We start from the raw sequence: 144,179 nt of genomic DNA, 5'->3' as shown, positions 1-144,179 counted from the left end.
CGCTACTTTAAATAACAAGATAAAATAAGGTAATCCCTCAACAAATTTCTCCCACATAGAGTGGGTATTTTTTTTTTCTTTTTGGTGATACTGGGGGTGGAACACAGAGGCTTTCTACCTCCAGGCTATACTCCCAGACCTATTTTATACTTTATTTGGAAACAGGGTCTCACTAAGTTGCTGAGAGCCTCACTAAGTAGCTGAGGCTGGCTTCGAACCTGTGTGATCCTCCTGTCTCAGCCTCCCAAGCGCGGGGATTACAAGCGTGCACCTCCACGCCGGGCCCTAGAGTGGGTATTGAGAACACACCCAACCAAGCACCACCACACACCCTTCAGTTTAAACCCATCTCTCTCTGTGTGTGTGTGTGTGTGTGTGTGTGTGTGTGTGTGTGTTTGTGTGTGTGTGTGACAGAGACAGACAGACCAGGATTGGGATTAAACCTGGGGGCTCTACCTCTGAGCTATACCCTCAGCCCCATTTTATTTTTTATTTGGAAACAGAGCCTCACTACGTAGCTGAGGCTGGCCCAGAACCTGCGATCCTCCTGTCTCAACCTCCCAAGTACTAGGATCACAGGCCTGCGCCACCATGCCTGGCTTTAATCCATCTTTTGTCCCAACTAGCTGTGAAACTGGAGGTAGACGGTTTCCTCATCTGTGAAGTGCAGTGATAGCATTTAGTGTCACATGGTCGTTATGAGGATAAAAATAATTTCTACAGGCAAAAGATATTAAAGTACTCAGTGTACGGTAATGTTCTTACTACTCTACAACAATACCAACAAAAACGCGATGCTCAACAGTGCCACCCAAATGTTCGTATCAGTGCTCTACGATTCTGGGGATGGGAGGAAGGGGAAGGCCCCGGGGAGGGAGCCATGGCTGCTGGGAAAACTGAGGGGCCGAGAGAGTAAAGGACTGAAGGTCACTGCAGAGCCACCGAGCGGCGGGGCCAGGCTTCAGAGGTGGCCTGTGGGTGCCCCCAGCACAATATCCTCACCAGTCACCCGGGTCTGCAGAGAGCCCTCCACCCCCACCGCCTCTCACAGCGCCTGAAAAACGGGCGATCGTTGTATAAGGCTTGTTTGAGATTTGATCTGTAGCAAACCACACAGTTTAGTCCTTGAATATTCCTGTTATCGGCAACCAGACCTCTGAAGATGACCTCAAAAGCAACATTCTCCTATGAAATATCTTCTTGGTGTCCTCAGGACACTATAATCATGTAAAGGCCTAACAGTTTATTTTTCCTTTTTTTTTTTTTTTGTACTGGGAATTGAACCCAGGGGAAATCTGCCTCCAACTTATACTCCTACCCCTATTTATTTATTTGCTTGTTTATTTCTTGTAGTACTGGGGATTGAACCCATGGCCATTGTACCTCTTAGCTACACTCCAACCCTTTTTATTTTTTGTTGGAAACAGAAAATGGATCTTGCTAGGTTACTGAGAGCCTCACCAAGTCGGTGAGGCTGTCCTTCTGTCTCACCTCCTCAGTCCTGGGATTACAGACACATGCCACCATGCCGGGCTAAGCCCTCTTTATTTTAAAACAAGGTCTTTCTAAGTTGCTATGGCTGGCCTCAAACCTGTGATTCTCCTGTTTCAACCTCCCAAGTATTAGGATTACGGTTGTGAGCCACCACACTCAGCTGAGGCCTAAACAGTTTAATAAGCAAAATCCCATTACTGGTTAGCAGAAACCTGTGCTGAAAAGTCTTCCTTTGGAATGACTTGGGATTTGCAAACTGTTGAAAGTAGTAAAAAGTCTCCCCGCCCTACTTCTTCCGTCTTGAATCTGAAGAATGCCAGGGTCCTTTCAAACTCCGAGATTCAGTGCTTTTGGTCTGTGTGATGGGTGCTTTAGCAAACCCACCGAGGAATCCAATCGGGAAATGAGTCAAGACTCCGCTAGACTTTATCAGGTAACGGTCTCATTACAAACAATAAGAAACGGCTCTTACATGATGACGAGCAAGTGATTTGGGTAAGGTGTGTGTTTTTGCACACGGGCGTGTGTGCTCTTGTGTGTGTGTGCACACACATGCCTGCCTGTGGGTGCATGTGTGTCAGGGGGCAGGAGCTTAAGTTCTCAGAAATACCAATGCTGACTACCAAGTCTAAGACAACGCAGCGCTGGGTTCCTTTTTTGGGGGCACAGTGGCCTCTACTGGTAGAAATACAGAAAGAATTTTAAAATGTGATTTTCTCTGTAAGTGAATTTTCAAAGGTGTAACTACGAATATAATTCTTAACCAAAGATATCTCCTCCTTTACTATAATTAGACATGAAAATTGAAGTAGACCACAAACATAACATCAGAGAAAGGGAAGAACTAAATAGTACTTTGGTTGAGAAATTAATCTTAATTCCTGCCAGTCATAAAGAATATGTCAAGTATCATAGTTATCAAAACTGTCATAAAGTGTTTCTTGAAAATATCTCCATTGTACCCTAAAGGCTTCCCATGGCACCCAATTACAGGAGAGTTCTAGAAAATATTTTTCAATCCTCAAAATGCCTTAAAACTTTCCACTGTCAAATATTAAGTGGCCTTTCTCATGAATATTTTGCTTTCTTATTGCCAAAATAGGAAAGTTTAGATTTTCTCTTTTACTTCAAAGGTGATAAAAAAAAATCAACTGTACCTAGATTTGTTAAGTTTATGAAAAATTTCATTTAGTAAAGTTTACCTTGGGATGAAAAAGATGCCCCGAGACCCGTCTGACCTCAGAGGCAGCCCCACACAGACTGCATTGTTACCGCGCGCGTACACACACACACACACACACACACACACACACACACACACACACACGTCACTGTGATTGGAACAACGCTACACACGCATTCACAGGAAAGACGAGTTTACAGAAACCAACAGGAGTAGCTATAATTGTTGTAGGCCAAAATAATTTCCCTGACACTTAGTTTTTATAACTTTCCATTGCAGAAAATGAAGTCAGGGAGAATTGAAAATAATGCACTTCAGTGATAAATACTCAAATCAAATTCCATTCCAACAGCAGGGACGCACGGCTTCCCTAGTCTTGCCCTTTTTTTTTTTTTTTTTTAGCCAATCATCATAAAATATAACTGAGGACTGGTAAGTTTAGTTGGTCTTGCGCAAAAAAGATACAACAGATTAAATGTAGCCCCCCCCACCCCGAAATGTTACTTATTGCTAAAAATAAGAGCGGTGGGTTCAGGGTAATGAACACGTTCCAGTTTAACTTTGGTGACTGCGACTTACAATGTGTAACAGTCTTTACACCGTTCTGGCTGGCGGATCAGTCACTGTTTGCTGTGCCCCGTGCAGGCGCAAAGGTGACTAAGTCACTGCCCCTGCTCCCAGGGAACCAGTAGCTCGTAAGGAAAATAGGGTTGCTATGCAGGTGATTATAAAGTCAGTTTTAAATAGCTTATCCTCAGCCGGGCGTGGTGGCGCACGCTTGTAATCCCCGCGCTTGGGAGGCTGAGACAGGAGGATCGCATGGGTTCGAAGCCAGCTGCGTGCGCTGGCTTAGGAGACCCTGTTTCCAAATAAAAATGTAAAAATAGTTCTGGGAGTGTAGCCCGGAGGTAGAAGGGCTTCCAGGAACCCCAGTACCACAAATAAAATAAAATAAAATAAAAAATAGCTTATCCTAACTTCTAGTTTGGAAACCATTGGTTATCAATGAAAAGAAGCCATCCAGAACTAAAAATAAATAGCTTATCCTTAAAGCATTCTCACTAAACATGAGCTAAGATTTTCATTCAATTCCCCAATCTACCCACGCAGTGCTATCTGCAGACACTGGAGGGCGCTGCCTCTGAGGCCCTGTGGAAAGCGCCTCTCCCTCTCCTGCACTGAGGGGCGTTCTACCTCTAAGCTATACACTCCCAGCCCTTTTTCTTTTTCTTTTCTTTTTTTTTTAAGTTTGAAACAGGGCCTTGCTAAATTGCTGATGCTGTTTTCCAATCTACAATCCTGGTCTCAACCTCCCAAGTACCAGGATTACAGGTGTGGGCCACTGTGCCCAGCACAAGGGCAATTTTCTACAAGTTAATGCTAATTCCCTGAAAGAATTCATGGCTCTTAAAATTTTATGCATTAAGAAATTCTATGTAAATCCTAAAGCTTTGACAGCACATTAAAAGATATGTCTAAAACAGAAATATGTTTAAAGCTGCCGCGAATGGGCATAACAGGGAGAAAAACAGGAATGACAAATGTCCCTCAGAAGAATGGGTAACTAAACCAGGGCTAATCAAGGAGAAAAATATTATGCCAGCATTGAACAAGAATGATACAGCAGGCATGGTGGCACACACCTATAATCCAGCACCTGAGAGGCTAACGCTGTAGGCTCACAGGTTCAAGGCCAGCCTCAGCAAGTGGTGAGGCTCTCATCAACCCAGTAATACCCTGTTTCAAAATAAAGAACAAAAAAATAGGACTGGGGGGTGTAGCTTGGAGGTAGAATGTCTCTGGGTTCCATCCCTAGTACTGCTAAAATAAATAAATAAATAAATAAATAAATAAATAAATAAATAAATAAAATTGGTATGGGGGTATAGCTTGGAGGTAGAATGCTCCTGGGTTCAATCCCGTGTCAAAAAAAAGGGGGGGGATGATATGTATTATATATGCGCTAGCAGCATCTAGAAGCCTATGTAAAAAACTGATTATCAGTGGCTGTCTCTATGTCTCTGAAGGAGAATGAGGATGAATGCCGAGTTATGAGATTTTACTTCATACTTGTTGGTATTGCCAGAATTGTTTATAATGAATACATATTATTTTAAAAACAAGACAGATGAGCTGGGCATGGTCATACATGCTTGTAATCCCAGCACTTGGGAGGCTGAGACAGGAGGATTGCGCAGGTCCAAAGACAGCCTCAGCAGCTTAGTGAGGCTCTCAGCAACTTAGTGAGACCGTGTGTGTGTGTGTGTGTGTGTGTGTGTGTGTGTGTGTGTGTATACACACACACAAATATATATATATACACACACACAGACTTATAAATATATACATAGGTCTATGTATATATATATAGGTCTGGGGTGTTGCCAGGAGGTAGAAGGCCCCTGGGTTCTATCCCCAGTTCCACATAAAAAAAATTGGAATAAAAAAAAATACAGATAAAATGTCATGAAATAAACACCGTTCTGAATGACAAAAAGAAAAGCAATTGTGCTGAGTGCAGCAGAAGGAAAAGAAAGGTATCATGAGACCCACACGAGCGACTGTTCCCATCAAAATAAACAGGGCATGCTACATAACTCGGAAACAATTTTTGGTCAAACAAATTAGATAATTTAACTTACCCAAACAAACTAATATAAATTTGGAAGAAAAAAAAGGCTCAAGTGTCAGTATTCCTAAAGAAAATAAATCTTATCACGAAGGTGACGTAGTGTGAGAACATGAGGCAGTTCTACCAAAGGCTGTCTATTTTCTAGCTATCCTAACAAATTCTCCTGTTTGCTTAATTCAGAGCACCAGCCCAGCGAGACTCCGGGAATCAGCTCTGGGCAAAATGACATTCTCCTTCACCGGGGGAAGTGTTCGCTGCATCGACTTCCAAAGCTTTGTCTAAGGCAGTGAGCGAGTTAGCATAAAGATCGGGGACTCGCAGAATGAATGGTCTGTACAAGTCTGAAGCTACTCGAATAACCAATTTTGGGCCTAAGAATTCATCCTGAGAACAAGAAGGCGGTAAAAGAAATGTAAGCCATAATCCAGAAGCAGCTAATACTGCTCCAAAATGCTGTAACGGAGAGACCATATTTTGTACTTTTTTTTTTTGCAGTACTGGGGATGGAACCCAGGAGCATTCTGCCTCTGAGCTACACCCCCAGCTGTATTTTTTACTCTTTATTTTGAAACAGGGTCTCACTAAGTTGCAGAGGGCCTCACTAAGTAGCTGAGGCTGTCCGCGAACCGCGATCCCCCGGTCTCAGCCTCCCCAATGCTGGACAAGTGTCCGCCACCACGCCCGGTTCCACTTATTTTTAAAAAGTATTCAGCAGCAGCAGCAACTAGGTTATTCAGTGTGAAATCCCACGATCTGAATTTAGCAACTCATCTAGGTAGAAAGGCAGTGAACTGCGGCGATGGGATGGGAGGAAGCAGAGCAGGTTGGCGTGTGGCTGCGGTGCTGAGCTCGGTTGAGGAAGGTGGCCTCGGGCTGTCGGGCTCAGCTGGTGGGGGAGCTGGGGCCAGGAGGTCCTGATGGGAGTGTGAGGGCTCAGTCTGCACCTCTGAACCCCTGATCACCCAGTGATCACGCGCTTCTTGACAAGTAGATTTACTCTCTTTAAAAAATGTGTGTGTCAGCCAGGCGTGGTGGCACAAGTTTATAATCCCCGTGCTTAGGAGACGGAGACAGGAGGATCGTGCAGGTTCGAAGCTCCTCACTGGCTTAAGAGACCCTGTTTCCAAATAAAAATATAAAATAGGTCTGGGAGTGTAGCCCGGAGGTAGAAGGGTTCCATTCCCATTGCCACACACACAAAAAAAAAGTCTGTCTGGGAGTATAGCCTGGAGGTAGAAAAGCCCCTGGGTTCCACCTCCAGTACCACAAAAAAAAAAAAAAGTGTGTGTCGGGGCACGCCTGTAATCCCAACATTCGGCTAGCTAAGACAGGAGGATCGTGGTTTCTGGACAGCCTCAGCTACTTAGTGACGCCCTTTGCAACTCAGTGAGACCCTGTTTCAAAATAGTGAATAAAAAAATAGGGCTGGGCGTGTAGCTTGGAGGTAGAATGCCCCTGGGTTCCATCCCCAGTACCACATACACAAAGGTAGGTGTGTGTGTGTGTGTGTGTGTGTGTGTGTGTGTGTGTGTGTGTGTCAGAGACAAGACAGACAGACGGACTGAGAGGGAGAAAGGAGCCAGAGAAGAACTTAATAGAGACGGAGAGAAACAAACACAACTTGTAAAAAAAAAATCCTTGAAGGATGCCTGGGGCAGACTAATTTAAAAATAAACAGAAGAAAGCAGAAGAGGAAGTCAGAAGAATGCACACCCCACTTAGGGTATCACCCGAGGCTGTGTTTCATAGAGTTCATTCCCAAGGAGCCTGCGCGCGTGGAGGTTTGTGCGAATCCTATGAATCCAGACCCTGACTGAGGGCGAAGCAGCAGCCGCACCGCGTCCTGCCTGACCTTAATAATCAACTTGTATTAGCAGTGGGAGTAATTTTGTAACTTATAAGTTGTTAATCACTGCCATTTTTCCTGAGTCAATTCTCATCCACTTTTAATCTTTATCGTTGTGGGAAACTAAAACTGTCACATTTCAGGTCTGTAGTCTGTCCCTCATGAGTTTATGAGTCAAAACCCTACACAGTTCAGTCATCCAGCAATGACAAAATTCTGCCAGAAAGCAGGAAAAGGAGGGGAATGTTAATCATGCCCCAAAGGAAGTCTTCTATACCTAAAATTACAGAAATCTAACCAGGTGGCGCGGGGCAGCTCTAGCTCCTTGGGGGGCTGAGGCAGAAGGGTACTCGAGCCCAGGAGTTTGGGGCCAGCCTGGACAATACAGCAAGACACCACCTTCAACAAAACCTTAAGAAATTCTAGAATACTCCACAGGGGTGGTATGCAGTGCCCCGTAAGTAATAAAACAAATGAACAGTCCTGAAGATTTGAGGGTTTATCCTTTAAAAGGGTTCAAAATATCTTCCATTAAGCTAAAACCTTTCATACTTGACCTTTTTTTTTTTTTGGTGTGGTGGGGGTGGAAGCAGGGGCTTTTCTACCTCCGGGCTACACTCCCAGACCTATTTTATACTTTATTTGGAAACAGGGTCTCACTAGGTTGCTGAGACCTAAGTAGCTGAGGCTGGCTTCGAACCTGTGCGATTCTCCGTCTCAGCCTCCCAAGCACTGGGATTACAGGCGTGCGCCACCACGCCCGGCCTCATACTAGACCAAATTTAATGAGGACATCTTTACTTCTCAGGTTTATAGCAGACCCCAAATGCTTGACTTGAATAACTAACGGCTCAATTCAATCGTAGGTACGGCACATTTAAAAATCAAATGATTTCTGGAAGACTGATAATGGAGCAGTTTGTTTTTTTCCCATGGCTAATGAACCTTCTGCCCCTTTGTAATACTTAGTTGGGAGACTTGGGCTGGGGATTGAACCCAGGGCCTCGCACATGTGAGACAAGAGCTCGACCACAGAGCCACATTCCCACTCCGAGGAGCTTTTTTTTTTTTTTTTTCCTGATACCAAGAGGAATTTCAAAATCTTCCTTTCTCCTTGAAAAGGTACCGCAGAGGTCCTTCATGGTAGAGGTTCACGCCTGAAATCCCAACATTTGGGAGGCTGAGACAGGAGGATCGTGGTTTGAGGGCAGACTCAGCTACTTAGTGAGGCCCTTTGCAACTCAGTGAGACCCTGTTTCAAAATAATAAAAATAGGGCAGGGGTTGTAGCACAGAGGTAGAATGCCCCTGGGTGCCATCCCCCCAGTACTGCAAACAAACAAACAAACACATGACTACACCATAAAGGAAAAGTCTATATAATCCACACCCAGCAAGCTGCCCCATGCTGGTGGATGTACAATCCATCTGCATTAGGATGGAGTCCTGAAACCCTGCTAACTACAAAATGCTTTTTCCTCTATTTAAAGAAAGACAAATGAAAGTGAAAAACTGTGCACATTAAGATGCACACAGGAGCCAGGTGTGGAGGCACACGCGTGTCATCCCAGTACTTGGGAGGCTGAGACGGGAGGATCCGGGTTCGCGGACAGCCTCAGCTACTTAGCGAGGCCCTTTGCAACTCAGTGAGACCCTTTAAAAAAAAAAAAAAAGACTAAAAAATAGGGCTGGGATGTAGCTCGGAGGCAGAATACCCCTGCGTTCCATCCCCAGTACCACAAAAAAAAAAAAAAGAAAAAAAAACAGTAATAGTCAACTTATTCACAATTACCAATTGAAGGTCAATAAAGTCACAGGGGAACCAACTGTGATAAAAAGGCGACTCAGGAGGACCGCAGTTCAAAGCCAGCCTCAGCTACATAGCGAGGCCCTCTGCAACTCAATGAGACCCTGTTTCAAAATAAAGACTAAATAATGAACTGAGGGTATAGCTCGGAGGTAGAATGCCCCCGTGTTCCTTTCCTAGTACTGAAAAAAAAAAAAAGCAGCTGAACATGGCGGGCTGGAATTTCCACCCAGCAAGAAGCAAGTCACTCTGGGTAACCACATGTCCTTCTGTCCCCACCCCAGGACACTTGCAAAGCAGGGCAACCTCACCTCCCAGGGTAACTTCTAGACAGTGTTTTGCAGCTATAATTCTTGTTTTAACTTTTTTTTTTAAAAAGGGCTAGATAGTTGAGTTTACAAGAATTTAAGAACAGGAGATCAGTGGTCATTATAACACGCTCTAGGAAAAGAGTGAAAGTATTGCAGGTGAGAGACTTGTAAGCAGTCCACCAGGAAGAGCAGAACTCGTCCACCTCCAGAAACTGCAGAACTGGGCCTGAATCAGGGGCGTTCTACCTCTGAGCTACACCCCAGCCCTATTTCATTTTTATTTTAAAAGAGTCTCCCTGGGCTGCTGATGAGAGTCTCACTACTTGCTGAGACTGTCCTTGAACCTGTGATACTCCTGTCTCAGCTTCTCAAGTTCTGGCATTAAAGGCTTGCGCCACTAATGCCCAGCGAACAGACATTCTTCAAAGGAATTTGACTTAATGAGAATCTGGGAGACCAGACACAGGCAGGCAGCCTGGGCTGGTATGCTGATATGCCCAGCCCTACCAAAGGGGGCCCTGTGCTTTACTATGCAATGAGAATCGCGTGCACAATGAGAAATAGTATAAAATGGGCCCCAAACACAGTTGATTGTTTAGAGTTCTTTTGGCTTCCCTTGAGAAGAATGTGCCCCATATAATATGGGCTCCTGAGAAATTCCCTCTAACAAAGAACCTAATACGTAGGAAGTGAATCTAAGAAAGCAGCCGGGTAGAGCGGCAGTTCCGTAGAGAACATCAGCTCCCGAATCAGTGCTTCTCAAAATTTAGTGTGTACGTAAATGACCGAGACTGCTGGTTAACGGCTTCGTCCCTGTGCTCAGAGCTTCTAGCTCAAGCAGGGCCTGAAGGGGTCAGCCTGCGTGTTACACACAAAGCTCGCTGGATACAGTACAGGTCAGCATACTCGGCCCCCACGTTGAGAGGGACTCATCTTAAAGATGTCAGACATCGAATGGGCGGCTTCTTCCACAGGGCGGGTGTGCCCTTCCTCAAGTGTGAATTACCTGGCGTTTCATCAGTAGCCTCTAACAAAGAGGTGCCAAGAGAAGCACCTGAATTACCAAAGTCACGTTTCAAAGTGAGGTTTTGTCAGTTTCTTTTTAAAGGAGATTATCCCCCAAATCGCACACTCAACAGATAACTGTGAAGAAATAAGGCAAAAGGCCGCCACCTCCTTATGATGCCGCCCAGGCCCCGCCTGAGGTGCCGCCTGCGTGTGTGCTCCTCCAGAGCAACCTGCGGACGACCCCACCCTCTCTCCAGTCCTGCACACAACGACCCGAGCCATCTCTCTTCAACACCAATTCACCAAGTCCCCTCCAGCCTGGGAACCTGCACCAAGCGGCTCCCCTCTGCCCATCTGTCCTACGAACGCTCAGCTTCCGATGCTCACGGTTCTGTATAACCAAGCCTCAAACCATCACACCGAATGTCACTTACTCCTGAGGCCGCCCCGCCAGCTCGAGCCACCCCCAAAGGCCTGAGTCACTTCTGTCTGAGAAGTCTTCTGCTCTTTTCTAGCTCCAAGGCAGGCCTGCGGGGCCCACCACAACCCTTTTCCACCACGACTCAGTGATGCTGCAGTAACGTGCATCTCCACCGGGCACGGAGGCACTGGACTAGAGCCAACCTCATGTTGGCCGCACCACACCGTTCTGTTTGATCTCCTCAGCCTCAAGCGCTTTCCAAGATCCTGAAACCGTAACATTTGCAAAATTTCCCAGTATCTCATCCCCACCAGGAAAGAAAATGCTAGTACACAGAAATAGCCTAACAAGCCTGGCGTGGTGGTGCATGCTTGTAATCCCAGAGGTAGAATAATTCCTCTTTAGTTCTAACTCTGTAAGGTTACCAGAGCATTTCTACTTGTTTAAGTTGCTGGCACTGACTTGTCAGCGAGCACAGGGTCCTCTGTCTTATGACAGTAACATCTTGGGATTAGTTTACAGTAGTTTATTTCCTGCAGTATCTGATAGCTAGGAACATTAGATATTAGCCACAATCATGTCTATTTTAAAAGCCCCAAACTAAGCCGGGCGTGGTGGCGCACGCTTGTAATCCCCGCGCTTGGGAGGCTGAGACAGGAGGATCGCGCAGGTTCGAAGCCAGCCGCGCTATTGTAAGAGACCCTGTTTCAAAAATATAAAATAGGTCTGGGAGTGTAGCCCGGAGGTAGAAGGGCTTCCAGGAACCCCAGTACCACCAAAAAATAAATAAATAAATAAATAAATAAATAAATAAATAAATATAAAAGCCCCAAACTGAATTAATAAAAAGGAGAGGTCTAAAAAGACAGCAAGAAAAGATTACCCAAGAATCAACAACTTTCACGAGATATGGTATACATTATTTTAAAATTTTTTAGGAAAACATATATGACATAAAATCCTAAAATTTACCGCTTTCTTGGCTATTTACTTTCAGGTGTGTGATGTTTCAACAAAAATAAAAAATAAAGAGGACTGCAGGTGTAGCCCAGAGGTGGAACACCCCTGGGTTCAATCCCCGATACTTATAAAAAAGTCTCTCTGGAAAGATACTGTCACACATGATACTCTTATCCTTCAAGAAATTATGGATATGATCTTCACATACTGATCCAGAAATGTCTCTTTCCAACTTGTAAATTTTCCAGCAATAGCCAGAAAATAATCTTTTTTATCTCGTTATTTTTAAGAATGGACTGACTCCATATTATCCGTCAGCCTGTGTGTTTCTGTGTTGGCACTAAGTTGTCATGCAGAGGTTAAGAGGCAGCTGTGGACCTAGACACCAAGATGAACACGGGCTGGGTCTGGAAAATACAAGCTATGGTGCCCAAAACGACAAATGGTGCATGTGACCCACAGAGGCTGCAGGAGCAGGGCAGTGAGGCACTCTGCTGGATACATGTTTATTCTAGTCAAACACTGGAATCTTTAGTCAGAAATATTTCAGATATGTACCTAAAATACTGCTGAAAACTTGACTGAATTACATTTTTAAAAAACTTTCAACATTTAAGTAAAACTCTTAAATTGTGAATCAAACTACCAACCCAGAATTTATATCCACAAAAATAAGTCAAAGCTGGGCGTGGTGGCACACGCTTGTAATCGCAGTATTTGGGAGGCCAAGACAGGAGGATCTGGGTTCGCAGACAGCCTCAGCTACTTAGTGAGGCCCTTTGCAACTCAGTAAGACCCTTTCAAAATAAAGAATAAAAAATAGGGCTGGGGGTATGGCTCAGAGGTAGAATGCTCCTGGGTTCAATTCCCAGTAAGTACCACTGAAAAAAGACAAGAGGGAAGAAGGGAGAGGGGAAGGAAGAAGAAAAAGAAATGTAATTTACTGGCAGACCTCCTGCAGGGAGGAGCTCTGCTGCTACACCAACCGCTAACTACCAAGACACCTGAAGTAGACACATTCCTCAGCAAGGACCTGCTGGATGTCATATGCACTTGACCCTTCAAATGCTGTGGCGTGATTTCTCCAACTCCCACCCCTCAAGCTTCTGTAAGTTTTATAAAGTTTCAAAGAACCTAGAGAAAACTTGGAACTCTTTGTTTAATCAAAATATTTGAGTTTTCATTTTCTGAGGCCTGCTATTTTTTTTAAAAATCTCATTTTCCATATCTTTGGAAATATTTTCATAGAATCTTTAATACCATGACTGAAATATTAATTGGAAAAAGATTATTCCATATAAATCTATTCATATTTATACATTAAAGCACAAAGGACACCCCTCTTCATGTGCCTGTGCTCACTGGTAACTTATCTGAAACTCCCTGATGGTCTCCAGTCTTTTCATCTTGGTCACCAGTGACACTTACTTTTCACCCCTCACGCTTCACTAGCAGAGATGGTATTAAATACAATTCTTCACTACACCAAAGAGGACATGTAAGTTTACAAATGACCTCCCTGCCCTTGTCACTCAGGAACAAGGGCCACCCAGGCCTTCTGCCATTGGTTGTCTTGGGAGAAATACAATTACAAATGTATACCCTTATTAAATTTACTCTTACCTTTCAATTTTTTTACTTTTATGCCAGCAAGAATATTTGCAAAATTGCTTATGTTGGCAGTTTTCGGTGTATGTATGTGTGATGTTGAACATATTAAAAGCTGTTGGGTAAAAAAAAAAAAAATGAACTAGACCACCGTCTCTCAAATTTTGTCATGCTACAAACCACACGAGGATCTTTTAAATGTAGGTCCTGATTCATAAGTCTGGGTGGGATCTTGAGATTCTAAATTTCTAACAAGTTTCCAGCTGAAGTTGCTGTTGCTAGGCTTACAACATCCTCCTCCTCCTCCTCCTCCTCTTCTTCCTCCTCCTCCTCCTCCTTCTCCTCCTCTACCTCCTCTTCCTCCTCCTCCTCCTCACTCTTACTGTGATTTTGGTACTGGGGATTGAACCCAGAGGTATTCTACCTCTGAGCTATACAGCTCGAGCCCTATTTTATTTTTTTATTTTGAAACAGGGCCTCAATACGTTGCTCCAAATGGCCTTGAAGCTATAATCCTCCTGTCTCAGACTCTCAAGTACTGGGATTACAAGTGTGCAACATCATGCTTGGCTTCTTCTAGTTTCTTTCTATGTTCATTTATTGTTTCAACAAATTCTTAAAGGTATACTGTGATTCAGGCACTTAACTGGAAACATAGGTAAGAGCTGATTTCTGTTCTCAAAGAAATCACTGCTTTAAAAAAAGTAAAAGTAAGCCGGGCGTGGTGGCGCACGCTTGTAATCCCCGCGCTTGGGAGGCTGAGACAGGAGGATCACACGGGTTTGAAGCCAGCCTCAGCTACTTAGTGAGACCCTGTTTCCAAATAAAATATAAAAAAGGTCTGGGAGTATAGCTCGGAGGTAGAAATCCTCTGGGTTCCACCCCCAGTACCACCACCAAAAAAAAAAGTAACTAAACCAGGATGATTGCAGGTTCAAGACTCTCCTCAGCAGCTTTTTGGGATCCTGTCTCAAAATTAAAAGGGCTGAGGACACAGCTCAGTGACAGAGCTCCCGGGGTTCAATTACCAGTTCAAAAAATAAATAAATAAAAGTAAACATGTCAACAAGCAACTGCACTGTAACTGCCAACGGTAATTAAAGTATGCAGCAAGAAGAAAATGGCTGAAGTTTAAAATGCGTCTACACAGTGGAGACGAGGACGGTATTTCAGGCTCAGGAAATGGCAAGTCGGCCAGTCACAGAGGCACACACCTGTAATCCCAATAACTTGGGACACTCAAACAGGAGGATCACAGGTTCAAGACCAGCTGCGGTCACTTACCAAGACTCTCAGCAACCTAGTGGGACCCTGCTTCAAAACCAGCCAAACAAAAACAAAAGAAACAGCAAGACAAGCAGCCAAGCACTCGGGAGAAATGGCTGGTAGTGTTAGTTTGCTGAAACGTGTGGCGTTTATGGGACAGTGGGAAGATAAACAGACTATAATGAAGCTAGTCTGTTAGACTTAGTAGTTTGGATTGTATTTGGGGACTTATGAGCAAAAAAGTTTTGGTAGATAAAAGTGTTCTGACATGTATTACACTGTTTATTAAGTATGGCACTACAATAACAACAGCTAACACTTGTGTATTTATGTGCTAGAAATTGTACTAGGTGCCTCACATGTATTTAAGTATTTAACCCTACATCAGCCTTGGAAAGTCAGCACTACCATGTTCAACCTCAATGCGACTTTTGAGGCACTGGAAAAACTTGCCTTCAATTAACACAGACAATCCAGCTCCACGGGCCACAGTCTCTTTCTCTAGGAAAACTCTGCAAAAATACCCTGGCAAGCACTTCAGAGGATGTGTTTGTCAGTGCCGAGCCTTGGGCCAGTTCTGAAGCCAATGAGACAGTCGAGGAGAGACTAGGACAGATGGGATTGTCATACTATGTGTTAAACTTGTGTAACTTCTGGGCCTTTCCGTTGTTCAGAAAGCCTACGAAACTGAAAGGGCCGCCCACCCTTTCCCCTGCTTCCAAAAAAAGAAAGCATTCTCTGTAATTGGCTAAGTTTTAAGATGACTCCCATAAATTCTTGTGCCTGTACCTGGGATCACGATACACAGGGCGTCTGTGAGCTACTAGGGGCTGCTGTCGTATTTTGCGTAGCTGGGAAGATGCAGCCCCAGGTGGAATTAAAAAAAAACCTTCTGGCCTTTACTGTGTGACCGTCTAGATTTCTTTGTTCTCACTTACGGTGTAACAGAGTGGAAGGCAAGGGCGATGGCCATGGCGATGGCCATGAGAATTTCAGTCATGTAGTAAGAGTGCTCTTCGAAGCCCAGGAAGTCATGTTTCAAGAAAGTCACCACTATCATTAAATGCTGTTGACTTGAGAGCAAATTTTAGTGGAATGAAGGGGTCAGTGCTGACCCCAGTGCAGTGAGGAAAAGAAGGAACTCAAACAAGTGAAAAACACTCTTTCCAAAGATCTTGCTGGAAGAACAAAGAGACCAATAAGGAGAAATAAGGGTCAAGAAGTAGGGACCAGTAAGGATCAGGGAACAGTTCTGCTTCTTAGTAACTGTAAGAGACTGGAGCACATTGACAGGGAAACTTGGATTCAGTAAAGAGGAAGGTCAAACATGTACAAAAGAAGATATTCAGTGAATTGGTGTTCCGAGTGAAGCCCGACAACAAGAGACAGAGAAACTCGCTTTGGCGCTAGCAGCGACACCGCGTCCCACAATTCAAAGGAGGCCTCTTGGCCTCCAACACTCTAAGACACACTTTCTCCTGGGTGGACTAGCTGTGCACTGCATTGTGGAAACTCACTGAATGCCAGCTGCTCCCCGACCTCGCCGGCTACGGTATGACCAAGAACTTCTCCAAACTTTGCTGAGTGCCCCTTGTGGGGACAAAGGAGACACACCTGCCCTTGTTTGGGAAACATGGCAGCTGCGAAGGGCTGTCAAAGCAGAGAAGCTCCACTCACCAGCTGCACCATAAAAGACGCAAGGTCCTCTGCTGAGGGGAGAAAGGCTGTATGTTTCAAGCAGAAAAGTGTTGGAATGATTTTGTGAAAAATGAGAGATCTCTCCAGCGAGGAAAAATAAACTGAGCGCTACAGGAGCTTTCCGTGCTCCTAGGCTTAAAAGTTAAGGCAAATGTTTCCCTTTACGGGTATGCCAAAGGAAACTGAGCCCTAAGAATGCAGCCCCCTTTTATTGTTTTGTTTGGAAACAGGGTGAGCCTGGTTTCGAACCTGTGACTCTCCTGTCTCAGTCTCCCAAGCATTGGGATTACAGGTTTATGTGTCAACAGGCCTGGCTTCTTGCCAATAATTTAAGGGATCAGGTCATCCTGAAAAGTGTTCTGACTCTTAGAAGAACCACCATTTTGTTTGCCAGGACAGTGTGTGTGTGTGTGTGTGTGTGTGTGTGTGTGTGTGTGTCTGTCTGTCTGTCTGTCTGTCTGTTTGTCTGTCTAAGTATAGGACCCAGGAACATTCTACTTCTGAGCTACACCCCCAACTCTATTTTATCTTTTACTTGGGAGTATAGTCGGAGGCTGGCTTTGAACCTCCGGTCCTCTTATTTCAGCCTCCTAAGTACTGGAATTATAGGCATGTAATACCATGCTTGGCTTGCCAGAATAATTTTTAACAACAACAACAACAACAACAACAACAACAACAACAACAACGATGAAACATTATATAAAATAGGTCTGGGAGTATAGCCCGGAGGTAGAAAAGCTCCTGGGTTCCACCCCCCTAATACCACACATATACATCTTTACAAGACTGAATATAAAATTTTGTAAAGTTTTCAACAGAAAGGCTGCTCTATTTAACTCATCTTAGATCCCATTACAATCAATATTTTAATCATTATAAGACAGAAGAGTTAAAATAACTTGATAATTAAAGTAGGCATCAACTTTAAAAAATTGTCATATGAAGTCTTAATTTCATATGGGTATTAGTTTGCATTGATATTTATGCTCATTATTAAAAAAATGTATAGCTTGAAGGGGTTCTTAAGGTTTAATTGCTATATAGACAGATATAACTATTGGCAGAATTGTTAAATGTAGCTAGACTTCAACCAGGCCTGGCGGTACACACTTGTCATCTCAGTACCTGGGAGGCTGCAACTGGAAGATTGCAGGTTTGAGGACAGCCTCAACAACTTAATGGTGCTCTTGGCAACTCAGTGAAATTCTATTTTGAAATAAAAGAATAAAATAGGGCTGGGGGTGTAGCTCGGAGGTAGAATGCCTGTGGCTCTATCCCCAGTACTATAACAAACAACAAAAACTACCTACAGTTCCCCTTGAGCTCTGTTTATGTGGGAGGGATACTGGGATTAGACCCACATGTACCAGTATTGGGAAGAGGCTTCAAAATGTATTAATGTACCAGTATTGGGAAACATTTTCAATTTTTCAAATATATCTTTGATAGTAAAGAAGCCAGGAGCTTCAGAGAAAGGGGCTGCAGGATTCCAGGCACCAAGGGAGATTAGCAAGACAACAGAGATCGTTTCAGGGCCTTTTCCATTATAAAATAAGATTTCCCAAGGAAGTGGAAGGATGCCATGAACCTTCAGGAGATCCCAGACTTTGATAATCAAGAGAGGATGCCATAGCGATGATCAAATAACACATTTGGGGGCTTAGGGAAACAGGAAGGAATCCCCCACATCAAAAGACTGGCCCTAAAGAGGGTGGATCTTTGTGGGGTAGAAGACTGGCTATAATACTCTGGTCCAGAAATCTTTGGTGAATTCGGAGGAACCCCCGCCCCCTCCCCGCATGCCACTCCTGAATGGCCGGGGCTGTGACTGTCTTCTGTATGTCTATCTTTTTAATAAACTCCTTTAAATCTCCAGCCAGAGTCCGGGCTATTGCATATTTATCCTTAGCTCAGGACAAGAACCTGTGGTTTTATGGGAATAAGTCCTGGGGAGCCTAACAAAGGTCCCCAGGGACAATTTTCCCAAACCTTAACACCACAGACACTCTACCTCTGAGCTGCACCCCCATTCCCTTTTATTTTGAAACAAGGTCTGGCTAAGTTACCTTGCTGGCCTCAAACCTGCTGATTGTCCCGTCTCAACTTCCAAGAACTGAGATGACAGGCCTGGCATTGCTGTGCTCAGCTTAAACTCTATCATTTAAACTGTCTTTACTTCTTAAATACCTGTTCTATGCTTTGTTATTGCTTTTTTGGTACTGGAGAATGAACCCGGGGCATCCCCTCAGGGCTGCAGTCATAAGGCACTTATTTATGTATTTATTTACTTTTAAACTGGTCTCGTTGTGTTGCTTAAGGCTGGCCTTGAACCTGTGACTCTCCTGTCTCGGCCTCCAAGTGCTGGGATCCCAGGTGCGCACCACCACACCGGGCCTGGTACATGATTTAACAATCTTCCACTTTCCCAAGAAGTCTGAAAACACGCTGGCTCACAACCCAGCAGTGGCACTCAGAGGGGAAGAGGACAGACTAGCACAATGCCCAGGTCTGTCCACGCATACCCAGAAAGTATCCTCAGAGAAACGCACTTACACGGAACTCTGCCTCGGCAACTCTTCCCACAGTTGCCTGTGATTTGCAAAGAAGCCCAGAGGTACACGGATCAAGAATACAAGTAAAAAGAAGCAGCCCAGGCATGAAAAATCCAGCAAGAGTGATCACATCGAAGGATTTCAATACCCAGTTCACATCCATCAGTAGACTGAAAAACAATGCTACATTTACTTGCCCTTATGAGTTATTAAAGCAACTTACATTAGGGCCAAACATAAAGCAAATCATATTTTATTAGACACTTCAATTAGCTCAAAGTAGTGGGGCGTGGTGGCGCATGCTTTTAATCCCAGCATTCGGGAGGCTGAGACAGGAGGATCCCAGTTCGTGGACAGCCTCAGCTACTTAGTGAGGCCCTTTGCAGTTCAGTCAGTGAGACCCTGTTTCAAAATAAAGAATAAAAAATCGGGCTGGGGGTGCAGCTTGGAGGTAGAATGCCTCTGGGTTCTGCCCCCAGTACTGCAAAAAAAAAAAAAAGTTCAAAGTACAGGGTTCGATCGAGTTCCATGGTGGACAGGTTGCTGAGACTGGACTTTTCCTAATATAAACGTTCCTTGAGAGTGCACAGTATCTAGAAGTGGGCACGGCCCTATGCACCAACTTCCAGGGTCATATTTTATTCTAATGTATGTGGATCCCATCCTCACCTCTGGGCCCATTATTTTATAACTATGGAGGCTTAATGTGTAACTCTAATTTCTTTCATTTAAAAAAGAACCTAGAGATATTCAGGTGCAATGTTTGTTCTTTTCTTTGCACTCGTCTCTCGTTACCATCCTCATCCCTTTCCCTCAGTTCTTTTCAATTCTGTCCCCTTAGAAAATTCCTTCCTCCAAAGTAGTGCAATAAAGGTAAATTGCCCCCTGAACTTCCTTTTTTTTGGGCGGAATTGAGGCAAATCCACAAAATGCATCATAGTACTGATTGATGTTGCTGAGATCACGGATAGTATTTCTCCCCCCTTTGTGGTACTGGGGGTGGAACCAGCAGCGTCCTACGTCTGACTTACACAAGTAGCCCTATTTTATTTTTTTGGTACTGGGGATTGTAATCAGGGGCATTCTAGCCCGAGCTCCACCCCCAGCCCTGTTTTATTTATATTTGGAAACAGCGTCTCAGTAGGTTGATGAGTTTTACTTCTTGCTGAGGTTGCCCTTTGGAAACAGCGTCTCAGTAGGTTGATGAGTTTTACTTCTTGCTGAGGTTGCCCTTGAACCTGAGATCCTCCTTTCTCAGCCTCCAAAGTATTGTATTACAGTAGGCACCACCAAGCCCCACTTACCCTTCTATTTTGAAATAAGGCCTCACTAGGCTGCTGTCGCTGGCCACAAACCTTCAAACCTTCAAACCTCCTGTCTTAGTCTCCCAAATACTGAGATTCCAAGAATGTGCCACCTCGCTTGGCTTGAGACAGTAATTTTAAAGAGCACTAATAGGCTATAAGATGAGTCACTGATTCAAACATGATTTAAAACCAATGATTTTGCATGCCAGTTACCAATAATACGATTGTGCTGAAAATTCCAGGCAGTTCTCCTGCTTTCTTTCTCTATACTTAGCACGCATGCAGTCTTAATTTCTAATCACTGGAGCATTTAATGGAGTCATTTTTCTAGTGAAGACTGATTTGGCCCTGATGAGAAGACATCAGGCCTCCAAGTTCTGAGCCATAACAAGTTACATAAACACTTAAGCAGAGAAAGAGAAGACATTGCTTCTAAGTTGTGTGATCCCTGTGTGAATGTTCAGGGCACCATCATAAAAAGATCAAAAGAAAACCTACAGGTTAAGGTATCTTACAAATACCTCTGTGTGCACATGCTTATGTAATATTTGTACACACATGTATTTCTACTTGTGAGTTATAATAGATTAGAAATGACTGAAATGTTAAATTAAAAATATAAGCTGGGCGTGGTAGCGCACGCTTGTAATCCCCGCGCTTGGGAGGCTGAAACAGGAGGACTGCACAGGTTCAAAGCCAGCCTCAGCTACTTAGTGAGGCTCTCAGCAACTTAGTGAGACCCTGTTTCTAAATAAAGTATAAAATAGGTCTTGGAGTATAGCCCGGAGGTAGAAAAGCCCCTGAATTCCACCCTCAGTACCACACACACACACACACACACACACACACACACTATATATATGTATGTATATGTAGCCAAGAGAGAATCAAAACTGTTCCTTGCACAACAATAACAAAAATTACCATGAAAAGAATCAACCTGCTCTACCACTCTCAGGCAGAACAGGAGCTCCCTCCAGGGTGGCCGAAGACACCACCCAGCGAAAGGCCACACTCTCACCTTTATCCACCAGACCAACAACCCTAAGAAGCTAGGAGGAGGAGCAAGTTGTTCAAACTGCTTTATGGCCATGCAAGCCCTGGTTACACCACTAAAGCCATTTCTCTATTTCGTTTGGTGGCTTAGAAAAGAACGCAGGCCACACCCTTGTCCACAGCCTATGGGTAGCTATAATACTCAACTATATTCCCACAGCTCGCCAAGCAATTCTCCATCAGAAAACAGATTCTAATTAGAAATCAATATTATTTTACACTGATTAACAAACTAGCTACTGATTTTTCTTGCCCAGAGTATTAAGCCCCCCCCCCACCCCCGGTCTGGGGATGGAACCCAGAGGCATTTGACCTCTGAGCTACACCCCCATACCCAATTTTTTATTCTTTATTTTGAAACAGGGTCTCACTGAGTTGCAGAGGGCCTAAGTAGCTGACACTGTCTGCAAACCACGATCCTCCTAGTCTCAGCCTCCCGAATGCTGGGATTACAAGCGTGCGCCACCAGGCCCAGCTATTAAGGCTTTTTAATTACAAATTCTGAGCAGGTAGTTCTCGCCACTGGAAGTTCTCCACCTAGTGCTTTAGTGTAATATATAACTTAATATAACCAACATTGCACAGAAGACTAGAGCTACACACAGTTCGAGGGACTGCTCCATTTCAGACTTGGCTTCTTTGTGAAAGCAACTTTACCCTGCCCCTAAAGAATCCAGTTGGGAGCTCTGATAAAAACTTAAATGACTATTTTACATTGCAAAATCATTGTTCTGGTATTTTGTGAGTCTCAATGGGACCAACATCCCTACAAGGTCTTCCTAGATATTATGAGATTGCAGAATTAGAATAGACATATCTTAGCCAGGTGTGGAGGCACAGGCTAGCTAGCAGCATTTGGGAGGCTGAGACTGGGAGGATCTTGGTTCGCAGACAGCTGCAGCTGAGTAGTAAGGTACTCTGTAACTTAAATGAGAACCTGTTTCAAAATAAAGAATTAAAAAAACAGTGCAGGGCGTGTAGCTTGGAGATCAAATGCCCCTAGGTTTCATCCCCAGATCCGCAAAAAAAGAAAAGAAAAGAAAAGAAAAGAAAAGAAAAGAAAAGAAAAGAAAAAAAAAAGACAGACGTATCTAAAATCTCTACCTTCCAAACTACAGATTTGGCCTTTAGCAGTAATGTCATTTCTCTAAAAAGACATTTCCTTTGAGAGTTATCTCAAATTCTGATATATTTGAGAAAAACTGACTTGATGCCTTTCCAATCTCAGTATTATATGGGGAGGTAATAATAGCAGTTTCTTAAAATGATTTTGCTAACTATGGTTTACCATACATTCAATGGATTGGGTCAGACATAATTTAAGGAAGTGATTAAATTATTTCAATAATTAGCAACCTGTTTTAGTATTAGCATATTCATGGGAAAATCCTATCTTTCTACTTCAAAGAATCAGCTTTTCTCTAGTCCAATGGAAAAAAATCTACCTGAAAAAACTTGATTTCCTATTTCATTGAAAAAGAAAGCAACACTGCTTTTATTAACTTCCTACTCGCTGGACAAATTTAGGCAATTAACAAAAAGGACATTTTCTAATCACTTTACCTCAAACTAGATGTCCCACACCTCTTGCAGGGCAGGCTACCACAGGGACAGTAGGATGCTGCCCAGACCTGTTTAGAGGTCAGTACAAAGGGCCAGCAACATAAAAAGGCTCAAAGGACTGAGGCTTGGGAGGGAAGCTCTAAAAAACTACAAGAACTGTACAACTCCACCCTCCTTTAGCTCCTAATTCCCAATCTGCATAAGGAATCCCTTCATTAAGTACAGGCACTGACACCTGCATGTCCCAAGAGTCTACATTAGCTACAGCAAACATCTATACATACCATGTGCCAAGCAGCTTCCGAGTGTTTCAGTAGAGCACTCTTTAAATAATACCCAGGAAAATTCTCCATTCAAATTTCCATAGCTTAACCACTGCACTGGGCTTGGTGGCGCACACTTGTAATCCCCGCGCTTGGGAGGCGGAGACAGGAGGATTGCGCTGGTTCGGAGCCAGCCTTGCTGGCTTAAGAGACCGTGTTTCCAAATAAAATAAATATAAAAAAATAGGTCTGGGAGTGTAGCCCGGTGGTAGAAGGGCTTCCAGGAACCCCAGTACCACCAAAACAAAACCAAACAAACAAATTTTCCATAAAAGTCATAGGGGTTGTTGCTCAAAGACTCCTATATAGGAGAGACCTATTTATACTCAAACTTAAGCTCCAGTGCTGATTAAACCCAGAGGCATTCTACCTTTGAGCTACATCCCCAGCGCTTTTTATTTTTCATTTTTAATACAGGGACTCCATAATGTGTTGAGGCTCTCACTAAACTGCTGAAGCTGGCTTCAAATAGGAAGTGCCACCTGGCCCAGCTCAAAACTGCTTTTTAATTGATCAAATGAAGATTTTGCTGGATAATTTTATGGCAAAACAGATGTATTAAGATTATACAGTGCCGGGCGTGGTGGCGCACGCTGGTAATCCCCGCGCTTGGGAGGCTGAGACAAAAGGATTGCGCATGTTCGAAGCCAGCCTCAGCTACTTAGTGAGGCTCTCAGCAACTTAGTGAGACCCTGTTTCAAAAAAAAAAAAAAAAAAAAACATAGGTCTGGGAGTATAGCCCGGAGTAGAAAGCCTCTGGGTTCCACCCCCAGTAACACCAAAAAAAGAAAAAAGAAAAAAAAATTATACAGTATTATATAGTTAAACAATTTATTTGGTAAATAAAAAACCTGGTCTCTTATAAACCATGAAAATGGCAAAGTGGTCCTCAGATCATACTAGAGAAAATTTTAACAAGCAGAAAAAAAAAAAAAAAAGCTCTAACAATGAGCTTTATCCCAAGCCTTTTTTACTTTGAGACAGGGTCTCACTGAATTGCTAAGTCTGGCCTCAAATTTGTGATCCTCCTGCCTTAGCCACCAAGCCCAGCCTGTCAATTTGTAAAAACATAACATAGAGAAGTAAAATAGAGTCTCAGAGTAGCTATATTTAATGAAGTCTTTAAAAATTTACCTGTAGAATTCTGATTTTTTATTCCTCCTTTGCAGTGCTGGGCCTGAACCCAGAGTCTCGCACATGCCAGGCAAGTATCTTACCACAGAGATTATTATGATTCATTATGATTACTGGTGCTCGGATGGAACCTAAGGTTATTCTACTGCCAAGCTACCTTTTTTTTTTTTTTCTTTTTCTGAAACAGGTTCTAAGTTGCTGGGGCTGGCCTTTGAATCCGTGATCCTCCTGTCTCAACCTCCCAAGTACTGGGATTACTAGCATGTGCCACCACACTTGGTTTATTCTTTTTATATTTATTTATCTATTTATTTATTTGGGTCTGGGGATGGAACCCAGGGGCTTTTGACTCTGAAGCTACACCCCTGCCCCAAATCCCTATATTTTAGGGATTTTGAGACAGGGTCTCACTAAGTTGCATAGGGCCTAAGTAGCTGAGGCTGTCCGCGAACCAGGCTCCTCTAGTCTCAGCCTCCCAAATACTGGGATTACAAGTGTGCGCCACCATGCCCAACTTTATTTTTTATGGGAGAATAATTCAGAGTAACCAGATTCTTCTTCTTCTTCTTTTTTTTTTTTTTTTTTTTTTGTGGTACTGGGGACTTAAGACGGGGCATTTTACCTCTGAACCAACTCCTGCCCAATTTTTTTTGGGGGGGGTGGTACTGGGGGTGGAACCCAGAGACTTCTACCTCCAGGCTCTACTCCCAGACCTATTTTATATTTTACTTGGAAACAGGGCCTTACTAAGTTGCTGAGAGCCTAAGTAGCTGAGGCTGGCTTTGAACCTGTGTGATCCTGCTATCTCAGCCTCCAAACCGCAGGGATTACAAGCTTGTGCCACCACGCCTGGCTATACCCACCCTATTTTATGGTTTTTTTTTTTTTTTTTTTTTTGGTGGTACTGGGGTTCCTGGAAGCCCTTCTACCTCCGGGCTACACTCCCAGACCTATTTTTACATTTTTATTTGGAAACAGGGTCTCCTAAGGCAGCGCACAGCTGGCTTCGAACCTGCGCGATCCTCCTGTTTCTGCCTCCCAAGCACAGGGATTACAAGCGTGCCCACGCCTGGCTTTTATGTTGTATTTTGAAATAGGGGCTTGCTAAGCTGCTGAGAGCCTCACTAAATTGCTGAGGCTGGCCTTGAATTTGCATTTGTCCTGTCTCAGTTTCCCAAGTACTGACATGATAGGCGTGTGCCACCATGCCCACCACAGACTCTGCTTTACAAATGTCTTTAGTTCAAGTATTAATAAAGGCGGAAGTACCATCTAAAAAGGTAGGCAGTGCTGGCTCTCTGCTTAATGGTCTGCAGGATATATTTTAGGGACTTAAATTTGTCTTAATACCCAGTGATTTAAAATGGAGCTCTAGAAAGACACATCTGGTCATTCTAAGTTGTCCCCTACTCCTTCCAGACCATGTGTTTTGAGGTGTTCAGGCCAATCTATTCTGATCTTAAAAGAGATATATAATTTAGCCATAGGCTGCTATAGGTTGAAATGTATTCCCTCAATATATGACTAAGTTCTATCAGTACCTCAGAACGTACCTTATTTGGAAACAGGTTATTGCAAATGTAATTACTTAAGTAATATGGCTCCTCACTCAATATAACTGATAGCCTTAGAGAGGAAGTTTGGATCTGGGCATGGTGGTACATGCCCAATCCAGGTGCTTGGGAGGCTGAGACATGAGAACCGCAGGTTTGAAGACAGACTCAACAAGTAGTGAGACTCTCATCAACCTAGTGAGACTACTTCAATATAAAAACAAAACAGGGCTGGAGATGTAGCTTCAAGGTAGAATGCCTTAAATCCCCAGTGAGGAGGAGGAGGGGGAGGGGGAGGGGGAGGGGAGGGGGAGGAGAAGGAGGAGGGGGAGAGGGAAGAGGAGGAGGAGAGAGGGTGGGGGAAGGAGGAGGAGGAGATTGAAGCAGAGATGCACACTGGGGGAGGTGTGCACACTAGGGGAGGCAGAGGCCCCTGGAGGAAGAGGGTCCTGTGAGAGGGAGGCAGCACCGCCCCACCGGCCAGAAGCGGGGAAGTGCCAGAGCCATCATCTTCTTGAGACCTTCAGCAGGCACAGCGGTGCCGGTGCCAACACATTGACCTCAGGCTCCTAGACTCGGCAACTGTGAGAGTAAATTCCTGTTGTTTCCCACTACCCAATTTTTGGAACATCATCGCAGCAGTTTTAGGAAACTAATTTCATATCTATCTACCTTCCTTCCTAAGAAACAAACAAACAAACAAAACAGCAAAAACAACAAAACCCCCATCTTTTAAAGTAAAGCTCTTAAGCCAGCAAAACCGTGGTCTGCAGGACAACCCCTGGGCAACCAAGGACCATGGACATTTTGTTTGCGTCATCATTTGTAAGAGGTAATGAAGACTACACCAAAGAGTATTTCTGAAAAGAAAGAAACCATGGGGCGTGTTGAATGCCCGCACACCAAGGTTTAGGACATTGAGTCTTCCCACCCCAAAACCTCCTCTCCCAAAATATGAGAATGCATTTTAAACAAGGGTCATGGGCTCCTAGGCTAGCAACTCAAAAACTAATATATTCACACAGAGGGCTGTAATTTAAATTGCTGCTTGACATATTCTATTAAAAACACTATCTTAAATAGGGCCCTTGATGGTTCTGTGGCCTAGAAATCTGAGTCCTTACCTTCAGGCTGACCACAGTCCAACAATAAATTCTACCTTGTCCTATCTAAAGGGCTTAGAGCAACTCCAAGTATCACAAAAGACAAAGTCTGTTCTTAAACAGCAGTAACACTTTCAAAATTATTTTATGTATCTTCTGATTCGAATACCCTTACTAACATAAACTGAGCCTAATAGTACGCTACTGTTAAAAAAAAAATACCTGTTCAAGTGTGAGAACATTTTACTTCACATAATAATTACCATTGCTAAGATTCATTAAGTATGGTTACCTCATACATTTAATAAGCATGCCCCTTGAGGTGTGGATGGGGCAGTAATATGACCAATGTTCGGAGTTACTGGTTCAGGGACTCTGGAGAAAGGTATCAAAGCCAGCACCACAATAAGCTTTGGCTTAGGCTTTAGATGAATCTAAGTTTAGTAACTTGAATAGAAGACTTGAGGAGAAACAAAACTTGGAACTAGATTGTAATTCTAACAAGGTAAAATAACTGAATTATCCATTGCCACTCCTAGGACTTCAAGTGGTAAATCAAAACTAACAGAATAGTTAATATGTGTAAAGATAACTTCACACATTTAATTCTAGCCAATGTTCCTAAAATAATTTTATATACATAACAACATAATAACACAGTACTTAGTTTTGGTTCTACATACAGTTTATAAATACTAAAATTTAGAAAGGAGCTGCCAAAGCCACACCCTAAAATAAAAATTTGCAGCCTTTGGTTTTACTTCACAAAAAAATTTCAGAGTAAACGTACGTTCAATTTTTATTTAATTTGTAGGAAAAAGTGTTTTCATAAAGAAACATCAATGCAACATAAACCTGCCTCCAAAATTGAGTTCTTGAGAAAGTTAAAAATATTATGCCATGGTATAACCTTAAAAAAAAAAAACATGAAAACAGGACTCTAAAGTGATTATTTAGCAACAGAGATATCATGCTATATACTTGCAATAATGAGAACTGAATGTCGATGGTTAATAGCTGCCATAAGTTTTTAAGGATAAGCCTGGTCAGAATGTTTATGCTTTTCTGAACAATGTGTAGGACCAAAGCAGGGCCATGACAGGCTTCATCCATACACCAAACACGCTGGGCCTAAGTTTCAGTTTCCCAGGAACACGACTAACAGTTAAGTGCCAGTTTTGGCACCTGGGTCAGGATGAAAAATTCCCAACCAACCCCAGGAGGCACGAACCAAATGGGAGGCACCAAGTATCCTGTGCTTGCTTGTGATAATAGCAGTAAAAATTCCTTTTGGTTTAAAGATAACTCCTTTGTAAACCACAGCCTGAGTGACTGAAATGTATAAAACTGCCTTGGAACAAAGACTCGGGGACCTTGTCAAGACTCCACTGCGTTGGAGGGACTTGGACCCTAGCTTCCTCAATAAACCCCTTCCTGTTTGCATTATTGTGTGTGGTGGTGGTCTCTGTCACCCTGGGGTCCCGGACTTTGAGTATAACAAATGTATATGACCTTTTCTAAAGAAAAATATTTAATAAGCATTTGCCATGTCAGATACTTTATGAGATGATACACTTGTTTTTAAATCTGGCACCAAAGAGTTTCATTCTTTGCTCTAATATTTACAAATATTATATTTACAAATTATGAAACTTAAAGGGTTCTTGTAAGGGAGGCTTTCTACTTCCGTGCTATACTCCCAGACCTATTTTCTATTTTATTAGGAAACAGGGTCTCACTAAGTTGCTGAGAGCCTCACTAAGTAGCTAAGGCTGGCTTCGAACCTGTGCGATCCTCCTGTCTCAGCCTCCCAAGCGTGGGGATTACAAGTGTGCACCACCACGCCTGGCTAGGGAAATGGATATTAAAACAATAACTACTTCAGCAGATGGCCCTGAGAATTGCATTTTGCAAGTAATGAAACTATACCATTCCCTGCCATATAGTATATATCCATTAAATATATTATTGTGTGTGTGTGTGTGTGGGGGGGGATACTGAAGCATTCTACCTCTGTGCTATACCCCAGCCCTATTTTATTTTGAAACAAGGTTTCACAAAGTTGCTGAGGCTGATCACGAATTTATGATCCTCCCGTCTCAGCCTCCCAAGTACTGAGATTACAGGCGTGCACCACCACACCCTTGCTACCATTATCTTCAATAATATTGTAACTCTTCATATTAGCTCTTAAGAAATAATGCTTAAGCAGGGCATGTGACACACGCTTGTAATCATAGTACTTGGGAAGCTGAGACAAGATGACTGTGGTTTGCGGACAGCATCAGCTACTTAGTGAGGCCTTATTTCAAAATAAAGAATAGAAAAATGGGCTGGGGGTATAGTTGGAGGTAGAATGTCCCTGGGTTCCAATCCCAGTACCACAAAAAAAAAAAAAAAAAAAAAAGAAAGAAAGAAAAGAAAAGAAAGAAAAAGAAAAAAATAATGCTTAGAGCCTCAATAACTTTTCCAAAAATTTATCAAGCAATTGTTAAAGTCAACCAATTTATTAAAAAAAAACCATGGGGGGGGGGCAGGAGGAGAAATTATCATCTTAGAGAAAACTGATTTCATAAATTTAAGTTATTTAAGTGCTGGAAATAACCTTGGAAATCATTTGGTAAAGCTCCAACAAAATACTTTCAATGTAAATAACAAACTCAATTAGTAGTCCTGGCTGGTCTGGTCAAAAAGGAGATGGGAGCCAGGCTTGGAGGACATGCCTGTAATTCCAGTACTTGAGAGGCTGAGACAGGAGGATTGCAGGTTCAAGGCCTACCTAAGCAACCCAGCAAGATCTTGTTTCGTAATTAAAAAATAATAATAAAAATAAAAAGCGCTGGAAGTATAGCTCAGAGGTACAATGCTCCTGAGTACAGCCTCTAGTATTGAGTACAGCCTCTAGTATCAAAAAAAGAGAAAATTCTACAAAAAGGAGGGTGGAGTGCTATGATGAGGATTTGGAGGCTAATTTTGGAAAAAGCAGAAAAATAAAACAGTGATGGACTGGGGATGGAATAAACACAGAAAAGCCAAGTGCCATAAATAGGCCTCTGTACTCACAGGTTCTACAACCAACTTTAGATCACAAACATATTTTCTGGGGATGGTAGGGGGGATGATGCATTGGTATTATGTGTCTTTTTTCTTGTCATTAATTCCCAATCATAGCATAACTATTTACATAGCCCTTGTACTGTATATTGAGAGTGTAAGTAATCTAGTGATGATTTAAAGTATAAGGGAGGGTATGCAAAGGTTCTACGTAAACACTACATGGCATTTTACATAGGAGACAGAGCTACTGCAGATTCTGACATCTGAGGGACTGTCAGAACAATCCCATATTCTTTTTCTGCAGTACTGAGGATGGAACCCAGGGGTAACCATTGTACCTCTGAGCTACATCCTCAGCCCTAGCATTTTACTCTTTATTTTGAAACAGGGCCTCACGGAGTTGCAAAGGACCTAAGTAGATGAGGCTGTCCATGAACTGAGATCCTCCTGTCTCAGCCTTCAGAATGCTGGGATTACAAGCGTGCGTGACTACGCCCAGCAACAATAACATATTCTTTTAACCAACTGTCGAGCTTGGTGCACAAGTGCTCTCAGTTTACTACATGAAACATCTAACATCTCTTATACAATACAAAGTTAGCTCATTAGCACATCTCTCCCCCTTTAAATCCATATTCTCTCTCTATATATATGCTATATATAGATACAGAGAGGGTGTAATATATATTTACTTAGTGATCTTCTGTATCTTGAATAATCTTTGCAACAGGCAGATAATTCTAAGTGTATACAAGGGATGCAGAAACTGTTGAAAAGGAGGAAAGTGGAGAAAAAAAAAATCTGAGCAAAGCTTCCATACAAATAAACCACTGACTTGTATTTATGTCATACAACCTACATTAATATAGTCCTACTAATAACCCCACTTCTTGGCCCCTCGTCATTTGTAATTTTCCCCCAAACCGCTTTTTCGACAAAATATTTAATTATATGACATCAAATAAAATTGTTCTTGAGGTGACCTATAGAAAAAGTCCACTTGAGTCAAAAGCACTTGCTACAAAACTATCTTGTAGGCTTCTTTCCATTCCGCATCTTGCTATGATAATTCACTTTTACACTAGTTTGGATTTAAAACATCTATGATAACTAACTTTATTTTTATTTATCCTCCAACACCAAGTGCCACATTTAAGTATACTGCTTTGCTGTAACAAGAAAAATAATTCTATAATTTTAAATAAAAAAATCTTAAGTACATGTACCTCAAGTATATGGTACAATAAATATTTACCTTTAAAAATATTATCAACACAGTAACATGTGAATATTTAAGGGGACTTCCGGGAAGATGGCGATGGAGAAAAGCAGGGCTTATGAATCCCGCTAACAATCAATCTCTATTACCACAAAATCAGCGCCTTTCATAGCCAGAAAACACCATCAGCAGAGAAATAAAAAATGTAATTACAAGGGACAGAGAAAAAGAGGGCTGGAAAAACGAGACACCAGAAAGAAACCAGACCGCAGTGCTGCGGCCGGAGCCGCGGCGCGGAACGGCATGGGCGCCATCTTCCCTTGCAGCACCAGGCTCCAGAGAGGGGGACTAAGAACGGAGCTCAGAGCCACAGAGGAGATACACCGGCCTCACGGCTGAGGACACAGCAGCAGCACCTTACTGCCGGTGGCAGCGGTGAATTCACCGGACATCACCAGACCAACGCACTCAACAGTCCCCCAGGCTCCAGAGAGGAGTGGCAGACAACGAGCCGAGGTGAGCTGCTGCAGAACAGCCAGGCAGAATTCGGCAGATTTTTTGGTGCAGGGAGTATCTAAAGCTCTCAGTGGCTAGGCTCAGCACACCCTGCAGGGACCCAGAGCAGAGCTCAAAACCAGAGAAGAAATCCGCCAGCCTCACGGCCGAGGTGCCATATTGTCACCGGCGGCAGCAGCAGCGAATTCACCAAGTCCACTACAGCTCCATCAGCGCACTCAACAACAGTGAGTGAAATTGCGGTCCCTAGAGGAAAAATCCCAGTACGGCACTCCCAGGGACTTGACACAGTGGGGGAGTGGCGGTGGCAGAGATATCACACCATAGGAGAACGCCCAACCTGGCACCCCCCATGGTGTAAAGCAGCCTCGATTGAATTCCTGGGTCTGAGACTCTACAATACAACCGAGTAAAGGAGTAGTGGGGACTGAGATACCACAGATTCGAGATCCAGAGCACATTTAAGTGAAGTCGTAGTGACCCAAGGGAAGAACCCAGAGAAGGCACAAACTTCTGAAATCATGGAAAAGAGGACCAACAATAGAGAAATGAATGCCCACAACCCCACAACATCAGAACCTGATAAAACAGAAATTCAGAGATCTCTAGAAGATCAAATCAGGAAAATAACTGTAGAAATAATAGAGGTGGTTTCGAAAAGAATTCAGAGAGCCAAAAAGAGATAAAGGATGCAATCAAATCAGGAAAATAACTGTAGAAATAATAGAGGTGTTTCGAAAAGAATTCAGAGAGCCAAAAAGAGATAAAGGATGCAATCAATGAAGTAAAGGCCTCAATTCAAAGTACAAACAACCGATTAGACCACATGGAGAATAGAATCTCGCTCCTAGAAGATGATCATTCAAAAAATGAACGCATAGTTCCTAATCTAGAAAAAAATATCCGACAGCAGGAATCTGACATTGAAGAAATATGGGCCCATTTTAAGAGAGCTAACCTAAGAATAATTGGAATAGAGGAGGGAAAAGAAGGTGAAACCAAAGGGATCAACAATCTCTTCAAGGAAGTAATAGCAGAAAATTTTACAAACTTAGAGCAAGAGGTCGATACACAGGTCCAGGAAACTTATAGAACTCCATTTAGACAGGATCGGAGAAGAGGATCCCCACGCCACATAATTGTCACAATGACCAATGTGGAAGCCAAGCAGAGAATCTTAAAGGCAACAAAAGCAAAGGGCCAAGTGACATTCAGAGGCAAACCAATTAGAATCACTCCAGACTTCCCAAACCAAGTTATGAGAGCCAGAAGGGCTTGGAGTAACATATTCCAAACTCTGAAAGAAAACAACTTCCAGCCAAAAATTTTCTACCCAGCAAAACTTTCTATCAAATTAGATGGAAAAATAAGAAGCTTCCATGACAAACAGAAACTGAAGGAATTTAGGTCTTCAAAACCAGTGCTAGAGAAAATATTCAAAGAGATTAAATACAAAGAAATAGGTAACACACACCAGAACCAGAGAAACAAGATTTTCCATCCAACAGACAACTAAGATTGGTTATCTGTGGAGATTCATTATTTACGTTAGTCTTTTACATAGCTCTAAATTATATTGTTTGCTTTTATTGTTGTTAATTTTTAGGATTTCTAGTTGGAATATTAATATACCTTCAGAAATAGCATTTGGAAATATTTTATCCCATTCTATTAGTAACTTTTAACTGTTTACATTGTCTTTGGATATACAATATATTTTTTTTAATTTTTAGGAAGTTTACCCTTCTGTTGCCTGTGCCATTGAAATCATATCCAAGAAATCACTGCCAATTTCAATGTTGTGAGGTTTTATGACCCAGATTTTCTTCTAAAAGTTTATAGTCTTAAGATTTATATTTAGGTCTTTTATCTATTTTGAGTTAATATTTGTATATAGTGCTAGGTAAGGGTCCAATTTTATTCATTTTCATGTAATTATTATTTTTCAACAATATTTAGTTAAAAGATTATTATTTCCTCCACTGAATGTTTGTGGAAACCTTGTCAAAAATAACTGGACAATATATGGAAGAATTTATCTCTAGGCTTTTACTTAACTCCAATGGTTTATGTATCTGCCTTTAGAACAGTACTACACTGTTTCAATTATTGTAGCTTTATATGGTTTGAAATCAGAAAATATACATCTTCTAGTTTTGTTCTTTTTCGAGATAGTTTTGGGTATCTAGAGTCCATATTCCATATTAGGACAGATTTTTTCTGAAAAATAAAGAAGTAAATGTATGATAGTTTCACCTAAAAAAAAAAGAAAAGAAAAGAAAAAAATATTCTCTGGTAAGAAAGAAAGCAAAAAGAAATACTGAAATGTTATCTTTAAGTCATCAAAAGCTTGATATCAGACAAATGAAACTGTTATGTGAGATTACCATTGTTAATTTTGGTTAAATTGCTATAATACTAGATGTCAACCACTAAGCCAAGCATGGAAAGGAGAGATGGGGAGGGAACAGGGTGGGGATCGGGTAGGGGCTAACTGCTGGGCGAAGTGTGCATGTATGTCTACACAAGTTTCTTTTATCCCAATATGATGTATGAATACAGTGCACCAATGAAGAAAAAAATTAAAAAAAAACACACACCCAGGAGGAATGTGTACGCTATAATGTATACACACGTTCTTCCACATGATCCTGTGATGACAACCCCCAGAGCTCCACTGGGGTTGGGTCGCACAACTCCTGGCTGAGATCCACACTGGGTACACTGCACACTGATTTCAGGATGTGTATGTCACTATCTAGAATAGGCCCCACACACTAAAAAAAGAAAGCAATCTAGGCATTAATTTCAATTTCTAGCTCCCAAAAGTTTTGTTGGATCAAAATATAGTGTCTATAGACCTGCATAAAAAATATCCAAGAATTTTCTTTCAGAAGTGAATACAAATTTTAGTGCTTAGAATTTAAGTTATAGGTTAAAGTATCTTTATGTAAAATTACGGCATAAACAATTAAGGAAATACAATTCTCTGCCACACTATTTTATTTATGTTATGTTTAAAAACCTCAGTTTTATTTTACTTATCTTAAATGTGAATGTAAATATGCTTGTTCTTTCCTCTCTATTAAGTAAAAATAGGCATTATTGACAAGTTTTCACCTCTAAAACTTTCAAAATAGTGCACCGCTTATACTTATTTGGTTTTTAAGTACTCAAATTAAGATCTAACAGTGATGAAAAGCTTGGGAATCAAAAATCAGTATAAAGCCTCACATTTTTTATTTCTCCTTAATTCAGGTGAATGTCACTTAATTTTAATCATGGTAAATACTAAAGTAGTTTGAGAGAAATTCTATTCAATATTATTTCCTTAAGGAAAAGGCCAATCTTTACCAAACGTTAAAACTATGCCAGTGTCTCAGTTTTCCCTTATTACCCTAACAAAAAGATCTGAAACGAGCTCAAATGAGTGACTAAATTACCTTGGAAATAAACACCATTTAAACATTTCTACTCTTACCTATTATCTCTATTCAGACCTTGTAAGAGTCGGCTTTATTTTTGGCCAGAAACCTTAAAAATCTTAAAGCTCTCCAGATCAGAGGTTAGCAAAACCAACCCAATTTTAAATGCCTGGAGTACTCTTAGCATTTTTTGAGACATGACAAACAGCTTAGGAATTCAGAATAAAGAGAACAAGTGATGAGTTGTTGGAAATACATAGCAAAGAAAAATGACTTCACATAACCAAATAAAAACCTCCTGTTAGGAACTAAACAACATCAACAGTCTCAAGTATGTATATAACACACAAGGAAAACCCAAAGGAAAACAGCAAATAAATGAAATTTAAAAGAAAAAACAGAAACCAACCCCAAAGTTTCTTCCTACTGAGTTTATCTTGGAGGCCAATCTGAACAGTGTTAATAATGGACACTTAGTTCCTGATAAATTAGTATTTTTTTAAGTCCACCAACACCAGTATATGTTTTGTGCCACTGGGAAACTCACCATGAGGCACACAAATTGCTAAGTTTCTTTTGTGCTAGTACCATCTATGCAGAGTACCAAACACAGTATGAAACAAAGCAACACAAGCCCGCATGTGAAACGTGGCTCTAAGCCAACTCTGACTGCATACTTAACTACATTAGAAAAGAACTGCCACCCTGCCAATGTATTCCTTTACAATACTTCCTATTTTACTTTCCTCAACACTAAGAGATAAAACTATGAAAAATGTTAACTTCCCAAATCTTTCCCAGTTTTGATCAGGCTTAAAAAAATATTTTATTACCTAAACTTTTTTTTCCTCTCTGTATGTGCACGGAGATAGACATACGGAGAAACAGAAAAAAACTATATGGCTTACACAATAAACATTCAGATATTACATACATTCTAATGAGATTGCATGATTTTTATAACAAAGTACATGCTTTTTCCACTGCACAGTTCTTCATCGTTGTTATAAGAGTAATAGGAAACTTTCGCAACTAGCACATGCTACTTATGATTCAGGGTTTTAAGAATTTGTAGGTTAAAAAAATACAATTCCTAGAACACTGTTATCAAACAAATAAGTTTTATTGGCATCTAAAAACAAAATTCACCCAACATTGAAACGTACTTTAATATTTACGTTGTTGTTCTCTTTCTTTTTTACTCACTGCAGTATGAGGAACAAATCACACACACTTACTTTGGAGTAACAGAGACCATAGTGTAGATTTTACAAAATCACTGTTTAAAATCTCTGTATTATGCTCCTCAAATACTAGAGCCAGTCTTTGCATAAAATATCACAGCTTTGTCTATTACCTTAAAATTCTGCAGCAGCCTAGAGATATGGGTAAGATATACCACCACTTGCTATTTTGAAATATATCTATGACCATATCCAACCTAATGATAGTATCTAAAAAAAATTCTTTCTTCCATAGGAAGTCTCTGACAAGCTGTTATTCATTTCCTTGACGTTAAAAGAATCTGGGGGCGACATTTATATTTTATCAGAAAAATAAAAAATGTTTACCTACCATGTTCATATTAAGAACAATGTCTATACAAGTCAGTTGTACAATTATTTTAAGAGAAAGGTGAACATGAACATCAGATTAACTTAATTCTGGCAGACAAAAGTGAACAACTATGGTCCAGTCAGCCATGAATCGATTACAGAGAGATGACAACTTTACAAAAGGTATCTTTTACCTACTGAGCGATGATTATGTCCCCTCAGTTTCTGTGTTTTCTACCACCACTGGTCCACTTTCTACATCAGCAACTGTGTCACTCTTCTCCTTGCTTATCTCACTTGGAGGTGCCAGTTTTTCATAAAGTTCGGGATCATTCTGCACAGGTAAAGGCGGTGGCGGAGCATGTCTCTCTGTGTTTTCACCATTAACCTGAGGCACATTATCACCTTTTCGTTGAGAAGTGGCCCCTTCGAAATAATCAAAAACCCGAGCATGAGGAGGGGGGACCCAAGTGTTTTGAATTCTATCTCGTCCAAGACGATTTCCATTCATTTCTCTGCAGAAATCAAAATCTCTGTCATCCCTATCCCTCTGCCTCTCCCAGGGTCTTCTGCGGTCATCAAAATCTCTGTGAACTTCTTGTCCAAATCCTCTGTTCCAAGGACCACTTCTAGGATCAAATCGAAAGCTTCCAGCCCGAAATCTACCTCTTTCTTCATGTAAGCCTTTTGGACCACCATAGACAGGTAGAATCCGATGCTCTCTCTCATCAAAATCTCTGTGCCCCCAGGGCTTCTCTGCAGTAAAGCCAAAATGGTCTCTTCGACCAAGATGATCTATACCTGGCCTCACAAGATTTTCTCTTAAATCTACAGGAGGTCTTCCAAAGTGATCCCTACCATCTAGTGGAGGCCTGCCCGGACCCTCTCTTGGATCTATAGGTCGCCCTACCACATCTCTAACATCCACCGGGGGAGGTCTACTGATGCTCTCCCTGGTTTCTATGGGAGGAAACCGGTAATCTCTATCTCCTTCCTGTTGAATGTTATCACTCCCAAGTGCTATCCTTTTCTCTGGGTTAGTAACATTGTCTACACTTTGTCTTCCAGGAGCTAGAAAAGGTCTTTCTGGTTGACTAAAAATATCTCCAGGAGGAAAAGGTCCCCGAGGTGGTGGATGAAGAGCTGAATCAAGTACCGATGGGGGAGGGAGTCCTCGCTGGGGTGGAATTCCAGGCTGTATTAAAGGGAACCGTGGTCCAGGTGCCTGTGGTATTAGTCCTGGACGAATATCTAACATTGGCATTGTAGGCATCCTTTGATTAGGGATACTTAAAGGGGGTAAATTTTGAGGTCCAGCTGGTGGCTGTGTTCCCAAAAGTCCAGAAGTATTTGTAACATTTGGTGGCTGTACTCCTACAAGTCCAGAGTTATTAGGCATATTTGGGGGTAGCACTCCTAAAAGTCCAGAAGTACTCGACACACTTGGCGGTTGTATTCCTAACATTCCAGAGTTGTTCAGAATATTAGGTGGCTGGGCTCCAATAATTCCGGAACTACTGGAAACATTAGCTGGCCGGACACCAAGAATTTCAGAGTTACTTGATACATTTGGTCTTTGGACTCCCAGGATTCCAGAAGCGCTCGTCACATTAGGCGGCTGTACTCCTAAAACTGCAGCATTACTTGACATATCATTTGGAATCACTAAAATGAAAAGAGAAATAATCCAAAGTAACAATTATTCTGATATGAACAGGAAACTAAGTTATTAACATCATAATTTTCAGTAATTCAAATAGAGCTAATCAGCTACTTGTATCCCCCAAGAATCAAGCTATACTAAAAATGAAATAAGAAACTTTATTATTAATCCAATCTGTCCCTTTCAAATTATTAACCCAATTTGTCCCATTATTCCAGATGTAAAACAATTAGGAAAACTTAAATTGCTTATGTTAACTTTGAAATAAAAAAGGGCTGAGAGTATAGTTTAAGAGGTAGAATGCCACTGGGTTCAATCACCAGTGCCACTAAACAAGAACAGAAAACTTGAAACTCAATGGGTTAATATTATACAGAGTAAAATTTAAATATTAAAACCAAGTGGGGCTGTTACCTAAAATAACTTTACATGAAGTCTTTTTAAACACCTTTATGCTGATTCTTGACCTTTAACAAAAGCCTTTTTCTCTCTCTTATTTTTTTTTTTTTTTTTTTTTTTTTTTGGTGGTACTGGGGATGGAACCCTTCTACCTCTGAGCTACACTCCCAGACCTACTTTATATTTTATTTGGAAACAGGGTCTCTTAAGCCAGCGAGGCTGGCTTTGAACCTGCATGATCCTCCTGTCTCCGCCTCCCAAGCGTGGGGATGACAAGGGTGTGCCATCATGCCCGGCTCAACAAAAGCCTTTCTAAAACGTAATTCTTAATATACTAATAGTTGGACTTAGGACAATAGTTTCAAATACCATATTTATCCTCCAGCTCTATCTAGATAATACCTGAGAGAAAAGAAAGTTCCTGGTAGAAATTATTCACACCTAATATTTGCTTATTTTTATTTTCCTGTCAATATACAGATTATATGTAATCCAATTTCAACATTCAGGTAGTACCAAAAGACCAAAATGCAGTGGTGGGACAGTCTTACTGAAAGGAACTGAAACATATTTTCTATTAGTCTTTTTCTAATTAGTCTTTTTGTTATATGTGGTGCTGGGAATTGAACGCAGGAGTGCTCTGCCTCTAAGCAATACCCCCAGCCCTATTTCATTTTTTATTTTGAAACAAGGTCTCATTAAATTACAGAGGACCTCATGTTGCTAAGGCTGGCTGAGACTGGCTGAGAACCTGCAATCCTCCTGTCTCAGCCTTCCAAGTACTACGATTACAAGGTGAGCCACCATAGCCAGCTAAATGTCAATTTTAAAAATGCAAATTGTCAGACATAGTGATCTCTCTTTAAAAAAAAAAAATTACATCTCAACATTTATGCTAATGCACCCCTCCCCCGATTAAACATCAATATAGAAAAGAAATGCTTGGGAAATTTGACTGCACTTTGGGTTTTCTGTTGGTGCTGCTTGTTTACCTGGTCTGGTGTTTTCACCAGAAGGAATCTGGTGTTCCATAAGGTGAGGTACTTTTTCATCTGGCTCTGCTTGTTTAGTTGGAGGATTAAAAACATTTCCAGCTGGCAGAGTGGAAGTAGCGAGACTGCTGGCAACAGGACCACTTGATAAAACAAGGCTACCAAATCCAACATCTTTCACAGTTTCTGGGGTCATGGACAAGGGTGGCTGCACTAAAGCTGTTTAAAAAAAAAAAAAAGAAAAAGAAAAACGTACTTTAGATTTAATTTTTGTGCTGAGTTTCCTGGTAGCTTGAATATTCCTTTTAGTGGCATCTCTTTAATACTAAGTACACTGCATAATAACTGATGCTCAAAATGACCAATGAGCCATCACGAAGAGGCTCAATTACATTTGGTAAGCATTAATTCTTAAAAAGAAACAGTAAGAAAAATTAAAAGTATTTTCACCAAAAGTGGTAAGTAAAATAAGAACCAGTATGGAAGTAAATTCTAGTAATACAAAAATATAATTTTTCAAGAATAATAGTCAGGTGACTATCTAAATACAAAGAAATGACTCTCACAAACCAAGTAGGTATGAGAATGAAAATGGCCACTGTAATACCATGTACTACCTTTACTACGAGGTTAGAAACTGAGAGGAGAATAGGTAATTTGGACTGCAAAAATAAAGCATTGAAAAGCTATAAAAATTCCATTGTAAAAGATAAGTAGAAAGATCCCTACGTACAAACATCATTTTTATGTCAAAAAGCAAAACTAGAGAAATATTAAGTATGCAATTACAATTTTTAGTACAATTTCTATCACTTAGAATACTGCTAAATCACACTCTGAGATTTTAGTAAATATTTTTCTGACATGTAACTCTACAATACCTGGATACACTGTTACCACGAGAGAGGTATAAAATTAACTCTGTAATGATGGAGTTGAATTATGAGAACAAAATTAGTGTAAGCAATCTGGAGAACACCAGTACTTCTTTGTCTAATAATGATCCCAGATTTTCAAAAATAATAAACTAAGAAACATGAGGAAGCAACCTCTAAAAAGCAGACAAAAGAAAATATGAATAAGGGGGTATATTAAATATTTTTAAAACATCCAACAAAATAAAAAGGGAAATAGAAATGAAAGAGTGTCTATAATTATTTACACTTGTGTTTCTGTATTCTTTTTGAAATGTCTATTATAGTGATGAAAACACAGATCTCAAAACCAGGTAGGCTAGTGTGCCTATTCTATGAAAATGTTTTAACAAACAAAAGTCAAATAAGAAGCTTGTGCCAAGCCAGCTGTGGACAATCCCAGCAGTTGGGAGGCTGAGACAGAAGGACTGCGGTTCAAAGCCAGCCTCAGCTACTATTTAGTGAGGCCCTTTGCAACTCAACTGAGACCCTGTTTCAAAATAAAGAATAAAAAATAGGGCTAGGGGTGAAGTTCAGAGGCAGAATGCCCTTGGGTTCCATTCTAGTAATATGAAAGAAGAAAATAAAAAAGTATATGCCACAATACAAAGAGAAAATTAGATTTCAGGTGACCCTGAGCAATAAAAACCTGATCATACACTCTTTACTCGTTTCCATACTGAAGTATTAAAATAAAAAGTACTGTAAGGCTAAATTTGTTTTATAGTGTATATTCGTTTTTTTTCTTTTCAAAATACAAATTTTCTAGTTTTGACCACTGGAAATTCCTAGACACATGAAATTTGAAGAGTAAAATGCAAAGGAATAGAGATACAACCTGGAAGGTCTCCCACTCTCCAAATATGAGCCAGGCTGAACTTCATAAAGAAAAATAATACAACTCACTGAACATATAAATCCAGTTGTCCATAAACATTGAGTAAATGGGTATCACTGGAATTACCCTACCTCTCCTGTACAGACTATATTTCAAGGTAACTAAATATCATTACTTTTTTTATTTTTTATTTCTTGCAGTACTGGGGAAGCCAGGGACATTCTACCTCCAAGTTATACCCCCAGCCCCATTTTATTTTTTATTTTGAAACACGACCTCACCAAGTAGCTGAGGCTGGCCATGAACCTGCAATCCTCCTATCTCAGCCTCCCAAGTACTGGGATTACAACCATGCATCACCACGCCCAGCTAAATACCATTACTTGATGAGGGAAAAAAAAATGTAATTGGAGCACTGTAGTCATACATCGTAATGGAGTACAAGATGGTAGAAGTATACATGAACACAGTACTCATTTAGCCCTTCTCTAATTCCCAACCCATTTCCTCCACCTAGAGAAAATAAAAATTCTAGTAAATAAATGTGGAAGGAATTAATAGAGTTAGAAAGATAACCACTTTGCAACTAATGGCAAATAGATTCAGGTAACAATGATCAATGAATAAACCATTATATAAAACTTGGAGGGAAATATTTCGAATGACCAAGTTCTACTACCTTGATTTTAAAATCATTCAAAGTGGAACAAGATATCAACAGTGAGCCCTAATGTGAACTATGAACTTTGGATGGTAATGTCGTGTTGATGTAGGTTCCTCAATTTTAACGTGCCTACCATTCTGGTGGGGACATTGATAAGTGGGAGAGGCCATAAATGCGCAGAGGCTACCCGGGGGAATATAGGAAATTTTTCTATCTTCTGTTCAGTTTTCCTGTGAGTCAGAAACTGCTCTAAAAGCTAAAGTTGATTAAAAGAAACAGGACAAAACGGTGCTGTGTGGCTCCTCATGTCCTGTAATACCAAGGTCTAAGATATTACATCTTGTGAAAAATGTAGAAACGGAATTTAAGGAATTCTTTTATTCTCATTTTCACTGTATAGAAAAAGAAAAAGGAACAGAGAACAAATTCAATACCACAAAAAAGTAAAAATCCAAATCTGTTGTTTAGAACCTTGGTATGTAGAACTGAAATGTCTTTTCAACAAGTCACAAAGAATTATGAAATAAAAGGGGGTTTATACTTCCTAATCCAGACTAAGGTATTTAATAAATGAAGTAAAACGGAAAAATCACAAATATGATGGAAGGACCTGCTTTCAATCTACTCAAATAAGATAGTTGAGCAAATATAAATAAGAACTGACGTATGATACTGCTTATTTTTAGAAACCATCTAAATAATATATATTTAAAATTTTCATAATAACAACAAGCAATTCACAGACCTAAGAGTAGTGGGAATAAAGAAAAATTTAGGAGTAAAAACTCACATGTTGGTACTACTGGTGGAATCGCAGGGGGTGGTACAACAGGTGGGGGAACTGGAGGCGGCATAAAACCTACATAGGAAAAAAGAAACAAAATTAAAATAGTACAAGAAAATTACTTGTTTTAAACAAAAGATTTCAAGAACTATATATTAAATTTCACTTTTTTTTGGAGATGGGGTCTCCTTGCATTGCTCAAGATGATCTTGAATTCCTGGGCTGAAGTGACTCTTCCACCCGAGCTTCTGAGTAGCTGGGATTCAAATGTGCACACCCAGTGCAATTCCACATTCTTATTTTATTACCAGGCCTTCATATGTGTGCCTTTTATTCAATTTTTACAATGGCTTTTATATATATATATTATGTGATTTGATCCCTAGTAAGCTAGGTAAAACAGATCCCAATCAAAACCATTCTATTTATATACACATTCAAGTCCTGAGACATGTTCAGGACATATAGTCCTATCCAAGGTAATTTTTAAGATGTTAAGTAATATAACATACATCTTAAAAAGTTAAGTAGTTTTTAACCTAAAAACACTGATTCAGAGAACTTTTATTATTAACAATTTATCAAGCAAAAAATAGTCGATATTCAATTAGCATTTAAAAATATTATTTCTAAGCTGGGCATGGTGGCGCACTCTTGTAATCCCACGCTTGGGTGGTGGAGACAGAAAGATCACACAGCTTCGAAGCCAGCCTTGCTGGCTTAAGAGACCCTGTTTTCAAATAAAACATAAAATAGGTCTGGGAGTATAGCCCAGAGGTAGAAGGGTTCCATCTCCATTACCACCAAACAACAACAAAACAAAACAAAACAAAAACAAACAAAAAAAACCCCAAAATACATATATAATTTCTAATATCAGAATACAACACTGACTTTTAGAAGAGATGATCTAAGCCAGGTGTAATGGCGCATGCTTGTAAGCCCAGCACTTGGGAGGCTGAGACAGGGATCACACAGGTTCAAAGCCAGCCTCAGCTACTTAGTGAGACCCTGTTTACAAATAAAGTATAGGTCTGAGAGTATAGCTCGGAGGTAGAAAAACCCCTGGGTTCTACCCCCAGTAACACACACATGCACACAAACCCATGAGACAATCTATAGAATTCAATGCAAACTTTCCTCTGAAAGGGTGAATATTACAGAGAACTTTATATATAAAAATTTCAACAAAGTTTTACATTAATTATAACAATTTTAAAGAAGTTTCATTTATTCTCTTTGTTGTCACTTCTTTAAGCAATGTACATTTTTTGTGTGTGTTTGGAGTCCTAAGGATTGAACCCACAGGCGTTCTACCACCAAGGTGCATCTCCAGCCCTATTTCTTATTCTTTATTTTCAAAGAGTCTCACTAAGCTGCAGATGGCCTAAGTAACTGAGGCTGTGAACCTGCCATCCTCCTGTCTCAGCTTCCCCATTACTGGGACTACAAGCACGCACCACCCCATTCGACTTAACAATGCGCATTCTGAGAGTGAAAGGAAAATTTTCTGGCTCACGACAGGCCTAGTCAAACAAAAACTATGGAGGCTAGAGGTGGGTCCAACAACCAGGACAAGACCTCAGAGCTCTAATGCATGGTAAAATCTGAGAACTTCTTGATGGCTCGTGAGCCTGGAAAAAAGAGCAACTTAAATGATTTTCTCCTAAATAGAGTTCAAATAATAAGATAAAATTTCCTTACCAGGAGGTGGCTGTGCAGGGTTAAAACTCGCTCGGAGGAAAGGCGGTGGAGGGATGGGACTGAAGCCAGGAGGAGGGACCGGCATCGACACGGGAAATGCTGGCGGCACTAAACTAACTGTCGGCACCGCTGGCGCTACTGGAATCTTTTGTGGATTTAAAAAAAAAAATCACTAATTACTTTATTCACCTGCAACAATCATACCTTGACACACCTAAGGGTTAACTGCAGCCACAACACACACAGCCTTTACGTGAACCTCCTTATGGTAAAACTATTTCTTAAAGGCAGTATTAATCAACAGATAGTTGGAGACTGTAGAATATTTATTATATTTTAAAAAAGTAAAGTAATGACCAACCAGTGCCTTGGATATTTGAATATCATCTTCAATTTCCAACTGCCATTTCCCACTATATTTACTAATACCTACCTGTATACCACCATTAGGAAGCATGTCAGTAACTGCTTTCAAATGGCCTAAACTTTTCAAAATCTATTTTCTAATGCCAGCATAAATATTTTTTACTCATTCTAGGTACAAAAGAACCCAACAAAAACAAAAACAAAACTCTAAGTATTTATCTGCAGCAGAGCTTTACTTCCTGAATTTTATATGGCACCAACTGTATAAAACATCTCAATTTTGCTGTCTGAAAGTCACCTGATACACACTAAGTACAAAACAATGAATTCCCAATTGTCCTTTCCAAATGAACTCTTCCCCATTTGTCCCATGCTTAGAAACGGGAACGCCGTCTTTCCAACCTCTCTGTGCTTTTTCTCACAACTCCAAGTCCAATACTCCAAGTCATGCTGGCCCTATTTTCAAACCATCCGAACGCTTCACACCCTTTCCATGCCTAGCCATCTGTTCTAGCCACCATCATCTCCACCTGCGTTGCTACAGCGGTCTTATTAACTCACCTTTCTTTCACTAATGCTCACTAGAGACATTAATTGCTAGTGCAGTCCTGCAAGTCATTCATCTGTTCAAAATCTTCCACTCCTGCATCTCACCCAGAGTGAAAACCAAGGAGATTTATTTTCAACTAATTTGCTTTACCACTGCACTTTCCTCTTCCTGGAATGGACCACGAATGTCCGGCAGAGGGCCTTCACACTGGTGGTCCCTTTGCCTGGAATGCTCTTCCTCAGAGAGCCGGATGGTTCACTCCCTCAGCATTTTTAAGTTGCTGCTCAAATGGAACATTCTCAATTAGGTCTAAGACAATCATTGTACTCGAAGCTGTAAGCACCCACTTAGACACTCCTCATCAGTCTCATGCTACTTTTTTCCTTCCACAAGATTTCACTCTGACTTTACATTTTCCGTCTCTCAATTTGAATGAAGGGGCCAGAAGGTCAGACGTTTGGGTATTCTCACTGATGGAGCCTAATCTGAGAGACCTGGAAGAATACAGGTCTCAGAGCCAACACTCAATAGTATTTCTTCAATAGACATATTTAAATAGGAATAATGCTATTTCTTAAAGAAAATTTTAAAAATGTTTACCTAGATGCATTAACTTATTATTCCATCAATTTGATTTCTCAGGAAAAATGTAAATATAAAGAATAATCGTGCAAGTTTGCAGAGGCAGCATTTCCATATTTACCTTTGTTTTCAACCTCATGTGTTCAGTACAATGATTCCACAGCATTAGCAAAGCTTTTTTTCAAAGAGATTTACTTTTTTTTTTGCCAGACAGTATTGACAAGTATTTATTCTAATTTGGACAACTGCCTCCAAGTTTTTATAAATACATGAGTAAAAACAGAAATAAAAAACAATATCTTCATTAAAAAATTAAAAAAAAAAAGAAACACCCCAAGCACTAACCTGCAACATGGCAACAGGAGGAGGGAAGGCCTCTGCCTGGGTCGTGACCACTGTCTCCTTTTCAGCTGGAGCTGGACTCTGAGTTGTCTGGACCGTCTCTTTAATAGGTTCTGAGCTTTTCACAGTTTCCCATTCTAAACAAAATATTGGAAATTGATTTCCTTTGTATAGATACAACCATCAGTCTTCCCTGTGTATACGTTTTACAATATACGTAAATCCTTAATCTACAACGGCAAATCTTTTAGAAATATCCAGAACTTTGGTGATACCCTATACTTCTGCCCAGATAAATCTGATTAAGAAACTAAAGAGTCCAAAAAAGCATGACACATGAGACTCAAAGACACTAAAATATTTCATTGAAAGAAAACACATACAAAAGATATAATAGAAATATATCTCAAAAACTGCTGGATATAAGAAAAACCAATTTTATTCTATATTCTACCAACAGGTATAACAAAGTAAGTATTAATTCAATACAAAAAGTCCTGAAAACACAGCTACTGAAAATAGAGCAAGAGGCACTAGTGGGTACTCCCATGTTCTGCCTCACTCAGACTGCAGATGCAATGACACAGGCAGGCCCACCCTCTGCCTTCGCCTCTGCTCACCCCACTCACTCCTCTCAGGCTATACTAGCTCCCACATTCTGAATCTATATGCCGCACCCCTGTGCCCGAGTGTTCTTTCCCCGCGTGGCTATATGCGTGCCTCACTCCTCTAAATAAACTCACCACCAGGCCCACCACCACCCAAACTGCACAGTCTTCACGCCCACACTGTGCACCTCCCTTCCCTGCTTGTCCTTATAATTTATCAACACAGAAATAATACTATAGTTTATTTTTTAGCATATTATTCCTATTAGAACATAGGTTAACAACCTTTCATGCTCTCTGCTACAACTATTCAACTGATGTTGCAATGTGGAAAAGAAAATCCACATAAAATAGGCAAAGAGGGTGTCTACTTCAATACCCTTCCCCAGAACGACCCGAGCTACACTCCATGTGAAGGATCATTTATTTTTATTTTTTTATTTGTCTCTGTCATAATTCTAGTTTCTAAAATTAGCCTAACACACATCAGAAACTAATATTTGTTGAGAGAATGTGGAAGAAAAGAAGCCTATAGAAGCTAGGGGTGACTGGCATAAAAAAACAAAAGCCAAAAACAAAAAAACTTTTTTTTTTGGTGGTGCTTGGGGGTCAAACCCAGGGCATTGTACATGTGAAGCATATACTCTGCCACTGAGCTAAATGACAGCCTGAAGGAAACAACTAAAAAAAAAAAAGTTTCAAAATATTTGCCTTGGCTGAGATAGCTAAGATGTAAAGAATGTAAAGATGTACATATTTTAGTTTTCCCTAAAATATCAATTTTAATATTTATTTCTGGTTATAACTGTTAATCAATTTTGAATTTATAACTGGAATCTTTTTTAAAAAGATAAGTTTTGGGCCAGGCGTAGTGGCGCATGCTTATAATCTCAGTACATGGGAGGCTGAGACAAGAGAATCGCAGGTTCGAAGCCAGCCTTGACATCTTGGCCAGGCCTCCCAACTTGGTGTGACTCTGTTTCCAAGTAAGAAATAAAATGGGGCTGGGGGTTTAGCTTGAGATACAATGTCACTAGGTTCAATCTCCAGTGACACACACACACACACACACAAAGAGATTAGTTAAAAATAAAAGCAAGCCAGATGATCATTTGGTTGTAGGTATTCTAGAAGGTATTATCACACTGTATACATGTGAATTAATGCTTCTTACAGTAAGATTCTACTCCTGGTATTACCAACATGACCCTACTCAATCTGGAAAGTTTCTAAGAAGTTTCTCAAATCTTTAGTTCTCACTTAAATTTAAGAAATTAGAAATATTGGTTCAAAAAGCCTCCATGTACACAGCTGTCTTAAATACAGAAAAATTAAAAGACATACATGAAAAATGCTATATTTACAGACTTCTAATATAGATTTTTCTACATTATACCTTGTGAACTATGAAATAGGATCCATTAAACATATACATAGAACTTAGTAGTGTCTGTCTTTGGGGGGAGATGAATCCAGGACATAACAAAACATACTTCACTGTATTCACCCCAAACTCATTTCAGTACTTTTTACAGAATAAAACATTAGGGTTCTTACCAGTATTTACGGTTTCTTGATCGATCATGCCTCCTTCTGCAAAACCATCCAAGTCATCCACTTTCACTTTTTCCCATGGAATATATGTAACTCCAAGATCCACATCCCAGAATTGTTTGTATTCTGTTTTGACACCTTTGTTTAGAGCCCAAGCAATCTAGCAGAAATAGGGGGAGAAAAAAGGGAAGCTCTTATTACACTGTAACAACATTATGCATACTGTAACTGCAATGCAAAAAGTTTAAAATTAGATGTAAACAATGTTAATACAAATAAAACTAAGGATATATTTTCAGAGACCACTGAAATCTACTTTTCACCATTAAAATGTCTAAAATTTGTATTAGCAATAATCAGAATAATTAAGACAATTTAAATAAAAATTTGAACCTCAGGAAAGAGAAGACCAGCAATTAGTGTGTGTGTATGTATGTGTGTGTTAGTTACTAGGGATAGAACCCAGGGACACTTTATCTCCAAGCTACACATCTGGCTGTATCTTTAAATTTTTATTTTGAAAAATGACCTCACTAGATTGACGAGTCTCACTACTTGCTGAGGCTACCTCAAACCTGCAATACTCTTGTCTCAGTCTCCCAAGTTACTGGGATTACAGGCATGCAAAACCATACCAGGTCTAGCAATACTTTAGTTTACAGAGAAGCTCTTTGCCATGAAATGACAAAAGATGAGCATTCATTAACTCTTTTGAAAAGTAGTAAAAGTTTCCAATTCAATGCCACAACTGATGGAATAAATTACTAATCTCAGAAATAGAAAAATAACTAAATTCTCAATTTAAAAGAAAAATAATTGCAGACAATCCCTTCAAAAGGGCCTAGTTTTCATAAAAAGCTCTAAATAATAAGTTATTAATGTAATAAGGAAGTATTGAAAATGAGTGAGTGAATGGAAGACAAACTTGTAAAAACAACAAAAAAAATCTGAGCCGGGTGTGGTGGCGCACGCTTGTAATCCCCGCGCTTGGAAGGCTGAGATAGGAAGATCGCACGGGTTCAAAGCCAGCCTCAGCTACTTAGTGAGGCTCTCAGCAACTTAGTAAGCCCGTTTCCAAATAAAATATAAAAATAAAAAAAGTCTGGGAGTATAGCCCGGAGGTAGAAAGCCTCAACCCCTAGTACCAAAAAAAAAAATCTGTTGATAAAATGGTGTCCTAATTTACTCAGAGAATTGTAAAAGTGTGATTTCAAGGAACAATCTCCTATATGCAATTCTGTATCTCAATAATTCTAAAACAGTAAGTTTTGGACGAGGTCTGCTCAACACATTAAGAAAGAAGATAAGGCTGGGCACAGTAGCTCAAGCCTATAATCTCAATACTTGGGAGGCTGAAATAGGTGGATCGCAGGTTCAAGACCAGCCTCGGCAACTTAGACCATGTTTTAAGATGAAAATTAAAATAGGGCTGAAGGTATATCTCAGAGGTAAAACAACCTGAGTTTAAGTTAATTCCTTATACATCAAGTTATGAGGGGGGGGGGAGAGGGGGGAAGAGGGGGGAGGAGGAGGAGGAGGAGGAGGAGGAGGAGGAAGAATAGTGGTGGTGGTGGTGGTAGAGGTAGTAGTTGAGGCTGAGGGTTTAACTCAGTGGTTTAGTATGTGCTCCTCCACATGCTCAAGGCCCTGGGTTCAATCTCCAGCACCCCACACAAAAATGATGAACATAAGGACATTTAAATAATCCAACAAAAGAAAGGGCACTTGAAAACTTTAACAAAATAGACTTTAAAATGAGGACTGCCCTCTCACCTCCACAAAATCTTACCTTAATGACCTTGGAACCAATTTTGTATGATCCAGAACTCAGTTTCTGAAGAGCCCGAAATGCATCTTGCCGATGAACCATACAGACATAAGCACAGCCCCTGGGAGGAATCATCTATTTAAAAAAAAAAAAAAAAAAAAAATTTAAGAAAGAGTATAATGATGAAACTCATTCTGAAATTTTACAATTTTAGTATACTAATATACCAATTCAATTGTGATAGATTTGTAAAGGTAAAATCAATACTGAATTGATTTTACCTTTTTTCTTCCAGGTGTTTATTGGTATAATTCATTTATAATTAATTACTAGTTAAAATAACAAAAACAAAACCTAATCTGGCTTTATCTAAGTCATGATAGATATAAAATCATTAGCACCATATGTCCACAAAGTTTCTCAACTACAAAATAACCTAGGAAATGTTAGCTCCATACAGAAATACTACCAGTAAAAGAAAAATAATATTGTATGAACAAATATTTGATGGCAAATCATTTACCCCAAGCAGTATTTCAGTTTTTCCAAATGATATACTTGAGTAATGTGTGGAGGGTTTTTGTTCTGAGGAAGTATCATATCATTAATATAACATCTGTAACTAATAACAATTGATGATAAAAGTATATTATTTCAGTTAAAAAAAAAAAAACCTTACTTATCCTAATACTTCTGGGCAAAGTTCTTAACACACAGGAAAAAACATCAGGGTAAGGACCCGAAGTCCGATGTATGAGGATTTAACCAGTCTACACACTACTACATCACACAATTACTCATCATCTATCAATTCAGAGAACTCAACACAGCATTTAAATTTCCTTTTGTAAAACTCAAAGCATTCTACCCGTTTACCTGTGTGCTACCACGGCCCTGATTTTTATTCACCCGAGGCTACTATGCTGTCTCCCTTAACATTTTCTTCACCTCTTGCAAGCACCTCAGCACACACTAAAAATCTGTCTTCCAGTTCTCAATGATCTCCCTGCTATATATCAAATCTAAGGAACTTCTCTCACTCTTCCAATCTGGTATCACTACTTCAACTTCTCACACCCTGAACTGTACCATCAGCTATTCAGTTCAGTTCACAAAGTGACTGAGTGCCTATGATCCAGAATTAATAAAATCTTACAAAGGAATAAAAGATAAAAGAAGGAACCTCAGGCAAACAAAGATAAGAAAAAGAAAACCCAAAATACTACTTTGATATAATTTTGAAATGCTACAGGGTCTACCAGAGCAGTGACTGTTTGCTGTGTATCAAAATCACCTCTGTACATGTGGCACTTTGATAAGAATTTAAAATACTAATCATAACATGTTTGCTTTTTAAATGCCAAAGCAGTTCTAATATGCAGCAAGGTTAAGAACCACTAGTATAAAGGTAGAGAGGCATCAGAATAAATGTCAAGAGGGGCTCTGTGATGATGCACTCTGAAAGCCAAGAGTAAGAAAATAGCACTCTCGTGTTACAGTAAGAGAAAAGAGGAATACCCAGGTTGAAATATTCAACCAACTGCCTATTGTCTGTGTAACTCAAGAATCAGTCTCCTCAAAGGAGATGACAATGTCTAACTAACTTAAACAGCTGCTTGGAAAGCTTCAGTGAGCTCATACACTGAAAGCAAAACACAAAATGCTCAAACTAAATTCAAATCAAGAGTGCTATTATTAATACACAAATGCCTAGCTTGGCTATATATATGGGACACTGGGAACTAAGATCAGAAAAGAAAACCAGACAAAGTCCAACATCCATAAAAATATAGCAACAGCTAGGGAAATAAAAAACCTAATGAACTACAGTTTCCTTAAACAATAAAGGATTAGAAAAAAACATTTCATTGCTTGGCTTTATTGTCCTACTTGTAATTTACAAGACAGGAAAGAAAATTATTTCTAAGGATTAAAAACAATTCAAACAGCTGACTGAAGATGTGGGACTATGAGGAAGAAACAACAGAGCTCAGAACGAAGAAAATATTCAAAGAAAGCGGGGCAGAAGCAGTGAAAGAATCACGTTGAACCATGAAGGGGCCACGCTCAAGTCAGAAGCAGCTCTCTGGGCACACTCTGAATCTTGCTTCACACTTACTCTGTTCGCAGGAGGGGAAGAGAATACGAAAAGACCTTGCAGGAGACGCTGGGACCCCAAGCCCATGATCCACGAGCTGGTGATCATGATTAAGTTTAAGGGGGGAGGAGGCTAAAGTAGAGCACACACAGGCCTCCTGCTATCGCAACTATTTCATGGATTTAAGAACCAAGGGACACACTGCTATAGAACGCCTATGAATATTTTGTTAGAGCTCTATTAAAAATACTGAGGTAAACAGCATTGGATTAAACATGGAAATGATCAGGGTAAAACAATTTTTGAAAAGATATGCAGCATTAAAGCCAGATATTACTGGGCTTATCTAGGTACTGAAGTGATTATGAGCTAAAACTCCCTATTTTTATAACTTTTAATTCTTGTTTAAAAATGGATACTTACATTAATGGATTCGATTTGTCCAAACTCTTCAAAAAGGTTGGTTAAATCTTGCTGTGTTGCCTTCTTGTCTACCTGACCAACCCAGAGAGTAGTACTACACACTGTCAAGAAATAAGAGACAAATGACCTCAATCATGTAGTCACTGCTTTCACATGGCCGCGGAAAAATCACTAGAAGCAGCAAACTAAATGTAAGATAATCTATGTAAATTACTTGCTGATAAACACAAATCTGCTTAAGATCAACTGAAACCCCAATGTCCATTTGCACTGCACTGAGTCAAGGTCTCAGGTGCCACTGGCAAGCTTTGTTGCACACCCTGGGCCACGCATGGTACCAGGCGCCACTCACTCCAAGAAACAATGTGTGGCACAGGATATACAAGAGCAGAAAATGGAGTTTTTGAATGCCCCTGTGATTTTAACACAAAGCCAAGTTTCAAAATCCAATCGCCACTGCAATTTCATCTGTGAGCTCTTACGGTCCTTCAGTGTAGGAATGGTTCAATGGATGTTTCTCTCTGACCCAAAGGATAAATGTGAAAACCATGCTACCCACCTGACCCTTAAGGAAACAACACTGCAGTGATACAAAGGGGAAAAGTCTGAACTAGAATCCCCCAACTTAGTTATCACAAGCTACTTGAAAGTAAGCATACTGCTGGAAGCTACCTCTCCTTAGTAAATACTAAACACGAGCCTGACACGGAGCAGGCTTTGCTCTAGGGCAAATTCAACCTTTTACTTATGGGCGATCGTTGGCAAGATTACTATGAGGTCGCTCCACTCTGACTGGTCAAAACATAAAGATCTCCTAGAGCATGTAGGCTTTAGGGATCATTTAGCTAACAGCAAGCTAGGTGATGAGAATCTCAGTATTTACTGAAGCTCTTCTGGAAACCGATCCTCCTGTTTCAGCCTCCAAAGTACTGGGATTATGGGTGGGTGTGTGCTACCACCCCAGGCTTCTTACTGCCTTACTTTTTAAAAAATTTAAATTAGATCCTTATTGGAAAGGGATGCAGTTTGGATATAAAACACTCCAAAAGACGTGGAATGACTGGGAGGTGGTGGAACCTTCAGTGTGACGAGCCCCTGAAGTGGGTACTGGGACACCACTCCTTCCTTCCTGGCCACACAAAGTGAACAGGTCAATTGGTGGTTCCTGCCATGATACACTACACCATCACAGGCTAAAACAAAAAGGCCAAGCAACCATGAGCTGAAGAAACCTGAACCTTCAAGTCAGAACAAACTTTTCTCTTATTACACTGATCAGCTCAGGTATTCCCTAACAGTGAGGGGACGCTAACACTCCATGTAACATAAGCGTTTTACAGGTTCCAGTGAGTGCATGCAAACAGCTTTTGGAGCCCATTAGTCACCCTACTCCAACCCCTCAGCGGACTCCAGGAGTGCTCTGAATAAGGGTCTTTCTCTTCAGTACTGCTGGTATCCCAGGTGGCACGATCTCCCCCAGACTTTGCTTCATGTTTCCTATTTCACTGTTCTCTCTACAATTTCTCCCCTCTAAGAAGCCATGATGCTCTCCCCCATCCTGTGAGAAGGAATACTTGATTCCTGGAATGCTATTGCTTGTTGATGTTTTACAAACCTTAGACTGAATTATTCATGAAAGCCCTGTGTTCTAAAATCCAAGCTTAAGTACAAATAGCAAGGAAACACCACATTTACTCAAAACGTATCAAGATCACCCATCACAGGACATTGATTTTGCTTCAGATTAAGAAAAACTGAAACAAGCAATGGGAGATATATTCTTTAATGTATCTGCTTGTGTGTGTGTGTGTGGGGGGGGTGTGTGGGTGTTTTGCTGGAGATTAAACCCATGAGCATTCTATCTCTGAACTACATCCCTAGCCTTATTTTATTATTTTGAAACAGGGCCTCAATAAGTTGCTGAGGCTGGTCGTGAACCTGTGATCCTTTTGTCCCAGCCTCCTAAAGTAATGAAATCATAGGCATGCACCACCATGGCCAGCTGTATTTCCTTTAGTGTTTTCAAATTTTCTTTTGTACTATGTGTTTTACTCAAGAAAATAAAACCATAAATAGTAAATAAATTTCATTAGTCAGCCATAAAAAGGAATAAAAACTGTCATTTGCAAGAACATGGGTGGAAAATAAGGAGGCACAGAAAGACAAACACCAAATGTTCTTATTCATATGTAGAAGCTAAAAATGTTAATTTCACAGAAATACAGTAGAATAGAGGTTACCAGAGGTTATGGAGGTGGGGACAGAAAAAGGCTGATTATTAGGTACAAAAATAGTTAAGACAAGAGGAGTAAGTCCTGGTGTTCAATAGCACAGTAGGGTGAATATAGTCAATAATTTATTGTTTCAAAACAGCTAAAAGAAAGGATGTTCCCAGCACACACAAAAAAAATTGTTTAAGGCAATGGATATGCTAATTGTCATGATTTGATCATTACACATTGTATATTCAAATGAAAATAGCATATTGAACCTTATAAATATGCATACTTTTTAGGTATTAACTTTAAATAAACTTTAATCCAGGTATGGTGGCACACACCTACAATTGATATACTTGGGAGGCTGAAAAATGAATATCGTAAGTTAAAGGCGTCAAACTCAGCAACTTAGTAAGACCCTGTTTTAAAATAAAATAAAATAAAATAAAATAGGGCTGGGGGTGAAACCTGGGAGATAGAATGCTTCTGGGTTTGATCTCCAGTACCAAAAGATAAATAGGTGGGTGGGTGGAAGAATTTTAAATGGAAAGAAAAAAATGTATCTTATGTACAATAACTATGCCAACAGTGACAGCAACATGACAGGCGAGGCACTAAATGCAAGACTACATAGAAGCCCTCCTCTAATACTGGATACTAGATTAGTGATTCTAAATCTCCTAATGGTAATTATGCAAGGAAGCACAGCAGAGATTTGGTGGTCAGGCCTTTAACATTCTCTCTTTATCAACAAGCACTAAAATGTTTTAGTCTCTAAGACACAGAAATGTTTGTCCCTCACCTTAAGGAAAACCAGAAATGTATAAAGCTGGAACATCCTATCTAAGACCTACTTAAACCACTAAAACTTAGCAACAAGTTGGCTATTGCAACCTTTCAACCTAGGACTAGGCTGCCAAGATGCTCCAGCAGAACAAGTTCTGCCAACTAGCTTTCTCCATTGTGAAGGATTTTTTTTTTGTAGACCTACAGAATTCTTACTATATTTTTTTGGTGGTATTGGAGATGGAACCAAGAGGCATTCTACCTCTGAACTCCACTCCCGGCTGCAGATACCAGCAAAAGCCACGCCCTCTCGGCATCTGCATTATTATTATTCATGCAGTCCATAGGCAGAATCTCAAAGTGAGAAATAGCCCCGAGAGAAGGTGTGGTCGCTGGCCGAAAGTACTCTCCACTTTTAGATATTCTTTTATAACTATTATTCTTCTAGTATTCTTTTAACTCTCCACATGAATTGCTCCGGTGGTGTAAGATCAGGACTGTGAGAGAAACTGAGTCCATGGAAAATAAAATTTCTGGTAATTTGTCCAAACCTCTAAATGTCCTTGACTTTGTTCAGATGGTAAAAGAACTTAGTTAAAGATTAGATGCAGTGGTAGCATTCCAGTCAGTAATGACAAAAACAGATTTCCTCTCAATCTTTGACCCTCAACCTAATCAATAACTAACCTAGAGGGGGAGGCGACCGATGCCTCCATTTACCTCTCTTTGTGATCCTGCCCAGATACGGGAAGACAAACTTGAGTGTAACATCAAAGCAACCCAGTTCATGAGCAACTGATACTGCCCAATACAATGGAGCTGAAGGCTAGGAAGATTCTTGACCTTTACACCCAGTATGAGCCCTGCCCGAGATGGGAGGGGCGCCACGTGGCCCAGGAAAGGATATTGCAAAGGGTCTGGGACAGGAATATGGATTATTTATAAGATGAATAGGTTTCTAATAAGCCTATCGTTTGGGGAAAAGTGTTTCACAGCTAAGGAAGTATATCTGACAACTAAATCTAAATACTACATGGTATTTCTGGTGTTTGTCTGCCAAACTGTGTTGTGAGTTTGCTTAAGATTTCAGATTTTAGAGGGCAAGGCGGCAACACCTGGAAGAACTTTTTATCACATCCACCTGAATCGCCACATCCCCCCACACCTGCCATACAGACTGAGCCCTAAAGATGGAAAGTTCCAAGAAAGTTAAAGAAGATTCCCCAAAAAGCCTCCAAGCCTTGGGCGTGCCAGTTTCTTCTGGAAGATTGCCCTTTGGAACTGCTTGTCTGCAAGATCTGGGAGAAGATCAGGAGTTAATCTCTTGAAAGCCAAAAGCCAGCTGAAAGCTGGACTAGGTTTTTTTACCTTTGTTTACATGTCATTCACTATTGTTTCACAGTGATTGCATTCACTTCCTTTTCTCTTATTATTAACTTTACTGGTGAAGGGTATAAATTTTTCGGGGTTCTTATAATAAAGTGTCATTAGCTCAAAAGGCTCTTGTCGATATCAGATTCTTCCCAAGAGCGCCGTCATTAGGGACTTAAAGAAATTTAGTCCCTAAAAGGGAAAGAATCGCTGCAGATAAGAGGCTGCGCTGCAGATAAGAGGCTAAGAGGCTGCGTATTTCACTCCATCCTCCCCATCTTTACTGAGATTCTCGATCGCGAGTGGACTCGCGCCCCGAGTGGACTGAATTGGCCTTCGGCACCCGGCCCTATTTTATATTCTTTATTTTGAAACGGGGTCTTACTGAGTTGTAAAGGACATCACTAAGAACCCACGTCTGCCCTCGAACCACAATCCTGTCTCAGCCTCCCAAATACTGGTATTACAAGTGTGTGCCACCACGCCCGACTCTAAACCTACAGAATTTAAGAAGTAACATCATCAATATTTAGTTTTGGGGGGGAAATTTTAAAAATTTTGCTGAACTTTATGCACTTCTTTGCCTACCTGAAGACTATTAGTTCACCTAAGAACATCTGAGAAAGAATATGGCATAAATACAAATATACCAAACTTAACAAAACATTTCCTTAATGTGTTCGTAAAACAAATCTGCGCATTACCAAATCTAAGTATACATAGTAGATTAACATATAAGGAGGAGAAAGCCTGGTACAACAGAAATTTCTCTTCTAGAATTAACCCTCAAGTTTATATTTTGCTTTAAAAATGACAGCCAAGTAGGGCTAGAGGTGTATCTTAGTGGTAGAGCACTTGCCTAGAAAGGGCGAGTTCCTGGGTTCAATCCACTGCACCACACACACACACAAAGCAGATAAAACTTTCTATGCTTTTATAATAATTAGGCCAACAGACCTGCTATTCTCAACTCATTAAGGTACCACGAACAGAGGCTACTGTGCCACGCTACAGATGCTATCTTGATCTACTTTGTACACAATTATTCACTTGAGTCATACTTTCTTTTTCTTTTCTTTTTTTGGTACTGGGGTTCCTGGAAGCCCTTCAACCCTCGGGGCTACACTCCCAGACCTATTTTATACATTTTATTTGGAAACAGGGTCTCTTAAGCCAGTGCTGCTGGCTTCGAATCTGCACAATCCTCCTGTCTCTGCCTCCCAAGCGCAGGGATTACAAGTGTGCGCCACCACGCCCGACTCGAGTCATACTTTCTAACATGCATTAAAAAAAATAGCCCAGCCCGCCAGGCGTGGTGGCGCACGCTTGTAATCCCAGCATTTGGGAGGCTAAGATTGGAGGATTTTGGTTCGCGGACAGCCTCAGTTACTTAGTGAGGCCCTCTGCAGCTCAGTGAGACCCGGTTTCAAAATAAAGAATAAAAAATAGGGCAGGGGGTGTAGCTCGGAGGTCGAATGCCCCTGGGTTTCAGCCCCAGACCCCCCCAAAAAAAACAACCCTACACTCACAGAATCTGGAAAGAATCTGTATTTCATTTTCTTCTCTGTCATATTATAAAAACTTGGTAAAATTACCCATCTACATAGACCCTTTTCAAATTCTTAGTGTGGAAATAAAATCTGATTGAGACATTTTGCACCAAAAAATAAGGGTTTTTATCTTTGCCTGGATCTGGGGATTGAACCCAGAAACATTCAACCTCTGAGCTAAACCCCTCATCGTATTTTATTTTGAAATAGGATCTCACTAAGTTGCTAGAAGTCTCATTAAATTCTGAGCTGGCCCAAACCTGTAATCCTCGTCTCAGCCCACAGGTACTGGGCTCACAGGTATGTGCCACCAAGCCTGAAAGGGAACTAGTTTTTAGTATTTAGTAAAGCCAAGGTTTTAAAAAGTATGCTGCTCACCACTTAGCGTTTTAGACCTAATCGGAGGTAACCCCTTTTTCTGCCGTTCCTTCTCCCTTTCTCGGGCTCTCCTTTCACTGGAGTACGAACGCGATGACTTCCTCTTCCTCTCTCTTGAGCGGGAACGAGATCGCTTTCTGTGCTTACGCTTTCGAGAACCAGATCTTGACCTGGACCTTCGTTTTCTTGGTGATCTACAAGAAATTAAAATAAAAATGCCTCTAATAACAATGAGGTATTCTCATTTGGTGGAAGAGGTATTCTTCTACCAAACCTCACAAATATAAGTGAAGGGCAAAAGTCTGCCCTCAAATATAAAACATGCATTTTGCTCATATATCAGTGCCAAATAGATCCACACTGCAATTATTCACAATAAAGAAGGGAGGATGAAATTTGAGCATGGGCCTTATTTTCTCCTAAATTTATTTCAGCTCATCTTCAAACAAAAGTCAAGAACAGGAATGAAAGAGCAAAGGAAATAAAAAGAATATAGGTGGTAAAAAAGTTACAATGTTAAAATTAGAAAAGAGAATGTTTCCAACAGAACTTTAGGTCACTATATAATTGAGATTAGTAGATTTTAACTTCAGATATTTTATTGTGCTAGCCAGGCATGGCACGCACACCTGTAATTCCAGTAGTTGAGAGGTTGAGACAGAGAGACCACAGACTGCCCTTGGAGTCAATCTCCCATATGAAAAAACTTAAGTTTTCTTGTGCCAGACTTTATAATACAAAGCGACACTGAAACAATTACATATACTATGAAGATGTTCAAGAGCATCCATATGTATAAAAGAATACATGAGATGTTAACATAAAAATATGGAAAACTGATGACTCTAAGCTCACATATAAAAACATCTAGAGGACATTTTATTGTCTGCAATATATTTGATGTTATAAAAAGCTTTTGCAATCTCATTTGGGCATCATTAGATGAACTGGAATACAAAAAGTTTAGCTTGACTTAACTGTTATTCTGCAGCAATATTCTAAACCAAATCCATCCTAGTATGATACAGCTACTATTGTTATATAAATTACTTAAATAAATGGCACAGGTGTGTCCAATTTTAAATGGAACAAAGGATATCTTTATTTATTTATTTATTTTTTGCAGTACTGGGGATGGAACCCAGGGGCATTCTACCTCTGAGCTAACCCCCCCCCCCAGCACTATTTTTGATTCTTGATTTTGAAACAGGGTCTCACTAAGTTTCGGAGGGCCTCACTAAGCTGAGGCTGTCCAAGAACCCATCTCAGCCTCCCAAATGCTGGAATTACAAGGGTGTGTCACCACACTTGGCAATATCTTTGTTTTAAATTTTGAATTACTTTTTATGAGCACATTTTAAAACATTTCAAAAAAATATTTTTTTAAATTTGATGCCAAAATCCCCTGTGAAACATTAGCACAGAACCTTGAACGAGAGCGAGAGTGAGTCCTTGATCTGGAGCGAACAGCTGCTTTCTTTGCTTCTTGTTCAAAGATCTCCTCCTCCACTCCATCTTGTCCTTCATCTATATCCATATCCTTAAAAGATAAAGAGAGAAAAAAAAAGACAAACAAAAACCCCAGTTTAGGTTGAGTTACATACTGTTAATTCTGCCCTAAAACTATCCACAATCATGGCACTGATGCATTGGTGCCTATCAGGTAAAAGAGCTAAAGAGTGGAGTCTAGATAGGAAAAGCCACATTCAGGACCTTACCATAATAGAGAGCTTATGTTCCTTTCTAAGTAGATTTTTAAAGTATGACTCATTATGCATTTACTTTTACCTGCTGCTGTATATCTATGGAATCATCCAAATTTGCTTCAGGTTCAAGAAAATGCTGCTGACTGCTCCCTTGTGATGGTGATGCCGAATGCTCTGACCCAAATGTCCCTTCTTGACTATCCTGAGGAGTTGCCTGTTGAGAACACACAGACATTTAATGAATTAAATTTAAAATTAATTGTTTAAAAGGAGCCCAGTAAGCCAGGAGTGGTGGTACATACTTGGGAGGCTGAGACTGGAGGATCACAGATTTGCAGCCAGCCTCAGCTACTTAGGAGGCCCTCCAAAACTTAGTGAGACTGTTTCAAAATAAAGAATAAAAACTAGGGCTGGAGGTGCAGCTTGGAGGTAGAATGCCCCTGGTTAAATCCTCAGTACCGCAAATGAAAGAATGAATGTGGTGATGCAGCTCTGCAATCTCAGTATTTGGGAGGCCAGGCAGAAGGATCACAGGCTCAAGACCAGCTTCAGCAACCTAGGGAGACTCTGTTTCAAAATAAAAAATTAGAAGGACTGGGGGTATAGCTCAGAAGTACAAAACGACTCAGTTCAATCCCTAGTACTGCTCACACACACAAATAAAAATAAAGGAGCCAAATACATAATAAAATTGTATGCTAAATCATTTATAACCTACTCAATCTGAAACTGTACTTTTATATAAATCCAAGCTTACTGGAAAGAAGAGAACATTATGTAGGAAACTACAGATTGAGTAGAAGGTTAGATGAAGTAGGTGCTCAAGGTAACTACAAAGTGTAGGAAATACAAACAAAAAAGGATTAATAAGGGGTTTATATGATGAATTCATAAAGTGTGAGTGTGTGTGTGTTGCTAGAGACTGAAGCCAGAAGGATTCTATCTCTGAGATAACCCCTAGTCCTATTCTTTTTTTTTTTTAAACAGGGCCTCATTAAGTTGCTGAGGCTAGCTGCAAAGAGTTGGCGGTGGAGCAAAATGGTAGAGGGCCACTAAGTTCTACCCCTAGTAGCAAAAACAAAAACTGGGATGCTTCATTTTGATATAAAAATGTGACATCTGAATTGAACTGACACAAAAAGGATGTGCTACATTTAAACTGCATTAAAATTCCTACTACAGGTACCCCCATCCCTTTAGTCTTATTTCTATCAATTATTTATAAGATCCCCCCAAAAAAAGGGAGAGAGAAGAGTAGAAAGGAAGGCGGGAGGGGGGGCAGGTGTCACTAGACCCAAACGGCAAATGGCCTTGGGGTCACAGACGCTTCGTATGCACTCTGCTTACACATCTTCGTATGCACTCTGCTTACACATCTTCGTATGCACTCTGGCTTACACATGTTCGTATGCACTCTGGCTTACACATCTGCGTATGCACTCTGGCTTACACATGTTCGTATGCACTCTGGCTTACACATGTTCGTATGCACTCTGGCTTACACATGTTCGTATGCACTCTGGCTTACACATCTGCGTATGCACTCTGCTTACACATCTGCGTATGCACTCTGCTTACACATCTGCGTATGCACTCTGCTTACACATCTGCGTATGCACTCTGGCTTACACATCTGCGTATGCACTCTGCTTACACATCTGCGTATGCACTCTGGCTTACACATCTGCGTATGCACTCTGGCTTACACATCTGCGTATGCACTCTGCTTACACATCTGCGTATGCACTCTGCTTACACATCTGCGTATGCACTCTGGCTTACACATCTGCGTATGCACTCTGGCTTACACATCTGCGTATGCACTCTGGCTTACACATCTTCGTATGCACTCTGGCTTACACATCTGCGTATGCACTCTGCTTACACATCTGCGTATGCACTCTGGCTTACACACCTGCGTACGCACTCTGCTTACACATCTGCGTACGCACTCTGGCTTACACATCTGCGTATGCACTCTGGCTTACACATCTGCGTATGCACTCTGGCTTACACATCTGTAGTATGCACTCTGCTTACACATCTTCATATGCACTCTGGCTTACACATCTGCGTATGCACTCTGCTTACACATCTGCGTATGCACTCTGGCTTACACATCTGCGTATGCACTCTGCTTACACATCTTCGTATGCACTCTGGCTTACACATCTTCGTATGCACTCTGCTTACACATCTGCGTATTCACTCTGGCTTACACATCTGCGTATGCACTCTGCTTACACATGTTCGTATGCACTCTGGCTTACACATGTTCGTATGCACTCTGGCTTACACATCTGCGTACGCACTCTGGCTTACACATCTGCGTACGCACTCTGGCTTACACATCTGCGTACGCACTCTGGCTTCCACATCGGCGTATGCACTCTGGCTTCCACATCTGCGTATGCACTCTGGCTTCCACATCTGCGTATGCACTCTGCTTACACATCTGCGTATGCACTCTGCTTACACATCTGCGTATGCACTCTGGCTTACACATCTGCGTATGCACTCTGCTTACACATCTGCGTATGCACTCTGCTTACACATCTGCGTATGCACTCTGGCTTACACATCTGCGTATGCACTCTGCTTACACATCTGCGTATGCACTCTGCTTACACATCTGCGTATGCACTCTGCTTACACATCTGCGTATGCACTCTGGCTTACACATCTGCGTATGCACTCTGCTTACACATCTGCGTATGCACTCTGCTTACACATCTTCGTACGCACTCTGGCTTACACATCTGCGTACGCACTCTGCTTACACATCTGCGTACGCACTCTGCTTACACATCTGCGTATGCACTCTGCTTACACATCTGCGTATGCACTCTGGCTTACACATCTGCGTATGCACTCTGCTTACACATCTGCGTATGCACTCTGGCTTACACATCTGCGTATGCACTCTGGCTTACACATCTGCGTATGCACTCTGCTTACACATCTGTGTATGCACTCTGCTTACACATCTGCGTATGCACTCTGCTTACACATCTTCGTATGCACTCTGCTTACACATCTGCGTATGCACTCTGGCTTACACATCTGCGTATGCACTCTGGCTTACACATCTGCGTATGCACTCTGGCTTACACATCTGCGTACGCACTCTGGCTTACACATCTGCGTACGCACTCTGGCTTACACATCTGCGTATGCACTCTGCTTACACATCTGCATATGCACTCTGGCTTACACATCTGCGTACGCACTCTGCTTACACATCTGCGTATGCACTCTGCTTACACATCTGCGTATGCACTCTGGCTTACACATCTAGTTATTTCAACATTTTCATGCAGCAATAAAAATATTGCAAAAAAGAGCAAACAGAACAACACAAGGCCACTAGTAGCTAGAAGAGACTTCTTTCAAGATTAACTTTTATGTGTCATATTTTGATCAATTAAAATCCCCTTCATTTTTTTCTGTAGAAGAGACAGAAAAACCTATCTGAAATCCACATATTATGCTTGCAACTTTTACCTGATTTATGAACTTGATAACCTTAAAACTTCAGTATCCTAAAATAAAATTTGTGCCTATAGACAACAAACTCACTTTTAGCAACTCAGAGCTCTTAATATATCACTTTATATTCATCTCCTTACTGATTTCATTAGGCTCAATTCTACTTTTTCCACTGTATTGTCTCATAAAAAAAAATCTAAGGTAGTTATGCATTCCTGATATTCCCTGACAGTGCTTCATCGTTAGCTGGTTGCATCTTCTTTAGTCTTTTTATTCTTAACTTTTTTTTTTTTCAAAAATTTTACATTTATTGGAGCTGAACTAATCTTTAATCTGGATAAACTTCCATTACTACTACCCACTATTTTTGTATCTATCTCTGTTTTTGTTTGTTTGTTTGTTTGTTTTTTGCGGGTCTGGGGATGGAACCCAGGGGCATTTGACCTTCAAGTACAACCCCCGCCCTATTTTTTATTCTTTATTTTGAAACCAGGTCTCACTGAGTTGCAGAGGGCCTCACTAAGTAGCTGAGGCTGTCCGCAAACTGCGATCCTCCGATCTCAGGCTCCCAAATGCTGGGATTATACGCGTGCACCACCACACCCGGCTATCTCTGCATTTTTAATGTTACAACACTGACAACCAATTTTTTATTTCAACTGGGTTTTTCTTTAAGCAGCATCTACAAGTTCTTGGCTGTTTTCTTAAAATCTTGGGCACATATATCTGCTTGATATAACATACTGCCTTACTCTGACTATTTCTGTAAGAATTATTTTTTCAAAACAAGGTATGAAAGCCAGGCATGTTGGCACATGCTTGTAATCCCAGTACTTGGGAGGCTGAGACAGGAGAATAGCATGCTCAAACCCAGCCTCCACAACTTAGCGAGACCATTTCCAAGTAAAAATTAAACAGCTCTGGGGATATCACATGGAGATAGAAGGTCCCTGGGTCCCATGCCCAGTAACTAACACATGCACACACAACCCAAGGTATAAATTTCATTCTTATAATCTTAGGTATGAGCGCCGGGCGTGGTGGCGCACGCTTGTAATCCCCGCGCTTGGGAGGCGGAGACAGGAGGATCGCGCAAGTTCGAAGCCAGCCGCGCTGGCTTAAGAGACCCTGTTTCAACATATAAAATAGGTCTGGGAGTGTAGCCCGGAGGTAGAATCCCAGTACCACAAAAAAAAAAAGTGTGTGTGTGTGTGTGTGTGTGTGTGTGTGTGTGTGTGTGTGTGTGTGTAAAATAATCTTAGGTATGAGTTTCAATCCAACAAATGTCATGAATATTCACTTTATATTGATTAAGTACATACTCCAGATGTGTCTCAACTAGGGTGCAAGAGTTTTTCATTATTTTATCATGAAATTCTTAAGATTCTTAGAACTCAAAAGAATAAAGGATGTAACACGTTAGTTAGAAGTATTTTAAAATTCTTAGCTGAAACCAGGCATGTAGGTGAATGCCTGTAACCCCAGCACTTAGGAGGGTGAGACAAGGAGGACTTAAGTTCGAAGACAGCCTCAACAACTTAGTAAACTCCTAAGTAACTGGTGAGACTATTTCAAAATAAATCAGGGCTGGGGGAGTAGCTCAGAGGCAGAATGCCCTTAGGTTTAATCCTCAGCACAACACACACACACACACACCTTAGCTGTGTGTACAATAATGATATGAACTAAGAATAATCAATATTAACTGTATCTACCTGTAGCTAGTGTTCTTTTGTAGTAGATGTTTAATCTCACTACACTTCAATTTTCTTTAGTGTAAAATGGCAGTCATAATGCCTACTCCATTAGGATTAAAAGTAATTGCCTTGCTGGGTGTGGTGGCGCACGCTTGTAATCCCTGCGCTTGGGAGGCAGAGACAGGAGGATTGCGTAGGTTCGAAGCCAGCCTTGCTGGCTTAAGACACCCTGTTTCCAAAAATAAAATAGGTCTGGGAGTGTAGCCCGGAGGTAGAAGGGCTTCCAGGAATCCCGGTACCACAAAACAAAAAAACAAAAACAAAAAAAAAAGAACAAAAAAAAACCCCAGTAATTGCCTATTATATATCTGACAAAGCTCTTGTCACATAGTAATAGCAATTACATTTTTAAAACTTAAGATAACAAGCCATGCTTGGCGGCACATGCTTGTAATCCCAGTACTTAGGAGGCTGAGACAGGAAAGATTGTAGGTTTAAGGACAGTTTCAGCAAGTAATGAGACTCATCAACCTAGAGAGAACTTGTTTCAAATGAAAAATAAAATACGGTTGGGGGTGTAGCTTGGAGATTGAATGTTACCAGGTTTGTTGTTTGTTTGTTTGTTTGTTTGTTTATTTTGCGGGTCTAGGGATGAAACCCAGGGGCACTTGACCTCCGAGCTACACCCCCTGCCCTATTTTTTATTCTTTATTTTGAAACCAGGTCTCACTGAGTTGCAAAGGGCTTCACTAAGTAGCTGAGGCTGTCCGTGAACCGCGATCCTCCAGTCTCAGCCTCCCAAATGCTGAGATTACAAGCGTGCCCACCACGCCTGGCTAATGTTGCCAGGTTTAATCACCAGTATCACAAATAAGAAATTAGTTAATTAATTAAAGATAGCAAGCTATTTTGTCATCATCATCATCACCATAACACAATCACCATTACCTAGCTACACAGGGAATAGCGTTCACATTAAATTTTAAATGGTAATTCTAAAACCCTACCTCTGTCTTATGTTCTATACTACATTTTTAAAGAAACATAATATTTTTAAAAGGAAATAAACTGCTTAAAAAAAAAAAAAAGATGAGAAAAGGTTAGGACCCAAAACAAACAAGCAAAAAAACCAATCACCTTATAAAAATTATCAATTTGAGCCCGGCATGGTGGTGAACGCTTGTAATCCCAGTATTTGTGAGGCTGAGACCGGAGGATCGTGGTTCGCAGACAGCCTTAGCTACTTATGAGGTCCTTTGCAACTCAATGAGACCTGGTTCCAAATTAAAGAATAAAATAGGACTGGGAGTGTAGCTCAGAGGCAGAATGCCCCTGGGTTCCATCCTCAGTACCCCAAAAATAAATACATTAAAAAAAATCAACTTAGAGAATATAGACGGTAATAACTCCAAGTGCCATACGATGGGGTTACAAACCTTCTGAGGCGGTTGCTGTTCCAGAAGCTGCTGTCTGAGATGTTCAAGGTTTTGCTGTTGTAATTGCTCTGCTATCTGATGGAAAATGGAATTGTTCACAGATTCTGAAACATGAGAACTAAAAGAAAAAACAGGTGAAAATACACTTTAAAACTTGCTAAAGATGGTATGAAATACTAAGAATGCAAAGAAGATAAAAGCCAATCAATTGAGTCCCACATACTCTATTATATTTGCTTCTGAAATAACACTCAAAACGGAATACTTTAGAAAATTAATACATTATAGAGAAATATATTCAATAGAGTTTCAATAGATAACATGTTAAGATACTCTGAGAAGTTTCCATGCTATTAAGTACACATAAATTAGTGATTTTCATTAGAACATTTTAGGAAAAAAATCTCAATATAACACTTATAAAAAGTTAATTATTTAAACATTGCCACTTTAACTCCTTTTCTAACTACAGGACAGAGGGGAAAATACTCTATCAATCAAGTATATAAAATCTATAATTATAGTTGACCATAAACTTTATAAACCAATATGCTTCCTTTAAAAAAGCATACACATTATTAGGTATGTTAACAGAAATAGTGTTTAGATAAGAAGAAATAATAATTTAACTATACTCTGGGAAAATCACACCTGGAATACACTTGGAATTCTGGGTGCCATAAGGTAAGACATGAACAAAAAAGAGGGCATCCCAAAATGGGCAAGCAGGATGGTGAGAAGTCTTGAGACAGTTGGAAAAAAGTGAACTTCATCTGGAGCAATAAACCTAAGGGGAAGAATGATACCTATCTTCAAATACTGAAGGCTAGATCTCCAAATATAATGGAGCAATTTTCATTCTGTGCTTCAGAAAGCAATGTTTCAGTCAAAGTGTAGAAATAAAGACATTCCATTCAACAAAGGAACATAGTAACTATAAAACAATGGAAAACAACTATTAGGACTGATAAAAGGAAATTTTAATATTGATTAGAATGGTGACCTACATGATCTCAAAAGTTCTTTTTAACTTTATCATTTGTAAACTAATAAACTATTTTTAACTTTGTCAAGAAAAATCCTCTTAAGAAAAAGATACATTTGTATTCCATGTATTCTCCATGAATAGCCTCCCAACACTCTCCACCCACTGGTCCTTTTCACCACAGGACCTGGGCTCTGCAGCACTGTTTACAGGGGAGGGAGATCACTGATTTAAGTTAAACACAGAACCAACCAACCCAATCACCCTCCCTCTGTGTTTCTCTCTGTCTCTCTCTGAGGTCCGGGGATGGAACCCAGGGGCATTCGACCTCCAAGCTACACCCCCTGCCCTATGTTTTATTCTTTGTTTTGAAACAGGGTCTAAGATGCAGAGGGCCTCAGTAAGTAGCTGAGGCTGTCCGCGAACCGCGATCCTCTGGTCTCAGCCTCCCAAATGCTGGGGTTACAAGTGTGTGCCACCAAACCCGGCTTAGAACCATTTCTTTAAATAAGCAATATCCCTATAACCTCAATCCTTGCTTCTGATTAATTTGATGTACTTCTCAGAATTTGATACACTCCACAGAAGTGAACTCTGGCATTAAAAGCTTGTCTTTGTATTACAAATATGTTTATAATTAAGTAATTCTAAAACAATAGAGATAGAAAAAATTTTGCAACCAAATTTACCAATTATTTTCCAATTTTCTTATAAGAAGTTTGGCACATCCCAACTATTTGCAAAGATCTGAAATAACGGAAAAGAGTCCAAATAATCTAGAGAGGAAAAAGACAGCAATTTTGCCATTTTTCTATAATGTTAGAGTTCAATAGATTGAAATAACAACCCTAACATTCTACTTATATGTTCAGACTGTAACATTCCACTCAATATGTTAAAAAAAAAAAAACACAGAAAAAGAAGCTATGGTTATAAAGAAAAACACAATTCTTACAGTTGAGGAGTTGGCATTTCCTTTTTGGGCTCTTCACTATGCTCAGAATCTTCTCCAAAATCAAACCTATCCATCAACTTCTATGAGAGAGGAGACAAATGAAAAACTATTAAAAAAAATCCATGTTACAAATGTTACATTAAGTGTCAATTACATCCCATTAGTTTATCTCTACCATGTTATATCATTGTTATAAGATTATAAAATGTGTCCCACAGTATATATACTTTAGTTATTATAATAAGTAATTTTAATGGACCTTTCCTTTGCTTTAAAAAGCACTATGACAGAGTAATTCCCCTTACTAGTTTTGATTTCTGTAGTTTCAGTTGTCTACACTTAACCATAGTCCAAAACTATTAATAACTGTCTTTTTTCAAGAGATACCACATTCACATAATTCTTATTGAAGTACGTTTTTCTATTTTATTATTAGCTAATTTTTTACTGTGCCTAATTTAAAAATTAAAATTTTCATAAGTACCTATGTATAAATATTACCTGTGGTTTCAGGCAACTTTTAAGGGTCCTGAAGTACTCCTGAGGTCCTTCCTGAGGACTAGGGCAGGGGGGACTACTGAATTATCTTATTCAGTAAAAAATATTACAGCTAGACATGATGGTAACACACATATAATCCCTACTTGGGAGGCTGAGAAAAGAGGATCCCAGTTTTGTGGTCAGCCTCAGCAACTTAGTGCCCTTCTCAACTTAGTGAAACTGTTTCAGAATAAACAATAACATGGGGATAGGGGTAAAGCTCAGAGGTAGAATATCCCTGGATCCAATACCTAGTACAATTAAAAAAAAATACAAGTCGGTTTAAAAACTATTATCTCAGCCAGGCATGGTGGGGCACGCTTGTAATCTTAGCATTCGGGAGGCTGAGACCGGAGGATAGCGGTTCGCGGACAGCCTCAGCTACTTAGTGAGGCCCTCTGCAACTCAGTGAGACCTGGTTTCAAAATAAAGAATAAAAAATAGGGCAGGGGGTATAGCTCGGAGGTCGAATACTCCTGGGTTCCACCCCCAGACCCACAAACAAACAAACAAAAAACAAACAAAACTAATGTAAAACTAATACAGAATAATAAGGATTAAAATAATTAAGTGCCTTGACCATGGTAATTTAGTTTGATAAAACATTTAGGACTATAACTAAAATGATTCTCATCTCAAAATGCTCTATTATTACTTCTAAATACTCAATGTAAAGGCTCTTTATGTGGTCTAGCTATTTAGACTAAATTAGATTTGGAAGATACTGGTCAAAAAAATCTAGTAATAATCCAGTAAATCAGCATGTATTTTCCTATGAAAATACCAGAAATTTGAAAAATATTAGATACTACTTCCAAGGTACAATATTCTGAGAATTAACAAACAGGATTTCACACTAAAAATTACTTTAGATTTTCAATTTTATTATTTTTTATTATTATTAATTTTTTTTTTTTGTTGGTACTGGGGATGGAACCCAGGGGCCTTCTACCTCTGGGCTACACTCCCAGACCTATTTTATATGTTATTTGGAAACAGGGTCTCTTAAGGCATCTGAGGCTGGCTTCGAACCTACGCGATCCTCCTGTCTCAGCCTCCCAAGCGCAGAGATTACAAGTGTGTGCCACCATGCCCGGCTTTAGGTTTTCAATTTAAAACAACATCTTTGGGGATGGGGTGGGGCAGACAGTGCTGGGGATTGACTCTTAGGGTGCTCTACATCCAAGCTCACCCCCAGCCCTTTGTATTTCTAAAACATGGTCTTGCTAAGGTTGCCAAGACTGTCCTAGAACCTGCGATTCTCCTGTCTCTGCCTCCCAAGTACTGGAATTATAGGCATATACCACCATACCTGGCTAAAAAACTCTACCTTTTATAGTTAGACTTCAACTAGTACTATTGTAGCATAGAAACAATTTGTAGAAATTTTCCTTTGAACTTTCACTTATTGAATAATTTTAATTTTAGCAGGTTATTCTGGAAATACATTTCAGAAGTAGAATGTCCTTCGGTTCTATCAATCCCTGATACTATAAAAAACAGAAATTAATGTTTCAAAAGGAATTTTAAAAACACTTCTTTCAGAAGCCTGAATCTTATGAAATCTCCAGTGTCTATGAAGTACAGTATATATTAGAAGTCTATGATAAAATGTAACAGAATCAGAAGGGACATAAAGCACATAATATAAAACTTCATGCACAACAGATCTGGTGTTTTAGTTACTACCTTGTTAAATGTCACTCCCTGCTCTAAGGGAGTGAGCGTGTTGGCTGCTGCCGCTGCGGCTGTAAGCTGTGCGGTGAGGGCCTGCAACTGAACCACAAGACCAGCATCCAGGGCCTGCAGGATGGACGGCTGAGGCTTCTGCTGCTGTATCTGTAAGGTCTGTATTAATTGCTGAAGCTGAAAGAGGAAAAAAATCATCACAAAAAAGGCGGTGGGTTTTATTTCTAAGTGTGCCCATCGAAAACTTTTAGTCAAAAGATCATTATAACAACCGATTAAGAACTCTTTACAAGCTGAATGATATTTTTCATTAACCTTCTCATCCCTTCTTCACTGAGCTCCCTAAAGAGAGGAGCCCCGACCACAGCAACAACCCTTCCTATGCTTCATACTGACCACCTAAGAACACATTTCCTGAACACAGGAAAGCAATTAGGAGCTGCTGTGCATTGCAGTGGAGCCCGAGACTAAGGAAATGAGTTAACAAGTAGTGTCAACTGGAGTTGGAAGCAACCTATTTCCCACTATTCATCCACCCTTGTTTAAAAAAAAAAAGCATACACCAGTAAGACTTTTTAAGACTCCATAAATAAATCCCTGCACATATGTCAAAAATAAATTATAATCAAGTTATAAACCTGTAGCAGGTACATGGGTGCAGATGAACAGAAAGTATAACTTCTAATGTTCTACAGTACAGCAGGACAATTTTGTTTAACAATTAGTAGAATATTTCAAAAGAGCCAGTAAGAGAGGATTTTTAATGTTCCCAACAGCAACAACACAAAAAGAAAGATAAATGGTTGATTACTTGATCTGATTATTACACACTATGTGTGTGTATATACTGAATATACATTATGCATAATTATGTATATAAATATATGTATACTGAAATGCCACACTATGTAACCCAAAGATGTATAACCACTATGTCAATTAAATATATATATATAATTTTTGGAATGTTTTAAATCTGAGTTAAATATAAAAATGAAGTTTAGATTAGAATATTAAAATACTAAAGCTACTGATGCCAAGTTTTAAAGTTCAACTTGGAGCATGAGAATGTACAAATATTACCCAAGATGCCACTAAATAAAATGTATGTGTAAACTAAAGTAACATTAGGAAAAAAAACTAGAATAATTTAACTATCAAGCGTTTTCTTTTAAAACTATTGTTGTAATATAAAACAAAAATCTAAGAAAGTTACTGCATTCAGGAAGCTCCAGAATGACCAAGTCCAACCAAATGAATATATGACACAAGTCCTCTAGATCACTGTGACAAAGAAGGGAAGCAGGGAGGGAGAGCAGGAGAGGGGAGGGAAGGCCTCATTACCTGATACACGCTCAACCCTAGCAGGCGACAGCTCCATTCTCCAGTCACACTGTTATTCTGTCAGTCACTCAAGTTCACAATCACCACTGCATTCAATTTTTTCCTCTACTCTGGCTTCATAATGTGCCAGTCACTTCATCATGTATCTGTGTGACCCCCCTTTGTACTATTTTTTTGGAAAGCAAGAGAAATTTACTATCATACTCTCTTTGCATTGTTTTTTCTGGAAAACATCTATAAAAATATTCATTCATCATTTTTATAGGCCTGGGCTTAAACCTGGAAAATATCTCTCAAAATTATCTATTAATTATTGTGGTACTGAGGATTGAGCCCAGAGGTGGTCCACCTCTGAGTTTTACCTCCAGCCCTTTTTATTTTTTTTTATTTTTTTTTTTACTTTGAAACAGTCTTGCCAAGTTACTATGCACTGACCTTGAACCTGGAACCCTCCTGTCTCAGAATTTCAATTACTGGGAATATTGGCAATGTGCCACTATGCCCACCTCAAAAATATGTTTAAATATGCATCTTTTAAAATTAGAAAACTGAAAATAAATTTTATAATTTCATCTTACTATCTTTCCCAACTATCTCAAAATTACAAAAAGTATCCAATCTAAGATCATACTTGAACTGATTTTTATACTTGTCTGAGCTGGGCCCCTTGCCTTTGAGGGTATCTTTTTGGAGAGAACAGTCTTATTAATTTTCAGTCATTACCTCTTTTCCAATATCACTATTAACAAAAGATATTCCCTGTCTCTACACTTCTCTCCAACTCCCTTAACATGCTACTCAGATCATGTGACTTCAACAACAACAAAAAAATCATCAATTCCCAATTATATAGCAAACAAATCCTGTATTTCTCAGACAACCAGTAAAGACAGCGGGGCACACCTCTAATTTCAGTCCTTGGGAGGCTAATACAGAAGGATTCAAGGCTTGAGCAGCGTAGTGAGATCTTTAGCAACTTAGAAAGGCCCTGTTTCAAGGGCTGGAATTGTAGCTCAGAGGTAGGATACCCCTAGGTTCAATTTCCAGTGCTCCTCCCAAACACACACATGTAACTATGCCTTACTTTGGTCACTGTAAAACTTACAAAGGCCATCCACCAGATAACTCTAAAATATCTTTTATACATACCCAACATTGTTATGCTTCTGGACATTACTCATTCCACAAAATATATTGAATATCTATTATCATCTAGACACTTATTAGTGAAAAAGATGAAATTAGTCAACTATATAATGCAAGAGAAGGCAGTAATAAGGCAGGTGAGAAGGGGAGTCGAGGATGAAAAGTGCAGTTGACACTAAAACAACAACTTGACCATATGTATTTCTTTTTTTGTGAAGTGTCTATTCAGTTCAGTTGCCCATTTCTTGATTGGGTTGTTTGTTTTGCTAGTGTAGAGTCTTTTGAGTTCTTTGTATATTCTGGATATTAGCCCTCTATCAGAGTGGTGGCTGGTAAAGATCTTCTCCCATTCTGTAGGCTTCCTCTTTATGTTCTTGGTAATACAAATAGCCAATAGATACATGAAAAGATGTTCTACAGCATTAGCTATCAGGGAGATGCAAATCAAAACTTCTCTGAGATTCCATCTAACCCCAATCAGAGTGTCAAACATTAAGAAATCAAATAACAAATGCTGGCGAGGATGTGGGGAAAGAGAAACTCTTTTACGTCGTTGGTGGGAGTGTAAACTAGTTCAACCACTATGGAGATCAGTGTGGAGATTTCTTAGAAAACTGGGAATAGATCCACAATATGATCCAGCTCTACCACTCCTGGGTATTTTTCCAAAGGGATTGAAATTGGAGAACTACAGTAACATATGCATACCCATGTTCATAGCAGCACAATTCCTAATAGCCAAAATACAGGACCAACCCAGGTCTCCATCAACAGATGAATGGATTGCGAGACTATGGGAAATACACACAATGGAGTTCTATTCCGCTATAAAGAACAAAATCATGGCATTCGCAAGAAGATGGAAGGATCTGGAGAACATTATGTTAAGTGAGATCAGCCAAGCACAAAAAGAGAAGGGACAGATGCTTTCTCTACTATGTCCAAACCAGGGAGCACCAAGGATAACAGATGGACTCCAGATAACAGAGAAGAAACCTCAGCAAAGCTAGAATGGAAGGCTAGGAGAGGAAGAAGGCTGAGGTGGATTAATAGTGGAGCTACATTCGAATATGTGTAAAAGTATGAATATAGCATGGTCAGCCTGGACATTCTTTGTTGGGAGGGGGAAAAGGGAAACTGAGGGGGCCAAGAAGGCAAGAAGGCACCAAGCAGTCTGTATACCATTTTCAATATGTTCCACTTATAAATAAAAGTTAAAAAAAAATAAAGGAACGCCGGGCGTGGTGGCGCACGCTTGTAATCCTCGCGCTTGGGAGGCGGAGACAGGAGGATCACGCAGGTTCGAAGCCAGCCGCGCTGGCGTAAGAGACCCTGTTTCCACATAAAGTTAAAAAATAGGTCTGGGAGAGTAGCCCGGAGGTAGAAGGGCTTCCAGGAACCCCAGTACCACTTAAAAAAAAAAAAAAAAAAAAAAAAAAAAGCAAACAACAACAACTTGAGAGGTTAAAACCACGTGAATATGTGGAGGAGAGTTTTTAGTATAGGAGACATCAAATGCAAAGATCTGGGGCAACACTGTAAGTAGCACAGGTGAAAAAAAAAACAAAACACCAGTGTGCCTGCGTGCAACAAACCCTGGAGGGAAAGAAGTGACAACTGGAAGCAAATATCAATCTTAAAGTGGTGAATAGGCCAATATGGGCAAAAAAAGAAAAAGAAAACAAACAAAAAAAACAAAAACAAAAACAAAAAAACACATCGGTTTAGAGAAATCTATGGATTGGTGAGGGAAAATGCTGAGAAGAGGAAAAGAGACCAACCTGGGATCATGCAAAGTTAGTAACATGACTGTAAGGTCATGGGCTCTTACTCAGAGTGAAACAGGGAGACACTGGAGGATTCTGAGCAGAGGAGTCACGTGACTTCTTAGATTTTATTTTATTTTATTTTTTTGCCAGTCTGGGGGTGGAACCCAAAGGCATTCGACCTCTGAGCTACACCTCCTGCCCTATTTTTTATTCTTTATTTTTGAAACCGGGTCTCACTGAGTAGCAGAGGGCCTCACTAAGTAGCTGAGGCTGTCCGCGAACCGCGATCCTCCAGGTCTCAGCCTCCCGAATGCTGGGATTACAAGCGTGCGCCACCACACCCGGCTGACTTGTTAGATTTTAAAAGGGAAACTTTGCCTAAAGTCCTGAGAAGGACTGCAACAGAGCAAGGGTGGAAATCTCAGTAAGAAAATAGGGGACAAATAGTGTCTTGATTCCAGAAACTAGTGATAAGAGGTGGAAAGAAATGGACTCAGGATATATTCTGAGGGCAGAGGAATTCCTAAGAGATTAGACATAAATAAAAGAAACAAAAAATGAAGAAATCAAGGATGATTACAAGACTTTGCTTCTGAGCAACTAGGAGGAAAGCATATCTACGTACTCAGAGGAAGATGTAGATAAAGCAAGTTTTTTTGTTTGTTTTGTTTTTGTGGTACTAAGAGTGGAACCCAGGGTCTTTTCTACCTCCGGGTTATACTCCCAGACCTATTTTATACTTTATGTGGAAACAGGGTCTCACTAAGCTGCTGAGAGCCTCACCAAGTAGCTGAGGCTGGCTTTGAACCTGTGCGATCCTCCTGTCTCAGCCTCCCAAGCGCTGGGATTACAAGCGTAATAGAGCAAGTTTTGTGTGAAGGATTAGGTACCCATTTTTTATTCAGTAGTCTGTTTAGGACATCCTTACATTTTTTTTTAACCTATTTTTTATAAATCAAACTATCATCTGTACAACAGAACGGCCCTTGAACCAATTTTTGAAACCAAAAGCATTGCCTCTTACCTTGAATTTCCAAAGCACTCTCCTCTCATGATTCTTGTTCATTTATCTCTTTGATTACATTTATTCATTCTAATGAACCTAATCTATTAGACTTTGGATTCCAAGTCCAGAAAATATTTTTTTAACCTGTATATCACAGCCACAAACACTGCAAGTTCCAGCAAATGTTTAAAACTGAATGAATGTAAAACAAGCACCAATGAAGTGACACAAAACCACTGAACTTCAGAGACCAAGTGAGCTCTAAAAGGTTTACTTTGATTTGAAGAGCAAAGGGGAGATGCAACCTATGACAAACGAAGAAGCAGGTGATAAAATAAAAGGGGGAAAATATTAGCAAAGTGAATATTTGCATCCCCAGTTAGATAAATACACGAGCCAGTAATAAAAAATGTTGGGGGAAAAGAACAGGTTACATTGAGAAGAACTTTATGTGCTACGAAGTTGGATTTCCCCCTATGTATAACATGTAATTACTGCATATTGCCAAGCATTGTGTAATATAAGAACACCTTTGAAGATTAATTGTTGGAGAAATAAGATAATAAAAAAGAAGCATATATACCCAATTCTATTTAGAAAAATATACCAACAGTCCAAAATTAAAGGAGAGCTAGGGTAACAGAAATAAAAAGCAAAAATTCTAAGAAACATGAATGTAAAAAGTACAAAAAAACACAAATAGAGGTGCAGCCAGTGATATTTATAAAGTTATGTACAGCTATAAAACCTAATAAGATTGATGTTTTAAATAATAAGTATTTATAAAGTAAATTGAAAAAAAGCCAAGAGTGAGTGGGCACAGAGGTTGAAACAGAAAAATCACAAATTCAAGGCTAACCTGGAAAATTTAGTTAAGACTCTATTTCAAAATAAGAAACAAAATGGGTCTGGGGGGTATAACTTAGTGCCTGGGTTCAACTCCACTATGATAACATAGAGAGGAAGAAAAAGAACGAAACTGAAGATGCCACGCCAAGTTTGTAGCATTTGAAGTTCTTCTCAATGTAACCTGTTCTTTTCCCCCAACAGTTTTTATTACTGGCTCGTGTATTTATCTAACTGAGGATGCAAATATTCACTTTGCTAATACTTTTCCCCTTTTATTTTATCATCTGCTTCTTCATCTGTCATAGGTTGCAACTCCCCCTTACTGTTCAACTGTACGTGCACAACTGTAATCCCAGTACTCTGGAGACAGGAGGTCACAGGTTTAAAACCAGCCTCAGCGACTCAGTAAGGTTTCTATCAACTTAGTGAGATGCTATTTCCAAATATAAAATAGGGCTGGGGGTGTAGGTTGGAAGGCGAATTTCTGCCCCTGGGTTCAATCCCTAAAACCACAGACACATACACTATATGTATATGTATATGTATATGTATATGTATATGTATATGTATATAACAAGAAATTTAAAATGCCATAAAGATCTCCTCAAATACACCAGCCCTGGAATTTTTAAACAACTTCATCCAGAGACAAAAATCATTCAAGGTACACTGTACAGAAGAGAGAAAAAGAAAAACATTTTTAATGTATTAAGAACAAGTTATAAAAACCTTTGGACTCATCTCAGTAGGGTTGCAAACGAGGTACAAATTATTTTATATTTCAAATCAAAACAAAAAAATTATAGCATATTTAAATGCATCACCTTAGAGAAAATGGTTGTATGTGCATGTGTGTTTAAAATTCCAATGCTAAACAACTATGAGAAATTTTAGTAATACAGTATATTATACATATTGGCTAAAGAAGAAAAAATCATACTACTAAATCTATTGTAAAATTTTAAACTAAAGCCTAATAAAACACTATCATCTAGCCAGGCGTGGTGGTGCAGGCTTGTAATCCCCACACTTGGGAGGTAGAGACAGGAAGATCATGCAGGTTGAAGCCCGCCATGCTGGCTTTAGAAACCCTGTTTCCAAATAAAAATAAGTATAAAATAGGTCTGAGAGTGTAGCCTGGAGTTGGAAGGGCTTCTAGAAACCCCAGTACCACAAAAAACAAAACAAAACAACTATCATCTAAGAAGATAATATGTCCCTAATAAAAAAAACAAACAAACAAAAAAAAACATGTATTTCAACATGAAACCAAGCTCACAAAATGAACTTTAATCCTATAAGAGGAAAACAAAAGCCTTATTTCATAATTAGTATCATCATTAAATCTGATAAAAATTTCTTCTGAAACTACAGCTACAATAAGATATAAAAATATGAGCCAGGTATGGTGGCACATGCCTATAATCCTAGTACTTGGGAGGCTGAGACAGGAAAATTGCAGGTTCATAGTCAGCCTCAGTAACTTAGCAAGACATTGCTTCCAAATTAAAAAAAAAAAAAAAAAAAAAAAAAAGAGATGAGAGTGTAGTTCAGAGGTAGAACAATTCTGGATTCCAACCTTCAGTACTAGAAAAAAAATATATGCTATAAGTACTTAAATTGATTATACAGAATTGTATCTGTTACAAAAAGTGTGATTTAACTAGAATATTAAAAGAAAATAAATTGAAAACTAAGAAACTAAGACTGACACAGGCTTAAAAATAAAATCTATTAAAATGGCAGGGCATGGTGACATATGCTTATAATCCCAGTATTTGGAAGACTAAAAAGGAGGATTGCAGATTTAAGGCCAGCAGCTAGAGATAACTTAGACCCTATTTAAAAATAAAAATGGGTGTAACTCTGAGGTATTATGCCCTGGGTTCAATCCCCAGTATCACAAAACAAAATTAAAAAATCTACTATAGCTGGGCGTGATGGCGCACACTTGTAATCCCCGCGCTTGGGAGGCGGAGACAGGAGGATCGCACAGGTTCGTAGTCAGCCTCGCTGGCTTAAGAGACCTTGTTTCCAAATAAAAAATAAAAAAATAGGTCTGGGAGTGTAGCCCAGAGGTAGAAGGGCTTCCAGGAACCCCAGTACCATCCCCCCAAGAAAATCGACTATAATGTAGAAAAGCTGGGTGCAGTGGCACATGCTTGAAATCCCAATACCTGAGAGGTTGAAGCAGGAGGATAGCAAGTTTGTGTCCAAACAAAAGAATACAATAGGGCTGGGGTTGTTGCTCGGAGGTAGAATGTCCCTGGGTTAATCTCCAATACTACACACACACACACACACACACACACACACTCTCTCTCTCTCTCTCTCTCTCTCTCCCTCCCTCCCTCCCTCCCTCCCTCCCTCCCTCCCTCCCTCCCTCCCTCTCTCTCTCTTACAAATATATCTAAAAAATGAGAAGAAACTACATTACAGTAGATTAAGTTAATACTGTAAAGACATCAATCTTCCCCATCCTCCATCAATGGTACCCAATTCCCTACTACTGACACTCCAGGCACGACAGTGCTCATCCTATCCTGCAGCGCACCACACTGTCTACCTCAGGGTGCTGACATCTATGATGCCGTCTGCTTTCCATCATCTGCCTACTTTGAAAGCTCCACTCGAATCAAATGCCACTTGCTCCAACTGCATTTCTCCTGGCATTCCTTCACTGACACCTCTACCCCACCTCTGATCACTTCACAGATTCATCCTTTTTCCCAAGATAATGGTTATTTGAAATAATCCTGTCATTTCCTTGCCATCAACTGTCCTAATAGAAGGTCGTCCTGTTGTGTTACTAAGGAGCAGCAAGAGCACCTAGTAATAGCCTATGGCTAAATCAGCATTCTGGTACAGAATGGGTATTTTGTAAATCTTTAATGATATTAAATTATTTATGATGATTTACTAAGTGAAAAGTGGAAGTTATAGAGAAGTTACAGTAATTCCACTTCTATGAAATTAAAAAACTACGTATCTCAGAATAGTATGTTATAAAACAATATTAGGAAAATAAAACTTTCTAAATTATTCTCGAGACAACAGAAAAGCTGCTCACCTGTTGACCTTGAGGACTCTGTAAGATCTGAGCCACAGCTGCAAGTGTATCTGTATTTGTGATCTGAGATACCCATGGGTCAGGTAGGCCTTGAACCACATTGGCTGGAGTAACAGGTGTCACGGGCGTTCCTTTAAAAATAAAAATCATACACCCCAAATGAATACATAAGTAAATAATTAAGACTTGAAAGGGTAGCGGGATTTGTTCTATTATTCTTTTGATAAAATTTATATCTTTTTTTTGAGGTACTGAAGATATAAACCAGGGGGAGTCTAACTCCGAGCTACACCCCCAGTCCTATTTTTCAGTCTCTTTTTTTTTTTTTTTTTTGAGGTACTGGGGGTGGAACCCAGGGGCTTTTCTCATTTGGAAACAGGGCCTCACTAAGTAGCTGAGGCTGGCTTTGAACCTGTGCAATCCTTCTGTCTCAGCCTCTCAAGTGCTGGGTTTACAAGCATGCGCCACCACGCCCTGCATATTTTTCAGTCCTTTTATTTTTTGAAACAGGGTTTCACTGACTTGCGAAGGGCATTGCTAAGTAGCTGAGGCTTTCTGCGAACTGTGATTCTCCAGTTTCCGCCTCCCAAATGCTGGGATTACAAGCATGAGCCACCACGCCTGGCTAAAATTTAGATCATTTTAAACCAATGTTTTTATTTTACTGCACCATTTTTAAAAACCATTTAAAATCCTTTATATAGCTAGGTAAGTGAAAATCCCAAAGAAATCTGTCCATACTTGTTCTCAATAAAATAAGTTACTACTTTAAGGAAGCTGACAATACTTAGCTGCCATCAAAAACTTTATTAAAGCCAGGTGCAGGAATGTACACTTGTAATACTAGTACTTGGGAAACTGAGACAGGAAGATCACAAGTTCCAGGACAGCCTCAGCAACTTAATGGGGTTCTGCAACTTAGTCAGGCCCTGTTTCAAAAACTATGGCTGGGAGTGTAGCTCAGAGATAGAATGCCTTTGGGTTCAATCCTCAGTAACACACACACACACACACACACACACACACACACACACACACACACACTTTATTAGAGAAGAAAATTTAAAAAAAAACATGAGAAATAAGCAAAGCACAACTTGTAACATTGCATACAATATCAAACTATCTCTGTCCAAATATTGTGTATATATGTTCATTAAAAAAAAACTAACAATATACCAAAGGGTTAATTCTTCTAATGGTGAAAAAAAATTTAAGTCTCATTAAGATGCATCAAGAAAGCATGGAATTTCTATTAAAACATTCTTGGTTTTATTAAGCAATTTATTTGATTCTTTACAAAAAACTAAAATACAAGTTGATTTGTATGCAAATATAAGGGATAATTGACAGCCTACATCAGGAAAAATCTCACTAACATACATCCAAAGTTCACTCTATTTATGTTTCTAAAGAATAAAAAAAAAAAAAAAGCCTTTCAAAAAGTTGGAAAGAATTACACAAAGAGCCAAGTGCAATGGCATATGCATGTAAACCCGGCAACTCAGGAGGCTGAGGTAGGAAGATCACAAGGTTTTCAAGGCCAGCCTCAACAACTTGGCAAGATAATCTCTTAAAAAGGGTTGAGTAGGTAGCTCAGTGGTAGAATGCCTGAGTTCAAGCCGTTGTACCACAAAAACAAAGAATAACATACAAACAGAAAATGTGATTTTATTTTACTGGTAGTGGGGATTGAATCCAGGGGCATTCCATCTCCAAGCTATACATACAGTAACTAAGCAACCAAGCAACTAAGTTGCGGAGGGTTTTGCTAAACTGCTGAGAATCAGTTCTTTCCTGCAATCCTATCTCAGGTTCACAAATACTGGAATTACAGGTGTGTACCACCTTACCCAGTTTTATTTTCCTTTTCAAATTACATTTTCACTCAATATTGAGCTATATTCTCCAATAGTGTCAGATGTTACTTTACACGTATAAAGAATCATCTGAGAAGTTGAGCAGACTATTTAGACATCGAATCTGTACTGCAGCAACATACCTGGAGTATTGCTCATAGCAGCAGTAGTGCTGGCCAACACAGGCGTAACAACTGGAGGAGGTATTCCTGCAGCCATATCCAAAAGCGGTTGAATTATCTCACTCTTAAATACATTATTCTTCTGCCACAGGTTTAATACTCTCACTATTTTACTCTAGAAGAAAAAAAGGTATACAATATTTTCATGTTTTATTTCAAAACCATAGCACATTCATTTCATTAGGCTATTTGGGCACAAATGAAAAGGAGAGATTTAAACATTTGTTACTTTATACCACTGAAATTGTTTTCCACCATTCTGCACCTGTTAACCTTAACTCACTTGAAAAAAAAATCATGTTAATTCTGATATATACACAAGAAAGATGAAAGCTTAGCTTAAGGCAGAGATGACAACAAGGCTCTGCCTTCTATGTATACAATAGTAATGAGACGGATAGTGTGGCTGCCTACAGAACTATCCAAACAATTCTGAGATAGTCAGGATTTCTCAGTACTAAAATTATACCTAAAGTTGATTTTAACTTTGTCTCATACAATGTTCATCTTCTGAACAAATAAGTAACCTCAGTACAAAGTCCTCATGTGATTTTCATTCTACAAACTAAAGATAGAAGATATTTCCTCATACAAGAACTTAAACGGGACAGGGATGTAAACTCAGTGGTGAAGCACAAAGCCCTGGGTTTGATCTCCACCCTCAAAACACAACAAAAATGAATTTTAAAAATTAGTTCATTCCTTTCTAAGCACTTTGCCATAAATACCACTTCCCTTCTGCCATTTTAAACTAGGGACGGGAAAGTTTCTGTATGAGCAGACTCCGAATGCTCTCTTCTCCATTCTCCATGTTTACTATTCTTTCCTACCTTCTTCTCTCCTTGTTGAGGATGGTCAATGCCATACTGGCATTATTTATTCATGCTTTCAGAATGCTAAGTCATGCTGTATATGTATAGTGGGTCCACATTATTTCTTTTTTTACAATAATCTGAGAGGCCTTTTTCATTCTATTAAAAAAAAAAAAAACTTGCTTGCTACTAACAAGCAGACTCAACACTGCTGAATCATCTCAAGAGTGTTCTTTTCTACCTGATAACCCCTCAACTGCAGCACTGCATCCAGGTCACAATCTCCCCTAGCGTCTCAATGTAGTTCAATCCAACTTACTCCATTTGCCACCATATAGATACATACTTTTTGTTTACTCTCACCCCTTCCTGGATTACCTAAGAATCCAGAGTGCTTCGTGTTTCTGGTTCCAGCCGGTTATATAACATTTATACGGCTGCTACAAACTTCAGATATATGCTATCTACACAGCTTTTTCATTAACCCTGGCTTGGGGCCAGCCGTGTCAACTTAAAATGAGACTGTACACCATAAGGCCTCTTAGGTTCCTTTTCTCAGTTTTAAACTGTTTAGCGTGATTGGTTAGTATTTGTGTGTGTGTTGCACATGCATGTTTGGGGCAGGAGTGACAGGGAATGAACTCAGAGCATTCTACCTGAGAGCTATACTCACAGCTCTGTTTTTCATTTTCGTTTTCTTTTCTTTCTTTTTATTTTTTGAAACAGGCTCACTAGGTTGATGAGCATCTCACTACTTGCTGAGGCTGTCTTCAAACATCAAATTGTACTGTCCCATCCTCCTAAGAAGTGGGATTACCGATGTGTGCCACCACACCTGACTTGGCTAGTACTTTTTTTTTTTTTTTTTTTTTTTTGGTGGTACTGGGGTTCCTGGAAGTCCTTCTACCTCCACGCTTCCCAGACGTAATTTTTATGTTTTATTTGGAAACAGGGTCTCTTAAGCCAGCAAGGCTGGCTTCGAACCTCCTGTCTCTGCCTCCCAAGCACGGGGATTACAAGCATGTGCCATCATGCCCGGCCTTGGCTAGTACTTTTAAGGTCATAAAAGCCCTCAAATGTTGAGCATCTTAGGAGTTATGCCTTATTTATTAGTTATAGCAATATTATAAAGCAGTTTAATTGCTTATGTGTCCTATTTTTGCTACAAAAGAGATTTCCTATGAAATTTCACTTAGTTGTGAAATTATGTTTAATTATGTTCTGTATATTATAAGATTAAAAAGACTAAGTTCTATATCTGGGGTAATTCTGAAATCTAATAACATATTTAACAATATGTAGAGAAAATCTGACAAGGAAAATTTCTACAGTATTAGTTGTATGAATGTTTTACAGATCCTAAAAACTGCAGATTTATACACAATATAATATGTCCAACAAAGAAGAATGCTCTCAAGATGTTCTACGGTATTTCATAAGAAACATCAAGTGGCCTTTTTTATTACAACCTTGCTTCTTGAAATACAATAAGTTTACCCAGAGTATACATTTTAGAGTAACACTATCCTGAATCCACATTGTCACTGAAAGTATGATTGTATAATAACTATTTCCTTAAAATCAGCATTGAACAATTTGACTCAAATATTCAACACATTAAAGTTGTGAATAAGAGCTAACTACTAATTACTACTAATTCTGAGGTTACTTACTACATTAAGAAAAATTTAACAGAGACCATTATCAAGTATAAAAAAGAATACTAGTTAAATGATTCATTTTGAAATAATGAAATATCAATGTTCAGAATAAAGACCTCATTCATTCTTAAACTCTTCATAATGTTAGTGAGGTATTTAAAAATTACACCTAATGTATTAACTTTTATATTTCAAATGAGGCATAAGAAAATTACAAAACTTCTTTACATCTTATTTGATTACTTCTCACTGTATCACGTGAGTCCTTATATTTTTATGCTTTATATAAAGATCTGTTTCTAAGACCCCTTACTCATAACAGACTTCACAATAAGCAGTACCTAACAACCATCATTCTACACATAAACAAATACTGCTTTATCTTTTATGGAGACAAGTGCATTAATGTAATCTTTCTTCCTGTGGTTTAAAAAAAGTCCTATTTCATAAACACTATTATAAGTTATATTACATTATTAAATCTACAAACTGAAGACTGATTTATTTTAGTTAATAAGAAACTCAGGCCCAAATTGGTGAAATTTCTAGAAAGTGTTAGGGTAATCAAAGTGTTAGGTTACTTTGAAAAATGTTTACATAATTTTTATATTTTTATTGGTGCATTGTAATTATATATCATAGTGAAATATAAAGTGATAAAAAACATACATACAGACATCACTTGATGTATTTCCCTGCACAACCCATCTAGTTCCTCTTAAAGTATGTGTGTGTGTGGGTGGGGGGTTTACTAGGCATTAACCCAGGGGCATTCTATCTCTGAGCTACAATCCTAGACCTATTTTATTTATATTTTTTAATTTGGAAACAGGGTCTCACTCTGTTGTGGAGGGCCTCACTAAGCTGCTGAGGCTGGCCACAAACCTGTGATCCTCCTGTTCTCCTAAATGCTAGGATTACAATTGTTCGCCACAATGCCCAGCTCTAAAATTTCAAATTAATAAACTATTTTAGATGGGATTCTACAGTATCTATTTTAACAATTGATAGATCACTTAAAATTTAAAACAGCCTTTTTGCCTGTACAGAAGTATCAATGTACCAAAACAATTAAAAACAAATGCTGTCTCAAAAAGTATATCGAAAAATAGTTAACAAAAAATTCTTATCTGAGTACACTGGTACACGTATATAATACCCCAGTACTTGGAAAACTGAAACAAAAAGATTACAGGTTCGAGACCAGCCAAGGTGACTTAGCAAGACCTGTTTCAATAGGCAGAAGGCTGGGGGTATACCTCAGTAGTAGAGTACTTTTGGGTTCAATTCCCACTACTACACAAAAAAGAATCCACGCCTATCCATTTTTAAAAGGTTATATAAGAGTTAAATGCTTTGTGGAGAGCTTTTAGGTCTTTGTGTTTCTTCTTACAACAACCACTGTTCTTTACCTTTTCCTACTTAATCAACATTGCATTGAATCCTGTCAGAAATCATGTCTACATGTCTAAATGAAGCCAAGCATGGTGGTGCACGCTTGTAATTGCAGTACTTGGGAGGCTGAGACAGGAATTCTCCACCGCTTAGTGAGACTCAAAAATAAATAATAAAAAATAGGGCAGGGGTGGTATCACAGAGGTAGAATGCCCCTGGGTTCAATCCCCAGCACTTAAAAAAAGTTCCAAAATAGCCTCCAAAATAAGTACCCTAATATCTTAAGGAAAATATAAATCACTCTTATTTTTTTTTGTCCTAGATGCAAAGTTTTCTTTTTCTTGCTAATGATACAATATTTACATATTCAGATTCAGGAAACTTAGTGTTGGTTTCTAATACTTTAATGAAATTATACCCAAAAAATTTTTATATGCAATTATTTTTTATTAATTGCTTGGCAAATGCATTTTTCACAAACACAGAAAAGGTACACATCAACTCAAGTCAAATAATCAACAATCCTGAATTGGCTGTATGGGCAAATAAATGCCTAATATAATTCCAAAAGCTTATTGTACCCAATTTCTTAAACAGCAGTTGCTTCCATAAATTAAAAAGTAACAAAACCAACTACATCTTTCTAATCTAAAAAATTCTAAGAACAAAATGAATATGGGTATTATATATTCAAATTAGGAATAAAGAGTAAATCATAAAGCCATATGTTAACATCATCTGAAGATTTAAGACCATATGTTAAGATCATCTAAAGACTCTTAAGATCAAAACCAGAAGAGCTAAAGAATCTAAGACCAATGTATTTACATATACATTACCCTCTTGGTCTCAGAGGATATAAATATCCTTATACAAAACAGCAGCATACCTTGTCATCCCCAGGGCAGCGATATAAATTCTGGAAAGTGCTAATGATGTTATTACTAAATCTGGGTGCAAAAACATCCTTTTCTTGACCAAACTGATGTCGGGATTGTCGCACAATGGAGTCAATAACATAAAGTCCAGGTACTTTGTATTCTGGTTTACACTGATGAGAAAAAGAATAGAAAGGGAATAAAATAGAAAAGGTAAAATTCTTGATAGACAAAAATGATCATAAGTTCTATACAAATACAGAAGCACTGCTCATGCTGTAATGAATATTCAGAGACTGACTATTCCACACCATCTGTCTCTGGAATGACATTTTACAGAATCTATTTTGGCTACTCTACACATTCAGATCAATTGCCAGTCACCTAAGTTCCAAAACAATAATGCATAACTGGTCTCAATGATAAAAAAACAAACTGATAAAGTGTTGTTACAGTGAAAAAAAATTGCTTAATTATTTCCAACGGCTACATGGAAGGAAGAAGTAAATTCAGGAAAGAACTCTAGGGAATGCGCCATTTTATTTCAGTGTGCAGCACACAACAAAGAGGCTTCTACATCAATGAAAGAACATCAAATGGCAAATCACAACATTCTAAACACGTGAAATAGTTTCAATTTCTCCTCAAATAACATATATATTAAAAATAGAGGTAAGATACTACCATTGTAATTTTGGGAATCTATCCTATTAAAACATCTTTCAGCCACTTCACTGGCTAGTATTTCTCAACCATCTTTTCTGGGATTCATTTTATGGAATATAAAAGTCCTCCAACTTTCTAGCCACAGGGCTTCGGAGCCTATGTAGTTAGGTAAGCACAATGAAGACTTCTTTCACTCATCAAGCTTACTGCTCCTCTTTTGACTCCATACCCCAAAACATAAGAAAACCTGCTATAGCATCTCATGCAGATCTTGAGAAAGCTCGACCAGGGCAAAGCTCGATCTATGCAACGGCATCGATCCCCCATGAAGTATGTCTAGCATTCCTTTCTTCATAAAATTATTTTAAGATTATTTGGATTAATATGTATAATTAAAATTTTATGTATAAACATTATAACTAAAACTGATGGGCAGCAGCTTGTAAGAAACTCAGGCAGCAAAGATTTTTTCCCAAGAATAAAGTTATTGGGCCAAACATTAAGTTTAAACTGACCTTAGTTTGAGCCACTGTATAAGATTAGGTTTGAGTCAGCCTTGTGAAGTGAGACAAAGGATGCTATGATTATTTAAATGTCTGACACCCTTGCCCTAAACTCTATATAAAAAATAAAACTTTTTCCGTCCTTGGAGATCCTGCTTGTATGGCTATGCCCTTGCTTTTCTGCCAAAAAATAAAATACAAAAATTATAACAAATCCTAAATAAAATGGAAAAGACTGATCTCGTGTGGCGATTCTTCTCTCATCGACCTCGGCTCTTTCTCACCAACACATGAACCTCGACTCGTGCTAGGGCTGGACCCCAGCAAAAATCTGCTTTTAAGACATATGTTGATTAAAATCAGAACAGGTTGCTGGGCGTGGTGGATTACGCTTGTAATCCTCGCGCTTGGGAGGCTGAGACAGGAGAATCGCACAGGTTCGAAGCCAGCCTCAGCTACTGAGTGAGGCTCTCAGCAACTTAGTGAGACCCAAATAAAATATAAAATAGGCCTAGGAATATAGCCCAGAGGTAGAAAGCATCTGGGTTCCACCCCCAGTACCATCAAAATAAACAAAGTAAACAAACAAACAAACAAATAAATAAATGAAAAATAAAATCAGAGCAGGTTCATTTTGTGGTATAATAAGGTTAAATATTTTATCCAAATTTATTTTCTAAAAAATTACACATGGCACTAAAATGAAACTATTTTTCCTTCAGGTTTCATACTTTTATTGGTGCATTACAAGTGTGCATCAGAATGAGGTTCAAAGTCCTACAAAACACACGCACAGAGGTCTTGCTGAGCTACCCTTCTGATCCCACGCTGCTGCCCCTGCTCTGCAGAAGAGGGAGGGCTGCACCGCATGGCTGACCACTGCTCCGTTCTTCACCTCTTCCTTTTCCCTTCCTCACATCCTTTCCCCGTCCTCTTCCACTATCCCAGTGCTCTCTTTTCTCAATTATCTAAAATTCCTTTTGTTTCCTATTTTCTCTCCAGCTTCCACAAATGAGAGAAAACATTGGACCCTTGGCTTTCTGAGACTGACTAATCTCGCTTAGCTTAATATTCTCTAGTTCCATCAATTTGCCTACAAATGACATAATAACAAAACTGTGTTCTTTAAAGGCTCCTCTTAGAAATTAACAGTGAGAAAAAACCCTTCAACTCAACCCTAACAAACACAAGTTTCTGAATGAGGTTTCCCGTCAAGACAATGATGGTTTCATTCTGTAAAAAGGATAGAGGCATTTAATTTGCTCCTTAAGATCCTTTTTAAAAAATCTTATCCTTAAACATCTTTGTTAATCCAAGAAAATAATGAGAAATTTAACATCAATTCAAAGAAATGTACCCTAAGATTTTGGTTTATTCAGTGCTGAAATTCTTTCCTAAAAGGGCAATAAATGTTTGGTGTGGGCCGGGCGTGGTGGCGCACGCTTGTAATCCCCGCGCTTGGGAGGCGGAGACAGGAGGATCGCGCAGGTTCGAAGCCAGCCGCGTGCGCTGGCTTAGGAGACCCTGTTTCTAAATAAAAATATAAAAATAGGTCTGGGAGTGTAGCCCAGAGGTAGAAGGGCTTCCAGGAACCCCAGTACCACCAAAAAAAAAAAAAAAAAAAAAATGTTTGGTGTGTGGGCATTTAAAAGTCTTAGGTTAAACTAATGGATCAAAATATTGTTTAAAAACTGGAATATTACCCTTCAGTTCAGGTTTCTTGCCAAGCCTATCTTCATTTAATTACCATGCATTCAAAGAAATACCCACCTATCCAAGCTAATAATACATTTCAGTAAACAAAAAAATTTAAACTTAATGAGAACCAGGACATTAACTTTATGAAAAACAAAAACAAAAACAATGCAGGGCATGTTGGCACATGCTTCTAGTTCCAGCACTTGGGAGGCGGAGACAAAAGGACAGCAGGTTCAAAGTCAGCCTTGGCGACTCGCTGAGGCTCTCAACCACCTAGTGATAAACTATTTCCAAATAAGACACAAAATCGGGCTAGGGGTATGGCTTGGAAGTAGAATGCCTCTGAGTTCAATCCCCAGTATCAAAATTTTTTTTAAATTAAAAAATATATATACATATTTCATATTCCCCAATACAACATACGTAAATGCTTAATAATTATTAACTGACTAGAATTTTAATTTCCCCAAAGGCAGAAAATAATCCTAAATGTGATGCGTTATTTTACACAAGTGATTATCTTGAGATTAAGGCTAAGGAGAATCTATTGGTTGCTTTAAGATAAGAGTTTTAAGATTAATACTGAGGGATAAGTAAAGCAAATAATTAGTGGGTTGTATTTTTAGGAAGTCTTTTCCTTTGACTTCTATCAGAAATCCCTGATTATAAACTTACAATACAGAAGAACCATGAGTACACACTACAATAAATTTGCCTTTATGGCCAAATGTGAAGATTTGAAGCTTGAAAAATATATTTGCACTTTTATTAATAGTAAGAAGGAAAAAACTATTTCTTCTCTAGTTATCTTCTGATATGGTATATATTAACAAATTGTGGGGATTTCATATAAGATGGCAAAATTTTTCTTAGATAAAATGTTTTAAATAACCTTAATACCTGGTAAACTTGGCTAAACCACCAATTAGACAATTGAGAAAAGAAGCCAAAGAAATATGAACTACTTTATTTTGTCAAATTCTATTAGACTGAAAACACAAATCCTAAGTCCTTCCAATGACCTGTTATATATTATTTAGTCTTAAAATAATTTTTAGAAAGCTGTATCAGACGTGGTGGCACACACTTGTAATTCCAGTACTTGAGAGGCTGAAACAGGAGAATTGCGCAGGTTTGAAGCCAGCCCCAACAGCTTAGTGAGGCTCTCAGCAACTTACCGAGACCCTGTTTCCAAATAAAAATATAAAACAGGGCTGGGAGTGTAGCCCAGAGGTAGAAGGCCTTTGGTTCTACTTCCAGTACCACACACAAAAAAAATAGAAGCTGTGTCAGACTAAATTTTTTATAGAAATGCCATGTTCAAAAGATATTCTAATAATTTCCAATTTCTCAAACTTCAAAGAAAGAGCCTTTGGGAGAAAGGGAAAAACAGGGAGAGTACGAGCTTAAATGGATTTGTGTAACTTTCATCCTACAACCCAACTGGCATCTGCAGCTACCATGAGCCAGGGCTGTGTTATGGTTTGGATATAAAATGTCCCACCAAGAAGCTCAGTGTCACGCAATGCAGCCAGGTTTGGAGGGAGATGGCAGGAGGTGGATCCTTGGGGATATGGCTTTAAGGACTGTATCTTAGCCTTAACCAACCCCCTCTTGCTTCCTGGCCAGGAGGCAAGAGATGCATTTCCTCCACCATGCCCCCTGGAACCCAACCACTGAGTCATTTCTACCTTGGAGCTAGCCAACATGGATGAACCTTTAAAACTGGGATCCAATAACTGTCTCTTCCTCTAAGTTAATTCTTGTTGAGTATTTAGGTTGCAGCAATGAAAAAACAAACTGATTTACATTGTTTAATCAAAAAGCCCTCTAGTTAATTAGGGCTATGTACTTTGCAAAATATAAATAAACTTTACATAATAATCCAATGAGAATTTCTACTGCACCTCCAACTACTACAAGTTGATATTAAAGAAAACGACTTTAGAATGGTGAAACAGAAGTGGCTATCCCTGTAAGACACTGACTGGTACTGCTGGTGGCATGTGAGGAAGAGGATCATCCGGGTACAGTCGTGCCTGACACTACACGAGCAATTTTTCTTTTCTCTGCTTATTAAAAAGCTTGACATTTGAGTTGCCAACATTTCGTAGCGCTGGCAGCAAAACTTCGTAATTTCTAGTCTGTACAGTGAGCATAAATTCAGCAGGTGGGAGCTGCAGTAAGACTAAGCTTTTTCTTGGCTTAAAAATAATTCCTTTGTGCCACAGAAATACAATGAACTTTTACCTTACATAAAAAAGTTAATACATATAAGAGGAGTAATATACTGAGAGGTCACGAGCAACTATGATCAAGCTTAACAATTCTAGAATTTGCTCCAAATGTTTTCTCACCAGTTCTTTAGCTATTCCTTTAAAGATTTTGTTGCTACTATTTCTTTTTCTGTAGATTATTTTAAGAATCTCCCAATACCCCCAAAAAATACATACAATGGTAAACATAATTTTTCTAATTATCTGCCTTTCTGGAGACTCTAATACATACCCAACGTGTACCCCACTTCTGCATTGGTCTCTGCTTTAAAAAGAAAAATCCTAGCTCTGCCAGTGTTTGTGACCTTGGGAACTTTCTTGAAGAAGAGGCACAGGGTACAAGTTTCCAGCAGATTCCCTAGACCCTTTCAAGCCTGTCCGTGGGTCTCTCCAGGTTTCAATAAAGCTGCATTAGTAACTCTAAGTGTATCACTACTTATCCTCCTTCCAAAAGATTGAAAAGGTTCAACATTATACTTTAGTTCACATGGAGAATGTTACAATAATGCAGTAAATTCTCTTCATTCATTTAAAGTAAGCATGCAGTCTAGAAGACTGAGTATTTTATCAGATTAACTACCATTTATGTTACAAATCCTCTTATACCATCCTTACTCTACATGTGTCAATGTAGAACAAGGAAAAAACATTTGCTAGTCTATTTAAGCTAAGAATGCTGTTTCAGTATATAACTTACGGTTAATTTTTATGTCGTCAAACAGATTGGAAGTTATCATCAACAGGGCAATAACATATCCTTAAACTCCCCTGGGTTTTGTAAGCAGCAAACCAGCATTAGTTGACAGTGCATTACTGATCATTCGAGATTATTTTTCATTTAAATTTTACAGTTTCAAGACCCTGCCAACTGGGTGTGGTGGCTTTTACCTCTAATTCCAGAATTTGGAAGGCTAAGAGAATCACAGATTCAAGGCCAGGCTAAGCAACTCAGTGACACCTTGTTTCAAAATAAAATATAAACAAACAAGTAATAGAGCTGGGGATATAGCTCATAAGTAGAACACCCCTGGCTTCAAATCTAATAATACACCCCCCAGGCACACACACACACACCCTATCAGTTAAGAAATACTTTTAAAATCATGGGAGCCGGGCATGGTGGCGCATGATTGTAATCCCAGCATTCAGGAGGTGGAGACCAGAGGATCTGGGTTTGCAGACAGCCTAAAAGACAGCCCTTCACAACTCAGTGAAACCCTGTTTCAAAAAATAAAGAGAATAAAAATAGGACTGGGGGTGTAACTCGGAGGTACAATGCCCCTGGGTTCCACCCTCAGTACCGCTTTAAAAAAAAAAAAAAAAGCAAACAGGCCGAGTGTGGTGGCACACACTTGTAATCCCAGTATTTGGGAGGCTAAAACAGGAAGATCGCAAGTTCACAGTCAGCCTCAGTTATTTAGTGAGGCCCTCTGCAACTTATGAGACTCTGCTTCAAAAATAAATTAAAAAATAAGGCTGGGAATGTAAGTCAGAGGTAGAATGGCCTCAGTTCAATCCTCAGTACTTAAAAAAAATTTCATGGGAAATGTCATATACTTTCCTTAATACTTGTCCAAAAGTGTTTCCTAGGATTTTTTGTTTCATTTATGTAGGATAATAACTATAAAAAGCCCTGAGAATACTATGTGATGCCTGTAACGTCTGCAAACCTAAGGTAATTTACATGATAGCTTCCACTTCTCTATGGAGAAAAAAAAAAAACAACTATGTCTCAGACTTTATGGATATCCAGTATTAGTTTACAAAAGGTTTAACAAGAACTAAACATATTTAATACATTTGACAAAGCCTATTTGATCTTCACCACTAACTCTAAACCAATCTGCATAGTATTTTTAAAGAAAATAGAAGTTAACTATACAACTTATTTCAGAAATATTACTACAAAATAGGAAGAAAGATGTTATATGTTCTTCTAGATGGCACACTAAATACTTCTGTCTTATTTTTAAAAACCTGTGATATAAGCTCCTCCCCCCAAAAAAAGCATGAAACCTCAGAAATTCCTAAAGAGCAATATGCATTTCCATAGTACCTAAAGCTGGAAGAAGACAGTGGGGAATCACTAACCCCTCTCTCCTCTTCATATTTAAAGAGAACACCAGTAAGAAAGCAAGAAGTTAAAGGTGACCATTCTTCTCTGATGTGGAGTTATCACTGAAGGATGATGGGAGAAGGGTGGTGGAGTTTGAGTAAGAAGAAAGTATCACCTCAGCTCCTCACAAAGTAAACAAAGCTAAACAAATTCAAGTTTTATACGCCACTTAATTATTTGAGGTTGAACTAGAGGTGATATAATAATGAATCTTAAGAAAAATAACAGTAGTCAAAAAACAACCCAATATTTTAAAGATGTAGTAATAGGATATGGTTTTGCTCTTTTTAGATTACTAAATTTTGTTCTAAACGATGAGTCCTTAAGAGTCTAAAAACAAGATTTAAAGCTTACTGAAATTTAAGTTATTGAGTCAAGGCAATTCCTTAATGTTGTTGAAAATAACCATAGCTCACTGGATTGTAACCATACCAAGTGTTGGCAAAAATGAGGAAAAACAAAATCCCACACATTACAAAGTGGTAGTAAATTAATACAACCACTATAAAACCAATTTGGTATTAAAATAGCCAAGTTGAAGAAATGCATATCAGTTCCATTCATACAGAAATGTAAACTGCATCAAGTTATAGTTGAACTAAAAAGTAGAAAACCCACATCCACAGCCCTATATCAATAAACAGTGGAATGGGTAAGATGAAACATTTGATAAAATATTTACAGCAGGGAATAGTAAAAAGTACTGCTATATACAACAGGGACGAATCCTAAGCATTATGTTGGTGAATAAAAGCACTGTACCCAACACAATACGTAATACAGAATTCTATCATGTGAAATTAAAAAGTACTAAGAATTCATACTAGACTAGGGATTAATTCAGTGCTCTTGCCTAACATGCCCAAGGCATCGAAAAAAAAAAAAATTCATACTTACATGTACGATAGTACTGTCAGCGATTAGACAGTATAAAAGGCATAAATGTAAAATATCTTGTACCTGTATTATATGTAGTAGCAACCATGATTCATTGGAATTTACTTTAATAATTTATTCATATTTACCCTAATCTAGTATGAATTCTTAAACAGTAGTTTAATGTACTTTTTAATTTCACATGATAGAATTCTGTATTATGTATTCTATTGGGTACAGTGCTTTTATTCACCAACATAATGTTTAGGATTCATCCCTATAACATACTTGTATATGGCAGTACCTTTTAGTATTCCCTGTTGTAAATATTTTAGCATTATTTTATTTTATAAATTATTTTACCTGAAATTTCAACAAATTATTTTATTTTAAGTAAAACTATAATGGCAAGGATATACATAGAAGCCTGATTGGCTACTTGGTAGGGATTGCAGGATGTGATCAAGAAGAGGCAACTGGAGATGGCAGGCTTCAGAGTTTAATTTCTTGAAATGAGAAGAAATTACAAAAGTGTTTGGGACTTAGACTTAATCTAAACTATCCTTAGGTAAAGAAATTTTACAAAAAGAACATATACAAAGTAAGAATATGGACTTTCACTCCTCTGTGCCCAGCTGCCCAAATCGTCCGGTGCCCCATCCCAAGGGCAACAGAGCGCCCACGATATAAACACGCTGTCTTGGAACCCTGCTCCCTATGTGAAAGAAGAGCGGTAATTCAAATACAAGAACCAACTTTCAACAGAGACTCTAACCTTCCTTTGAGGGAATACCAAAGGGCAGAAATACATGTACCAAAAGAGGACCGCGCCAGGCATGTAACCCTAGTACTTGGGAGGCTGAGACAGGATTGCAGGTTCAAGGACAGCCTCAGTAACTTATGAGACTATCAGCAATCTAGCAATACTTTTGTCTGAACAAAAAATAAAAAGGAGGGGGGATGTAGCTCAGAGGTAGTATGCTAGTATGCTCCTGAGTTCAATTCCCAGTATTGCCACCACCACAGAAAAGAAAAGAAAAGAAAAGAAAAGAAAAGAAAAGAAAAGAAAAGAAAAGAAAAGAAAAGAAAAGAGAAAAAAAGACCAACTGTTTTGGTTTGGCTTTGCTTAAGAAAATATACACACTAGTATCAACCATCCATATACAATGTGCATACAAATGTTAGATTAAGTTTCTGGAAAACCAAACACTTTAACTATGATAATGCACACAGTACTTAGTACAATTTTTCCAACTATTACTGAGTAAATGTTACATGAAAATAATAATCAATGGCACTCCTTGCTCTCACTGATAAATGAAGGCAAGAGTAATCCTTCTACAGACTTATCAGAACCTAGAAAACATTTTGCTGACCTTAGAATACCTAAGAGCAACCACAGTGTCAGTGAACTTATTTGACAAATATCAGATTTTTATCATAATAGCAGCTATGAGAATTCAATCTTATTCTCAATTCAGTGGACATATTTACTTGTAGTATTCATGCAAAAAAGCAGGCGATTTCATATGGGTAAAACGTTTGCTACACTGTAAATATTTTTTAAATGAAATTGAAGAATTCACTTTTGCATTTCAAACAAGCAAATAACAGGAATGATTAACTATGGACAGTAGAAAAAAACAGCAAATCATGAAGTCTCTGAATTAAAAAAAAATATATTCTTCATGGCTCAAGATAATTAACTGGTTGTTTATAAGGCAACTATAAGAACTTTGAGATAGAGCTGACCCACAATAGTTTTAGAACTAGTCTTATAAAGTCTCCCAATATGTTTAAAATGTTTGGATATTTGGCCTTTGCTTCTGTTATATAAAGGTAAAATTTATAATTTGTTTGGCAAAATTCATTATGACATAAGGCAAAAACAGCATATTTTTTCAAAGAGTCACCCCAACTGCAAAATAGGAAGTTTTTTGTTAATTTTTCATTTATTGCCATAACTCATTAGTTGACATAAAGATCTTTCATGATGAAAACATGGAATCACAGTTAACACATTACCAAGCTACGGCCACACCTCTCTCCTTTACTTGCGATCTTTTCCTTTTGTAGTAGTGGTAGTACTGGGGATTGAATCCAGGGGCATTCTACCTGAGCTATACAACTCCAGCCTTTGCTAAGGCTGGTCTCAAACCTGAGATTCTACTGTTTCAGCCTCTCAGTGAGATTATAGGCATGCACCACCATACCCAGGGTGTTATTTCTTTATGACAGGTGAAGAAACTATAAAATGCTAGAGCCATTCTGAAAAACAATAATAATAATAATAATAATAATGATAATAATAATAATAATTATTATTATTATTATTATTATTATTATTATTATTTGGTGGTACTGGGGTTCCTGGAAGCCCTTCTACTTCCGGGCTACACTCCCAGACCTATTTTTACATTTTTATTTTAAAAACAGAGTCTCCTAAGCCAGAGCGCGCAGCTGGCTTCGAACCTGCGTGATCCTCCTGTCTCTGCTTCCCAAGCACAGGGATTACAAGCGTGCGCCACCACGCCCGGCAACAATTCAGTATTTGTTTATAAAATAAAACCAAGACTTACCACCTACCCCAGAGAAATAATACTCACTTGAAATCTTGTACATGGATGTTCCTAAAATCTTTATTCAAAAGTGAGAAACAATCCAGAGGGTCTTCAATAGGCGAATGGTTAAACTGCAGTACATTCATACGTTAGTCACCTGCTTTCAGGTCAGCTCGGTCTGGCTTGGGAGGAGCACAAACTGCCCACCCAAGTGGAAACTTTTCCACTTGGTAACAATTTGGTCCAAGGAACAAATGGACCAATAACTAGGGGTCCTGACTAAAAGCAGAGACCCTGACAATTTCCTTTTACCCTTTCCTTTCCTGATTCATCTGTGACTACCTTAGTGTTATTCTCTGACTCACCCCACTGACTGCTTTGCTATTTCCTGTTATTAATAATTTCTAATAAAATTTTGGTTATAACCCTCAATAAAAGCAAGATGTGGAAGGGCAGTAGGAAGAGAAACATCGCTCTCCTCCCGGCCTCCCCAGCTGCCATGTGAATTCCACTGTCATTCATGTGAGAGACTACTTCGACTCAATCGGCATTAGCACCCCCCACTACAAATGATGTTCAAGGTAGGCCAAGAAACCTAACACGTTCCAGTGAGTCTCTTGCATCCATTTGACTGCCAAGGTCACAACCAGTCTAGAAGGGGATTCCTCAGGTCCGGGTGGCATTTGGGAAATAATCTGTCTTATATTTATTGTTTGCTTACACAGGGAGTGGAGGTTGTTGTTTTCTTTGCTTGGGCTCTTGTTAAGAATGCCCCTTCTGTAAAAGGTAAATCCTTACCTGACTATATACAGGTGGATCAAGCTACGGAAACAGAGCAGCATACACAATCTGCAGCCTGAGTATGTCTTAAAACAACATACTGGGTCTGAAGTCCAGTTTTACAAATGCAACAAATACAGACATACTCAAAAACAATGCCCTTCTGTTAGCTCTCGATCTGAAGCCCCAGGAATCTGTCCTTGGTATAAAAAGGGAAAATATTGGGCAAATTAATGCCCCCTCTAAATTTGATAATCAGGGGAATCTTCTTTCTAAAAATAGGAAGATAAGCCACTCCCAGGCTAGAGTCAAACAACAAAGAGCATTTCCAGAGAGCGATAACCAAACACATCACAGTCCACCAACTGCTGGAAACCTAGGCCTTTCCTGTGGTTTCTGAGGAAGATTCTCAGAGAGACCCTGTACTACTGCTCAGCCTTAACTCCCACTTAACTGGCTGCAGGAAAACCAAAAGTAAAAACAAATGCCTTTCCTGTCCACCTGCTAAACTGTCTCCTAACAATTATTTTTAAAATAATTTATCTCCGGGCGTGGTGGCGCACGCTTGTAATCCCCGCGCTTGGGAGGCGGAGACAGGAGGATCTCTCAAGTTCGAAGCCAGCTGCACTGGCTTAAGACCCTGTTTCCAAATAAAAAAGGTCTGGGAGTGTAGCCCGGAGGTAGAAAGATTTCCAGAAACCCCAGTACCACACACACAAAAAAAATTATACTCCATTATGTACTGTACTCCATTATATGTGGCTAACAAGAAGGTCTGTATAAGGGTTAAAGTGATGGAGATCCTATCTTTCAACAGATAATGCCTATCATACCCTATTATTCAAGGTCCTAATCCAAACAGTTCCCCCTTGGGTGGGCAGTTTGTGCCCCTCTCAAGCCAGAACGTGGTGACCTCAAAGCAGGTGACCAACAATGTTCCCCAAAACTACTCAGAAATAAAAGGGAACTACCAGATATATGCAATTACTTGGCTAGATCTCAAGGTAATGACTCTGAGCACAACATTCCTATCTCAAAGGGCTACATGCTGTATGATTCTATTCATACAGCATTCCTGAGCTGCAAAATCATGTATAGGGAGAAGAGATTAATGAATATCAATAATTAGTGATGAGAGAAGGAAAGGAGAGTTGGTTGTGACTATAAAAGGAAAATACAATACATCCTTGTGGTGAAGATTGTTCTGCACCTTGACTACAGTAATGGTTCCATGATTCCACAGATATTAAATTCCATAGAACTAAAAACACACAAATGAATGTATGACAGTGATACATACTATAATTATACAAGATGAGTATCTCCTCCATAATATTTTAGATACTGGACTTTAGTTTTTAGATTTTTAAATAGATTGATATACATAATAAGATATCTTAGGGATAGAACCCAAGTCTAAACATGAAACTGACTTATTTTTTGTGTCTGCATTTTTACTGTGACCCATTCCATGAGGTCACATGTGACATTTTCAACTTGATGCATGTTAGCACTCAAAAAAAGTTTGGAACTTTTGATTTTCAGATTAGACATGGCCAATCTATACAAGATGTTACCATCAAATGAAACTAAATGAAGGTTATATGGATTTTACGAGTTGCGATTTATTCTATACTCACTGAATTACATGTGAATCCATAAATTACTAAAAGATTAAAAGTGCTACTCGAAATACAGCTGGGGGTAACACATATGGTAGCGTACTTGCATAGCATGTGCAATGCCCTAAAGTCAATCCCCAGCCCTGCCAACCGGATATTAAAAAGGGGGGGGGGGGATAAATTTTAGCCAGGCATGGTGGCGTGCCTCTATAATTCTAGCTATTCAAGAGGCTGAGGAAGGATAGCGAGATTAAGGATAATCTGGGTAACACAGCAAGTCCCTGTCTCAGAAAACATTAAAAAGAAAACGGGCATATACAATTTAATTTAACCATTATACAGATTTATTGCTGAATCTTTCACTCAAAACAGGAATAGGGGCCAGGCGTGGTGGCACACGCTTGTAATCCCCGCGCTTGGGAGGCAGAAATAGGAGGATCACGCAAGTTCGAAGCCAGCCGCGCGTGCTGGCTTAGGAGACCCTGTTTCCAAATAAAAATGTAAAAATAGGTCTGGGAGTGTAGCCCGGAGGTAGAAGGGCTTCCAGGAACCCCAGCACCACACACATACACACACACACACAAAAAAAAAACAGGAATAGGGGCAAAGCAATTCAATTTTTCACAAACACTGACTTGCTTTTTCAGACTGACTATACAACTGTCTCACAATGAAATAACTTCCCATACCAGTTCTTCCTAAAATCCTAGAGTATCTTAATAACATTACCTATACTCATAACCAAATTATTCAGCATTCATCCATAAACTCTTGTATTTTCTTTAACCTCCAATTATTAAAATTGTGATATCTGAAAGAATAGCAAAGACATCATCTAGGAACTGTTAAAAATAAATAATCTCGCCGGGTGTGGTGGCGCACACTTGTAATCCCCACGCTTGGGAGGCAGAGACAGGAGAATCGCGCTGGTTCGGAGCCAGCCTCACTGGCTTAAGAGACCCTGTTTCCACATAAAGTTAAAAAATAGGTCTGGGAGTGTAGCCCGTGGGAGTGTAGCCCAGAGGTAGAAGGGCTTCCAGGAACCCCAGTACCACCAAAAAACAAACAAACAAACAAACAAATAAATAAATAAATAAATAAACTCCATCTCCTCCCCACATCCAGTGACTCAGAATTCACAGTGTAAGATCTCCATACAATTCCTGAACATAATAAAGTTTAGTAGACACTACTTTAGACAGCAGTGTCCTTAAGACTTTTAAAAGCTTCCAGATGATGAACTTTTTCGATCACTAATATATTTACAGTTTAATTTACCTAAAACAGGACAGCACATATTTTATTTTACTCATGTTTTATCTTCCAATTATCTAATTAATACCCTCAAATGTTTAAGCAATACTTGGTATTGAAAAACAAGCCTTAAAAATACAAGTTAACTGAATTATTCAAATCTACCTAGTTTAAGTGACACCGTAATTTCATTTTGACATCTGCACTCTTCTCTCAGTCAACTATTTTTTAACAACATACTATAATCACCTTAGCCCCTGGTTACAAAAAGCTACTAAATGTATGCAAAACAGCAGTTTTCAACTTTATCTCCCTCTGCTTCCTTGGGAAATGGAACCGTGGTAAGATGCACCAACATGTAATAACATTCTAATTGATCAGACAAAATGAATCAGCAGAAGAAAAACATCTGGGAGACTATTTTATCCATACCTTATATAATGTAATTAGCTGCTTTCTAAGCCTATAGCTTGAAATGCCAGGTGAGCCCTTCCACACAGGCTCTACAGAGCAACATGTTTATATTCCAATCAAGGCCAATCAAACTGACAGGATTTTTTCCAGGGATAGATGTTCACCATGGCAATGTAAATTTAGAAAAAATGTCTGCCTGAAAGCTCTTGCAATCGCTTTTTAATAGTCACCAAAGCAACTCCAACTCAGGTATTTGATTCACATGAGAGGAGCAGAGCAACAGTATGAAGCTACAGCACGTGTAACATACGTACTAAAGAGCTATACTTACTTTCTGGATGAATTTCTCAACACTCTGTACCACATGTTTATAAAACTGCAAGAGGAAAAAAATGCATGTTTTAAAATAACTTGAAAAGATTAGAATTTCCTTCTAATCAAAGGTTTTAACATCACTCTAAAGGTCCAACAAAACAGTGAATTCTAATAAAAAATTTCAAGACATGAGCCAGGCGTGGTGGCACACACTTGTAATCCCAGCATTTGGGAGGCTGAGATAGGAGGCTCGCGGTTCACAGCCAGCCTCAGCTACTACTTAGTGAGGCCCTTTGCAACTCTGTGCAACCCTTTTTCAAAATAAAGAATAAAAAATACCGTTAGGGGTGTAGCTCAGAGGTAGAATGCCCCTGGGTTCCAGTCCCAGTATCGGGGGAAAAAAAAATTCAAGACATCCACACCACTCTTTATAAGCAACCTGCTGTGATATCTAATTACTTAAGTGGTTCTTGAAGACATATGATCAATATGCCCAAAATGACTTACCTTAGCATAGATAAAAAGAACACTACCAAGATCTATGAAAGCATACTTTGGCAAACTGTTTTACTGACAGCAAAATACTTGTGATATACACACTGTCAGGCGTGTTCTTATTCTTAAGGCAGAAAAAGTACAGATATTCTATAGTATCATTTCATCAGCTACATTAAGGGTAAAAAATTAAATAGCTATCAAAAAGAGTGTTAATAAATATATGTGAGAGTTGTTTTAAATTTCATTTATTTCCTTCTGCTTCCCCTAGAAAATGAAACATCATTGTGAATATTATCACTATGATGTTCAATTACAAGGCCAAAAAAGTGTGTGTGTGTGTGTGTGTGTGTGTTCCTAGGGATGGAACCCAGGGCTTTTCTACCTCCAGGCTACACTCTCAGACCTACTTTATATTTTATTTCGAAACAGGGTCTCACTAAATTGCTGAGAGCCTCACTAAGTAGCTGAGGCTGGCTTCGAACCTGTGCGATCCTCCTGTCTCAGCCTCCCAAGCGCGGGGATTACAAGCGTGCGCCACCATGCCCGGCTAAAAGATTTTTTTTTAATGGTCTACTATGGAGGGTTAGAAAACTTAGAATATTTTGGTTTTATAAAAATAACATTAAGCATAAACTTAAATTACTAAATTTAGGTGCATCGATTATAATTAAATTTTAGAGAATAAAAATAATAATATAGGCAGAAGGTCACCAAATACTAAGTGCATGTAAGTCCCTAACACTCTGTACTACACTATGATGAAAGACTATAATACACCAATAAAAGTTTATTTTAAAAAATGGTTAATATAGCCGGGCATAGTGGCACAGATTTTAATTCCAGTACTTGGGAGGCTAAGACAGGAGGATCGCAGTTTCATGGTCAACCTCAGCTACTTAGTGCCACAACTTAGTAAGACCCTGTTTCAAAATAAAGAATAAAAAACAGGGCTGGGATGTGGCTTGGAGGTAGAATGCTGCTGGGTTCAATCAGCGCGACAAAATGACAATGTAAAATACATTCTCCATGACATGAAAATATTCAAAATATCACCTGCCAAAGAAAGGTAAAAAAATATTTGCTTCAAAGTTTAACTAATACCAAAATGTTAAAGTGTTTATGTCTTTTTCTCCTCAAACTGAACATGCATTAATACTGGAATGCAATAGTAAATACATAATCTCTAAAAACTGCTCCTTCTCCAAAATATTAAGGTAGCATTTTCTTTTGAAAACACTAGAGTAAAACTGATTACTCACCTTTATAGCTTTGATAGCTGCCTTTGTAATCTGAGTCATTTTCGCTTTAGAAATGGGTGGTTTGTAGTCATTCAGGGAATACAACTGATGAAAAAAGAAAAACAAATTTTAAATACAGCAAAACTAATTGTCTCTAAGAAATTACATGAAATCACCAACATTTTAAATTTCATATTCTCAATGTAATAAAAGTGTTGTTTTTCTTTTAAAATTCAAACAGCATTTTGGTCATCAAGGAAATATCAAAATTATAATTTATTACTGTCTTTAATTTTGAAAAATTCAAATAAATTGCAAATTATTGCAATGAACATCACATCCTCTCATTAGACTCATCAATTTTTAACCTTTTGCTGCATTTGATTCTATGCATGTGTGTGCACGCACACGCACACTTTTTTTCATTTTTCTGGCTGATTCAGTTGATAGGCCCAGCATTACACTTATTACTTGTAATCAGAAAGATAGTAAGTGTGTTAGCAAGGATATGGAGAAACTGGAATCCTTAAACGTTGGTGGGACTATAAAATGGCACGGTAGCTTTATGAAACAATTTGAGAATTTCTCAGAATCACTGCATAGTTACCATATAGCCCAATTACTTTCCCAGGCATATGCCCAGAGGAGATAAAACAAATGCTCATACAAACCCTGTGCACGATGGTCACTGCAGCAGGACTCACAGAAAATGCAATGAAAGCAGAAGCAAACCCAGTGTCCATCAACTGATGGACAAACCAAGCATGCTATGCCCATCCCATCAAAGTCTAGCCGTGAAAAGGAACTGAGTATTGATCCGCGCTACACAGGAATGAACGTTGGAAACTAAAGCTAAGTTAAAGAAAAAAAATAAGTACTAATGATCAGTGTTTCCTCTTGAGGTAAAAAGAAAAATGGTGTAAAGTTAACTTTGGTAATGCATAATTTGGTGAATATACTAAAACCACTGAATTGTACATTTTAAATGGATTGATTTTAGGGTGAATTATAGCTCAATAAAATTTTTTAAAAATTAAGAGAATTTAATGTTTAACAACCCCTCCCCCAATCCGTGTTTTGAGATTCTCATATAAGCAAGAGAATAACAGTGCTTACAGAGAAAAGTTCAAGACACACTGAGAAATTAGACAACATACAAATAACTAAACTTAAACATTGATTGAAACTTGCATTGTACTAAGTGATGTTAAGACTTTGAACTGTAATGCATAAGGTGACTTAAAAGTTGGGAACGTAGTTTTTAGCCATTAGAAGATTGCAAAAATAACTTGGAAAGTCTTTTCCTTCTATTCACTCTTATCCCCTGTAGCTCTGGACAATCTTATCCGTCTTCCCCACATTTGTCTCCTCTTTCTCCCACGATCAGCACCTCCATGAGCACAGTACAAAGTGCCTTCACCTAGCACCTAGAGAACATCTCAAAGGATATGCATGTTCTCCTCACCACGTTTAGCGCTGCCTTTTCAGGAGCTAATAATCCATCAGATCACTGGCACTCAAAACTAAATTAAAATGGTCAGTGACTTCTCTTTGGATACACAACAACAAAGTCTGTATACAGAAGGCTCTGATCCAATTCCTGTCTCTAGACTGATCTCCCACCATGCTGACAGTCCCCTCGCTGCTCCTGACAAAATGGCCTTTCTTCAATTCTCTGATACGAGACCCTTAAAATGAAGCCCTGTTCCCTCTATTCCTAAGATTCTTAAGACCTTTGTCAAGTACAGGGAATTTTTAAATCCTCATAGCCCCTATTCCTATCTGATTTAGAAAACCACTTGTAAGCTAGTCTGTTCACTAGGTGCAAAATTACCTATGGTTTCATAAAAAGCCAGGTAGAGCAAAAGTCAGTGCCCCAGAATTTCTTACAGGACTCATCGGAGACACACTCCTGCTCTCACCCTACTAGTGAATAAGCTCTAAAAACAGAAACCCTGTTTTGTAGTTGTTGAAATTTTATTTTCCTTTTCTTCAAGTTATATCCTCAGTGCCTTGCAAAAGCTAGATCTTTGTTAAGAGGCAGCAATGCATCTGCTTTGCACAGGAAGGCCTAAATCTGAATTCCAACTACATTACCCTATTAAAAAGCTGCTAAGCCTCTACCCTTCAGGAGTGCACAAGAGTCGCTCAATCCTTTGATTTGATAAGTACTCTTCATGTAAGTGGGTATTAATAAAAGATCCATCAAACTTTCACTCAGCTATCTGGAGTATATTTTTAGTTACTTTTATTACTAGAGTAATGAAGAGGCACCAAGTTGTTTTTTGGTTGACAACATATTACTTCTTTCTGTGTGACAAAGGTCCTGAACTTCAATAAAGCACTAGACAACAATCTGGCAGAACAAAATTTTGTTTTCTTTTTATTTTGTAATATATTTTTATTGGCGCATTGTAGTCAAACACCACAGTAGAATACAAGACTTGTGAGGGTATATAAGCATATATTATCCAATAGCCCTTATCCCGTCCCTGTCCCATTCCCTCCCCCTCCCTCGATCCCAAGCTGGATTTGGTGATTAACTTTGATACATTTGTTTACGTACATCATGCATTTTAAAGAGATTCCATCTTCCCCCATCCCATCCCCTGATTGGTCACCTAATTGCTCTTCCATAGGGCCCTTTCTTCAACTAGCTCTCCTCCCATTACCCATTTCTTCCTAGTTTTTGCATGTTAGGGAAAGCATCTGATTTTCTATTTTCTGTGATGTTTCTCTGTGTATGCCACATTGCAAGTTCTGTTCCCGCTCCTGAAGGCCCTGCCGCCGGCCTTGCCTCATGGCAGGCCCCGATCCCTGCCCCGCTGACCCCGGCTCCAGCCTCACCCCTCGGGAGGCTCCAATCCCTTCTTCAGGGCCCCAGCACCGGCCTCACTCCATGGGAGGCTCCAATCCCGGCCCCACTGGCCCCGGGACCAGCCTCACCCCTCGGCAGGCTCCGATCCTGGCCTCAGAGGCCTCATCACCGGCCTAGCCTCACAGCAGGCCCCAGTCCCAGCCTTGCTAGACCCTCCCTTGCCTCACAGCAGGCTCCGATCCCGGCCTCGGAGGCCTCATCTCGGGCCTTGCCTCATGGCAGGCTCTGATCCCGACCTCGCTGGCCCCGGCACCGGCCTCACCCCTCGGCAGGCTCCGATCCTGGCCTCAGAGGCCGCAGCACCGGCCTTGCCTCAGAGCAGGCCCTGGTCCCAGCCTTGCTGGCCCTGGCACTGGCCTAACCCCTCGGCAGGCTCCGATCCCGGCCTCACCTCATGGCAGGCCCCGGTCCCAGGCTCCCTGGCCCTGGCACTGGCCTAACCCCTTGGCAGGCTCTGATCCTGGGCTCGAAGGCCCCTGCACCAGACTTGCCTTACGGCAGGCTCTGATCCCAGCTTCGCTGGCCCCAGCACTGGCCGCACCCCTCGGAAGGCCCCGAGGCAAGAAAATATAATTTAAGACTTCAAAAACATTTTCAGGGTTGGGGATGTACTTCTTTCTGTCTAACATGCTCCAGGTGCTAGGTTCAATCCTCAGTTCTGGGAGTAAGAGACTCAACAGTCTGAAAAATTAGCTCTCACCTGAACCCTCCTTTAAGAATTGCACCTACTGAGCTGGGCATAGGTGCACACACTTCTAATCCATTACTTGGGAGGCTGAGACAGGAGAATAAGGTTCCAGGACAGCCTCAGCAACTGAGGGAGTCCTTATTTCAAACTAAAAAAAAAGGGGGCCACAGGCTTAGGTAAATGCCTCTGCGCTCAATCCCTAGTACAAATAGAAAGAAAAAAAATAAACAAAAGTACCTCCTTAAAGCATTTCAGGTACTACTCAGAAAAAAGTAATATATTTCAAAGCTTCACTTAATATACACGCTTCTAACCATTTTATAGACTCTCTAAAATTCAATTAATTTTTTTTAATTTTTGCGGGTCTGGGGATGGAACCCAGAGGCATTTGACCTCCAAGCTACACCCCCTGCCCTATTATTTTTATTCTTTATTTTGAAACAGGGTCTCACTAAGTTGTGGAGGGCTTTACTAAGTAGCTGAGGCTGTCTGTGATCCGTAATCCTCTGGTCTCAGCCTCCCAAATGCTGGGATTACAAGCGTGCACCACCACGCCCAGCTCTAAAATTCAATTTATTTAACAGAAAACTGTATCAGAAAACTGACACAGATGATCTCATCTACTTATTTATATTAAGTCCACAACTTTTTTTTTTTTGGGGGGGGTACTAGGGTTCCTGGAAACCCTTCTACCTCCAGGCTACACTCCCAGACCTATTTTATACTTTTTATTTGGAAACAGGGTCTCTTAAACCAGGGCGGCTGGCTTCGAACCTGGGCGATCTTTCTGTCTCCGCCTCCTAAGCCTGGGGATTACAAGCATGCACCACTACGCCCGGCTTAAGTCCACAAGTTTTATAGAAGAGTGACAAAAAATTCTCCCTAGAACATAGTCTTTTATCAGTCTAGTAAAGAACCATTTTACCGAGAAGTCCTTTATTCCAGCCAGGTGTGGTGGCACACACTTGTAATCCCAGCATTTGGGAACATGAGACAGGATTGTGGTTGGCAGCCAGCCTCAGCTATTTAGTGAGATCCTCTGCATCTGAGTGCGACCTTGCTTCAAAATAAAGAATAAAAAATAGGGCTGGGGGTGTATCTCAGAGGTAGAATGCCCCTGGGTTCTATCCCTAGTACTGCAAAAAAATAAAAAAGTACTTTATTCCAGAATTAACAAAATATAGACTCCTGGAATTCAGAAACAAGATAGTGATTCAGTTAGTTCACATGCTACTTTTAATAAAACATGGATGATCTAACATGTTTTTTCCCTTCTTCCCTTGTGTTCTGGAGATTTTGTTGACATATTTATTAGTCTAAACACAATCCCAAATGTCTACTTGAGGTTGGATAAAAGAAATAAAAGTAGAAAGGAGACAAAAGTACAAAGAAAATACAACTTTAATACAAAAGCCTTGTGATACAGTTTCTCATACCTTCAGAGCAAATTTCTAGGGACTGAACCCAGGGGGCATTTTACTTCCAAGCTATACCCTCTGCTCTATTTTTTTTTTTTTTGAAACAGGGTCTCACTAAGTTGTGGAGGATCTCACTAAATTGCTGAGACTGGTCACGAACCTGCAATCCTCCTATTTCAGACTCCCAAGTACCGAAACAACAGGTGTGAGCAACCATGCCTGGCCACAAACCTGTGATCCTCCTGTGACAGCACCCCAAGTACTAGGATCACAAGTGTGTATCATCATGCCTGGCTTCACTCACAATATTAGTTACTGGAAATTCACCCAATATGAAAAGTGTCGTGTGCACTGATAATTAGCCTTCTAATATATGTATTTTTAGAACAGACTGAGCAAAGGTTGTTGAGAAATCTATAACACAGGATGCTTTCCCAGAAACCTGCACTATAATGTACTTTCCCAACATTATCTATTGATCAGGTAATGGAGAAAGACTTCAACCTAAGAATCCTGAGAATTGCCAGACCAAGAACCACCTCGTGATCACTAGAATGATGTCATCTGCACATCCCTTCCCACATCCAGCCCCAACAAGTTTTTTCTGAGAGCCTAAGAACACTAATAGCATCCTTCATTTTCAAGATGGTTCCAAACTCCCACAAATGTACATTTCTAGAAATTCTTTTCTACAGTTTGTCAAGGAACTCGTGGTCATGACTTGAGGTACCCCTCTCTGAGACTACCCTTGGTGACATACTGAATTTCTATGCAGCATATAAAATTATAAAAGTTTAAGGCAAGCATGGTGGTACATGCTTGTAATCCTAGTACTTGGGAGGCTGCAGCAAGCCTCAGCTACTTAGTGAGGCCCTTGGCAACTTAGTGAGACCCTGTTTCAAAATAAAAAAAGAATTAAATGGGTCTAGAGGTATGACTTGGAGTAGAATGCCCCTAAATTCAAACCCCTAGAACCGCAAAAAATTTAAGTTTTTTCCTAATGTGTTTTATTTTGCTAGGCTACTTCAAGTTCTTCTTTAATCAGTTAGTTGGGATACAGGTTCACTTCTATTTGTGAACAAATATGAATCTTGCACATATTTTCAGAAATAGCTTGTCCTCATTCAGTTCCCCTTCTAATTTTTCTCCAAATATATATATATATTCCCCCCCCATATAGTCTATATAATGCTCAATCCTAAACATCACACTCAGTCCTTAGGACCTCCATCAAAGACCCTTTGTTGGCAATTTTATAAATGTCATTATAAGGTTCAGTACTTTAAGGAAAGAATATAATGTCTGGGAACGTGAGTAACTCAAGATAGATGGCTTGCCTATCATGCTGAGGCCCTGGGTTCAATCCCAGCCCAGGAAGGCAGAGGGATAGAGGGGGGAGGGAGGAATGCTGCCAGTCCATTAGAGGTTAATTCTACAAATAATTCAGTGCATATTAAGAGACTATATTAATCTATACTTAGATCTACAAGATATGACCCAATGACTGATAAACATCAAACATTCAATAATAAATGTATATTATCAAACTGGTAACTTGTTTTTACTGCTATAACAATTCTTACTATTAGAACTACCATGCTTCATTTAAATTCTCATTCTAAGCAGATAGGTCAGCCAGCCACCTGTATTTAGGAAGGAAATTCCATTTTCTCAAAGCCTGAATCAGGAGAGAACACACAAGCTGGTTTGATCTGGAAGTTGCTGGAGAATGGAAGCCGACTCGGGAACGTTCTTCCCTTTGCCTGATGATCCCCGTCTCCAAGGTCAGGCACGTCTCCAAGGTCAGGCACGACCACAGAACTTCCTGGCTGCCCAGTTTTCGTTCTCCCATGCAGGCTTTAGTCTCCCCAAGGTACTTCTTGGGGTCAGCCTTCCTGCTGCTGCCTTGCCTGGCCAGAGCCTGGCTTGAAGGCCTGCCGATCCCGGTGGCTTTGTCTCAAGTTCTTCTGCAGTCAGTACTATAAATGTTCTAGATCCCCATGCCTACTGTGCAACAGACTGAACTCTACTTTCCAACCTAGACTTCTCACCCTCATGCCATCTAGTCTCAGGTGACAAAATCTTTCACTTAAACTCTCTCTGTCCTTCTGACCGCAGCAGCTATAGCGAAGCCCAAGTCTTAATCTGCTACTTCCTTTGACCACTGAGACGTTTCATTGTAAGAGACTAAGTAAGAGTTTTCACTCTAATGCACCCATTCTTTGTTTCAACTCTTCTTACGCAGAGTGAAGAGTCATTCTTAAACCTGTAAATGTGTTTATTTATTATGCATTTATTTTTGTGGTGCTGGGGATGGGACCCAGGACCCATAGGTGCTAAACAAGCGCTCTACCACTGAGTCACACCCCCAGCCCAAACTTGTAAAATTTACACTTCTGTAATATCACTCCTGAGTACCACAGAAAATGCCTTCATGTCTGTCTGTTGCTTTGTTTTGTAGGTACTAAAGATTCGATCCAAGGGCATTCTACCTTTGAGGTACACCTCGGCCCTTTTTCGTATTTTGAATCAGGGTCTCACTAAGTTGCTGAGGCTGGCCTAGAACTTGAGGCCCAGTCTCAGCCTCCCAGTACTGGATTACAGGTGTGCACAACCATGGCCCGCGCAAATGCCCTGGGCGGGGAACGGGAGTACTGGGGATTGAATCCAGGAACGTTCTACCGCTGAGCTACACCTCAGCCCTATTTTTGTATTCTTATTTTGAAATAGGGTCTACTAAGTTGCTGTGGTCCTCACTAAGTAGCTGAGGCTGGCTGCGAACTTGCGATTTTCTTGTTTCTACCTCCCAAGTACCGGATCAAATGAATATTTTAGTTTGCAAACTTCTTTGGGTCAAATCAGTTTCTAAGAACTTGAATCAAGCTCTAAAGAGTCTTTTACTCAAGGTGAGGGATATCAGCTCAGCTGCTTCTGGTACTCCACCACAAAACCTCTGCACTGAAGTTTTGTTTGCTGTTTTTGGTACTGGGGTTTGAATCCTGGGGCATTCTACCTCTGAGCTACAACCCCAGTCCCTTTTATTTTTATTTTGAAACAGAGTCTCACAAAGTTACCGTGCCTTGGCTTCAAACCATGCCTCAGCCTCCCAAATACTATTATAACTGGGTGAGCAGCACCTCACCCAGTTATACTAAAAATCTCTTTTCTGTGATGGGTTAGATAGTAATTATTTTAGGCTTTGTGGGTATTCTGATTTGGATATGGTTTACTCCCACCCCAAAGATTCACATACTAAAAGCCTGGTGGCCAGTGTGCTGTGAGAGTTAAGAGGTGGGGCCTAAGTGAGAGGTCCTTGAATCACTGATGGTGCTGCTCTCAGGGAAAAAAGAATTACTTCTATTTCCATACTTTGGTAGTATTCTTGAGAAGGCAGTTAAAAAGTCTCAATCTAGCCAGGTGTGGTGGCACACACTTGTAACCCCTGGACTTGGGAGGCTGAGACAGGAGGATCTCAAGTTTGTAGCCAGCCTCAGCAACCTTGTCAGGCCCTCAGCAACTCATGAGAGCCTGTTTCAAAATAAAAAAGATTAAAATAAGGCTGGGGTGTCATTTAGAGGTAGACTGTCTACGGGTTCAGTACACACACACACACACACACACACACACACACACACACACACACTACATCCATCCCACCGCCCCCGAGCCTGGCCCAACTCGGCTCTCTGCCTGGCTGTCTTACCACATCACCACTTGCCCTGGCCTCAGCCAAGATGTGATGCAGCCAAGAAGGCCCTCGTGAGAACCGGGCCCTGGAAGGTATCACTCCAAAGCTGTGAACTAGGCAAAACTCTCTTCTTTATAAGCTGCATACCCAGTGTATTTTGGAACAATGAAGAAGTGCTAATAGAGGACCATACTGCCTCTATCACAATCATAATTACACACAATCATCATACAAAATTACCACACAGATAACTTATATAAGAATGGGCATGGTATATTGCAAGAGAAATTACTTAAAAAAGAAAACAAACCCTTGAGTTAAGCAATTCTCAATCCTACAGATGCATATAATTTTTGTTTTTAAGAAACAATGTGTGGACACTGTGGCACATGCCTATAATCCCTAGTATTTGGGAGGCTGATACCACAGGTTCAAAGCCAGCCTCAGCAGCCTAGCAAGACCCTCCACAACTTAGTGAGACCCTGTTTCAAAATAAAATAGGGCTGGGGTATAGTAGAATATCCCTGGGGGTTCAATCCCCACTAGCACAAACTAACAAAAAGCAATCTGGAATATATTTTCATGTCCTTCTTCCTATGTAATAAATGAGACTCATACACCAAAATTTAACAAAATATCCCACTTCGTTTTTTAAATTTCAAGCAAATGTTTTGAATTTGGGACCTTTTCTAATTTGAGCATTAAGCGAATTCTACCATGACTTATGAAGAGTGTAAAACAGAGTTCGCTCATTGTGCATCACAGCAGAGAACCACCAATATATTGCTCATGGACAGGCTAACTGATACCTTCATGGTTCCTGGCTTTTTGACCAACAGAAGTAACTGAAGTGTGAATCCAAAACAAGTACAGCTCATCCTTCTCCATGATGATCAGGTCCTTGGAGGTACTGAGAAGGATTTCCTCAATTTCTGAAATTTGAGGAAGAAATCTGACATCTCATAAAAGTCCCTGCCCGGCGTGGTGGTGCACACTTGCAATCCCCGCGTCTGGGAGGCTAAGGCAGGAGGATCGCACAGGTTCAAAGCCAGCCTCAGCTACTTAGTGAGGCTCTCAGCAACTTAGTGAGACCCTGTTTCCAAATGAAATATAAAATAGGTCTGGGAGTGTAGCACAGAGGTAGAAAGCCCCTGGGTTCCACCCCCAGTACCACCAAAATAAATAAAAATAAAAAATCAAAGTTCCTGGAACCAGGCAACACAATCTCCAAACATACAATTCAAGACAGTATGCTCACATTTTCTCCACTTCCTCCCAGTGGAAAGACAACACAGGACTTTAAAAAAAAAAAAAAAAGTGATAAAAAGCAGAATAAGAAGACTCATTAAATAAGAGATAGCACAAACTTCCAGAAAATGTGGTAAAAAGGTTGATAACTGATGAAAAAAGGAACAAACCACAAGCTGTAACACGAGAAGAAAAATAAAGACATAACCAAAAAGGAAAATAATTGGTTCTACACAAGTTCAGAGTCATACCACTCAAAAATCAAAGTATTATAGAGGGCAGGAGTAAACCATAAATTAATGATCTACCTACTATTGCAAGAAGTCAATAAATAATGTCTAAAATTTAAGAAAGTGGTAAAAAAATTACTTAATGTATATAAGGTAATGCCAGAAGAATTAAAAATTTAAGAATTAAAATATTATTCTTTTGAGGAATCAAGTCTAGAGAAGGAAGCACTTTCAATAAAATCTCTTTTGTACTTAAATCACACACATTACTTTTAAATTACAATAGTTATATTTTACTACCATTTTGTTCAAACTCCACTTGTTAGCACTGGCTCTCCAAAGTTCATCTTCCCCTTACCCAAATCTTAGGCTAAAGCTTCACCCTATGATGTAACTGTATTTGGAAACAGAGCCTCTATGGAGGCAGGTACAGTTAAGTGAGATCATAAGGGTAGACAGCCCTGGTCCAATAGGACTAGTGTCCTTATTCTTTTTTTTTTTAATTGCAACAATGGAGATTGAACCCAGGGCATTCTATTTCCAAGCTACACCCTCAGCCCAACTTTTTATTCTTTATTTTGGAACGGGACCTCACTAAGTTGCAGACAGCCTCACAAACCTGCAATCCCCCCCCCCCATCTAAGCCTCCCAAGTAGTAGGATTAGAGCATGCACCATCACACCTGGCTAAATCAGTATTTCTAATACCCACAACTCTCCCTCTCCCCCTCCCTCACCACTGCCCTCCCCCATCACCCTCCAGTGAGGACACAGTGAGATGGTAGTTGTCTGAAAGCCAGAAGAGAGTCCCTCCAGGAACCTGGATCTTGGACTACTCAGACTCAGGAACGGTAAGGAAAATAAAATTTTAAATGTTTATGACGATACCTTATTTAAGAAAAACTGGTTATAATAAAGTTTTGTGTTCAATTAAGGAAACATAATTGTTACAATTTTAAATGTTTATGGGGCGCAGGCTTGTAATCCCAGGATTTGGGAGGGTGAGACAAGAGGATTGTAGGTTTACAACCAGCCTCAGCTACTTAGTGAGGCCCTCAGCAACTTAGTAGGACCCTGTTTCAAGATAAAGAATAAAACAGGGTTGAGTGTAGCTCATAGGTAGAATGTCCCTGAGTTCAATCCAGTACAGAAAAAAAAATGTTTCTGATACTTTATAATAAACTGGTTAATAATAAAGTCTTATATTCCATAATTGTTACAATTACTCAATTAGAGTTTTGAGGGGTCTAGGAAAACACATATACAAAGCTTTGAAAGTAAAACAGATCCTTTTCACAGTAACTACTAACCACCAATTCTAAATCAATGAAGCAAAACTAAAATTGCTGTCTCAATTCCCAGCTTTGTTTCAACATGATGAAGGAAAAGATGAACAAACTGATATGGTTTTCATATTTAGTGAAATCTGCCAATGTTTACAATTATTTTACTCCAGCTTGCCTTGTTTATCTTTCTGGTTTCTTTCTTTTTTTTTTTTTTTTTTTTTTTGTATTCAATATGGGGAGGCCTCCATCAGTGAGGAGCCCGGGAAGAAACTGCAGTCAAACTGGAGATGTCAAGCCTGACACTGACCAGTGGAAGCAGGATGAAGCGGGGGTTGGGGGATAAATTTCATTGTTTGGTGACCCTCCATGATCTCTGGGTTTTGATCCTGGTACTGGCAGAATCAAATAATGGTGGAGAGGACACTAGAAACAAACACCAGGAGAAACCCTCTGTCTAGCCAGACAAGGAGGTAAAAGGATCCCTCCATGCTGTCGTGGAGAAGGGAGAGAGGAAATCTCCCTTTTCCTTTTTTTCCTGTCTATTTTCTCTCCTGGCTCTGCCTGTAGTTCCAGGGCAGCCCCTGTTACCACAATGACATCTAAAACTCCTGAGAAGAGACCTATCTGGCCAGCAGAACAAGGAAGAAGAGTCCCTATCACCAAAGAAGGAGGTAAGGGTTTTAAAATCTCTCTCATCGCTTCACTCAGAAGGCTACGCTTGAAGAGAAACTTGACGTTCTGACGGAGAAACATAAGAAAAAGAGCCCTGTGATCTGGAGAAATGGGAATCCCAGAGGAACTGAATGAAGTGCTGGCCTCTGCCTGAAATTGTAACTGCATGCAGGAAACAAATCCAGGGAACCACAGCAAAGGCTTTCAGCATGGAATCTATGTCAACCGCCACCCAATCCCTAAACTGCCTTCCTAATGACATGCGTGCAATGGGTACCTAAAGAGTTAATGAAATGCTCTCAAATTTGAATTAAAACTAGAACCACCACAAAAGGGAGGACTGAACTTGCATCCTGAACTTAACCAAGTGTGTTGCCCGATAAATTAACAGAAAAGTCAACATTCTTGAGAGGATTTAAATGAAGTCTTAAACATAATATCGAATATATCTGATACTCAAAAAATGTACTTAAATACCAATGGGCAACATGTACATGTACACACACATGCACGCACACACCAGAAAAATCTATCCACTGCCTAAAGAAAGACAAAAAAGCCAATCCCAAAACGACATCAATATTGGCATTTTCCATGAATTTAAAAGATGTCAGCCTGGCCTGGTGGCGCACGCCTGTAATCCCGGTGCTTGGGAGGCAGAGGCAGGAGGATCGTGCAGGTCTGAAGCCAGCTGTGCTGGCTTAAGAGACCCTGTTTCCAAATAAAAATATATTAAAAAAAAATAGGTCTGGGAGTGTAGCCCAGAGGTAGAAGGGCTTCCAGGAACCCCAGTACCACCAAAAAAAAAAAAAAAAAAAGTTAAAGGCTGGGTGTGATGGCACATGCTTGTAACCCCAGCATTTGAAAGGTTGACAGGAGGATCACGGTTTGCAGGCAGCCTCAGGTACTTAGTGAGGCCCTGCTTCAAAACTAAAGAATAAAAATAGAAGTGTAGCTCAGAGGTAGAATGCCCCTGGGTTCTATCCCTAGTACCACACACACAAAAAAAGTAATGTTATAATCATAATCATTCGCAATAAGGTAAATAGGAATACTTTTAAAATAAATGAAAAGATAAGTTTTTCAGAGGGAAACTAAAAAATGGGCATTTTAAAACTGAAAAATAAAATACCTAAAAGGACACTGTATACAGCCAAATATAAGAGCTATACATGTTTTTACAAGTAACTTTATATTCTTAAAGAAGTAAAAAGTCATAATCATGATTATTTTTATATCAACATTATCTAAAACAGTTAAAAAAATTTAACATCTCAACGAAGAATTTAGTAAGGTATTTAATAAGATATAGTACATTGGACCAAGACATTTTTAATGCAGAAATGTCTTTTAAATGAACAATATACTTGCAACAACTCTGTAAATATAATTAAAATACAAAAACAAGAGCGGAGGTGGTTGTCTTTACTGTCGTCCTCTCGACCACAGCCACCTGCTCCCTTCCAGCGGCTCAGATCCCGGTTTCTCCCGACCTGGGGCCTTTGACTGGGGCCCTTGACTGACGGCGCCCCTTCTCAGCTTGAAGCCGCTAGATGAGCAAAAACTCCGTCCTTCTGCACCCCTTAGTCAAAGCCCTTCTGCACCCCTTAGTCAAAGAGGTCGGAATGTAAGGTGTGAGTCACCCCCCTGCCCCACAGGGGGCAGGGCCGGAAGCTAGGAGGTGGAGCTCTGCAATTCCGGAGGGGACCAGGCCTCCCGGCCCGGAAGAAGAGAGTTCAGAGTTCAGAGAGGAGCCCGAGAGGGAGGGACGCACGCTCTCCCCCGCCACCGGCCCCCGCGGCCACGGGGGCTGGAGGCCACTCTCCCACGAATAAAGATATCCATAAGACCGATTATAGATCTCGGCGTGTCTCTATGCGACTGGGGGACACACACGCTCATTCAATCTTACAGTAATATCAAAGTTAATTACAAGAAAAAGAAAACATCAAATTCCCTCTAGATAAGTCTTGCCAAGGGCTAAGTCTACAGTGTAATCTGCTTTTTTTTTTAAAAGATCAGTAAATAGCCATACAAAAGACCAGTAGTACCAAACTAGTTTTTTACCCAGTTGTTATCACAAAAATGAAAAACGGGAATAATTTTCATTCCTAAAATCTTATCCTGCTGCCAGTAGTGAATGTATGTGTGTGCTTGTGAATGCAGACATAATCCCTCCTTCCTCCACTATCCACTTTGGAAAATTCTGACCTTACTGGTTATAAATTTTCAATAAAGCCAGCAGTAATAAATTACGATTGTAATCCCAGCACTTGGGAGGCTGAGACAAGAGGATCACAGGTTTGCAGCCAGCCGCCTCAGTTACTTAGTCAGACCCACCAGAACTTAGCGAGATCCTGTTTAAAATAAAGAATAAAAATGGAGGTAGATGTCCATGGGTTCCGTCTCTGGTACTACAAAAATAAATAAATAAATAAGTCTTCAATAACTAGTTCCCACAAAAAGTTTTGTTCCCCTATTGTCCACAATGCCTGAAACAATCACATACCAGGTATGCATGGGTTCTAAAGGTAATCGACTGATCAAATCAAGTTGCAAAATAAATTTACCCAGCCGGGAGTGGTGGTACAGGCTCATAATCCCAGCATATGGGAGGAGGATCACGGTTTGCGGACAGCCTCAGCTACTTAGTGAGGCTCTCCGCAACTTAGCGAGACCCTGTTTCAAAATAAAGAATAAAAAATAGGGCAGGGAGTGTAGCTTAGAGGTCAATTGCTACTGAGTTCCATCCCCAGACCCACAAAAAATAAAAATAAAAATAAATTTACCTAACTTCTTCCTAACTAAATTCACTGAATGCAGATTAATTTTACTCATAGATGTGTAAAGGTCAAATCCATGAATAATTTTCTCCCACCAGTATTTTGTTTTAATACTTTGCAATCCTGAATCTATAATCCTATACCAATATCACAGATATACAGAATATATTTCAATATACAATGTTTCTCTGAAATAATTCCCAATGCAATTTATAATACTGTACAATAAACATCCTTATAGACAATTTTCAAGTTGACTTTGAATTTATCACTAATAAAATTTAATCAAGGCAAAATCAACTAAAAACAAAGAATTGGGGAATACAAAACCAAAAATCCACTAATTAACAAGCTCAAAGCTAAATGGTTACTTAGGTCAAACCATACAAATATTCACTGCCTAGCTACTGAAGCCAGGCACAATATAAAGCCCTGTAGGAAACAAAACCACGAGAAGAAATCTACTCTAGTGGAAGGAGAAACTCTACTACTATTGTAGAAGATTCTCGCTCAGCACTCTGATTTATCATTACCAGCTTTGACGAGTGTGATCCCAAAGGTCTCTAAAATGTGACTGCAGGTAAGTCCACAGAGACACTTTTTGAAGTATATATATATTAAACCTAACCACTAGTGGCTAAATATCTTTTGTTACAGTCTTCTCCCATTCCTTTGCGCATTTAACAGAGGAGTAACACACTGAGGCTCTATTTAAAATCTGGGTGATCCAAGAGCACGTGACATAACTGTGCCAAAATAAAAAGTGCTACTGGAGGAGGTATTCAGATTGTAAATAAAATACAAAAACTGGGCTTGGGGGCCCAGGCCTATCATCCCAGTACATGGATGGCTGAGACAGTAGGATCACAAGTTCAAGGACAGCTTCAGCACCTTAGTGAGGTTCTGCATCAAATTAAAAGGGGAGCTGAGGGTGTAGTTCAAAGGAAGAATGCCCCAGGCTCAATTCCCAGTACAAAAAAAAATTATAAAATATAAATCCAGTTGAAAACAGCAGAAATAGTATTTAAGGAGAAAAATGGAGGCAAAATGGGCTCACTGAAAAGAAACTGTTCAACTGTGGTTCTGCTCCCACACTATTTACATTTATAAAACACTCATCAATAAATATTTACATACAGTCATTACAAGAAGTATCTACTTCCTAATGGAATGCATTAGAATCTAAATAGAACTCTATTTTGCTACTAGAAAATAGCAGAGTTCCAAAAACAAGACATGAAGATGGAAATATATAGTGCACAGCTTTCCAGAGTAAATATTCGTATCTCATGATGTCATATATATGCAATGTATATGATGAGCATATTTATGTAGGTATTTAAAATATAGTCTTATAAAAAGCCTTAGCCAGGAGTGGTGGCACACACCTGTAATTCCAGTACTTGGGGAGGCTACAGGCTCAAGGGCAGCCTCAGCAACTCAGCGAGACTTTGCTTAAATAAAAAAAAAAATTAAGTTCATGGCCAGTCTCAGCAACTTATCGATGCCTTCCACACCCCTCACAACTCATTGAGATCCTGTTAAAAACAAACAGCGACGACAACAACAAAAAACTAGCTGGGGTGTAGCTCAGAGGTAGAACTCTGTTGGGTTCAATTCCCAGTACTACCAGAAATCTTTCATAAAGGTTGGGGTAGAGCTCAGAGGTAGATGACCCTGGGGTCAATACCCAATACCAAGGCGGGAAAAAAAGCTTTAGATGCAAGCTCAAAAAAGTTTTACAAAGAGAAGAGAATCTGAAAGGATTTTAAATATAGTGATTCAGCCAAAAATCACTTAAAAGATTAAAATAGTAAAATTTAAGCTAGTAATCTAACAAAATCTAGTTCTACTATATGAACTACAAATAGAGAACAGTACATTAAAGGCCAATTAAACTGACTATATCAAATCAAAACAGATGTAATAGATACATCAACTAAAGTATTAAGGATAAAAAGGGAGAAATGCAAAATGTATTTTAAAAAATAACCCTGGACTTCATAACTGATAAAGACATGGACGAAAGAGAGGTATCTAGGAAATTCTAATTTTTGAGTCTGGGTATTTAGGAACATGGTTTCACTACTTACATAAGCATTCTAAAACCAAGAATTCTGTGGAAGTTTAAACGGGGGGGGGGGGGGGGGGGAAGTGTGTGTGATAAAAGCGTAACAGCAAGAGCACGCACACATAAGATGCCCAGAACACACGGGGCTGAATACCAGAAAAGAAGAAGTTTTAAGTCATTCCTAAAGAGATAACAGCTGTAAAGACAAGAAATAAACACTGAAAACTAAATATCCAGAGGAGAATAAGCAAAACAAGAGCCTTAGGGTAAAATCATCTCTGAAATGAGAACTACTACTAAAAGACTTAAAACAGACAAGCAGGTGCATAACAAAAGAGAAAACAACAGCAAGTATAGTTTTCAGATCTCAGGCATTTTATCAATTAAACACTATCACAACTTTTGAATCACCTTTACCTTCAGAATGGCCTGATAAGATTGATATTCTCGTTTTATGAATATACAAACTTAGGGTAACAACTAAATTCAAACTATTACAGGATCGTGTCTCAAACTCCCTTTGTCTGGCTACTCAGATATGATCTAGTTTCCAAAAACAAAAGCAGCCCATGGACTGGCAACCACATAACACACACAACTGAGCCACTGAGTAAGATGGCAGAGGACTGTAAAGACCACTATTTAACAGCACCAACTTAGTAACAAAATGGGCTTTAATCAACAGACAAAAGACTACAGCCAGGCATAGTGGTGCACCAGTATTTCACAGGCTAAGGCAGAAGGATCACAGGTTTGCAAGACTCAGCAACCTAGAGACCCCTTTCAAAACAAAAAATAACACAGGGTTATGGGTATAGCAACACAAAATGAGAATTAAAAAAAATTATAAAGCTTTTAAGTATACAGACCAAGTAACAGCCAGATAAATTCTATTTAAACATGAATTTTATGCAATCTTCAATTAGGCTTAAGGACATCAAACCTTTAATAAAGAAGGTCCCTTTCTCTAGAAAGAAAAACAAACCTTAACTAATATGAAGATAGACCAACTCCACCCTTCTCCCAAAAACTAAGACATACTGTTCTGTGCTGGTAGAAAATATTTTAAAAGGGAATATGGCAATAAATGCTAACTGTGAAAAATTCAAGCTACTAGAACCTTTCATTCATTAGAAGTAACCATTGTGCCGGGCGTGGTGGCACACACTTGTAATCCCCACGCTTGGGAGGCGGAGACAGGAGGATTGTACAGGTTCGAAGCCAGACTCGCTGGCTTAAGAGACCTTGTTTCCAAATAAAAATATAAAATAGGTCTGGGAGTGTAGCCCGGAGATAGAAGGGCTTCCAAGAACCCCAGTACCACAAAAAAAAAAAAAAAAACCGAAGTAACCATTGTTAAAAAGCTGGTAGGTTACTTTGCAGAATTTTCCATATACATCTCTGTATGTATAAATATTGTATGTATATGAACCTTTATACACATGTGACAGACATTTCATACACACTAGTAAAAATTATACTCCTTATTACTATTTTATTATTGACTTTCTTAAAAGCCTTGGGTATTTTATAAAGCAACGAAATTCTTGTCAATGATGACCAGGATGAATATTGTCTCATTTATATTGTAGTCTGTACTGTTATTGTTTGCTCTAGAAAAAAAACCTTGCTCAACTCTTTCCTTGACTTGGAAATGCAGAATGTAATCTAGTGCATTCTTTCGAACTCTTTAGTCTATATAACTTTCATCCATTATTTAAGAATGTTATAATATGAAGATATTTTCCAGGACAACAGTTATCCACAATTATTACACATTCCCAAGTTGCAAATTTTCTTTTAAACTACCTTTCCTTAATTTTCTTCAGAAATATTAATTTTTCAAGCCAAGTGTGATGATATACACCCGTAACCCCAGTACTTGGGAAAAAATGAGCAGGAGGATTGCGAGTAAATCGAGGACAGACTCAGTAACATAGCAAGGCTCTCAGCAAACCCAGTGAAACCCTGTTTCAAAAATAAATAAGCCGGGTGGTGGCGCACACTTGTAATCCCCGCGCTTGGGAGGCGGAGACAGGAGGATCGCGCTGGTTCGGAGCCAGCCTCGCTGGCTTAAGAGACCCTGTTTCCACATAAAGTTAAAAAATAGGTCTGGGAGTGTAGCCCGTGGGAGTGTAGCCGGGAGGTAGAAGGGCTTCCAGGAACCCCAGTACCACCAAAAAAAAAAAAAAAAAAAAAAACTATCAAGCCTTCTAAATAGTAGTTCACAAAAATCTAAAAGAAGTACTTGTAAAGTAGCCACTGCTATTAACACTTGAAAACTAGAAACATGCTAAAGGTTCAGACTGACAATAACTTTACTCCTCTCCCAAGTGAACTTTAGAATTAGGCTCAGAGGCTTAAGTTTTCTGTAGCGGACCAGCCGCTGGGAAACTGATAGCTAGGTAGGCGTCACTGTGCAATACTTCCTTGCCCAGTATTTTTTTCCTACAGTACAGTGGTCTATGAGCAGGAGTAGCAGCATGCTATTACTTATTCTGCCCCTATGTTAGCATGAAATGATAATCATCTACTAAGAATCATTAATTCCCACTCATCCTCCTCTAACAAATATCAATATAACTAAAGGCACATTCAAGACATCCATACTAGCTGGGCGTGGTGGCCCACGCTTCTCATCCCAGCATTTGGGAGGTTGAGACAGGAAGATCTCAGTTCTCCCACAGCCTCAGCTACTTAGTCAGGCCCTTTGCAACTCAGTGAGACCCTGCTTCAAAAATAAAAAGGCTAAGCCGGGCATGGTGGCAAACGCTTGTAATCCCCGCGCTTGGGAGGCTGAGACAGGAGGATCGCATGGGTTTGAAGCCAGCCTCAGCTACTTAGTGAGGTTCTCAGCAACTTAGTGAGACCCTGTTTCCAAATAAAATTTAAAAAAAAAAAAGGTCTGGGAGTATATCCCAGAGGTAGAAAGCCTCTGGGTTCTACCCCCAGTACCACCTAAATAAAGAAATAAATAAATAAATAAAATAGGGCTTGAAGTGTAGCTCAGAGGTATAATGCCCCTGGGTTCAATCCCCAGTACCACAAAAACAAACAAACAAAAAATCAATACTTAAAAAATAAAGTGAACCGCTGGGCATGGTGGCGCACGCTTGTAATCCCCGCGCTTGGGAGGCGGAGACAGGAGGATCGCGCAGGTTCGAAGCCAGCCGCGCACTGGCTTAGGAGACCCTGTTTCCAAAATGAAAATGTAAAAATAGGTCTGGGAGTGTAGCCCCGAGGTAGAAGGGCTTCCAGGAACCCCAGTACCACCAAATAAATAAATAAATAAATAAATAAATAAATAAATAAATAAATAAAGTGAACCAAGTTACAATGGATATAAATGTGTTCTAATTTATTCTCTAACAATATTATATTCCTAATAAACTATGACTATGAGCATTTTACCTCTGAGCTACATCCCCAGTGCTATTTCTTAACTTCAAACAAGGTGTCACTGAATTGCAGGGTCTAACAGTGGAGAACCTTATCCTCACATCTCACCCTTCCAAGTACCAGACCATTCTGAATCTTGATCCCTCATCTGCAAAACAAGTTTGCTAAATGACCTAAGTCTTTTAGATCTACAGTTTTTAATTTAGGGAAATGAGGTTTAAGAATAGAAATAAACAAACTCAATTATATAACCATAAAGTTTAGTTATGCCTATAGCTGCAAATGCATGGCATGACAATGGTCTTTAGCTATCAGATTCTAAAATCAAACAAAATAAAAGTTATTGTCCATGAGCGAAAAGAAATATAGTCACAGACATGCAAATATATATATATTTTTTTGGGGGGGGCGGGTCTGGGGATGGAACCTAGGGGCATTTGACCTTTGAGCTATACCCCCTGCCCAATTTTTTATTCTTTGTTTTGAAACAAAGTTTCACTGAGTTACAGAGGGCTTACTAAGTAGCTGAGGCTGTCTGCCAACCACAATCCTCTGGTCTCAGCCTCCCAAATGCTGGGATTACAAGCGTGCGCCACCACGCCCGGCTACATACAAGTGTATTTAAACAGCTTCAACTTAAATTTTCCATCAAACAATTTATCCTTCTTTCACTTCTTTCTCATCCTTTGCAAAAGTGAAAATGGAATTAACTCTCTCTTGACTGTTCCAGTATAATTGAAATGAGAAAAATGAGAAAAAGAATCATTCATTTGTAAAGCTTTTTCATAACAAATCCCTACAATTGTATTTAGCTGAACTTTCCCAAATAAATACGGAGTTCCATTTCTAATGATATAGTTGCTGAATTCACAATTTCATATTAGAAATAAATTAGTTACAACATAGGTAAGGCTAAAAAAAAAAAACTATGTGATTAAGAAAGTAAACAAAATGCTAAATGATGGTAGCACATGCCTATAATCCCAGAACTAGGGAGGCCATGACAGCTTGATCACAGGTTCAAGGCCAGCCTCCAGCAACTTAGTAAAGCAGCTTAGCAAGACCCTGTTTCAAAATTTAAAAAAATAAATAAAAAGACTGGGGGCATAGCTCAGAGTTAGGACGCCCCTGGGTTCAATCCGCAGTACCAGAAAAAATAAAAATAAAAAAGATAAATGAGAAGCTTAATGTTAAGAAATTCTAATAAATCTTAATTAAATAAAATTTAAATCCTTAATTTTTATTCAGAGATTATTCAATTTACTTAGTTTTTGTTTGTTGTTTTGTTTTTCTGTGGTACTGGGGTTCCTGGAAGCCCTTCCACCTCCGGGCTACATTCCCAGACCTATTTCATACTTTTTATTTGGAAACAGGGTCTCTTAAGCAAGCGCAGCTGACTTCAAACCTGTGCGATCCTCCTGTCGCGGCTTCCCAAGCTCGGGGATTACAAGCGTGCGCCACCACGCCAGGCTACTACTTAGTTTTTAGTAATATACAAAATATCTGATTGCATGAAAATTTTAAATCAAGCATATTTCATGCAGTCACTTTTAAATGTACTCATACACAATCTTGAGAATGAAACAGCCAAAGGGGGGAAGAGGAGGGCAGAAAACAGCCACTCAAGCTAAGGAACACAAAATATTCTTTAAGAGTTTACAACTAATAACATAAGGTGATTCCAATACCTTATGTAACAAATGCGCCCTCTTCTAAAGCTTCATTCTATTCCCTCTAGATGTCAAAACCATACATTCAGCTGGATAGTTCCACCTTGACATTCTAGACATAATATACTCAAGATATACAAAACTACTGTATTCAACAAAATGGTAACATAGTAAGTCTTTGAAGTATATATGATATAGATGACTTTTAATCCTCATTACATAATAAGAATCTTAAATTCTTTTTTATCCTCCCCTCTTATGGTATTGGAAATTAAACCCAGGGGCATTCTAACTCAGAGCTACAATCCTAGCCCAAAAAAAAAAAAAAAATTTTTTTTTTTTTTTTTTAGATATTCTGGGATTGAACCCAGGGGCATTCTACCTCCAAGCTATACCCACAGCCCCATTTTTCATTCTTTAGTTTGAAACAGGGTCTCACTAAATTGCAAAGGGTCTTACCAAGGAGCCAACTGACTGGGAACCTACAATCCTGTCTCAGCCTCCCAAGTACTGGGATCACAAGCATGCACCACCATGCCCAGCCTTATTTTATTTTTTATTTGCAAAGTGTATCACTAAATTACTGAGGCTAGCTCTAAACCTGTGATCCTCCAATCAGAACCTCCCCAGTACAGGGATTACAGCATGAGCCACCAAGCCTGCTTTCAGATCTTTCTCATGTATTTGGTGGGGATGGTCCCCATCTATCCTTTACCCTCCCTAGTCATCTTTCACCCCAAACTTCCTGCTTACCACCACCCTCCCCATCGCCCCAAGGTGCCCATCTTGGTGCTTGGTACTATTCCAAGATATTGTCCTAGACACTGAAGCCAAAAATACTTTATGTTTAGTGGGCCACAAATATTGCTATCTACAGAAAAAGTCGGCTGGGCCCTGGACTGGAAATTCCACTCAGAAGAGAAGAGGGGAATAAATATTCTCTAAATACACATTTTCTTTCACCTATCAGTAGACTGTGTACTATTAGAAACAAATCCTTCACCTAGGCCCTTCTCCACATCTAACCTTCTAAATTTTGTAATGTTATTTGACTGAAGAACATTAGGTAAATAGTTTATTATATATTTATACCAGAGCAGAAATGGTTATAATGCTGAAGCTAGGTAAAGAATTAAAACCAATTTATCTTTAATGGCCCACACACTAAGGAAAAAAAAAAAAGAATGAAAAAAGAAAAATATCAAAGTGGAAAATTAGCAAACAAACAACAAAAAAAACCGGAACCTACTTATATTTCATATGAATAGCAGCAGAACCACAATAAAGGAAACTAGCCAAGTAATGTCAGTACACAGTATTCTAACTATATATCTTCAAGCTTCACAAAAAATAAATTATAAACAAATATTAAACTACTTAATAAGGCTTGTTTACAAAAACATAAGCTCTAGCAATTTTGAAACCACTTTCAGTATGTGTATTTTAGGACCAAACAAAAAATATGAAAATATCTATAGATAACAGAAACCAGTTTCTCACTGACAGAGAAAGGAGTTAGACTTGTAAAGTGTCAAAGCTAGATGAACCTTAAACTGTTAAACTGGAATCAGAAATATTAAAATGAACTCATGGCTTTTTAGACAGATATAAAACAAAGAACTGTATGTTTATGTGGATTATATTATATATAATCTATATTTCTTGGAGAAATTGTCTAGTAGGGATGGAGTAGAAATCTTATTAAATTAGAAATAAGAGAGTACTCAAAAAATGATTAGCACTTGTCAAAAAAATATAGGAGCCAGCTTGAAGAAGCTCTGATTGGTCTAAACTGAGAGGACTGGCTAGGCGTGGTGGCGCAAGCTTGTAATCCCCACGCTTGGGAGGTGGAGACAGGAGGATCACGCAGGTTCGCTGTCATAAGAGACCCTGTTTCCAAATAAAAATATAAAAAATAGGTCTAGGAGTGTAGCCCGGAAGTAGAAGGGTTTCCAGGAACCCCAGTACCACCAAAAAAAATTGAGAACTGAAATATCAAAAATAAAAAGAACCCAATTAATAAAAAAGCACCATGAGTTTATACCAATATTTACACATACATGGGGAGAAGGGAACCTCTTACAGAATAGCCTTAGAGAATCGCCAAAGAAATGAATGTATGCTAAAACAAATGGGTAAAACTTAGTATTTTTGATATTTGCATCAAAATACCTCTCCATAAAATATATATTACAGAGGAAGAAGAAGGTAGAAAAAGTTTGTGGATAAAAGTAAATATGCCTTTTAATGAGATAAATGGACATCAAATGCTTCCTGATATGGTGCCCTGAAAGACACAGCATCGCTTTGGGAATATTCCTGCCAAAAATGTATAATCTGAATCTAATCATGAAGAAAAACAGCACACAAATTGATACTGAGGGAATTCTAAAACTGAGCTTTTCTTGCCAGGCCTGGAAGGCACACACCTGTAATCACAGCAACTCAGGAGGCTGAGGCAAAAGGATCCCAACAGAGTCCAGCCTGAGCAACTTAGTGAGACCATTCCTCAAAATATAAAAACAAAAGGGCTGAAGATGTGCCCAGTGGCAGAGCGACCCCATTATCCAAGCCCCTAACAAACAAAACTGGCCTATTATCAGAATCATTTCCACGGCCATAAAAGACAAGAATAACCAACTGCTCAGATTAAAGGAGACCTGACAAAAGAATGTTAAGGTGCAATGTACAATCTAGTGAGACCTGAGAAAGATCCTCAGATCATATAATTTGGATCAATGTTAACTTTCCAATCTTGATAACACTACTATGCTTAAATAAAAGAATGCAGCCGGGCATGGTGGCACATGCTTGTTAATCCCAGCATTCGGGAGGCTGAGACAAGAGGACCGTGGTTCGCAGACAACCTCAGCTATATAGCAAGGCTCTTTTCAACTCAGTGAGACCCTGTTTCAAAAATAATAATAAAAAAAGAATAAAAAATAGGGCTGAGGGTGTAGCTTGGAGGTACAATGACCCTGGGTTCCATCCCCAGTACACTAAATAAATAAATAAATAAATAAACAAACAAACAAGCAAGCAAGCAAGCAAGCCAGCCAGCCGAGCGTGGTGGCGCACGCTTGTAATCCCTGCACTTCGGAAGCAGAGACAGGAGGATGGTGCAGGTTTGAAGCCAGCCTCGCTGGCTTAAGAGACCCTGTTTCCAAATAAAAATATAAAAAATATTTTAAAAATATAAAACTTTATGCCTGGGTGTGTAGTTCAGAGGTAGCAGGGTTGCCAGAAACCCCAGTAACAAATAAATAAATAAATAAATATGAATGTGTTTTTAATTTTAAAAAATATCTATTTAGAAGAACACCAGAATCAATATTTTATACTCTCAAAATATTCAAAAAGAAGCCGGGCGTGGTGGCGCACGCTTGTAATCCCCGCGCTTGGGAGGCGGAGACAGGAGGATCGCGCAGGTTCGAAGCCAGCCGCGCTGGCATAAGAGACCCTGCTTCAAAAATATAAAATAGGTCTGGGAGTGTAGCCCGGAGGAAGAAGGGCTTCCAGGAACCCCAGTACCACCAAAAAAAAAAAAAAAAAAAAAAAAAAAAATTCAAAAAGAGGCTGAGACAGGAGGATCACAGAGGTTTGAAGCCAGCCTCAGCTACTAAAGTGAGGCTTTCAGCAACTTAGTGAGATGCTGTTTCCAAATAAAATATAAAATAGGTCTGGGAATATAGCCTGGAGGTAGAAAGCCCCTGGAACCCACCCCCAGTACCAGTAAATAAATAAATAAATAAATAAATACTCAAAAATACAATGTATACATTAGATGTATACACGGAAAGAGAGTAAGAAAGCAAACTTAGTTATGGAGAGAGAGGAATCTTGATGGAGTATGCCCAAAAATTGACTTTCAATTTTCTATACATGTAAAATTACTTAAAGTTTGAAAAAGGAAAAAAAAAAAAACTGAATCTAATTTATATTTGTACACAATGCCAGTAAAAGAACTAGGAAAAATTGAGTGCGGGATCTCCTTTACACAGAAGGGTAAGAAAAATATCTGCATCTTCAGTACCTACTCTAATGCATACAGAACTTCACTTCCTTGGTAAAAACACAATAGTAAACCTCAGTTTCTTTGTAAAATAGGCTAGTACCTATCCAACCCTTTTCAAAGCTAGCCTAAAGATTCACTGAAACATGTACTTTTTTGTGTGATTATTCCCCAACCAACATAGTGTAACAACTACTTACATTGTATTAGGTATTGTAGGTAATCTGTGTAGGTTATATATAAATACCATGCCATTTTATATATGGATTTGAACATCTGGGGATTTGGGTATCTGCCAGTGGGAGGGAGTTGTCCCTGAACACAACTGTAAAATCGTTCATTTTAAACAGGTACTTGGTATAAACAAAAGCATTCTGAAAAAGACATTAAGCTGGAAATTCTTCCATCACAGGAGTACAGCTCAGGGGTAGAGTACGTATGTGTTTACCATGCTCAAAGCCCAAGGTTTAATCCCCAGTACAAAAAAAAAAAAAATTTTTATCCAGAGGATTGTTACAAACATACTTCAAATATTTAAATAAATTCGCTTATATCAATTTTTCCTCTAAAACGTTATGGTATTAAAAATAGTACTAAAGAAAGAAACTGTGACCTTGTATTTCTATACAAGGATCTCTATATTATTTCCAAAGTTGTACACAATAAAGTACATGACCCAAACTGTTTTGTTCTGTACTCAAGAAGATGAGCCCTGAGGAATCACACCAAATTCAGAAAATGTTTAAGATACATAACTTTTTCATGTACTAAGGAAAAGTTAATTTTAGAAATAAGAACATTAGTTTACTCCTCTAAATTCATAAAGCTTTGGTTATCACTTAACAAAACTTGCATGTGGAGCCAATTTCTCACTGAGAAAAGATGTAGCTTGGGGAGAAAACACCCCTGGGTTCCATCACCAACACCAAACAAACAAACAAACAAAAAACACTTTCAAAAGGGTTTTGTTGTTGCTTTTTTGGCTGCTGTTGTTTTGTTTTGTTTTTGTTTAAACCCAGATATACGCTATCACAGAGCTATGCCCCCAGCCCTTCGTCTTTGTTTTGAAACAGGGACTAAGGTGCTGCGTCTTCCTACACTGCGGAAGCTGTCTTCAAACCTGCAATCCGCCTGTTTCGGCCTCCTAAGTATTGGGAACACAGGGTGCACCACCACGCCTGGCTTTTTTTTAATTTTGAAACTCTCACTGAGCTGGGAGGCAGCTCACACCTGTGCCACTCCTGTCTAGACCAAGGTATGAGCCTTTGCTTGTCTAAGACAGAAAAAATGCCTGGCATGCAATAAGCATTCAATAAGAACTACATGACCAAATGGATGCAAAAATGGTCTTTAAAGGCAATCAATATAAATTACATTAAGCCACAGAATTATTTTAAGAACAAATTTGGTTCATATTAATGTAATAGTCACAGCTATCTTTTGAGAACACAAACAATTTATTCCTCGTTCTAATTAAATAAGGTAATGTCAAAGTTTCTGGTTATTTCTTTTTTTTTTTTTTTTTTGTGGTACTGGGGGTGGAACCCAGAGGCTTTCTACCTCCGGGCTATACTCCCAGACCTTTTTTTTTTATATTTTATTTGGAAACAGGGTCTCACTAAGTTGCTGAGAGCCTCGCTAAGTAGCTGAGGCTGGCTTCGAACCCATGCGATCCTCCCGTCTCAGCCTCCCAAGCGCGGGGATTACAAGCGTGCGCCACCACGCCCGGCTCTGCTTATTTCTTTATTACAACACTGTAAGTATTCAAATAAATTTACATATCCTTCCCTAAGTTTAAAATATGGTTTTCTCTGGAACTAACAATTATAAAGATAAAATAAATGCATAAAATCAAAATCAGAAAGAACAAATACATGGTGTTTACCATCAAACTGGAGAGAATTAATTCATATAAGAAATCACAAGCTACAGCAACATTTATCATTGGCATTTACTTTTCATAACTAAAGTATCTCTACCACAATCTGCTCTTCTATGATTTAGTCTCTTTTCTTTCCTCCATTCCTATAGTACATGTGTCACCATATAGTTTGAAGAACCTCCTCAAAAGTGCTTTTTTTTGGACTGAACCCAGGGGTGCTCTACCTTTTAGCTACACCCTTATAACCCAGCCCTATTTTTTATTTTGAAGCAGGGTTTCACTAAGTGCTGAGGCTGCCCTTAAGGCTGCAATTCTCCTGTCTCAGCCTCCCATGTACTGGGATAAAGGTGTGTACCACCACACCCAGCTGATAAGATGTATTTTCTTTCCAACCATCAAATTAAGATGATCGCAATTCACTCATATTAAATGTTACATTTCTCTTAAAAAATAGTTAAAATTATATGGAGCAGAATGTATGTACATATAACAAAAGTTTATATATGATTTATGCCCAGTGTTAAGCACAGTAACTGTTTTCCCCCATTTTTGGAAGAAATTCCAAAATTTCTTGCAGAGATTGTCAACCCATTTTGTACATGGTCTCTTTAAGACCACCAGCATCTTCTAAGCGACAAACTCATTCTGCTTCCCAAGTACTACCAATGTGACAGTTCATCATCTCAATACCGATTCGAACCTACTATTTTCCAAAGTGCCTGCCTACGTGGGTCATAATCCTCTTAGTGTACTTCTTGCGGCCATGCTGCTGGAAAAGCAGTCTGTACCAGCAGGAGAAGAGGCACAATCCTGAGAGAGAGAGTAGAGAAAGATGTTGAGAAAACAACACGAGATCAAATGAGCTCCCTCAGAACCAGGAGCCCAGCCAGTGCTCAAGGTCAAGGTGACTACATTCTCCAATAACAGCAAAACTGATCCTAGAAAGAGATGTCTAAGATTGCTCATATGAGTACTGACATTAATTCTAAGTTATATATATATATACCCTTCTAAAAAAATTAATAAATGATGAGAAAATATCACTATTTAGGAGGCTGGGGATAAATCAAATTTACTTTAACAAACTCAGTTCTAATCCAGAATAAAATGACCAACGGACATATTTAATGTGGGCCCTTTACTATGTGGTCATTTTAAAATGATAAAAATTTGAAAACAGAGCATAATTATTATATGACGTAAAACTGAGGATGGATTTTCCCTAACTAGAAAAGTCCCTGCCCTTCCTCTCCAGATCACTGTAAGAAGGAAAAATCATAAATAAAATTTTTAAATATCCCACCAAGCCAGGCATGGTAGGGAAGGCTTATAATCCCAGTACTTGAGAGGCTGAGACAGGAGGATCACAGGTTCATGGCCAGCCTCAGCTACGGTAGTGAGGCCGTCTGCAACTTAGTGAGACCCTGTTTTAAAAAAATAGGGCTAGCTGGGCGTGGTGGTGCACGCTTGTAATCCCCGAGCTTAGGAGGCTGAGACAGGAGGATTGCACAGGTTCGAAGCCAGCCATGTGCGCTGGGCTTAAGAGACCCTGTTTCCAAATAAAATATAAACTAGGTCTGGGAGTGTAGCCTGGAGGTAGAAGGCCCCTGGGTCCCATCCCCAGTACCACCAAAATAATAAATAAATAAATTAATTAAATTAAATAAAAATAGGGCTAGGGTATAACTTAGAATGCCCCCCCTGAAGGGGCTGCTTCCAATCACAGTTCTAAAAAAAAAAAAAAAAACTCCCACCTAATCACTGTTACTTGTAGACTTGTAGTGCAATGCAAATGACCTCTACAGTAATGCTTAGGCACACCAAGTCCTCAGAAAAATATTTTTTTTGTTTTGTTTTGTTTTTTGGTGGTACTGGGTGTGGAACCCAGAGGCTTTCTACCTCTGGTCTATACTCCCAGACCTTTTTTTATATTTTATTTGAAAACAGGGTCTCACTAAGTTGCTGAGAGCCTCACTAAGTAGCTGAGGCTGGTGGGGATTACAAGCATGGGCCACCACACCCAGCAGGTTTTTTCTTTAGAAAGGAGCACTGAGGGTAGAGGGCTATACCTCTGAACTATACAACAACCAATCCCAACTTTTTTTTTTTTTTAAACAGGATCTCACTAAGTTGCTATGGCTAAGACAGGATATCAAACCTGTGGCCCTCCTTTCTTGGCCTCCCAAGCACTAATATTATAGACATGCACCACCACACCCAGCAAAAAAAAAAAAAAAAAAAAAAAAAAAAAAAGGCTTTTTATTAGTCAAAGAAACTTCCCACTAACAGAGAACCTAAATAAACTATGAAACCAGTTATTTAGTTTATAACCAAGTGTTCAGAAATGTTAACTATTATAGCCAAGGTCACTGATTTACTTAGTGTATCATCTTCTCATTCAAGAAATTTTATTCAGTATATGTACTCTTTATATACTAAAATACTGTGCTGTGTATCAAAGGATATGAAACAAGAAATTACAGAGTAACTCTTCTCATAGCTTACAGTTTGGGGGGTAAAGACTACTACTAAGTACTTAAAATTAGAGTAATCACCAGCTGGGAACACTGCTTTCAGACAACATCAGGGGAGATATCAATTAGGAACTCTCCATCAAGGTCACAAAGGGGAGCGCATGTGTGGTGTGCCCTCCCCTTTGTAATAATGGAAAGGCCAGTGGTGCTGCTGCAATGCACAGGACCACTCCTCCTCCCGAAGCAAACAATTAACCAGCCCGAAACACCAACAGGCTGAGAAACCCTGGTCCAAACCACTGGGGCAGGGGCTGTTTGTGAAAGCTTTTCTTTTTAAGTATGATGCATCTTAAAGGATTTTCAACAAGTTAACAACAATAACAACAACAAAAAAAAAATATGGCCTCACATAATTCACCAGAATTCCTACTGGAAAAATTAAAAAGGAAAGAAAAAGAGACAGATCCCCTGGCAGGTGAAAAGCAAAGAAAGATCCAATGGTCTACAGCTGCTTTCTATCAATTTCTTTTCTTGAACCACAAAGGGAAACTATACAAATTAAAAATAAATTTTACCTATTTTAGTTTTCTCTCTTTCTACTTCTCTCTATCAACCCAAGATATTGGTGGAAAAATTATTACAAGTCCCATATTTAGACAAAATGGATACATCCTAGGTACCAAATTAGAAATGAAGGAGAATGGAAACGGGATTTCACTGTGTAGAACAGGAAGATGTACTGAATGCTAGAGTGAATCTGGGGGTTTATATCATGGAACAGTTTAAAGAGTAAGATATACGAGCCAGGCATAGTGGCACACCGCTGTAATCCCAGTACTGGTCACAGGTTTGAGATCAAACAAAGTTAGAAAGACTAGCAATTTAGGAAGACTCTCAGCAATCTAGTGAGACCCTGCTTCAAAACAAAAAATAAAATAGGGGTAGGGATGTAGCCTAGAGGTAGAACACCCCTTGGGTACTGCAAGAATTTTTTTAAAAAGCTATCTAACCAAAGAATCCTTAGGACAAAAACACATCGAGGATTTAGGTATCCTAAAGATGATAAAAGATAACAATCTTTTCAGAACTTACAAACCAAGGTCAATCCAAATTTAAACTGAAACAAGTTTTCTGGCACATCTCAAACCTACAGATCCATTCCTACATCTTCCTACTCAGTCTATTCAGAGCCGCAGGAGAAATGGGTCATGAGGGGAAAAACATAGTAATGCAAAAGCTATACAAAGATCCTAAAAAACTGATCTGAATGTATCTCACTATATTAATGTTTTTTGTTTCGTGAGGTGTGAATACAATACTAGGATGTATTTTTAGTACTTAAAAATCAAAAGAATCAGCTGGGCATGGTGGCACTTTCCTGTAATCCCACTATTTGGGAGTCTGAGACAGGAGGATTATAGGTTGGAGGCCAGCCTCAGCAACTTAGACCTTATTTCAAAAAAATAAAAAGGGCTGGGGATCTAGATTGGAGGTAGAATGCCTCCAAGGTTCAATCCCCAGTGCACACACGCGCACGCGCGCACACACTTCAAGGATCCAATACACAAGCAAAACTCATCTCCCCCGTCACCTTCTCTAAGTACACATTTTTCGTATTACTTTAAGAGTTCTTGTGTGTTATGATGCCTTCTCCAATTAAACTGAAATTTTCTAAAGGAAAAGGTCATACACTGTCATTCTCTTTCCTTCCCTCATGAAAAGAAAAATGAGAAAAGTCAGAGTGGGGAAGACCCCTACTAGAATGAGCTACAGAGTGGTTATTCAAAGGTACAGCAGTTCACATAAGACTGCCACATGCAGCCTTCAACTGCAGTCCTAATGTGGACCACACAGAGAAGCCTGATCCCTAGGTGAAGAAGGTTACATATGGGTTTTCACAAAGTCATTCATATTTTGCAGATTAAAAACAATGTGTGTGTGTGTGTGTGTGTATGGTGTGGTGGGATTGAACCCAGGGGCCTTCTACTCCAAGCCACACCCCTTGCCCTAGTTTACTTTTTATTTTGAAGCAGAAATCTAAGTTGCTGACAGCCTTGCTAAGTTGCTGATGCTGGCCTTAAACTTATGATCCTCCTGCCCCAGCCTCCCAAGCACTAAAGTCTATATTTTTAGCTTTAACTCCTCTGGCATGTTCTTATGTTCATTTAAAAATGGGAGTAGAGGAGTTCAGTTGGAAAACATGAGAAATAGCATGCCACAAAAGCTTAGCATTTCATACTTTAAACATCTAAAGAATTCTTAGACATAAATTTTGATGCTATATTATAATTAGCAAAAGGGAAATAAAGGAATATGAAAATTCAGTGTTTCAACTGTACCTTTAAAATTAGCTGAGAAAGTTCTAATAAACTGAGCCGAAGGATAAATGCTTTTAAAAGCCAAATAACCCTGTAAGCAAGACTCTAAAACATTTTCTCTTAACTCTGTAACTCAGATTCCTGTTTTATTTTTGTACTTTGCAACACATGACTTAATGGAACACGGTAATTACTGAATTGCTTCCTAGTATGCCAACATGCAATAACTAAACATTTACTACATAGCAACATCCACAGAACGTTGTAAATCAAAACTTCTTAGTAAAGTTTATGAGTTTTATTTAAACAAAAAATATTTTACTGAATCTTCCTCAAAGGTATTTTCCCTTCCTCAACTCTGACCCAATACTGCTATTATTTTATGCTAACCCCACTTTAAAACATGATGGTATTAGAACCTATTAGTAAATAAAGTTTAATGACTTTTAGCCAGGCATGGTGGCACACACCTTTAATCCCAGGACTTGGGAGGCTGAGACATGAGGATCGTAGGTTCAAGACCAGCCTCAGCAACCTAGGGAGACCCTGTTTCAAAAAACAAAAAACAAAAAAAACAAAAAAAAAAAAAGGGCTTGGGGCATACCTTAGAGGTAGAATACCTCCGAGTTCAATCCCCAGTATTCATCCCAACCCATCTCCCCAAAAAAAGAAAGTTTAAAGCTTTTAAATTCTTTGAAATCATAAATGAGAGGAGAGTGCTATATTCACTGAAATAGGATTACCAGTACTCCCAGTATGAGACAGCCCATCTAGCTAGGCATGTAAATTGAGCTCCTTAGCCTTAACCAATACAAAAATTAAAAGCTGGAATTAACACGTCTTCCCCACTGTGCTCTTCTGTAATCAACCACAATGGGCATAACCACTTCAGGGCTCCAGTTTTAAAATCCGATATGTGTGAGGGAAAGGGGGTGACATATATTAGGAACCTCCTAAACAAAAATACCCATCAAAATGGGAGGGAAGGCTAAGACAGAAGATCACAGGTTCAAGACCAGACTCAGGAATTTAGCAAGGCCCTCAACAACATAGTGAGACCCTGTTTCAAAATAAAAAAGGGCCAGGGGATGTAGCTCAGAGACAGATGCCCCTGGGTTCAATCTCCAGTACCAAAGGTGGTGAGGGAGAGGAAAGGGGGTTAAACCCAGTAACTGCTATGGGAAATTCTTAAAACCTTAGCATTAGTGCCGTAGTACTATATGTATCAAATAAAAGAGCTACATAGCTATTTTATTTTGTACAGTCCTGGAACTATTAATACACTGAATACATAGTATCACTAAATTATTTTTATTTCCATTCAAAAGTACTAAATAATACTGGGTGGGCAAACCAAATTTTATGAATGAAGACATCTGCCCAAAATTATCAGCTATCAGTTGATAAAATGAAAATTGCTAATCTACACCTCCAATTGTTTATCAAGCTGTTTTTTTTTAAAAAAAAAAAAGCACGAGTAATTAAAAGAAAAAATTCTTTACAAAAAAGTTCAAATAATGTGTCACCACTAACTAAAGTCCAATTCACATGAATGCTGACTTTCAGCCTCTGCTAAGATTTCCAAATGCTAATACTTACATTTAAAAAAAAAAAAAGGAAGGTAAAGCCATAAAAGGGCATTTTAAAGTACGGTCCTTTGGGGTTAATACAGTTATAAGCCTGTAATTTTAGGTATTCTATATTTAAGATAGTAACAGTCATACTACTAAAGTATTAGGACTTCCAAATCAAAAGTTTACTAAAACGATGCTCATTCAGTCGCCTTCACGCTAAAGCATTTATGGCAAATAAGGATAATGCCTGTGGCGCGGGTGTATACTTGCTATGTTTAATGTTCGCACTGAGGTCTAGTGAAATCATAGCTTTAAAAATTACAATATTTTAACCTTAAACTGCCTTCCTTCCAATCAGCAAATTGAATGAAACAATGAAAATCAGACACCTGCTTTTTAAAGATCTTCTGACACGCCAATGACCCCGTGGGAAAAAAAAAGGCTCCCCCAGCATCTCCCCTCCCTGGATGCACAGATCTCTCCCTAACCACAAAGACCTCTCTGCCTTGTACGTAGTGATGGAGGCTGAGGGGAAGGAATTAAAGATAGAAATAAATCGCAGCCTAACCCTGCCTCCCTCCCAACCGTCCCGTGCAGCCCAAGTCCCTAGTTGGCAAGTTACCTAGTCAACAAACATCTCGCTCATAAACACGGCGGGCCCGGCAGCCACAGATCACCGCCCCCTGGGCTCCTCCGCCCCCCGCCCCACCGGGCCCGGGGAGGTCGGCCAGTGCGCGGCGGGGACGTGCGAGGTCCGGGGCGCGGGGGGCGGGCCAGCCGCGCGGGCCCTCCCTCCCGGCGCCCCCGCCCTCCCTCCCGCCGCCCGCCCGGTGGGGGCGCGGGTCCCCTCCCCCGCCGCCCGCGCCCCACCCGGAGGCTGCGCCGCCCCTCGCGCGGCCCGGCTGGCCCGGGGAGGCGGGCGCGGGCCCGAGGGCGCGGGGCCGCGGTACCCACCTCGCTGTTGAAGGTTTTCACGGCCTCCATGTTGTCTGCGCGGAGGCCCGGGCCCGGCGGCGGGAGAGGCGGCGGGAGAGCGGGCGCGGGCGGCGGCGGCGGGGCGGGCGCGGCTCCTCAGGGCCGGCGAGGCCCCGGCATGGCCGCGGGCGCGGGCGCAGCGCCGGCCTGGGGGACAGAGGCGCAGCCGGGGCGGGCGCGGCGGCGGCGGCGGCGGCGGGGGAGGGGCTGGCGCGGCGCCTTCTCCTCGCCGCCCCGCTCGGTCCCGGGCCCCGCGCTCGGGCCCCGGCGCCCCTCTCTCCACCCCCTTCTTTCTCTTCCTCCCACGGGCGCCTGTTTCACCTCACCGCCGCCGGGGCCGCAGGAACCAGCAGCGCACGGCGAGGACAGAGGAGGAAGCGCTGGCAGCGGCGGCTGCGGCATCCAATATGGCGGACACGGCCGGGCCGCGCAGCTCCGGGCGGCGACGCTCTAGCCAGCGCGCCCCCTGGCGGCGGCGCGGCGCGGGACCATCGAGCGCGCGGGACCATCGAGCGCGCGGGCCAGAGCGTCGCCGCCCGGAGGCCCCGGCTCCTGCGCCGCCCCGCGCGGGCCGCTCGCCCCCGCCCCGCCCCGGCCCGGCGCGGGAGCGAGCCTGCGCGCCCGGACTGTCCGGCAGCCCCGGGCTCCTGCGAAGCGAGGCTCCGGGGAGAACCAGGAAACAAGCGCGTCTCCCTTTGCGTTGCACCCCTGTGCATTGGTCTCTGCGGGAGCGGCTGAGTTCAGTCGCTCTTTGGAACTTTAGTGCTAGAAAGGTTAGCAACCCAAAGAAAAGTTCCCGGCCATCTATCTAGGGTGCTCAGGCGTCTTAGTAGCATGGGTTAGAAACAAAAGCTAGGGACCCGGGCGAGGCCGGCGGCCGGGGGAGCCGCTCCGGGGCTCCGTGCAGGAATGGCAGCCCGCACTGGGACCCGGCCGGGCGGCCCGGACAATGGGCGCATGCCCGCGCCTGGCGGGAAGGGGGCCCCAAACGAGGAGAGGGAACTCATCCTTCGGAATTATTCTAAAGGAATTTCGCTTTGGGAGTAAAAGGGTGTGTGCAACGTTTCATACACGGAATAAGAAGACACGCGGCTTCCAAAATGCTTCCGCCCTCATTCGTGCAGTGTAAAATAACCACTGGTAGCTCAGGAGCTAACACTGGAGGTCAAGAATTAGAGGTGAATCATTGACCACACCCCCCCAGAAAAACTTGCGACCTTCTTGTTAAAAGTCTTTTTTGTTTTGTTTTGTTTTGGGTACTGGGGACCTAGAGGCGTTCTACTTCCAAGCTACACCCTCAGCCCGATTTTCTTTATTTAGAAATAATGTCTCATTAGGTTTCTGAGAGCCTCTCAGTAAATTGCAGAGCGCTTAAGTAGCTGAAGCTGGCTTTGAAACCTGTGATCCTTCTGGCACAGCCTCCCGAGTACTAGGATTACACGCAGGGGCCACCAGCCCAGCTAAAAATCATTTTTCAACACGCAAAAAGAAGAGAAGAAAATGACAGCGGACTATTGCACTGGGGGACTGTTGGAAGCTGGGTAGTTTCTAAGCTGAGCCCAGAGCCAGGTGTAACATAAGGCCTGCCGGCCGTGGTGGCACACACGTGTAATCCCAGTTCTTGGGAGGCTGAAACGAGGATCGCAGGTTCGGACCCAGCCTCAGCTACTCAGGCCCTCTGCAACTCACTGAGACACTGTTTCAAAATAAAGAATAAAAAATAGGCCTGGGAGTATAGCTCAGAGGTAGAATGGCCCTGGGTTCAATCCCCAATAAGAGAGGGGGGGGGGAGGGAGAGGGAGAGGGAAGGAAAGAAGGAAGCCTTTCTGACATTTTGGAGCTTTTAAGTCTACTTGGTTAAGAACTTTATAATAGGGACAGGATTTTCAGAAGGCAAGTAACCCTTAGAAAGTGTATGTTTTTAACTTCTTATTTACTGGTGCACTATAGCCTCACACAATGTGGATCATGTCGACAGTGGCATATGATCACAGTGATTGGTGCCCTCCCCCTTCCCCTTTTCCCTCCCTCCCAGTACTGAGTGTCCAGGTTAACCATGTCATCATCACATGCATACCCAAGTAGCTTTCCATTAATAACCCTCAGCCTTCTTTAACTTCTAATCTCAAGTGCCTCCGGGGCTTCTCTATCTCCGCTGCCTCCAGTCCTCAGGCCCAGCCACAAGGCTCTCTTGCCAACACCTACAACAACACCTGTTCATCTTGCCATAATTCATTTGCCAGACCCTGGCCAGATGGTTTTTTTAGACTCAGGTCAGGTCACTTCCTGGCCTAAATCCCTCCAGTACTCTTCCATTGCCACCGAGATGCCATCCTGGCCCCTCACCCTGGCCTGCAGGTCCTGCTTCCCGGAGCTTACCTCTCCCCTTGGCTCCTGCCATTCCTTGACACCGGCCACATCCTGCACCATTTTCCTAGCTGGGACATTTGTACGAGCCTCTTGCCACAGCTAGCCTGTTATTGCATGTGTTCTTTTCATAGCTGACCCAGCACATAGTGCCCTCATCCCTCCATCCAAAGTAAAGTGCCAGGACTAGAGGAAGGACCGCGCTCCTTTCTGTTCAAACAGGGTCTCACAACAAAAATTCAGAGCTTTGAGCAGGCATGGTGGTACAGAAATGTAATCCCAGTACTTAGGAGGCTGGGACAGGAGGATCATAGGTTCGTGGCCAGCAGCCTCCACACCTTAGTGAGAACCTGTTTCAAAATAGGGCTGGGGGTGTAGCTCCGAGGTAGAAGGCCCCTCGGTTCAATCCCCAGTAACACACACACACACACACACACACACACACACACACACACACACACACGAGCTCTGAGCTTTGGCTTGTGAGGGATTATGAAGTTACATGGAAGCAGTTGACTGAATTATGGAAGCTTGACTGATTAAAACACAGTAAGAGCAGACAAGTGAGATGAGTGGCTAACATGTTGTACAATTTGGATCTAGCGGGGGTCGGGGAGGAAGCAGCGGCCAACCTACCGGCACTGTGAAGATGAGGAAAGGTTGAGAAAGGTTTAGGAGACAAACGTCCAGGGGCCCAAGCTGTATACAAAGTTCTTAGACAAGTACACACGCCCCAGAGGGTGAAAGCGTAAACACTCACATCTGTAGTCCACGTGTGAGTACATGCATGTAAATGTTACATGTCAGGACGCTAAGAAGTCACTACAGACGATGCTCTTTTCTTGAGAAATCCAGAATCAGAAACGCAGCTGAGCCAGGTGTGGTGGTGTGTGCCGTCGTCCCAGGGCTTGGGAGGCTGAGAGGATCACAAGTTCGAGGCTAGCCTCAGCACTATTGTGATTCTCAGCAACCTAGCAAGCCCCTGTTTCAAAATAAAAGACAAAACGGAGGTGGAGAGAGAGCTCAGAAGTAGGACATCCCTGGGTTCAATCCCCAGTACCACAGGGAAAGAAAAGATCCACGGTTGAGCTCAAGAACCTGAATCAACACAGAAACCCCAAGAGGCAGCCGAATTTCTGCTCACCTGTGTTTCTTTGCTCTACCCCAGTCTGTTTTGCATGATGGGGTATGACATAATATGCCTGGTTTTATAGTGCTTTCAACCTGAATCTAAAGCTCTCTTTCCAAATTCTTAAGGCGAGACGGAAGGAATTTAATTGACCCTGCTTGTGTTAGGTGGAGACCACCGAAAAGCTGAAGACTAATCCCTAGTTCATATTCTGAAAATGGATTAGAAAAACCAGCTGGGAGCATTTCAGTCACTAAAGGAGATGATACAAACTGTCAGTTATGACTCACTTCCTAGAGCTGATGGCACACTCTTGTAAAAATGGTTTACATTGGCCTGTCCCCCAGAACTGAATCATTTCTGAGTATCTCCATAGGGTCTAAGTCAGCCATCGCCAGAAGGTGGGTGTCAAAAATGGTCTGGAGCCAGGCGTGGCGGTGCATACCTGTAATCTCAGAGGCTGAGATTACCTGGGAGGTTTAGACAGGAGGGTCTCAGGTTTGGTACCAGCCTCAGCAACTTAGTGAGACTCGGAACAAATAAGGGCTGGAGATGTAGCTCAGAAGTAGAACATCTTTATGTCTCACCCGTAGTACCAAAAGAAGAACAAAGTATAGCGTAGCAAGTCACCATAAAATGTTCTGGGGGGCAGGCATGGTGGCGCACACTTGTAATCCCGGCATTTGGGAGGCTGAGACAGGAGGATCGCAGTTCTTGGCCAGCCTCGGCTACTTAGTGAAGCCCTTTGCAACTCAGTGGAACCCTGTTTTAAAAATAAAGAATAAAAAATAGGGCTGGAGGTGTAAGTTGGAGGTAGAATGCCCCTGGGTTCCATCACCAGTACCGAAAAAAAAAATAATAATAAATAAATAAATAAACTTTCTCGGATCATGAAAATGTTCTATATCTTTGTTACAAAGTTCAAGAGCACTAGCTCCATGTGACTGTTGTGAGCTAGAAATGCAGCTAGCATAAAAGGG

General features: G+C 39.9%; 1 protein-coding gene across 1 annotated transcript; it reads right to left on the bottom strand.

Annotated features, from left to right (window-relative positions):
* Positions 1-36,808: 36,808 nt before the first annotated feature.
* On the bottom strand, positions 36,809-140,105 carry SCAF8 (SR-related CTD associated factor 8; the record flags this gene model as incomplete). The annotated part of the gene is given in 24 exon segments (XM_080699833.1): positions 36,809-38,265; positions 39,655-39,873; positions 42,861-42,929; positions 44,559-44,703; positions 46,402-46,535; positions 48,564-48,720; positions 50,350-50,463; positions 52,850-52,950; positions 59,154-59,347; positions 60,581-60,693; positions 60,942-61,073; positions 67,482-67,599; positions 69,422-69,501; positions 71,651-71,827; positions 80,835-80,965; positions 82,837-82,990; positions 87,633-87,794; positions 102,719-102,763; positions 104,460-104,543; positions 119,033-119,037; positions 133,115-133,172; positions 139,683-139,731; positions 139,733-139,911; positions 139,914-140,105. Coding segments are annotated over 24 exon segments (4,269 nt in total).
* Between the last annotated feature and the right edge of the window lie 4,074 nt (positions 140,106-144,179).

The sequence above is a fragment of the Muscardinus avellanarius genome (genome assembly GCF_963383645.1).
Source record: "Muscardinus avellanarius genome assembly, chromosome: 8".
Classification (NCBI taxonomy): domain Eukaryota; kingdom Metazoa; phylum Chordata; class Mammalia; order Rodentia; family Gliridae; genus Muscardinus; species Muscardinus avellanarius.
The sequence above is the reverse complement of the archived record's forward strand: the minus strand, read 5'-3'. Positions and strand labels throughout refer to the sequence as shown.